This window comes from Silene latifolia, chromosome 6, assembly GCF_048544455.1.
Source record: "Silene latifolia isolate original U9 population chromosome 6, ASM4854445v1, whole genome shotgun sequence".
Taxonomy (NCBI): Eukaryota; Viridiplantae; Streptophyta; class Magnoliopsida; order Caryophyllales; family Caryophyllaceae; genus Silene; species Silene latifolia.
This window is the reverse complement of record NC_133531.1, coordinates 79,311,265-79,455,443: the sequence shown is the minus strand read 5'-3', so window position 1 is coordinate 79,455,443 and position 144,179 is coordinate 79,311,265. Positions and strand designations below refer to the sequence as shown.

Sequence of the window (144,179 nt, the reverse complement as noted above, 5' to 3'; positions counted from 1 at the left end):
AAGGGCCTTGAGCGCCTACTTTCACCCACACTTAGTTGAAGATTGTTGATTAGTGGCATGCTGGCCACATCCTCCCCTTAGTTTCTACTGGTTTGGGGAGGTCATTCTTGTATACATTGTAAGTTTTCTTTCTTGTGCTTTACTTTATTTGTATTCATCTCATTCGCATATCCCTTTTTACACTGCTGATGGTTGTTTGCTGAACACAATTAGGGCATTGTGTGATTTGGTTTGGGGAGGGTATGCATCTGTCTGTTTGCATCCATCTACATTTTTACTGCATTTCTATTTGCATGTTTATTTCATTTCAGTATGCTTTGTTAACCAATTGCTTAACAATATTGAAACTACAAATGAAAACTAAGAGAGAACTTTCCTTAAGACTAGAGAGTCAAATAGTGTATGAAATGCATAAAGAAGATGTAACGAAGATATCCCTAATGACGGATTAAGGCCCCTATTTATAAGAAAATAGGGGGAAAACGTAAAAGTCCAACAAGGGATCAACCCCGATCGGGGGCGTGACCGATCGGGGCGTGGGTTTCCGGGTTTATCTTCTTAACTCCTTGATTAAATGCTTGAGGAATCCCATGCAAATCCTTAATACCTCTTTAATCAGCCGGTTAAATGTGATAATTAGCACCTTAAGACCTTCCAAAGAGTATCCTAAGTTGAGCATCTTAAGTAGCATTTGTGGACTTTGCATTTTCTGTTTGACTTTCACTTGGCTTTGTTTTGCATTTCTTCATTTTAATCCATGACTTTTACCATGCAAATACATGCAACATCTCTTGGTTGGTCCATCATGCTCTTCTATTTAGCCTTGCTTCTATTGTTTTCAACATATGTAGAATTATGCTCCTAAAAGCTCAAATACCTACAAAATATGACAAACCATGCAAATACAAATAGAATGCAATATTAGCTCAATAACACTAAGATTAATGCAAATTAGCATGTAAAATAGAGCTAAAATATGGGGTTAAAGTGTATATAAAATGGACTTATCTAACTACCCCAAGCTAAACTCTTGCTTGTCCCTAAGCAATAAACCATATCCCATCCAATGCAATATCCCAGAACAAGCTATCCATAATGATTCAAATCCCGAAACAACATGGGCAACGGAATAATGCAAAAACATGGATGAGATTTACATGACGGCGTAGTATGGAAAACTATGAACGAACCTTTAAGCTCTTGCATGATCTTTTTACTAATGGACTCTCACGATGCACTCACTCTCATTTGTATGTTGAAAGGACATTTGTGTGAATAACACTTATCTATTCTCGACTTATGAGAATGTGCCCGTAATCTAATATGGTAATCATTTCAAAACTACAAGCCAAAAACAATCATATGCAAGCATGAATAAGAAGCCAAATGGGAAAGAAGAAGGGTAAAAGATATGGGTAGAAAGGGGAACAAAAGAATATGGAAATGTGAAGCTTAAGTTAAGCTAGCAACTATCCAAAATGTAAGGATGCTCAATCCCGAAACTAACCCAATATTGTAATGCAAACCATAAGAAAATTCTCCAAAAGATGATAATAAAATATGAGAATTTCTTACATCAACTTCTTCCTTTTTTTCAATTCAAATCATACTTCTTTTCTTCCATTTCATGCTTCTTCTTTTTTTTTTCTTTTTTTTTTTCTTTCATCTTTTTCTTTTCTTTCTTTTCATCATTTTTCATTTTTTTTCTTTTTCTCATTTCTTCTTCAAGAGTATTAAGACCAAGCTCACAATGATATTTCAAAATAAAACAAATCCTAAATGAGCAACCAAACACAACTAATCAAAGCTACTAGCTCAACAAGGTAGGCCATTTTATATGTAGCTAGGGATTAATTTTGTGAAGGGTTCAAAAAGGCAATTTTAATCATGTGAATGGCTCCAAAATGCTAACAACATATGAATGCATGCTTATAAAGAGATGAAATGAAGATCATACTTATGCGTTTTGATGAAACACATATCATAAAGAGACCTACACTCACCTAAGAGAGACCGGATATGGATGCGTCGGTCTAAGGAGGTTCTACCTTACCAATTTTGTAGCTTGCCAATAGTCAAGATCAAGCCTATTCGGTTCATTGTCCATCTCCCACCTACTATGTCAAGACATCTCCATATAGCAATTATCCCATCATAAAAGAGTAAATCATTAGCTATAAGCTATCATTATGATGTGAATCGCAAGCGGAAGTCTTAACTTGTACTAGAAAATAGACGAAGGATCCGAATGCACTAGGTGCAACCCGATCAATCCGTATATTCGTAGCGAGATTTGAATGAAAAAGAAAGGATATTTGTCGTAGCTAGACCTATAGCTACGCCAATGGGTGAATTGTTTGATACTCGTCAAACAATCCGACTTAAACTTAGGATCACGTCCCTCGTTCAAGCAAGGTGCGAAATCGCGTTTCGGCCTCTTAAGCCAAATCACTCGTGTAACAACACAAGAAGACAAGACAAGTTTTAGAGAATACTCTCAAGTTTTTACTTCAAAATTAGATGCTAAACAAATGAGGACTACAAGCCTTATATAGGCTGAAATCCTTGGTGCCCAAGGCTAGTCTTTAATGCCTTGTTGTGAATTCTAGGCTATGTGGAAGAACTAGGCAAGACTAAACCAAAAACTAGGTAAGACCTTTGTAAAAACTAGGCTATGACAAAAACTATGTGAGCTTATTCAATGCATTTGGTCTAGCCCATATTCGAGGTTCATCCTTGCTCCACACGGTTCTCCACACGGTTCTACTCGTCCCATTGGCGGGTGATCATGCACTTTCCTCGACTCTTATTCGAACCGATCCATGCTTGGTGACTCGGGTTGTCTTGGTCGCTTGTTTCGAGAATTATTTCATCAAGATGATTCGTATTCACATCAATTCCTCCCTCTTTGAAAGGAATTGTCCTTAAATCTTGCCTCAGTATGCCGGGATCAAAGATGAATATTATAAACCCGAACAAGCCCGAACACGTAGTCGAATCATCTTTGATGCCACCGGGATCAAAACAAATTTGGAAGTTAGATTCAAACTTGATTAAGAACATGAAGCAGTTTACGCACCCCATTGATCTCTTCTCCTGCTCATTATCTTCAATGTAGTCTTTATGTTTATCCCTCTGCGGTGATTTGAATTTGTAATGAGTATTGTCAATCACAACCATTTTGTGCCATCTTTGCTTGTGCCTTACTTTCTTGTGATTTCCTTCCCACCACCTTCCATGCACAATTCTACCAAAATCCAAATAATGGTTGCTCGAAGCAACAAGATCATCATGAGCTCCCATGAAAATTGACTTCAATAAGAAATTAGAGTTCCCATCATGTAGCTTCTTATCAATGTATTTGTCAATTGGTGATTGATACGGTTCTTTGACTTGATACGGTTCTTTGACTTGATACTGTTCCCACCTTCGTATCACATCCTGCACGTCTCTTTGCAGTTGGGGCCAATGAAAATGCTCTTTGAGAATATCTACAGTTTTGTTTACCCCGAAATGTACTCCAAGTCCACCTCCATGAGCTTTTCGAATAAGGAGTTCCCGAGTTGGAAGTTTTGGAACACAAAGTCTATTACCTTTGAAGAGGAAATCATCTGGAATAATGAACTCATCATGAGTTCCGGACTTACAAATCTCAAAGGTTTATCCAAAGTCGGGATCATGCTCGTAGTAATCCTTCAATGCCTCAAATCCAAGTAACCGTACATCGAGCACGTTCAATAATGAGTACCGTCGTGAGAGAGCATCGGCCACCACATTACTCTTGCTACGTTTATACTTTGATGAAAAGTGAAAGGATTGTAGGAACTCCACCCACTTAGCATGCCGTGGGTTTAACTTTTGTTGTCCATTGATGTGCTTCAGTGATTCGTGGTCCGAGTGCAAGATGAAATGACTCGGCCAAAGGTAGTGACTCTAATGTTGAAGAGCTCTCACGATAGCATAAAATTATTTGTCGTACATCGAGTAATTGAGCCTGGCTCCATTTAATTTCTCGGAGAAATAAGCGATGGATCGCTTTCCTTGTATTAGTATGGTTCCAATTCCAACACCGCTTGTGTCACATTCCATCTCGAATGGTTGAGTGAAATCCGGGAGTGCCAATAAAAGTGCCTTGCAAAGTTTTTGAATAATCGTCTCGAAAGCCTTTTGAGCAGCCTCGGTCCATACAAATGTTCCCTTTTTTAAACACTCGGTGATGGGACTTGTGATGGTGCTGAAATCTTTTATGAATCTTCGATAGAACGAAGCAAGTCCTTGGAAAGACCGAACCTCTGTGATGGACTTAGGCGTAGGCCATGACTTAATGGCCTCGATCCTTGCCTGGTCCACTGAAACTCCATCTTTAGAAACCACATAGCCGAGAAATATGACACTCTTGACCAAGAATGAACATTTCTCCTTCTTTCCATATAGCTTTTGTCCTCGGAAAGTTTCGAACACTTTGCGAAGGTGTTTGAAGTGATCTTCCTTGCTTTGACTGTAAATTAAAATGTCATCCAAGTAGACGACCACAAATCTGCTCAAGAAAGGTTTGAGTACCACGTTCATGAGTCGCATAAAGGTACTCGGAGCATTGGTTAATCCGAATGGCATGACAGTCCACTTGTATAACCCATGTCTAGTCTTGAACGCGGTTTTCCACTTATCCCTTTCTCTCATTCGCATTTGGTGATAACCACTCCTCAAGTCGATCTTAGAAAAGGTTTTGGATCCATGTAACTCATCAAGCATGTCGTCAAGCCTTGGAATAGGAAAACGATACTTGATAGTTATGTTGTTCTTGGCTTGACTATCAGCGCACATTCGCCACGTCCCATCCTTCCTTTGAGCAAATAGAGTAGGGACGGCACATGGAATTAGGTTTTCATGAACATAGCCTCGATCCATTAGCTCCTCCATTTGTCGTTGCAACTCTTTTGTTTCCAATGGGTTGCATCGATAGGCCGCTTTGTTCGGTAACGAGGCTTCGGGAATGAGATCAATTTGGCGTTCGATCCCTCTAATAGTTGGTAAACCAGCGGGTAGGTTCTTGGGAAAGACATCCCCGAATTCCTCATCCGAGTTTGGCACAAGATTAGGATTGTCTTGAGTTGCATCGTCATAACTTGTATGATCACTTTCTTCCATGTGAGTTTCGTCATAAACTTCTTCCAATTCTTCATCAAAAACAATTGGTAGATTTGGATCAAATAAAGAAGTACCTCTTGTATGAGGTTCATACAAGTTGGAAAATATGTCATCTTTGATCACATCTTTAATTTGATCATCATCACTCAATGGCTCCATAATCTCGCCTTTTTCTCTTTCTTCGAATTTGAACACATCACCCAATCGTTCCTCCTCATCAAACAACTCATCCCGACAAGCAACAACATCTCTCGAGGTAATCAATCGTTTATTTGGACACGTGCTTTGATAATGCCCAAACCCCGGATACTTTAAACATCGTGCTTTGGAGAGACTTGTTTCCTGAGAATCGGGCGTTCTTGCCGTGGAACTAGGGGTGGCAGCCGACTTGGGTTCACTAACACTACTTGTCGGACTCCCTTGTTTGAGATTGGCGATCTTACGATAAGTCGTAAGCATATAAGTTGCTGGAACATATTTCTTACGCAACTTGTGTTTAAGAGAATCCCAAGATGATAATTTCTTTTTTCCAGCGCGAGCACGCCTTGTTTTCAAATTTTCGTACCATAGTGAAGCCCCTCCACTGAGTCTTCGAATAGCGTACTTGCATCGTTTCGCGTCATCCAGAACTTTGAAATCAAACATTCGTTCGATTTTCCTCTCCCACTCGAGGTAATCCTCGGGATCCGTGCCTCCCACAAACTCGGGTAGTTCACTTACTTTGAATTCTTCTTGACTTTGTTCACCTCGACGTGGTGTTCCACGTGGGCTAAGTTCCGAAAGATTTTTTAGTGCTTCTATAAGACTTTGAAGGAGATTAGGATTGTTGGGATCCATATTTTTTTTTTTGATGAATAGTACCGTGAACGATCGGGGCGTGAACAAGAACTTTTTTTTTTTTTTGCGAAGAAATCAAGACCCTTGGATCGTCTCGATTAATGGAAATCAAGAGCCGAAGCTCTGATACCACAATTGATGTGAATCGCAAGCGGAAGTCTTAACTTGTACTAGCAAATAGACGAAGGATCCGAATGCACTAGGTGCAACCCGATCAATCCGTATATTCGTAGCGAGATTTGAATGAAAAAGAAAGGATATTTGTCGTAGCTAAACCTATAGCTACGCCAATGGGTGAATTGTTTGATACTCGTCAAACAATCCGACTTAAACTTAGGATCACGTCCCTCGTTCAAGCAAGGTGCGAAATCGCGTTTCGACCTCTTAAGCCAAATCACTCGTGTAACAACACAAGAAGACAAGACAAGTTTTAGAGAATACTCTCAAGTTTTTACTTCAAAATTGGATGCTAAACAAATGAGGACTACAAGCCTTATATAGGCCGAAATCCTTGGTGCCCAAGGCTAGTCTTTAATGCCTTGTTGTGAATTCTAGGCTATGTGGAAGAACTAGGCAAGACTAGACCAAAAACTAGGTAAGACCTTTGTAAAAACTAGGCTATGACAAAAACTATGTGAGCTTATTCATGCATTTGGTCTAGCCCATTTTCGAGGTTCATTCTTGCTCCACACGGTTCTCCACACGGTTCTACCCGTCCCATTGGCGGGTGATCATGCACTTTCCTCGACTCTTATTCGAACCGATCCATGCTTGGTGACTCGGGTTGTCTTGGTCGCTTGTTTCGAGAATTATTTCATCAAGATGATTCGTATTCACATCACATTAGGATAAGCAAAAAGGAAAGTAAGCCAAAAGCAAGCAAAACAAACGCAAATTTCTCTCAAAATTTTCAATTTTCTACATGAAAACTACACTATAATGCAAATGCAATCTCCCCCAAGCTAAACACAACATTGTCCTCAATGTGCCAACAATTAAATTACCCAACTAAACCATAAAAATGGCTCAAAGCACATAAACAAGAAGGACAAGAGGTCATATTTAATGGGATGCGAGAAATAAACTAAAGTGCAAAGCAAAGAAAACTTACTAGACTTGTTATCCTCCCCACAAGCTAGTATGTATACGGGGGACTCTTCCTTTCATCATTCGTCTAAGAAAAGGGCCAAAAGTTGAACCCCTTCCTTCCTTTCTTCTTCTTACCACTTCCGGATGATTCACCTTGTTGACCACTCTCACTAGAATCATTCTCTTGGAGAGGAGTGACATACTCACCAATGTTTTGGCCAGTAACAAGACTATCACTACAGCTACTATAACCACCATACCCTCCATATCTTCCATGTAATGCCTCAACTCCATAATCCGAACCACAAAAATTCGGACCGGGAGCATATGTAGTATAAGTAACTTTGTTGCGTAAGATGACCCAATTGTCTCACTATTTTTTGCAATTGAAAATTACTCGGGGAAATTACGGATCATGCCATTCCGGTACCTCTTCCATTTGCACATCCTCCGCAGCCCGGGAGGATTCCACCTCACCTCTTCTCCTCGTAGAAGCACCTTGTGTAGGAGGTCTTCTTTGTGCCATTTTTCTGAAATTTAAGACAAAAATTCATCTTAAGGCAAACCAAAATCCATCCAAATAGACATAATAGAACGAATTAGTTACTTAATTCATACTATAAACATGAGTAGAGCAATATACAATCAATTTCTAGTACAAATAAGCACAAAATCAAATTCTGCCAATTTGAGTTAGGGTTTGATAAACTTAATTGAATTGATTAGAATGGATGAAATTAAAGAGAAAAGAGAGAAATACTTACTTGATGATGATAAAGGATGAATAAATCTTGCAAAATGATGAAGAAATAGATGTTTTGTTGTGATTTTGATGGAGAAAATGATAGAAACTTTTTGCCTTAGCCGTATTAAGAGAAAAGCCAAGAAAAGTGAGAACCACGTCCCCGATCGAGGCTGGCACCCCGATCGGGGTTGACCGGTCAATGCCTTTTTTCGACTTTCTTTCGTATTTCTTTATTTTCGTCCCATTTTTGAAACTTACGTCCTCGAACGGGGTTTTTGCATGGGGAAGCGTGAATTCTCCTTTAAGCCTCCTTTTCTTCATTGTTTACCTATAAATCACATAACAAACATCGTCAAGTCTAGTATTTTATTCCTAATTCTACGAAAAACAGTAAATTGCGGAAAATTAAAAACAAAAATAAATAAAAGCAAATAAAAAGCTTGGGTTGCTTCCCAAGAACCGCTGGTTTAACGTACTGCACGACGTAAGAAGCTATTTGATCAAGTTTCATCATTGACCTCGCCACCATCCGAGCTTCTTTTCATAGCTTCCTTTGTATTCCGCATCCATTGAAAAATTTTCCAATAAAATCTCCCTTTCCTTGTGGCACTCTTAGCAATAGTGCCCTTAGCATCGTCACCTACAAAACAATCAACACCAATATCTTCCTCCAATGGATCCATCAGTAAGGATTCAAGTGTAGTAGAGGCAATAGAAGAGTCCACAGTGCTAAATAAATAACAAGACTCTTATAACATTGGGCTTCTAATGGTGTTGTTCTTGCTAAAGGTAACCCGGTCATCACCCACTTCTAATGTCAACTTCTCCTTTTTCACATCGATTAGCACACCCGCAGTGTGTAAAAATGGCATATCCAATATAATTAGGGTTTGTGAGTCCTCGGCCATATCAAGTATGAGGAAGTCAACGGGTATGAAAAACTTACCAACTTTGATGGGCACATCTTCTAAGACATCTAAAGGTCGTTTTAAAGAACGGTCCGCTATTTGCAAAGTGATACCTGTGCATTTTAAAGCACCCATGTTAAGTTTTTCACAAATTGAATAGGGCATAACACTTACACTAGCACCTAGGTCGCAAAGGGTCTTATCAATGGTATATGTGCCTATAGTGCAAGGAATAGAATAACTACCGGGGTTCTTGAGTTTCGGGGGAGACTTGTTTTGTAAGAGTGCACTACACTCTTCGGTGAAAGCAATAGTCTCAATCTCATTGAAGGAACGCTTCTTTGAGAGGATTTCCTTCATAAACTTTGAGTAGGAAGGGACTTGGGTGAGTAATTCAATAAATGAGACAGTGACTTGTAAATTCTTAACAACTTCCAATAACTTACCAAACTTACCTTCCTTCTTGTGCTTCGCTAGACGGTGGGGAAACGGCACTTGAACAACTTCCTTTGGAGGAGCATCCTCCACATTTTCCTTCTTCTCTTTCTATTTCTCTATCTCAATAGGAGTATCCACCGCCTTAGAAATGGCATCACCCTCACTCTCCTTAGCATTAGGAGAGACCTCTTCAACAATCACCTCATCACCTTCTTTGGGAATAGGGGCTCAACATCCTTGGTATCAAGCTTGCTCTTTCTCTTAAGCATCAATAATCGATGAGGAAATGGCACACGGTCCCTAACAAGAGGCTCTTCACTAGCCTTCTTTTTATCATTTCCCTCCAGCTTGGGCTTTTTAACAACCACCTCGTCATCCAAAGTCATAGATGGTCCATCATAGCTTCTACCACTTCTCAAGGAAATATAATTAATGGTCGCATGTGGTTGCTCACCTTGAGGTGGTAATTGACCCGTCTTCCTTAAAGAGCTAGATGAGGCTAGTTGAGCCATTTGTTGCTCCAACATCTTGATTGCGGCATTGTGAGATTGGTCACTCTTTTGTAGTTGAGCCAACATTTCCGATGAGGTCTTAGCCATTTACATTACCTGGTGGCCCTTGATTTTTTTGGTAATTTTGTTGAGGTGGTCTTTGTTGTTGGTTTTGATTTTGGTAACCCGGTGGAGAATTATACTTTTGTTGTTGTGGTTGGGTTTGAGGTTGAGGGTTAAGCACACATTATTACTTCTATAAGAGACATGTTCGGGTGAAATTTTGAATTCGGGTTATAAGTATTGGAAAAAGTACCCGGTGGATAAGAACTTTGTCTAAAAGCTTGAAAAGCATTTACCACCTCAATAGTAGCTTAGAAATGACCCGGTGTAATGACCCGCACCTCTGCAACCGTCACAAAAAATGATTTGACTCGTAGAGGACACGACTTTGAGTAGTTGAAGAGAATCCCTAGCATATCGTTCCGCCAATTGTTGTTGGAGTAAGGCAATTTGAGCTAATAAGACGGGATTGTCGGAGGATTCTTCTTTACCTTTGAGTGGCACACTTCGGGAATTGATATATTGCGCGTTATGGACAGTCATAGATTCGATCATGGCATGAGCAATATCGGTGCCAATTGGATCAAACCGCCCATTGTTGGCGGAATCAAGAATCCTTCAGGACTCGGCACAACTTCCATTGTAGAATGTTATAGCTAGAAACCAAGCATCCAACCCATGATGTGGGCATTGCCTTTACAACTCCTTGTACCTCTCCCAAGCCTCATATAAGCTCTCAAGAGCTTGTTGACGGAATCCGGTGATTTGGCTCCTTAAGGTTTGAGTTTTCTCCGGTGTAAAAAACTTTTGATAGAAAGCAAGAGCCAATGTCTCCCAATTTGTGATTCCCATGGCGGTGCGATCAAGCTATTAATCCATAGCTTTGCCTTGTCCTTCAAAGAGAAAGGGAAAAGTATTTCCCTAATTTGGGCTTGAGTGATGCCCGTTTGCCGAATCATGGAGCAATAATCGCAAAAGTTTTGCACATGCAAGTTGGGATCTTCTAAAGGACTTCGCCCAAATTTCTTCCTCTCCACATGGCTAATGAAATTCGGCTTGATCTTGAATTCCGGCGCGGTAATTTGAGTCGTTGTAATACCAGCTGGAAGCATGGCCGCGGTGGGCTTGGAATGATCGGAAAGTTTCACCATCTTTTTAGTTGGAGATGGTGGTGGTGGTGGAGATGATGAACTAGAAACCTCCTCCTCTTCAAGAGTTTTAAGATCGGCTAGGTAAGACTTTCTAGCACTTTCAACTTGCACGGGAGAAGCGGCTTCTTTCACTTCTTTCCAAAAATATCGCCTTCTCCGAAATGTTTTCTCGGGCTCGGAATCCGGTGAAAGCAAATCTCCACTACGAGAAGACCTGGGCATAAGACAACAATCTCTATAAAATGATAACGGTCTCAAGGAACAAGTGTTTCTTAAGACAAAAGAAAACAAGATAGAAATCGACAAATCGAAACGCAATAAATGCAAAGATAATTTCCCTAGAAACAAATTAATGTAGTAATAGGGTCGAACACAAGGAGAAGGGAATTGCGCTATGAAATGCTATGGAAAGATTTATATCGAGGTCGATTACGTTTGGTTTGTTTTGTTGGTTTGTTTGTTTGATGATTAGCAAATATAAAGTGATGTAAACTATATGATTAAAGGAGTCCAGGGGAGTCGGGTCACACTACTTGCAAATGCAAATATATATTCATGCTAAACTCGGTAATAATAACATTGTCAATTGTTTAGGCTTAAAGACACCCACCTCACGATATTAGTATCAACCATAGACCGGGTCCTAGAGAAACTCTCGTTTATGACTAGGTCGTCCTACTACACATGCTTAGTTTAATCCGATTCCGTGCCTCTCGACTTATAGAACGAATTAACAAACTTATTCAATGATTATGGCCACTAAACAAAGATTAAACGTGACGATGCAAACATGTGATAGAAATAATTAGAGAATATTATATCAACCTAATTTATCATTTTACATATATTAGATTTTGCATGGCTTCCCTAGTCCCTGGACTAAGAAAATTTAGCTACCCATGACGAAATGTAAACTACAAACTATATTGTATGAAATGCTAGACAAGCTTATAGAAATGATATGAGCTAAATGTTGAATCATAAAATGTAATAACAAACTATGTGAAATAATAAAAGTACTAATGATAAAACTATATAATAGAAATGTAAACTAATAAACTAGAATTAGAATTACCGTAATGGAAATGGAACTTGAATTAGAAACTTGCAAAGAAGAACATAAGAGAACCAAAAGCTTGAATAAACAACCAAATGTTTGATAACCAAATGCTTAACAATATTGAAACTACAAATGAAAACTAAGAGAGAATTTTGCTTAAGACTAGAGAGTGAAATAGTGTATGAAATGCGTAAAGAAGATGTAAAGAAGATATCCCTAATGATGGATTAAGGCCCTTATTTATAAGAAAATAGGGGCAAAACGTAAAAGTCCAACAAGGGATCAACCCCGATCGAGGTTGCCAGCCCCAATCGGGGGCGTGGGTTTCCGGGTTTATCTTCTTAACTCCTTGATTAAATTTTTAAGGAATCCCATGCAAATCCTAAATGCCTCTTTAATCAGCCGGTTAAATTTGATAATTAGCACCTTAAGACCTTCCAAAGAGTATCCTAAGTTGAGCATCTTAAGTAGCGTTTGTGGACTTTGCATTTTGGGCTTGGCTTTATTTTGCATTTATTCATTTTAATCCATGAATTTTACCATGCAAATCCATACAACATCTCTTCGTTGGTCTATCATGCTCTTCTATTTAGCCTTGCTTCTAGTGTGTGCAAAATATGTAGAATTATGCTCCTAAAAGCTCAAATACCTACAAAATATGACAAACTATGCAAATACAACTAGAATGCAATATTAGCTCAATAACACTAAGATTAGTCAAATTAGCATGTAAAATAGAGCTAAAATATGAGGTTAAAGTGTATAAAAAATGGACTTATCAGAAAACTCAAAAAATGATTTTGAAAACGAAAACATTTTCAAAATATTTCAAAAATACCTGGAGTGTTATATACACAACGATGGGGTCGCAATGACACTAACTAGATTTGAAACCGACACCAGACCAAAAACCGACTCAAAATTCAAATCCCGACTCCAACAACGAGTCAAACCGAGTCAAACACAAAAAACAAACCTCACACAATTCTTCCATGTTAAGTATACACGGTATACTTGGTGCCAAAGTATAAATCATATCCTACAAAACCTAGGATAGAACAAACCAAAAATCCAAATGCGTGATAGTGACAAGACAACTCGAAGACCCGCGGACAAGCGCGTGCCTCTTCAAGCAGCTTTTACAGCCACGTCGCCTAAAACGCACAACACCACACAAATCCTCTATAAATACTCCTCAAATGCCACCATTTAAAGGTACGCAAGAGTCCGCCCCTTCTTTTCTCCTTTAAAATTCTAGACCTCGACTTCTCGAGTCAACAATCGACATGTATTTTCGACCTACCGATTGAAAATACGAGCCTTATATATATATTGTTTGGTACCATCATCGTGCATTAAATCACTTGACTTACCACTTTTACCAACTACGCCATCACTAAAGCAAAGCAACACTCCATACTTTACAAAAACAGTTTTAAATCGAGTTTTTTGACTCACGAGTTTTTACACTTTGTCGATTTCTTGTCAAGCAACCTAGCATGTAAGTATGAGGGTGTAATTAATCCTCTCCTTTCATGTTCTTTTTATCTGTTTTCATGACTTTAACATGATAAAAGATGCATAAAATGATACAAAATACGGATTGATTTGCGCCAAAATCGAGTTTTGACTGGAGACAGAGGCTGGTAGTCACCACTACCAACCTCGCGCCTCTTTAGGCCTCCCCAGTCAGAACTCAAATGTGTTTGAGTTCATCTTTTCCTCTATTTCATTTCTTATTTGTAATCGGTTTTTACCATTTCAAATATTTCAAATCATTTTTGTGATGAGCATTTTTATCCATGAATTATATTCAGCCTTGGTTCCTCATACCATGACGGTTTAGCTCGTGATTCAGTGATAAGATTTGGTTAATTACATTTTTAAAGGGTATTTTAAAGCCCTCTTATTCATTTGTTTACATTTGTAAAAACCATATTAGTCATACATGGATAATCATCATTGATTCTACATACCATGTCGGTTTAACCCGAGTACGATGATAAACTTTGAGTAATTACAAAGCAATGAACTTAATATAATTAGTTCATATCAAACATTTTTATACCTTTCATTTACAAAACTATTCATGTCAAGCTTGCAAATCTGAACCTGACATTGAATATTATCAAGACAATGATAATCGTTTCGAGCCACGTTCTTCGTATTTGTAATACTCCGTATTTAATAATAATAATAATAATAATAATAATAATAATAATAATAATAATAATAATAATAATAATAATAATAATAATAATAATAATAATAATAATAATAATAATAATAATAATAATAATAATAATAATAATAATAATAATATTTTATTATATGTAGCGAGTTGGGCTTGAGACGGAATAATAATAATAATAATAATAATAATAATAATAATAATAATAATAATAATAATAATAATAATAATAATAATAATAATAATAATAATAATAATAATAATAATAATAATAATAATAATAATAATAATAATAATAATAATAATAATAATAATAATAATAATAATAATAATAATAATAATAATAATAATAATAATAATAATAATAAGATACATGTATTATATACTCCCACTATATATATATATATATATATATATATATATATATATATATATATATATATATATATATATATATATATATATATATTTAGGATCCTATGAGAACGAGCACTCGGTGAGAACGGTGAGAACGCACATCAAACCCTTAGATTAAAAACACAACAACAATCCAAATTAAAAACCCCACCTTCTAATATCAAGTTCCCTCGTCTTCAAAACTTCACCTTCTTGCACAGGATGTCACCGGAGTCGGAGCTCCGGCAGCCACCACCGTCTTAAATTCGTCTGAACTCCGTACAAAACCACCGGAGCTCCGGCAACCCATCACCGGTCCTAAAACTATAACCATATTTCTCTTTCTCTTCTCATCTCCTCTCACCTCGATACCCCTCAACCACCATTATCGACATTCGCCTGAGCAATAGTTTTGCTCGTCGGCGTTGTGTTTCCTGCCTCTCTTCACCTTTCACCGGTGAATAAACCAACGCTGACACGAGCGGCAGATGGCAAATCGCGAACGACAACTAATCACCATGTAACTCCGTCAACTCATTTCTTCTGACTCTCTTGTCGTCCTCTCCTTCGGCGAACAATTGTCATTCAGTCAACATCTAACCTCCAATGGCGACTCTCACCGCCTCCTCCATCCTCTACCTTATCACCTCCCCTTCGTAGGTCCCCCATCTATTTCAATGTATCTGCTATAATATTTGATGTAGCTAGTCACTATTTTAATGTATCTTAACATAGATACACAAAATTAGTTAGTAGGTACATTAAAATTGGGTTGAAATACATCAATAGATAAACCAGATACACTAAGATGAGGAGGATATATCTAGTGCTGCTACATGGTCGGACGTTGTTGAGTGTCGATTGACGACGGTGTTGGTGCCGGTGAAAGGCTGGCGAGGAGGATGGTCGATGTGGAGATGGAGAAGAGAAGGAGAAGGAGGGGAGGAAGAGGTCGCATAGGAGGTAATAAGATGCAGCAGCAAGCCTTCGCCGGTAAAGTTGCCGGAGATTTCGAGTTGGTCAGAAAGTAAATTTAAATATATCTAGTATGTGCCGGAGATCTAATGTCAGCGACGAGTAGTGATTGCCGGATTTTGGTGGTAATAGATGAGAATTGAAGATCGAAATTCGTTTGATTTTGTGCAACTGAATTGCATTGACTGTTTGAGTTAATTAATATTAATTTACATAATTAAAATTTATTGGGTCACAGAAGTAGTGGTTTATTTTTGGCAGGCACACACTCGCACGTGAGGAATTTTTAATTAAGTTTGTGTTTTTAGCTTGTTCTCACCGTTCTTACCGAGTGTTCGTTCTCACCGGATCCCACCTCTATATATATATATATATATATATATATATATATATATATATATATATATATATATATATATAGAGAGAGAGAGAGAGAGAGAGAGAAAGGATCAAGTGAGTCCACCTTAAGACATTAAGTCCATAAGTCCCATTTAGAGCCCTTAGATTGTGAGGATGAATGGCTAAGATTACACCAAAAAGCAACTTATAACATTATAATAATATGTAGACTAATTACCTCTCTCCTTAGGCTATTAGACTTACTGTTCATTCTGCATGTATGTTCCTCATCAGTCACTTGCACGTTATTCAACTTCCCTCCACTATCTCATACAACCTCCTCATAAATTCAAAAAACCGTCCTTCCTTATTCCTGCCTTTCATCTCACATTTCTTCATTTCTTTTCTATTCCTTACTGTTCCATTTCTCTTGCTTACCAAATACAACAATTCCATTTCTTTTCTATATTTTATCGCATTCAAACCCTTGTAGTTCCTATCTTTGTTTCTTTACGTCACTTTGAAGGTAATTCATTGATCATCCTTTATTCGTTTCTTTGTTTAACTTTTTTAATTTTGCAAATTATGCTTGAGTCGTAATTGTTATATTGCGTGTTTCAATTTTATTGCGTGTTTCAATTTATGTGATTTTATTGTGTGTTTGAATTTTTAATTAAATTCATAGTGTAAATCTGAATTGATGGGTAGTGTCAATGTATTTGTTAGGGTTTTAATCGAGCCTGTTTTTGGGGATTGTAAATGTGATGTAATTGGGACTGTGAATGTGAGGACAGCCCAAGTGTAAATGTGAACCAAAAAAAGTGTAAATGTGAACAAATAGAAAGTGTAAATGTGAGGATAGGAGAAGTGTAAATGTTATCAAATAAAGTGTAAATCTGACTCAATTGGAAGTGTACATGTGAAGATATTCAAAGTGTAAATGTGAGGATAGAGTAAGTGTAAACGTGAACACTAAAACTGTAAATCTGACTAAAATGGAACTGTAGATGTGAAGATAATAGAAGTGTAAATGTGAGTTTAGGAGAAGTGTAAATGTGAACAAATAAAGGGTAAATGTGAAGATAATGGAAGTGTAAATGTGAGGATAGGAGAAGTGTAAATGTGATCAAATAAAGTGTAAATCTGTCTAAACTGTTAGTGCAAATGTGAAGATAATGGAAGTGTAAATGTGAGGGTAGGAGAATTGTAAATGTAAACAAATAAAGGGTAAATCTGACTAAATTGTAAGTGTAAATGTGAAGATACTGGAAGTGTAAATGTGAGGATAGGAGAAGTGTAAATGTGAACAAATAAAGTGTAAATCTGACTAAACTGGAAGTGTAAATGTGAAGATAATGGAAGTGTAAATGTGAGGATAGGAGAAGTGTAAATGTGATCAACTAAAGTGTAAATTTGTCTAAACTGTTAGTGCAAATGTGAAGATAATGGAAGTGTAAATGTGAGGGTAGGAGAATTGTAAATGTGAACAAATAAAGGGTAAATCTGACTAAATTGGAAGTGTAAATGTGAAGATACTGGAAGTGTAAATGTGAGGATAGGAGAAGTGTAAATGTGAACAAATAAAGTGTAAATCTGACTAAAGTGGAAGTGTAAATGTGAAGATACTGGAAGTGTAAATGTGAGTGTAGGAGAAGATATTGGAAGTGTAAATGTGAAGATACTGGAAGTGTAAATGTGAGGATAGAGTAAGTGTAAATGTGAACAAATAAAGGGTAAATCTGACTAAATTGGAAGTGTAAATGTGAAGATACTGGAAGTGTAAATGTGAGGATAGAGTAAGTGTAAATGTAAATGTGTAGACTGTTATAGGTTGACTGATATTGTGCATTTCTTATGTACTTTTTGTTCCCGATTCGGATGGTATCGATGGAGAAGTACACGGAAGTGAAGAACAACCACAAGTTACCCCTACTGTTTCCGTTAAGTGTCGCCCCAACCGGCTTCACAAGCTTATTGGTAAGCTTAACATTGCCCAACGAGCCGCTGTACAGAGGATTGGATTTGGGGGGCTGCTTCATCTTAAACTCAGAACTTTCCCGCTTTCACATGTTCCTGAATTTCTTGAGGCTTTCAGCGATGGTTCTCATGTTTTCAGGGCGTCGGAGTTGAAGGAGTTTATGGTTACTAAGTATGATGTCTGTGACTGTTTCATGTTACCTGTTGGTGAGAGAGAGATGGAAATAGTACCTCTTTGGACATATGCCTGTTCTAAAGATGAAAAATATGTGCGCATAAAACAACCGCGTGGCGCAAAAGTTCAAAGTGAAATCAAATTCTGATTCTATTCCTTTAGGAGACGTCTTCAATTATATTAAGTCGAGCAATTCAAAGATGGAGGTGATGAATTACGCCTTTGTTTGTGCTTCTTAGCATTTCATCATTCCTTGTGCCGACATTAAACAACGGCATTGAAATCAAACTTTTGAAAGTGGTTGAAGATGTGAGTGCCATACCAGAGTATGACTGGTGCTCGTATGTATTAGAATGTTTAGCTAATGCTGCAGCCGAGGCTCGCAGTGTGCGATCACATCTGCTTGGTTGTATCCCTTTCCTTATGATTACTTATTTTTAGCGGTATGATTACCGTGGCAAGAGTTCCCAGGATGGCCTTCCACTTATCCAAAGATTGGGATCGAAAACTCTATCGAAGAGGTTAAAGGATGAGCTGGACGTGGGGCCACTGGGTCGACTAACTTTGTCGAAGGTGAAGTACCCGCGATGTCAAAACAAGACCCCGATGAGAAGGACACTGTAATACGATGTTGGCTATAGCCGGCGCGCGCCCAAGGCGCCATTGGCAAGCCCTACGCCTCTTCTGATTTCAACGTCGGGTACATCACCCGATAAGAAGTTTATTCAGATTGAACTCCCTCCCGGTGTTGAAGATGACGATGAGTTGAAAGCTAGGGTTGTAGATGTAAGATTTATGTTATGAATGTTTAATTAATGGCATATTTTTTTAATATATATATATATATATATATATATATATATATATATATATATATATATATATATATATATTGAGCAAGTATATTTTGTGTATCTAGACTCTTAAATCTTTTTTTGTTACCAACTGTAGGGTGTACACGAGCTGTACTTGAAGATTCAAAGGAACGTTGTGGCCTTCTATTCCTGGTATACGGATGCAGCTGCAATGCTTAAGAATTTAACAACGGGTGCTTCTTCTTCAACTGATCTTGTTCCGTCACAAGCAACGCAAGCTTTTTTTGAAGGTGCAAAGGTGAAGGAATATGTTGAAGAAGTTGGGAATTTAGCTTCCCAAATGAAGAAGTATAATGATAACGCTCCCTCATTGTCAGATGTTGGCCAAGAAAAAAAGCATGCGGCCAAGAAAAAAACAAAGGCAAGCAAGAAAAGAAAGACCAAGGTTCCTAAGTTCGAGTTTACGCCTACTGTAGAGCCTGTATCACTTGCAGAAGATTCTGATTTGGGTGATAAAGCAGGTGATGCGGCGATGTCACAGATAATGGAGACCGCTGGTTTCTACAACACCGCTGAACTTAACTAAGCCTGTCGACGAGAGAAAGAGGAATGGGCTAGATTTAACCGACGAATTGAATCAATTAACTGATCGGCAGATTCTAGAGAAAATTTATAGCCCGGATGAAGTTGAAGAAGCTTACACAAAGCCCTCATTGAACGAGGAGCAGGAAAGTTTGGGAGAGGAAGTGCTTGACACTAGTGGTGCCCCTGAGAAAGCTGAACATGTTGTTGAGAAGTATAAGTCAGAAGCAACGAATAAGGTTGATGCGGATGTGGTAGGTCAGTCAACTGAAGATGGTTCATCTTCAGTTCAACTAAAATTTATTTCGACTGCTGATATTGAGAACGCGCTGCAAGGTTTGACAGATATTGGTCATGGTGGTGGTGAAGCGGTAGAGGGTTGCGTACAGATAGGTGAGGATGAGATTGTGCAGGGTATGGATATGGAGCTGGCTCAAGAACAGGGGCATGTTTCTGGTGAACGGGAGGCGTCTTTTTCAAAAGTAGCAAACAAGGTGGATGCGGATGTGGTAGTCCCGTCAATTGTAGATGGATCATCTTCATTTCAGTTGAAATTTATAGCGACAGCTGATATTGATAACGCGCTGAAAAAGTTATCGACAATGGTGACAGTGTGAAGTGGCACGGGGTGGTGCACCGAGAGAACAGACGAGGTCATGCGGGGAATGGATATGGAGCCGCCTCAAGATCAGGGGACCCGCCGTGGGCCTGAATCAGTGGTGGTTGGACTAGTGCCTGGCGTGGATGTGGATGTTAGCGGTGCACCGACAGTCCAGGATGAGGTTGTGCAGGGCATGGACATGGAGCCGCCCCAGGACCAGGGGCCCTGCCGTGGGCCCAAACCACTCGTGGTTGGACTAGTGCCTGGTGAGGCTGTGGATGTTAGCGGTGCACCGGGAGTGGAACAGCCCGTTGACCGACGCCAAGTTAGTGGTACGAAAGCACTGGATTGTGAGCCTGGCGTTGTTTCGACCACAGTCCGTGAAGATGCATCGCAAGAAGGGTTAGAGATTGGCAGTGGCATGGTCAACGAGCAAGGTGAGGGCCCTACTGAACAACCCGGTTGTCCTGGTTCATTTCAGAATGATGACAAGCCCATGGATGTTGCAGAGGGAGCAGATAAGGTGGTTGTTGAAGCACCCTCCTCTGAGTTTAACTTGCCGGAATTTCAGTGTACGTTTATATCTACTGCAGAGCTAGCTGAGGCATTTAAGGGGGTTCCAGGTGAGGATTTTGGAACGACTGATGTGGCAGGCCCTTCTCAACCAGCCGTTCCCACGGATGGTCGGGAAATTTATGTCCCCCGGAGTAATATGGATCACCACCCTTTCCTATTTCATTCACCTGAGCCCTTACAGTGCATGGAAGTGGTCCCTGAGAATCTGACTTGCACCATGGATTGTGGGGAACCCATGCCCGAGCAGGGCTTTGTTACTGTAGACCTGCAGCTGAATAAGAAATTATTTAGGGGTGTTTTTAAGGAAAGGAAATACGTCATGGACTACGTATTTAACAAATCAGAAGCTTGGTTGAAAGGGTGAGTCGATTAATTTCTATGTCAAACATATTAATACTTATATGTTGTCGTAACCATGTTCGCCTTATATAATTTTTTCTTTTTTTGTAGGGAAGAATTGGCAGTTTTTTCAGACTTTTTCTTCGTGTCACGGGAAGACATGTTAACCCTTGAACCTGGACAGGAAGTTATGAATTCTGTAATCGATTGTTGGTGCCTACTAATCAATAAGATGATGTATGACCAAACTGCACCAGTTGCATCCTCTCGTTGTTTCTTCGGGCTTAGTCACACCGTACTTGCCCTATCCTCACTCAATGCAATTTTTATAGTTCCAATTTAATTGTAACGTAAGTGTCTAAATTTAATAGCGCTGCCCTTCGTTTGAACAGAGCCCTGCACTGGATATTTGGAAAGCCAAGAAGAAAGGAATTGTTCTTGACAAAAAGGACGAAATCTGGGCTGGGTGGGATGCTTGGATTCAATCCTATTTGTCTCCATTTCAACTTGGATCTGATATGGTAAGTGTAAATGTGACCTATTGTGAAGTGTAAATGTCATCACACCGAAAGTGTATATGTGATTTTCACAGAAAGTGTAAATGCCTGGATGTGATTAAGAAGAAAGTGTAAATGTCATGAAATATGAAGTGTAAATGTGATACATAGTGAAGTGTAAATGTCATGATGTATAGTATAAATGTGATTATATAGAAAGTGTAAATGTGATGACATAGCGAGTGTAAAGGTGACTAAATAGAAAGTGTAAATGTCAGCACATATAAAGTGTAAAGGTGAATATATGTAAAGTGTAAATGTCATGACATATGAAGTGTAAACGTGAGACATAGTGAACTGTAAATGTCGTGAGATATTGTGAAGTGTAAATGTAATGAAATATGAAGTGTAAATGTGATACATAGTGAAGTGTAAATGCCATGATGTATAGTGGAAATGTGATTATATAGAAAGTGTAAATGTGATGACATAGGGAGTGTAAAGGTGATTAAATAGAAAGTGTAAATGTCAGCACATATAAAGTGTAAAGGTGAATATATGTAAAGTGTAAATGTCATGACATATGAAGTGTAAACGTGAGACATAGTGAACTGTAAATGTCGTGAGATATTGTGAAGTGTAAATGTAATGAAATATGAAGTGTAAATGTGATACATAGTGAAGTGTAAATGTCATGATGTATAGTGGAAATGTGATTATATAGAAAGTGTAAATGTGATGACATAGGAAGTGTAAAGGTGACTAAATAGAAAGTGTAAATGTCAGCACATATAAAGTGTAAAGGTGAATATATGTAAAGTGTAAATGTCATGACATATGAAGTGTAAACGTGAGACATAGTGAACTGTAAATGTCGTGAGATATTGTGAAGTGTAAATGTAATGAAATATGAAGTGTAAATGTGATACATAGTGAAGTGTAAATGCCATGATGTATAGTGGAAATGTGATTATATAGAAAGTGTAAATATGATGACATAGGGAGTGTAAAGGTGACTAAATAGGAAGTGTAAATGTCAGCACATATAAAGTGTAAATGTGAATATATGGAAAGTGTAAATGTCATCACATAGGAAGTGTAAATGTGAGATATAGTGAAGTGTAAAAGTTATGACACGGGGAGTGTAAAGGTGACTAAATATGAAGTGTAAATGTCATGACATATATAGTGTAAATGTGAATATATGGAAAGTGTAAATGTCATGACACAGGGACTGTAAATGTGACGAATTATTGAAAGTGTAAATCTGAATTTTTTACTGAGTGTATCTTTTATGTCTTTGTTGTCACACCCGCCAGGTCTTCATCCCGATCTTATCTAGCAATAATGATCATTACAGTTGTGCATGCATAAACTTCGTTTCTGAGCAGATAGAGTATTTGGACAACCGTCGATACGACGATGATTTTGAGAAGCTTCCATATTTTGGAATTTCCCGTATTGCGGTAATAATTATAAATAGCATACCTTAATTTGTTCTTTAGTGTTGATGTATTCTGGAATTGTAAACACTGTTTTTAAATTGACTTTTTTTTTAAAGTCCTTTTACAGTGTGATTTAATGGGTGCGTATCTGGAGTCTAAAGGGTTTGTCAGAGGTCCAAAGGTTGCTGGGTTCAAATTTGTGAATGTCGAATTTAAATGGCAAGGTACGGGTTATTCTGCGTTTGATTGCGGGGTGTACATGATGATACACATGCTGCTTTTCAATGGGAAGCTATTTGACTGCGCCTTAGGTGAGAGGGACGTTCTGAACCTCGTCCGTGCTTTGAAGTGGTGTCGATTCTTATCCTGAGTGACCATAACAAAGTGAGGGAGAGCGTTCGCTCAAGGATAACCCAATTCAGGGAAAAGTATGGTCAAGGTGTGAACCCGGTCTCCAATGTTGCACAGAAGCGGAGCCTGGACGATGAGGAAGAGATTACGTACAGTAAACGTCCCCGTGTTGCAGTCCCACCCCCTAAACGCGTAGAAGGAAGCCCTGTGGTCAATCCTGTAGCCATACAGGCGGAAAGCAGCCCCGTTGTTGTTCAAGCGTCAGCGCAGTCGTCAGGTAGCCAACCTTTGTCAGCCGTACGGAGCCGTCCCCGGGGCGGGGGGGATGGCTTGGGTTGCTCAATTGACTGTGGGGCTGCTGGTACGCACACTCTTATTGTCTCGACCTTCTTACGGAACAATCAAAGCTTGGTCAGGGGTATTCGATCACGTCGAAAGCATGCGGTGGACTATTGCTTGTTAGACGACTACAACTTTGAAAATTCGTTAGTACCTGCCAGACTCTTATAACAGGGCCAATTAGTTACGATATTTAATTTGTAACTACTTCTCAATTTCTTACTATTATACGTGTGTTTTATTGCAGTGAATCAATCTATTGGTACAGTAGGCATGCCACGCTGCGCCGGTCCGACATCATGACCATGCTTCTAGAGGTTGTAATGTTGCCTGTTGTCATTGAGTCGTGGGCTGTTTTGCTGAACCATTTGGAGTCTGCTGAACACTTACTTCCTAGGATGGCCTTCTTTGGGATACGTCATATGGTACACCCCCCCCCCCCCCGCACAAAGCCTAAAAGTTATACATTAGTTCTTACTTTTATTATGTAGTCTCACTCACTCCTCTCCGAGGAATGTATCATGCAGCTTTTGGATATACGTGAAGGGCTCACGATCTAATGACGTCACTGATCGGTTGTATCACATTTGGGATACCTTCATCCAGGACTGTGATAAAACTTTCAACCTGAATGCCGAGTTTATCTTCGTACCTGTCAACATTGGTGGGCACTTTGCATGCGTGTGTATAAATTTTGGACAACAAACTGTTGATCTCCTTGACTACCAACATCATGCCAACTGGGATCAGTCTTAAATGTGCAATGTTACTCGCCAAGTGGCATCAGCTGTTAGCGATTATTTGGACGCCGAACGGACGGGGATATGAGATTACTAGCTTTCAAAGATCGGCAAATCCGTTCGGCGCCAAACACCCCTTCCTAACATAACAGAATCAGGGATTTTCTGTATGATGTATATGCTGATGTACGAGGGTCAACCTTTTGAGCATCCAGACTTGGAGAGGAAGAGGAATCGACGGTACTTGGTAGTCGAGTTGGTGGCGACGCTTGTTCTAGCTGACATAAATGTCAACAGAGACATTTTTGAAGCAAAGTTGAATGGGTTTATCGCTGGAAAAGAAGATTTATGGGCCAAGTTACAAAAGAAGCGCAAAATTAAGGCTGTGTTGTCGAAAAAGTGAACAATTTGTGGACATATTTTTTTTTTTAAATGTATTTTGTTTGGCAATCTTGAACTTAGAAAAGAATGTTTTGTACTGTGGTTGGCAATGTTTGCAAGTGTAAGCTTTACAGTAATGAAGTGTAATGGTAAATTACACTAATGAAATGTAATGGTTGACTATTTTTTGGCATTTATAATCATAGTTTATTCAAAGTGTAAATGTGACTAAATTGCAAGTGTAATTGTTATCACACTTGTAATTTAGTGACATTTACAATTTAAGTGTAAATGTTAACACACTTAAAGTATAAATGTTAACACTGTCAGTGTCAACTTTATCATACTGAAAGTGTGAATGTAAACACACTGAAATTAAATTGAATGCAGTGTAAATGTGGTGACATGGGAAGTGTAAATGTGGTGACAGCCCAAGTGTAAATGTGAACAAAAAAAAAGTGTAAATAAGAACAAATAGGAAGTGTAAATTTGAATATAGGAGAAGTGTAAATGTGAACAAATAAAGTGTAAAACTGACTAAATTGGAAGTGTAAATGTGAAGATATTCAAAGTGTAAATGTGAGGATATAGTATGTGTAAATGTGAAGTTACTGGAAGTGTAAATGTGCTTTGACATGGGAAGTGTAAATGTTAACACCGCTATTTGAAAATAAGTGTAATCACATTACTTGAAATAATATAAGTAATCCAAAATAAGTTCAAGTAACACAATGTTTGGCTATCTAATAAAAAGAGAGATTTTGGTCTTATGACAAGTAACTCTAATGTTGGTGTTACGAAAAAGTTACACCAACTGCAGCTTCAAAAAGTTACGCCGCCATGAGACCAATTCCTTATCGCCCGCTCCAGTTATAGCACATCAAAGTTTTAAGTTACACACTCAAAATATATAGAGCAACACTTGTCACTGATCTGACGTCTATTCTTGTTCTGACTCAAGCTCTTCCTCCTCCTCTCCCTCATCCTCTTCTGGTTCAGACGACCCTTCGCACAATGGCGTGTGTGCTGTGAAGGGGTTAGGGCAGTTTCTCTTGTCGTGATTTGTCATTCTCTTGCAATTCTTACACTTACGTTTGGGTTTCCTAGCCAACACCATTGCTTTTGTTTTGGCTGACAGCAATCTTTTTCCGGTCCCCTTGTTTTTCGAATTCTTTGGTGGCAATATCGTCACTACCTCACATGCCGTACAATTCAGAAATTTCTCCATTTGTTGATTTTTATTCAACACTTCCCCTAATGGTGACAGGGATTGTTTAAATGATCTAATTACAGCGGAAAAGCTGTCAACATCAGCTATTCCTTTGTCTCGAAGGAGCCCTACAGCTTCATGAACTTCTGACCACATTATTGACATTGCAATTTGTTTTTCATTGATGACTTGCATGTTTTCTGTTCCTTCACCATTAGTATTGAAAATCCTTAATCGGAGATACTTTTTCATCCATCTATTCAGAACATAATCTTCTGGTATAGTCTTTATCCCACTTGCTGAAAAAATCCATATTATATGGCGGCATAGGATTCCGGTTCTTTCAAACATCGTACAACTGCAGCTTGCTTTACGTGTACCTGTGTCATCAGATAAAGCTAGCATGTAAGTGTGAACGTTAAAAATAGTGTCACTGATGTAAAGTGTAAATGTATTGAATTGTAAAGTGTAAATGTTAAGTGATTAGAAGTGTAAATGTAATGATCTAAGGTGTAAATGTCATGAATTGTAAAGTGTAAATGCTAAGTAATTAGAAGTGTAAATGTAATCTAATAGGAAGTGTAAATGTTAAGGTATTAGAAGTGTAAATGTTAAGTTATAGATATTTGAATGTGTAAATGTCATGATGTAAAGTGTAAATGTCATGACATGTAGTGTGTAAATGCTAAGTAATTAGAAGTGTAAATGTAAACTAATAGGAAGTGTAAATGTTAAGGTACTAGAAGTGTAAATGTTAAGTTATAGGGGATTTAAATGTGTAAATGTCATATGATGTAAAGTGTAAATGTCCTGAAATGTAGTGTAAATGTCAATAAGTGGAAAAGTGTAAATGTTAAGGTATAGGAAGTGTAAATGTTAAGGTATTAGAAGTGTAAATGTTAAGTTATAGGGATTTAAATGTGTAAATGTCATATGATGTAAAGTGTAAATGTCATGAAATGTAGTGTAAATGTCAATAAGTGGAAAAGTGTAAATGTTAAGGTATAGGAAGTGTAAATGTCATATGATGTAAAGTGTAAATGTCATCAATTGTAAAGTGTAAACTAATAGGAAGTGTAAATGCTAAGGTATTAGAAGTGTAAATGTAAACTAATAGGAAGTGTAAATGTTAAGGTATTAGAAGTGTAAATGTTAAGTTATAGGGATTTAAATGTGTAAATGTCATATGATGTAAAGTGTAAATGTCATGAAATGTAGTGTAAATGTCAATAAGTGGAAAAGTGTAAATGTTAAGGTATAGGAAGTGTAAATGTCATATGATGTAAAGTGTAAATGTCATCAATTGTAAAGTGTAAATGTTAAGTTATTAGAAGTGTAAATGCAAACTAATAGGAAGTGTAAATGTAAACTAATAGGAAGTGTAAATGTTAAGTTATTAGAAGTGTAAATGTTAAGTTATAGGAATTTAAATGAGATAAAAACAGAAAGTGTAAATGTCATAGGAAGTGTAAACTACCTGGACTGTACACAACTTCAAAATTCTTCTTTCTGGTTGAATCTTTGACAGTAGTTACCTCTAGCTCGCCTCTCTCAGTGAAACCTCCTGTTCTACATGTATCAATTGAGAAGATGGCTTCTTGTTTGAATTTGTGGAAAGCTGAATAGGTGTACACCTTTGCAGCATGAATCTCTAATGCCAGATGTGTTGACGCTGTTGCGGACGAGTGCTTATCCATGTTATCAAGCTGCTTCTGTGTATGTCTTTGTTGGTCCATAGCGCTCTCAAAACGCATCCAAAACTCAACCAATGTTCCTGACTTGTGCTCAAACCTCTTGAAAAAGCTATTTTCGCTCTCTGATCTTTGAGTTGTCCTCATAATCGATGCCATACTCAAGTCTCTGCAATGCGCCATCACCCACTGTCCCCTTATAGCATATGTATCTGCAAACCAATCATTTACGCCAACACCATGATCTTGAATTATTTGCTCCCAGATACCATCAAATTCTGTTGCCTCAAGCTCATCGTCCCATATAATGTCATTAATTTTACATATGAACTCATTATAATCGCTTCTCGAGACGCCAAACTTACTTGGCATTTTGTTCATTATATGCCACATACAGAACCGATGGCGCGCTGTCTTGAAAATAAGAGGGACAGATTTGATAATACCTGGGTCCTGATCTGTAATTATGTACTCGGGTTCCTTACTCCGCATTGCTTGTAAAAACCGGCTGAAAACCCAATTAAACGACTCATAATCTTCCCTTGCAACAAGAGCCCCACATAACGTCACAGATCGTTTATGGTGGTCAACACCTGTGAATGGTGTGAATACCATAGAATATTTATTGGTGGAGTAATTTGGGTCGAATGACACCGCATCACCAAAAATTTTGTAATTATCTCGGGCGTCCGCCCATATGGCCCTACGTAGGCTGCCATCATCGTCAAGGTCATAGTCAAAGTAGAAATCTATTCTTGTTTCAGTCATTTCCTTGAAATGGTCAACAAACAACTGACCATCCCGTTCATGAATGAAACATTTAACATCCCTATGGAAGTTCTTAAAATCATTTAAGCTTGCTCCAATGTTTTCGTATCCATTCACTTGTTCTTTGCAGATTCTGTATGTTTTTGTTGCTCCTATCTTCAGCTGCCAATCAATCATTAACAGATACGTCATATAAATATAACATGAATGGAATTATTTATTTAGTATAGAGAGTGATTATGTATTACAAACCCTTGAGTTTGAAAGGATTATCATCTTGTGATAATCTGTTATGTTACGCGACAATTTCTGGAACTCTCTGTCCTTAAGTGAGATAAGCTCGTGATTGTGACCCTCGTGGAACCGGTCAATTAATAAAAGACCATTATTCATATATAGTCGTATCCTCGCTTTACACCCCACTCTAGTGACCCTGAATATCCTCTGTGACTTCTCCTCATCCAGTCCGTCATCCTGATCTTTTCTGGGCGTCTTGTGAGCGAAACCTTCTCGATTGCAGACGACGAGCTTTGACTTGATCTCACCGCCACGCCATTTTTTTGTTGTGTACCTACGTACATCAAACCCACAAGCAATGGCGTATATCTTATAAAAAGTCACCGCATCCTCAACCCCCCCAAACTCCTGGCCGATGTACGGTGTAAACCTCTTCTCCACGTCCCTACACAGCTCCTGCCTGTCAGGTTGAACCCCATTCTGTTTTACCAAGTCTGTAAATGTGCACAGAGTGTAAGTGTAAATGTAAATGTCCTCAGATATGAAGTGTAAATGTGCTGTTCTGAAAGTGTAAATGTCATCAAAAGTGTAAATGTCAAAACTATAGTAAAAGTAAACATCCAAAAGTGTAAGTGTAAATGTCAGTAGAAACGGAGTGTAAATGTCTTTGTTACGAAAGTGTAAATGTCAAAAAAAGTGTAAATGTCGCAGAAATGCAGTGTACATGTGATGCTTTATAAGTGTAAATGTCAACAAAAGTGTAAATGTTTTCAGAATGCTAACTCAAATTAAAACGATAATATTAACAATTAAAAGGTGACTATAACAATTAAAAAGTGTAAATGTAAAACTATAGCAAAAAAGAGTAAACATCCAAATGTGTAGCAGAAAGGAAGTGTAAATGTGATTGTCTGAAAGTGTAAATGTCAACAAAAGTGTAAAAGTACACCAAAAGTGTAAATGTGAGCAGGAATGCAGTGTAAATGTGATGCTTTAAAAGTGTAAATGTCAACAAAAGTGTAAATGTTGTCAGAATGCTAACTCACATAAAAAATATAACAATTAAAAAGTGTAAATGTAAAACTATAGCAAAAAGAGTAAACATCCAAATGTGTAGCAGAAAGGAAGTGTAAATGTGATTGTCTGAAAGTGTAAATGTCAACAAAAGTGTAAAAGTACACCAAAAGTGTAAATGTGAGCAGGAATGCAGTGTAAATGTGATGCTTTAAAAGTGTAAATGTCAACAAAAGTGTAATGTTGTCAGAATGCTAACTCACATAAAAAATATAACAATAAAAATGCAAAGGTGACTATAACAATAAAAAAAGTGTAAATTTAAAAGTACAGGAAAAGTGTAAACGTGAGCAGTAATGCAGTGTAAATGTGAGGCTTTAAAAGTGTAAATATTGTCAGAATGCTAACTCACATAAAAAATATAACAATAAAAAGTGTAAATGTAAAACTATAGCAAAAATGTTCATGTAAATGTTGTCAGAATGTGTTCATGCTAATCCAAACTCAAATTAATGAAAACCCAGCATGAAGATTTACTTCTAACAATCTTCATTTCAAACCCAGTAACAAATAATCAAAACAAGAATGAACAAATTCGATGACATGCAAAACTGTAATGATTACCTTCATCCTTCCTATTCAACTGAAAAATATGAAAACGTGACTGAAAACAATGAATAAAATGAAGAAATACCATTGATGCCATCTATTATTTGCATGTTTACGCTGATTTGGAGGATTTAGAGAGAACTTTAGCTTCGTTTTGAGATGAAAGCACCCAGTTTTAGAGAGAAGAAAGAAAGAAAAAGGTTGGAATTAAGTGTGTTCAGGAAGGAAGAATGTGGGAAGTGGAAACATAGTACAAAGGATATATGCTTTTGTCCGCAGGAAATGATCATTGGTAAAGACAATTTGCAGGAATTGTTGTCCTCTTTCATAGCCAAGCTTTTCCCTTTTTTTTTGGCCTACATTTTGTAAAAAATCTCCACTATAGATGTTGTCCATCTAAGGGTCCTTATAAGGACTTAAGGACTCAAATGAGGTAAGGGACTCATTAGATCTTATCTCTCTCTCTCTCTCTCTCTCTCTCTCTCTCTCTATATATATATATATATATATATATATATATATATATATATATATATATATATATATATATATATATATATATATATATATATATATATATATATATGATCGGGTGAGAATGATCTTTAGTCATTGGATTAAAACAGTCAAGGGTCTGTATTTGAAGCAAAATACGCGGCCAAGTTAAGTTCAATAAGCATTTTACCCTCATCCTTTCGTCATTCCTACAATTGATCGCCCACTACATTATCATCAACATTTCACTCGATGTCGATGTCAGCTACGACACAGCCGTTGATCACCAACTTCGTCGGCGACATCAACCACCAATTTAATTGACCTGCATTATTCTTTTCTTTTGCGCGTATTACGCCGACAATTACCATCTAAATCGACCGTGACTAACACTGCACGATCAGTGCTCCTGCTGGCAGGCGGCGAAGATCTTGTGACAGTTACCAATGTTGGCGCAACTCCGACCGATCAACTAGGCTATTTATCTTACCCCAACTTTCCTATTTATCATCTCCATACCCTCGCTCTTAATGGCTGCCGCCGCAGGCGAGTTCCAACAAAGACGGCACAACGTCGGCGACTGTCACAAGCGACTCCTCCTCCCCATAAGAGCTACTACTTTCCGATCTAATTTGTTGCGTATCTAGCCACTATTTTAATGTATCTAGCAACTATTTTAATGTATCTAAGATAGATACACAAAATTAGTTGTTAGGTACATCATAATTTGTTTGAGATACATCAATAAATAAACCAGATGTACTAGTTTTGTTTAGCTCCGACAATGGTAATGGTTGGAAGGAGAAAACAGAGATACGATGAGGAACCCATTGATATGGCTGCTTATACTTTTCTTATTTGAAGAAACAAGAATCTGACACCTACTAATCTCCTCTGTAACTTCCGGCTAGATCTAAGATGTCGGTTGAGGTGGCAGCTTCCGGCGAGTGATGTTTGTAACTAGGGAAACGAGAGTGGTTTACATCAATTGTGAAACACCAATTACGGCCGACCAGATCTGGGATGCCGGTTTCGATGAGGAATTGGAAAATTTGAACGGTCGAAGAGTACGTCGGAGATGACACCTGAGAGGAGAAGTGAACGTCGGAGCTCCGGCACTACGCAAGGTGATCCACAAATTAAAGAGAAATATAGAAGAAGGGACGAGAAGAGATTGTTTTAAGTGGTGGTTGGAATGACACTGCCGGTGACGCCGGCGCAGTGCGACCCTTTCGTTGGCGGCGGTGGACGACGATGACGGAGTTGGTGATCGGGATTTTTCAGATCGTGTGTCGTGAAAACGGCGATGAAAATGTTAATGAAGGTGATAAACTGATAATGTTAATTAGTGTGTCACTATGTCAGTGAGTTTGTGTGTCAGTTATGCGCGTGGGTTACAACTTATATATGCGTTCTCACTGTTCTCATTGAGTGATCATTCTCTCTCTCTCTTTCTTTCTCTCTCTCTCTCTCTCTCTCTCTCTCTCTCTCTCTCTCTATATATATATATATATATATATATATATATATATATATATATACATACACACACACACACATACTCCATTATCTTCATCCATCCAACCCTTATCATTTCATTCATCATTTCCACCACACAAAATTAGAGAGAATCTTAGAGAGAAAGAAGAGAGAAAAAGAGAAGAAACGAGATTGCTATTTGTCCCTCCGCCTTGAGATAGTAAGGTAAACCGTCTTATACTAACCTTTATATTATTTTACTCATGCCGTTGACCCGTCCTGACCTTGACCCCACCTCTAACCCGTCTTTGACCACCCATTTACCACTGTTGACCGCCCTAAAATAGAGTTTGACCGAGTTGAAAAGGGGGGTTTTGGGGGTATTTGGGGACTCGGGTTAGGGCTGAGGTTTTGAGGGTGTTTTGGGTCGGTGTTGGTCTAGTTTTGGGCAGATCTAGGTCGAGGGAAGAGAGGTGAGTTGAGGGTGGTCATAGGTGGTGGTAAGGACGGCTGTGGTGGCGGGAAAGAGGGGGTAAAGGAGGGTACACGGGTTGGGGTGTCTTTGTTGTCGTGTTGTCGTTGTGGCTGGTTGTTGTCGGTTAGGGTGGTAGACATGGTGGTTACTAATGGCGACAGGGGTCAGGGACACCAAGGGGTGGTTGGCGGCAGCCGATGGTGGCCGTGGTTTGGTTGTTTGTGTTGTTGCGGGTTATTGTTGTTGTTGCAGCCGTGTTGTTGTTGTTGCTGCTGGCCGTGGTGGCTGCCGGTCGTGGCCGACCATGGCTGGTGGTGGTGGCCACGGTGGCGGTAGTAGGTGGTGGGTGGTGGTTGAGTTTGAGTGGGGTTTTGGGTAGTGTATAAGACGGGTTTAATTAGTGTATACATATTCAATTAGTATTAGATTAGTATATTTATACGTATTTGTATACGTATTAGATTGGTATATTTATACATATTTGTATTATTATCGTTTTTTTAGGAAATGGGTTTTATGAGACGGTTTTACGAGACAGGCCTAGCTTGTGTGACGGTTTGCTTATGCGGATTTGTTGTGAGGTAGGTTTATCCTACTCAGTTTCATTGTCGTATTTATTTATTAAATGAGTCTTGTGGTCATTTAATTGCATAGTGTGAGTCGTATTGCATGTTGTTGGTCATGATGACTCGGCGAGTTGGGATTTGAGGAAATGGTATACATGGCATGTTTGGCATGTCATGGGGTATATTGTCTGTCATGCATTTCATATTGTGACGGTTGTTATTGTATATGTTGGAGGATTTGCGTTGTTGTTGTTTTGGAGACGTAAGACGGTTGGGAGACCGTCTTGCGCTTAAGTCGCCTCTTGGAGATTCCCACTCCAAGAGGGATGTGCACATTAATGGCTTGAGTTACGAAGGGACTCGTGTGGTTAAGACACGACGTCTGGCAGGGGATCCTGTTTGCTTTCGGACCTAGTATGTCTGGGCGTGTCCTGGTACCTGTTTGTGGTTATCAGTATGTTTGGGCGTGTCCCGGTACTAGTGTGGTTGTCGGTATGTCTGGGCATGTCCCGGTACCGTGGTGGAGGTTGCTTGACAGTGGTTCATTAATATTATAGTCATGTTGCATGTTCACACACTCGAGTCGTGTCACACTTTATTTATTTAATGAAACTAACGTTTGTGTGTCTGTGTAATTGTCACTTATCTCTTATGGGGTGGCCTGTGTCGATCCATATGATATCCTTTGGTCATATGGGGAGCAGGTTAAGTTTAGGTTGTTTGGATAGCACCCGGGAGACGGGACGAGATTGTTGAGTCACGAGACGAGTCTAGTTGGCTAGAAGAGTATAGATGTCATGAGTTGTACTTTTATTCATATGTTAACGTTTTATGTAATTCACTAAACATTACATTAATAAAATGTTCTTTGATTTGAGTTTTGAAACCCTACCTCGGGAAACCGAGACGGTAACATTCCTTAATTACCTTGGCCGGGTAAGAAGGCGGGGTTATAATATTAGCACAAAAATGGTTTTAACGACCTTTTCGACAAAAGCGGGTTTTAACACCCTTTTACAAACAATTTCATAAAAATTTTCAACTACCAGGAGACACCCATTTGGGTCGTCACCTAGCTCGCGCCTAAACATGCCCTCTGAACTCCACTTTTCAAACCTGGGCAGACCCCCTTGCATCGCCAACAGGCTCACGCCTCAATGGCTGTCTGGCACTGCTCCTGTCCCATTTCCAACACTCGTCCAGGACGATCCCGATTTTGGTTAACCCGAATACAGGACGAATCAGGTTGATGAGTTTGCATTTTACATTTTGCATTCTAAAAACTTTTTTAAGACAAATGGATCATGTTAAGCACAATAAACCTGACTTGTTAAATGGATGTTTAATTTTCGTCTTGCATGCAAATCAACATTAAATCCAACTCAGCATGAATTACATGATACTTGGATAAGCAACCGACATAGCAATTCTCACATGTTAGGTTTAAACTTGTGGATGCGCATTCATATATTAAACCCGTTTTATCAACTTTTGCACTTAACCAACCAAGATCGATCAGTAGAGGCCTCTACCGCGGGCGGGATTGAGTGTTCGATTAAAGAGCTTCCCAATACGTACCCTAACCTCTTAGTCATAAACTTTGGATGGTGGACGAACTTATCTAGGACGAACGAGAGTCATTCTAGCGATAGGATACTAAAGAGGGATGATTCCTTATCTTTAGTACCTATGTCAAGCATCGCTTTTTGCTTCGTTTGACCGAGGTGCAAAGTGGATTCGAACGGTTTCCAGTCATCCCATAATTACTTTGTGGTGACTCCCAACATCTCTAGCAATTGTTCTGAGACCTTCACCAAGACGAAACCGATCGATCTAAAGTGATTCAGTCGAAAGCATTTCTACGCCACCGAGGGTGGCTTTCTGACTGCTGCATGTCCACGGATTGGCTTGGCGTGCAGGTGGCCCATGTCCACAGACGAGGATAGGCATTTTGCGGGTTTGGATGCCGGCGAGAAAGAGTACGTGAGGCAACAAGTCCGGACATCGATTCCCCCCGAGAGATATAAAAAAATGGTCTTCATCAAAGAACCTCCGATCAACCCAAACCTACAAGAACCCATATTTATAATGAGGCAAACAAGGTTTGGCGAGAAATCAGAGGGACACGGAATGCCGCTCAACAAATATTGGCTCTAGTTGTAGATGCGAAGTATGTGGAATGACACAAGACAAATCCCGAGGCAAAGGAGCTTATTCATGTTTTCACGTCTCATATGGAAGCCATAAAGTTGTTTCGTGCTTATCCCCATGTCGTACTCATTGGTTTGACCTACAAGACGAATGTTTACAGTAGATCTGTTCAAAGTCGGGCTTGGGCTGGATATGGACCAGGCTAAAGTGAGATATTTGCCCTTTAAGACTATGGTGGGCGGGCTGCGCCAGAATAACAGGCCACTTATCTTTGCCCTTACCCGCCCTACTATTAAAAGTCGGGCAGCCCACGGGCTACCAGACTCGTACATATATATGATAGTTTGTGAAACTATAAATTAATTGACGCGATAAAATTGCAAATGCGATATTAAATAAGTTCATTGTCATCCAAAAGCTACAGTTCCCATTTAAAATTAAAACTAATTACAACCTCAATATGAAATTACTAATTAGGAATCTGAAATAAAAGTCAGAGTAAAACGACATTTAAGCAACTTGTTTGATCTTCACTTCTTCACTGAATCTTTGGATTCTTCTCAGGTCTTCTATGTTATGTTATGCTTAACTTATGGCCTGTATATAGATTGGTAACAATATATAAATAACATTATTTGTTAGTTGTTATGCAAAGAAAAAGAATACACAATAATATGAAATGGATCAGAAATTCAAAATCATACATAGCTGGGGTTTTATCATTGTCTTCTTCCTCATTTTCATCCTCGCCAAGAACATCATCCCCATAACCAAAAATAGAAGAATGGCCTGCAACCAATTGAACCACAATAATTTTTGTGTGATAAATAGATGTAACCAAAACTAAGAATGGTAAAATAACGGTACAATCTCATGAAAAGTATAAATATTACTGGTTGAAAATGCTTTTGCTCTTAACCAATCCTCGTGACATGCAAGGGCTTCAATAGTCTATGGTAAAAGAGAACTCCTCCATAGGATTCATTAGTTTCTTACCATGCTGAAAGCAGATTCTAAAGGTACCGTAGAGACCGAAACAGTTAAGATATCACGAGCTAAGCATGAAAGACAAGAGAATCTCTCGGACTGCTTTTTCCAATATAATATAACATTCAGGTCTTCATTTAAATCCACATTTTTTCCTCCAAATAAGGCTCAAGCTCGGATTTCTCGGCATCAATTTTTCTCTTGTTACTTAAAAAAGCAGCAAACTCTTCCTTATCATCCATTCCCCCATTAACCCCAAGGACATGATCATAATTAGAAGTATTCTTAATAAAATGAGAAGAGTCTCCAAAAACATCCTTGTAGTCATCATATAGCTAAAAAGGGTGTTTTTATATTCTCAATCTTTTCCTTTGCATAAACATTCCCATACAGCTTCGCATAACAATACTCAACCCTTTCTAACATAAAACAAGGATCCAAAACCGCAACGCATGAAAGAATTAGATTGTACTCAGACCAATAAGTATTAAACTTTTTGTGCATATCACTAACCATGTCCCCGGAAACGGCGCCAAAATTTGATAGGCTATCGCACACTTATGCAAAGATAATATTTATATCCTAGCAAAACAAATGAATATAGTACGTAGGGATCGAACCACAGAGAGATGGGAGTTATTAATTAATTGTTATGGATTGAATTTTACCTTGGTAGATTATCGATTGATTGATTGATTGGGTTAAAGTGATGTAATGATAAAACAATAATAAAGAAAATGTCTAGGGAGGTCGGGTCACGCATGCTAATTATGTAAATGCTCATGTCAAGTTAGGAAGTTGATTTTACGATAAATGTTTAGGCTTAAAGACACCCACCTTACGATATTAGTGTCAACCATAGACCGGGTCCTAGAGAAACTTTCGTCCATGACTAGGTCGTCCTACTACACATGCTTAGTCTAATCCAATTCCGTACCTCTCGACTTATATAATGAATTAACAAACTTAATCTACGATTAAGGCCAATAACCAAAGATTAAACGTTGTGGCGCAAACATGTGATAGAAACAATTATACAATATTAACTTATCCTCATTTTGACATTTACATATTACTTAATCAAGCATGGCTTCCTTTATTCCCTAGACAAATGTAACTACTCAAACATGATGAAAATGTAAACTATACTAATGATAATTAAAATGATAAACATAATGGAAATGTAAATAGAAATTACCTTGCAATATGGAAATGAAATAGAAATGGAAGAACAATACTTGTAATGAAATAACTTGAAATAAAACTTTGGAATATAACTTGAATGGAAATTGTATTGAAATGTTCATAACATAAAGCAAATCTAAACTAAGCCAAGCTAATAATTAAACTAATCTAACTACTAAACTTAGAGAGAATTATTAGAAATTGTGTATGTGAATCGTGTAAAAAAGGTGTATCATATGTCCCGGATCAACACCCTTTATATAGGGTGCCAAAGTGAAACATAAACATTCAATGAGGGGGTAACCCCGATCGGGGACACCTAACCCCGATTGGGGTCATGTGTTTCTCGCTTGTTTGTCTTCAATTGTGATTAATTATCAAATGGTATCCAATGCTTATGATTTAATGCTTGTTTAATCACCCGATTAAAAACACTTTGGCATCCAAAGCTCCTCAAAGCATCCAAAGTAGCATCCAATATTTAGCATCTTATGTTTGCATTTTGTGGACTTTGCATTTGGGCTTGACTTCCATTTGACTTTGTTGTGTATTTCTTCATTTAATCCATCACTTTTGCTTATGCAAGTCCATGCATTATCTTCATGTTTTTTTTTATTCTTTTTTTCTTTTCTTTTCTCAACTTTTTTTTTCTCAATTTTCCATCATTTCTTTTCATCATCTTTCGCTTTCATTTTCTTTCTTTTTCGTTCTTGAGCATTAAGACCAAGCTCACATGATATTCAAACTTTAAAAAAACCCCAATTGAACACCCAAATAAGACCAAACAAAGCTACTAGCTCAACAAGGTAGGCAAATTATAATGTAGCTAGGAAAAAATGTTTGTGAAGGAGTCAAGAAGGCAAATATATTCATGTGAATGACTCCAAAATGCTATAGCAAACGAATGCATGCTTACAAAGAGATGACATGAGAACTATACTTGTGCGTTTTGATGAAACACACATCATAAGGAGACACCTACACTCACCTAAGAGAGACCGAATATGGATGCATCGGTCTAAAGAGGTTCTACCTTACCATTTTGTAGCTTGCCAAAAGTTAAGATCAAGCCTATTCGGTTCATTCTCCATCTCCTACCTACTATGTCAAGACATCCCCATGTAGCTATTATCCCATCATATAAGAACAAATCATTAGCTAAAGGCCATCATTAGGATAAGTAAAGAGGAAAGTAGGTGACAAGCAAGCAAAAAGCCACAAAAATTCTCTCAAAATTTTTCAAATTTTCTACACTATATGCAATCTACACTATATGCAAATGCAATCTCTCCCCAAGCTAAACATAAAATTTTCCTCAATGTGCGAACAATTAAATTACCCAACTAAACCATAAAAATGGCTCAAAGCACAAAACAAAAAGGACTAAAGGTTATGTTTAATGAGTTGCAAGACCTAAACTAAAATGCAAAGAAAATAAAACTTACTCGACTCGCTAGCCTCCCCCCAAGCTAGTATGAAATACGGGGGAATGATGTTTTGTTGTGATTTTTAGTGAAGAGATGATGAAGTAATGGATAAAAAGGAGAGTAGGAGTACCGTCGGGTATTTAGGAAAATGATAGAATGAAAATCTTCTCTTTTTTTTTTACCCATGTAAAACAGCAGCCGACAACATAGCAAACCACATCCCCGATCGAGGCTGGCAACCCCGTCGAGGTTGACCGGTCCTATGCCTTTTTTACTTGCTTCCTTGTTTGATTTAATTCCGTCCCGTTTTTCGAAAACTACGTCCACGAACGGGGTTCTTGCATGGGGAAGCGTGCTTGTAGTTTGATATTTTCTCCTCTAAGTCTTCTTTCTTCATTTTCACCTATAAATCACAAAAAGAAACATCGTCAAGTCGAGTATTTTATTACTAATCTACGAAAAACAGTAAATTGCGGGAAATTAAAAACAAGAAATAAATAAAAACAATAAAAAGTGTGGGTTGCCTCCCAAGAAGCGCTGGTTTAACATCCCGCACGACATAAGAAGCTATTTGAACAAGTTTCGTCATTGAGCTTGCCACCGACCAAGCTCCATTTCATAGCTCCTTTTGCATTCCGCAACCACTTGAAATTTTTCAAATAGAATTTCCCTTTCTTTTTGGCACTCTTAGCAATAATGCCCTTAGCATCATCACCTACAAAACAAACAACGCTAATATCTTCCTCCAACGGATCCATCAGTAAGGATCCAAGCGTAGTAGAGGTATTAGAAGAGTCCACGGTGCTAAGTAAATAACAAGACTCTTGTAACATTGAGCTTCTAATGGTGTTGTTTTTGCTAAAGGAAACCCGGTCATCACCCACTTCTAACGTCAACTTCCCGTTTTTCACATCAATAAGCGCACCTGCGGTGTGTAAAAATGGCCTACCCAATATAATTGGGGTTTGTGAGTCTTCGGCCAAATCAAGTATGAGGAAGTCAACGGGTATGAAAACTTGCCAACTTTGACGATACATCTTCTAATACACCTAAAGGTCGCTTTAAGAAACGGTCCGCCATTTGCAATGTGGTACTTGTGTATTTTAAAGCACCCATGTTAAGCTTTTCACAAAGAGAATAGGGCATGACACTTGCACTAGCACCTAGGTCGCAAAGGGCGTTATCAATGTTATATGTGCCTATAGTGCAAGGAATAGAATAGCTACCGGGGTCCTTAAGTTTCGGGGGAGACTTGTTTTTTAAGAGTGTACTACACTCTTAGTGAAAGCAATGGTCTCAACCTCATTGAAGGATCGCTTCTTTGAGAGGGTTTCCTTCATAAACTTTGAGTAGGAAGAGACTTGGGTAAGTAATTCAATAAATGGGACTGTGACTTATAAATTCTTACAAACTTCCAAAAACTTACCGAACTTACCTCCCTCCTTGTGCTTTGCTCGACGATGGGGAAACAGTACTTGAACAACTTCCTTTGGAGGAGCATCCTCCACATCTCTCACTTGCACTTTCTCATTCTTATTGGGAACATCCACCTTCTTTGAAGCGGCATCATCCTCCTTAGCATTAGGAGGGACTTCGTCAACAATCACCTCGTCATTTTCTTTGGGCATAGGGGACTCAACATCCTTGGCATCAAGCTTGCTCTTTTTCTTTGACATCAACAACCGGGGAGGAAATGGCACACGATCCTTAACAAGAGGCTCTTCACCAGCCTTCTTTTTGTCATTTCCCCCAAGCTTGGCCTTTTTAACAACCACCTCATCATACAAGGTCATGGACGGTCCATCATAGCTTGTATCACTTCTCAAGGAGATAGAATTAACGGTCTCGTGTGGTTGTGTACCTTGGGGTGGTAGTTGGCCGGGTTTCCTTTGAGAGCTAGAAGAGGCTAGTTGAGCCATTTGTTGATCCAACATCTTGATTGCGGCATTGTGAGCTTGATCACTCTTTTCGTTTTGTGCCAACAATTCCCTTTGCATTTGAGCCATCATAGCCTCAAGTTTACCTCCTCCTTGGTTGTTTTGTTGGGCATTTTGTGGTGGAGGTTGATTTTGTTGGTAATTATATTGTGGGGGCCTTTGTTGATTTTGATAACCTGGTGGAGGATTATACTTTTGTTGTTGAGGGACATAGGCATTTTGTTGTGGTGGGGGTTGAGGGTTAAGCACATTTTGCTATTATAAGATAAGTTCGGATGGAATTTTGAATTTGGGTTATAAGTGTTGGAAAATGTACCCGGTGGATATGAACTTTGTCTTAGAGTTTGAAACGCATGTACCTCTTCAATAGGAGCTTGACAATGAGCGGTGTAATGACCCGCACCTCCGTAACCATCGCAAACAATGATTTGACTTGTTGAAGACACGACATTGTGTTGTTGTAGGGAATCTCTAGCATCTCTTTCCGCCAATTGTTGTTGGAGTAAGGCATTTTGGGCTAGCAAGACGGAGTTGTCGGAGAATTCTTCTTTACCTTTCAGTGGCACACTTCGAGAATTGACATATTGTGCATCGTAGACCGCCATAGATTCGATCGTGTCATGAGCAATATCGGTGTCAATTTGATCAAACCGCCCATTGTTGGCGAAATCAAGAATCCTTCGGGACTCGACACAACATCCATTGTAGAATGTTATTGCTAGAAACCAATCATCTAGCCCATGATGTGGGCATTGACTTTTTAGCACTTTGTACCTCTCCCAAGCTTCATATAAGCTCTCAAGAGCTTGTTGACGGAATCCGGTGATTTGGCTCCTCAAAGTTTGAGTTTTCTCCGGTGGAAAAAACTTTTGATAGAAAGCAAGAGCCTATGTATCCCAATTGGTGATTCCCATGGCGGTGTGATCAAGGCTATTGATCCAAAGCTTAGCCTTGTCTTTCAAAGAGAAAGGGAAAAGTATTTCCCTTATTTGGGCTTGAGTGACACCCGTTTGACGGATCATGGAGCAATAATCGCAAAAATTTTGAACATGCAAATTGGGATCCTCCAAAGAACTTCCCCAAATTGCTTCCTCTCCACAAGGCTAATGAAAGCCAGTTTGATCTCGAAGTCCGGCGCGGTAATTTGAGTGGTTGTGATACCGATCGGAAGCATGGCCGCGGTGGGCTTTGAGTGATCGGAAAGTTTCACCATCTTTTTAGTAGTAGATGGTGGTGGGGGTGGAGATGATGAACTTGAAACCTCCTCCTCTTCAAGAATTTTTAGCTCATCTAGGTAAGACTTTCTAGCACTTTCAACTTGCACAGGAGAAGCGGCTTCTTTCACTTCTTTCCAAAAACATCGTCTTCTTCTAAAGGTTTTCTCTGGATCGAAATCCGATGAAAGTAATTCTCCACTACGAGAGGACTTGGGCATAAGACAACAATTTCTAGAAAATGATAAGTACCGGTCTCAAGGAACAAGTGTTCCTTAAGACAAAAGAAAATAAGATAAAAATCGACAATTCAAACGCAATACCGTACTCCCCGGCACCGGCACCAAAATTTGATAAGCTTATCGTGTACCTATGCAAAGATAATTACGCTAGACACAAATTAATGTAGCAATAGGGTTCGAACACAAGGAGACGGGAATTGGTTGTGAAAAGCTATTGAAAGATTCTTATCAAGGTCGATTTCGTTTTGTTTGTTTGTTGTTGGTTTGATGATTAACAATTATAAAAATGTAGCTATATGATAAAAGGGAGTCTAGGGGAGTTGGGTCACACATACAAAGGTAAATATACAATCATGTTAAACTCGGTAATGTTAACATTGTCAATTGTTTAGGCTTAGAGACACCCACCTTACGGTATCAGTGTCAACTATAGACCGGATCCTAGAGAAACTCTCGTCCATGACTAGGTCGTCCTACTACACATGCTTAGTCTAATTCAGTTCCGTGCCTCTCGACTTTAGAACGAATGAACAAACTTAATCAATGCATAAGGCCTTTTCAACATAGATTAAACATTAAGGTGCAAACATGTGATAGAAACAATTAGACAATATTATATCAACCTAATTTAACATTTTGTATATTTGATTTTGCATGGTTACCCTGTCCCCTAGACTAAGGAATTTAGCTACTCATATTAGAGTATAAACTACAAACTTTATTAAGAGAAATGTTAAACATGCTAATGGAAATGATGTAAATTAAATAGTAAAGCATATAATATAAAATTAAACTATGTGGTATGAAAGGACTAATGATGAAAGCTATGTGAATACTATAATGAAAATGTAAATAAGCAAACTAGAAATAGAAATACCGTAATGGAAATGAACTTGTATTGCAAAGAAGAGAGTAGAACCAAATGCTTGAATATATAAATAACCAAGTGTTTGATAACCAAATGCTTAACAATATTGAAAACAAAAATGAAAACTAATGAGAGAATTATGCTTAGGGCTATTATAAAGTATATGAGATGTCAGAATAAGATGCCCTCAGCTATGAAGTGCCTCCCCTTTATATAGGGGAGGGAAATGAAACGTAAACAACCTAGAAACAGCCAACCTCGATCGGGGTTGCCAGTCCCGATTCGGGGCGTGGTTATCCGGATTAATTCTCTTAATTCCTCACTTAATTGCTTGGAGAATCCTATATTGGTGATTAATTGAGCGACTAATCACCTGGTTAAGACTTTAATCCTTAGCATCCTAGGTATATTGGAATCTTATGCTTTCCACCTTGACTTGGACTTGAATTTGGGCTTGACTTTGATTGTTGACAACATTTGCATTACACACACTAATCCATCAATTTCTCCATGCAAAACCCATGCAAATACTCCATGGTAGTCCAATACTTGGTCTTGCTTAGCCATTGCACTCTAGATTGCATTTTTGTTGGATTTTGGCTCCTAAAAGCTTAAACTCCTACAAAACATGTGGAAACAAGCAATTGTAACTAGAATAACAAATATTAGCTCAAAACACTATGATAAGTGCTAAATGACATGTAAAATGGAGCTAATATAGAGGGGAAATATATAAAATATGCACTTATCAACTATTATAAACATCATCCAACTTCTTATGAATCTTCCACACTCTATGAAAATAAACATTTGCAGTAGGGGTATATGGTGCGGAAAATGAATTAGTCACTTCATAAAAGACCTTCAACAACTTGTGCAACTCATTCACTTTCTTCCACTCCGCAGAAGAAAGATTAAACACTTTGATGTCCTTATACTTACTCACAAAGCTATCCAATACGTCTCTATAATAAAGGTAACGATCAAGCATTAAGTAAATTGAATTCCACCGAATACATGTATCTCCTCACAGCCTTTTAGTAATGAGCAAGCCATAAGTTGATTGAGCGACCTCATAAAACTTTTTTCTTTTAGGGATTGAATGACTCAAATGTTTAACAACACTTCTAATCTTACTAACTACACTATCAATCAAGTTCAACCTAGCTTACACCACCAGGTTAATAATGTGAGCAGAACACCGCACATGAAAAAAAAAAAACAATTGGACAGCTGATGTGGAGTGATGTCGTCACTCATCCAATCAAACACATTTATAATACTCAACAAACAACTAGTTAGCGGTAAGTCGAGGTCGATCCATGGGACGGTGGTTACTCAAATTATTCAATCTAATTATGGTTGTGCTTGGGGTTGTCACAATTATAATGGGATGATGATTCTAATCTAATAGATGCAATAAACAAGCAACAAAAGGAAAGATGTAAACAATGGATTAAAAATGCTAGGATATCATGGGGTCATAGTGTTGGAATATGTGTCCTCCGACAATAATGCGATCACGACTGTTGATCATGATGATCACATGTTTAAGTCTCATTAAAATGAATACAATTGGGAAGTAATTTTGTTACTGTCAACTGGTCAACATATATCGGTAATGATTGGCTGACTAGAGTTTGACATTACTGTCGTGTGACGGTGGTGATCGATTGACCCCTAGGTCATACCTAAAGGGCAATACTCTTAATTGATTATTTAATTAATCGTATAATGTTACGAGTTAATTAAATTACTAGAAAATTGACGGACGATTTTGGAAGTATAATTTACGTATCATATTGAAATGTGATTAAATAAGATACTGATGTCGAGTGATTAAATTGTATAATTACTCGGATGAAATAAATTGTTTAATGTAACAATTAAATTTGAATGAATTGTTATAAATACAATCTGTTGTGATTTATAAATGGTAAAATATTTTTGGTACAAGTAATTATGATATTACTAAGTCGATTTTGTATATGACGTATTTTTAATAATACGTTGATTTTTAATAAGTTAAAAATACATAACAAATATATGTGACATGTGACATGTAACATATAGACAATTGACAAAAATAATATGGACTCCATATTATGCAAAGGGCCGAAAATTAGAAGGTGTTTTAGCTAATTATAAGTTGTGTGTAATTAGTGGAAAACATAATGATTAACTAGAGGTCTAGCCATGCAAGCCTATGAACATTGTTAAGAGCAACAAGTCCATGCATTGGCTTCCCTTTCCTTCTCCTCTTACACGGTTTTGGGAAGAAAAATGTGATCATTGTTTTTCTTTTATTTTGCCTAATAATATACTAAAGGTAGTGTATTATTTTCATTCTCATTCCATCATCCAAAATATTGTTTTAGAGAGAAGAAAAATCCTCCTAATTATCTCTCTAAAAACCGAAATACATAAGAAGTTTATAAATATTTTGGTTCCATTTTCTACCTTGATTAATATTATAACTAGTACTTGTAATATTAATTTTTATTAAGAGGAGCCTTGGGTATTATACATAGGGAGAGATCTTACACTTAGATCTTTGTTCTTCCATTGGAAAAGCTCAAGAACAAGAAGAGAAAGGAGATCTCTCTTGTGCCCTAATAGCCGAAATTTACAATGTATGGACATGATTTCTCCTCTATTTATATTATTGTTTGCATGCATAAGATCCGTTTTAATTTCATGACAAATTAATTAGACATATATGAGTATGTTAAATATGTATATGAATCTACTTTTCCTTCAATCGGTATCAAGAGCCACGGTTGTTTGCATGCAAATTGGTTAAAAGTTTTTCCGAGTTATATGAATAACAAAATAAAACTTGTAAAATTTGTGTTATTATGATATATCACGAAATAATTACATGCATGTTAATATTTCTGGTCCTAAAGTGTTTTAGGGTATTTTGGTTAATTTTTCGGATTTTTATTGTTCATAATTTACTATAATGGCATTTAAATGTGATTTTATGAGTAAAAATGTCATTTTGGTCGAAAATTAGCTATACTTCGAATTTTAAGTTGGTTTTTGGATATGTTGTCACACATATTATTTTGAGATAACCTGTAATTTTTCATAATTTTTGCACTTGTTATGCTCGAAAAATGAATTTTTCATTATTAAATATGGATTTAAGAGAAAAATAGGTTAATATGAGTTAAATTTCGAATCTGGTCATAGAAAATTTATATGTTGTCACATGCTATTTTACAAGATGTGTGTAAAATAATTGGCTATAAAGAAGTCTTTTAGCATGATTTATGAATTTTTGAAGAAAAATGACATAAATAGTGACATTATTAGTGAAAATTAATAAAATATATTCTATGACTTAGGAAAAACGTCTAATGTTGCATTTTATTGTATTTTTCAGATCTAAAATTGAAAAGTTAATGAAAATAATTTTTCCATGTTTTTATGATTATTTTATTAAATATCGATAAACCGCAACATTGTTTTTCCGGAAAATTTTCGAAATTTTTAACCTAAGATTTTGAACATTATGAGTGTCATGGAATTTTTCCAGAATGTTCATGAATTTAAATTTCAAATTTTGAATTTATTTGAAATTTTTGGATTTATTTGAAGTTTAATAGCTTATTTTTGTAATTTTGGTCCATTTATGAACAATTTTGTAAATAAAAGTTAATTATGGTCAAAATAATTAGTGAAGACTATATTTTGAGTCCTAAGAGGTTAGGGTAATTAACTCATGCATAAATATGAGTTTATGTATTTTTGTGATTATAAAATGTTGAAATCACGCAAATCCGTAAAAACCGAGTAATATACGATATTGGCTAATTAAAGGCGATTTAGCATAAAAATTGAGCATGTTCATACATATTATAATGCTGCATTTTTCTTTATGATTGTCATAATTTTAATTTATGTAATTTTGAATTATGTAATTTACTTAGTATGGCCTTAGATTTTTAATTGGTATTTCCCGAAATGTATGGGAATATCGATTCGGTTGTAATTTTTATTGTGATCTCGTATCACCGTTTTGTAATTTAATAGATTTATTTTATTTTAGTTACAAATGTATAATAGGAAATTATGTAATTTATTATGTAATTTTATTCATTCCGGAGTTCCAAAAGACGGATTTCTTCAAGAATGGCGATACATAAAGACGGTGTTACCTCGAGATGTGTGCCACAACCGAAGTTCAAGGGACCAATGGAGTTGGTTTCCGAATATGTAATAGATTAATAGTTTTTCTATTTTAGGAAAGGCCATACTAGGATTCATTTACTTTTATGCTTGCATTTTATTTTATGTCACATGCATCGCTAAATCGCCATAACTAAACATGCATTGTTATTTTATCGAGTTTATCGACCGTGTCAATTAGAATTATCGTAGTTCACCGCTTTAGTTCACTTAAAACGTGATAGATAATAAATTGACATGACCTCACGCTAAAACTATCAATTGAGACATAGCCTTACCAAATAGTAGAAACCATGAAAACCTATTTCGCGAGGGAGTGCACTCGGCTACCCCGGGGTACAAACCTTGTTACGTAGGGGAAGTGGGTGATAAATGTCTAATCCACCGAATTCATGTTGATGAGGGTTTCATCGGCTACCCCGTGCCTAAGTTAATGTGGGTTTGGATAATGGACACATTTATTCGAAATTTGGTTTGAACTCAACAAAAGTAATTGATAAGGGTTTCATCGGCTACCCCGTGCCCTTATTGATGTGTTTTGGGCTATAGATAAATATTAGAGTAATTTTATCGACCAAGAGTTCTAAAAGTAGAATCGATTAAAAAGTTAATCCACCGAGTTATATTGATGAGGGTTTCATCGGCTACCCCTGCCTAAGTCGATATGAATTTGGGTCTTGGAATCATTTATTCTAGTTGGGTAGAGGTCACTAGAAAAATGCATAAAACTTGTTTAAATCATTCATTTTTACGAGTATAATTAAAACGACAATTGTTTTACTCCTTATATTTTGTTTTGTAGACCACTTCTTATTCATAACAAATGGCAACACCAACTCCTAATGCTACACCACTCGCTACTTCATCTTGGCTCCGATCCTTTATGGATCGATGTAAACTTGAAAAGAATGGGTCAAATTTCTCCGAGTGGGATGCCCAACTCAAATTAGCCGCCGAGGGTGACGACAAGCTTCGTTACCTTACCGAGGCCTCTCCACCCGAGCCCTCCACTAGGTCCACCGCGGCCACTAGGGAAGCCTATGAGGCTTACCAAAAGGAGTCCGCCGCAATGAAAAATGTCTTAATATTTGCAATGGAGGCGGAACTCCAAAGGAGAGCCTTCAAAATGGGCAATGCTAATGAGATTTACTCCAAACTTGTGACCATGTTTTCACAAACTCCGCGGATCGTCCAATATGAGGCGGCCGCGGCATTCTTTGATCTCGACTTCAAAGAGGGCCAAAAGGTTAGCCCTCATGTGCTCAAACTCATGGAGCTTGTCGAGACCTTGAAAATTCAAAAGGTTGAAATCCCCAAAGAACTCATCGTAGATAGGATTCTACACTCCTTGTCTAAGGTCAAGGCATATGTGCAATTCCGGGTGAATTTCAATATGCAAGACAAGGATGTGTCTCTTGAGGAGTTGCACAAGTTACTTGTGCAAGCCGAAAGGGACATGGGGTTAAATGTGAACCCTCCCAAGGATGTGCTTAACATAAGCACAAAGAGTAAGGGGAAGTTCAAGAAGAATGGGAGAAAGGGTAAAAAGCAAGCTCCCACATTCACCAAAGCTAAGTCTTGTGAAGCTAGCACCTCCAAAGTCAAGAAGGGTCCTCTTGACAAATGCCATTATTGTAATGGCATGGGACATTGGAAGAGGAATTGTTCCAAATACCTTGGTGATATCAAAGCTGGAAAGATCACTCCAGCAGTAGGTAAATGACTAACCTTCTTTTATGTTTCTAAATTCAACTATGGTATTATGATGCAAAGTTGTGATAATGTATCTCCCTTTTATTGTAAATAGGGCCTCCACCAAGCAAAGACAAAGGAAAAGAAAAACAAGCATGATAAACCATGGAGAAGCTAAGGATAGCTCTTGTGGAGCTTTGTTTTTCATTGTCTTATTTTAAGTTATGCTTTGAATTTTTAGAACTTTAGTTTCCGTGTTCGACATGGAAAGGTATTTTGGATGATGATTTGTATTTTGGATGATAGTGACTTGGTTTGCAACCCAAGTCACCCGTTTTATCATTTATCCTTTTAATGTTCTAAATTTCATCTTTAAAATGCTTGCGTTTTGAAACATAAGATTATTCACTTAAAGTGATCTAATAGACAAATATAATGACCGGTTTCATTATATGTCCACATGCTTAAGGCGTGTGTATGATCACTTATAAAGTGATTTTGAGTCTATGAACTCTCCTAAAGGTATGTCAATCACCAAGTATACATATGAAAACAATAACTATTAGTCTATCTATGAGATAGTTCTCCTTATACTTCAACATCATTAATTTGTGTCTCATATGCTATCTTTGAATGTTTAGTGTATTCATTCTAAAGATAGAGTGGGAGAAAAATGAGGACACAACACAACCCACAAGGCAAGATATAATTGTGTACTTGTGTAAATGTAGATCTACGCAAGAGAGAATGATTTGAATGAAGGTATATCTATTTACATAGTATACCAAATAGATGAGATCTATAGTCTCGAGTTAGTTCTAAATGACTTAAGAGACCAAGTGAAGTAATCATAAAAGTTTATTCTCAAGATTACTACACGAGGAGACCAAAAGAAGTTTTGGAAGAAAAATGACTAATGTAAAGTCTTAACAAGCTTTTGACTAAGGTTATGAATCAATTGACCAATAGTTTCAATCATGAGTTTTACTTAAGAGCCTAAATGAATCATAGTAACATACTAGTTATGATCAAGTTGCAAAGATTGATATTCCGATATCTTCAATAGCCAACGTTTTAACCACGCAAATGTCATTGTTTAACCTCGCTATGAAATGGTTAAACCTCCTTCCGAAAGGGTATTCCAAAGGACCTATTCTAAATATTATTTGTATTTGAATAATGACATTGCTACACATCATTATGACATGAGTGAGTTAGAGATTTAAAATCTCTTTCCGTAAGGTTGAGATGAGACCACTTCAAAATAGGCATTTTGAAAGGATATGATGGGAACATATATGGTTTTATCCTAGTAACTTGGCAAAGCGATTTATATTTATATTCTTGACAAATTTTGATTGAGAAGTCAATTTTGAAATATGTAGAATTGAGTGGGAGTCAGGAAATTCTCATGTGAAGACATGGAATTTAGTGGGAGCTATCATCCTTGAATGTATAAAACTCATTACTCATTAAAGAATGACGAGCTAATACCTTCTTTCATAAAGAAGCTTTTGAGTTTTCAATTCTGGATGAAAATGGACAATGATGAATCCAATTACATCATGAGATGTTGGATTAGTATTAAAGAGATACACATCGTATCAACATTTACATAGGTTATTCATATGAATGAAAAATGGGATTACCTTTAGCAGTCATGGTAGTTCATTGAACCTGAGAACGGTTGATCTCATGATTATTAGTAACTAATGTTTCCGCCATTAGAATAATCATGTACATGTCCAATTATGAATCATATGCATAAGAGCATGATGATTGACTTGGTGAGCCATAATAAAAACGTCATGAATTCTCGAGTAGAATCCGATGAGCGATTTCATGTTTGACTTTAATGTTCTATTATGTTTCAAGAAGTTGCACATATTATAGAAAATCCGAGAACAATATGAGGATTTATGAGAATCCCAATTCTTTCAAGCCTAGAAAGAGAAATGAGAAGTTTTTTGGAAAGATGCTTGGTTGAATAAGAGGTTATTCAATAACAATCTTTCCTAGTAAAAGCTAGGACTTATGAGAAGTGCTATGCTAAATAATCTTGTCAATTGTTACAAGATTCTACAAAACATATACCTAGTGCATTGTGTGTGGATGAAATACTTGATCGGTGCAAGTTGTATTATTCATAGCAAATTCGTTCGTTATGATATGATCGATAAGAAAGTTCTTTCAAGTTAAAGAACCGAAGCCAAGGTTGGGAACCTTGATGTGTGCTTGGTAAGATTCATGTTATGAGAGAGAACATGAATGTAAAGGAAGAAGCAAGTGTAAGAAGTTTGAACACATGGACACATGGGATGTTAAACTTCTATTGCAATCAATGAGTGTTTACACTTATGATAAACATCACAAGGTTGTAATATGATATTGACTACCCGAGTGTGATGTCGACATTTGTCGTTTGAGTTATTATTAACTCACCTTGTACATTGTTACATCCAAACGGGTTGTGGAGACAATTGAACCCCGTTAAAGTGAACATGGATTGACATTGTTTTGCCCATAGTTACTTATATGAGGTGACGTCTCGAAGTGACTAGAGTGTGAGGCGATTGATGGCAAGTTCAAGTGCCATACATCATGTGAGATGACTAGTCGATCACATAGGCGATTGTTAGGAACTTTACATCGGGCCTTATGACCGCTTATAGAGTTCCCGCAAATTTATATAGCCTGGTCGTGGCGAGAGCTACTATAGTATTCGAATGAGTCGATTCTTTTGACTAAAGACTATTCACCTAAGATGGCACAGTTTGATTAACTTTGATTTGTGTTACTACGACCTTCGTAAATGGGGTCAAATGGGCATATTTTGGGTTATGATGGTTGTGGCTAGTCGAAGGAATGAGTGCGATAGGAATTGTCCACCCCTAGTCGTGGTTATAACAATATCTCGGGGGCCACTCGAGGAGTAATGAACTGGAAATGCGTGGCCACGCTCGGAAGGTATCCAGAGTGGATAAATCCGGTCAATCAGTTATTCTCCAGATCGAGGAAACCACTCTCGATATGATCACTTGCAAGTACGACCTGAAAGACACCTTGCATTGAGTGGGAGATAGTAATAGGACAAGAGAATTGGTGACGCACACTTGTCGAGGACAAGTGGGAGATTGTTGGAATATGTGTCCTCCGACAATAATGCGATCACGACTGTTGATCATGATGATCACATGTTTAAGTCTCATTAAAATGAATACAATTGGGAAGTAATTTTATTCAAATCTGGTCAACATATATCGGTAATGATTGGTGACTAGAGTTTGACATTACCGTCAGTGTGACGACGGTGGTGATCGATTGACCCCTAGGTCATACCTAAAGGGCAATACTCTTAATTGATTATTTAATTAATCGTATAATGTTACGAGTTAATTAAATTACTAGAAAATTGACGGACGATTTTGGAAGTATAATTTACGTATCATATTGAAATGTGATTAAATAAGATACGGTCTGAGTGATTAAATTGTATAATTACTCGGATGAAATAAATTGTTTAATGTAACAATTAAATTTGAATGAATTGTTATAAATACAATCTGTTGTGATTTATAAATGGTAAAATATTTTTGGTACAAGTAATTATGATATTACTAAGTCGATTTTGTATATGACGTATTTTTAATAATACGTTGATTTTTAATAAGTTAAAAATACATAACAAATATATGTGACATGTGACATGTAACATATAGACAATTGACAAAAATAATATGGACTCCATATTATGCAAAGGGCCGAAAATTAGAAGGTGTTTTAGCTAATTATAAGTTGTGTGTAATTAGTGGAAAACATAATGATTAACTAGAGGTCTAGCCATGCAAGCCTATGAACATTGTTAAGAGCAACAAGTCCATGCATTGGCTTCCCTTTCCTTCTCCTCTTACACGGTTTTGGGAAGAAAAATGTGATCATTGTTTTTCTTTTATTTTGCCTAATAATATACTAAAGGTAGTGTATTATTTTCATTCTCATTCCATCATCCAAAATATTGTTTTAGAGAGAAGAAAAATCCTCCTAATTATCTCTCTAAAAACCGAAATACATAAGAAGTTTATAAATATTTTGGTTCCATTTTCTACCTTGATTAATATTATAACTAGTACTTGTAATATTAATTTTTATTAAGAGGAGCCTTGGGTATTATACATAGGGAGAGATCTTACACTTAGATCTTTGTTCTTCCATTGGAAAAGCTCAAGAACAAGAAGAGAAATGAGATCTCTCTTGTGCCCTAATAGCCGAAATTTACAATGTATGGACATGATTTCTCCTCTATTTATATTATTGTTTGCATGCATAAGATCCGTTTTAATTTCATGACAAATTAATTAGACATATATGAGTATGTTAAATATGTATATGAATCTACTTTTCCTTCACATAGGGGATTCATGAGAATTGATCATACAAACATGTTCTCAAATTATAAGCAAGCAATTATTGTTGTGATGGATTGAGTTGGGTTATATCTTACAATCCTAGGAAAGTTTGGGTCCCGGAGCCGAATCGATTAGATTGTACAACACCTACAAGTCGACTTAATCTTCCCTACTCAACAACATGCATGGTCTAATGAGACTCGAGTTGGTTTATGTCTTACAAGTCTCATTGAAAAGATAAGAGATGGTAGTAAATGCAAGGATTCATAGGCTTAGCATTTCATCAAACATAACATGTGCATGAGTTGAGATCAAAACAAGCAAGCAAATAAATCATGGAAGCATATTAATTTAAGCATGAATCATTCCCCATGTTGGTTTCCCCTAATTACCCACTAATCCTAGCTAAGTAACTACTCACTCATGGTCAAGTTTAACATGTTAATAAGGTTGTCAATCATACTAACAAAGCCAAACATGATGAACAAGTAAGAAAGATTAACAATAATTAAAACAAGGATTAAGAGAATTATACCTATGGAGATTCCAAAATAATAATGCAAAGAATAATAGAAGAACTTGATGATTGATGGAAGGTTGTCAATCTCCCAATAAACCCAATAATCTTCTAATTACCCAATAATAAACTTGAATTCCTCAATAGTAAACTTGAACAATGATTAAAGGAAAGATTAATGTGTAATTTGTGGAAAGATTAAATGATAATCTATTCTAATCTACTCCTAATCTAATCTAAAGAAGGATTGAATTAACCTAATGAAAACTTGATTCTAATCTAATAAAACTTCATGGTTTGATTATAACAAATGGGGTATTTATAGTGGAAATTAGGTGGATGCATTAGGGTTAAATAAGGGCTAAACTAGTAATTACACTTTTGAGTTTAGAGCAGGGAGGAGCCGGTATTTTTCGGAGGAAGGGAGTCTTTCTTGAAAGCTTGAAGAACGAATTTGCGCTGGACTGGAATCCGGGCGGATTGGTGTCGGGACGGGCGGATTGTAGCAAGGGAATCCGAGCGGATTTGGAGCAAGACGCTCGGATTGTAGCAAGGGAGGAATCCGAGCGGATTTGGAGCAATCCGAGCGGATTTGGGACAATCCGAGCGTCTTCAGCGCGGGACGCGCGGATTCCTGTACAGCTTCTTTGTTTGAGCTCGGATTGTAAAACGGACGTCATTTTCTCATCCGGACTCCTATTGGAGTGATTCAAAAGCCTAGATCGCTTGTTTTTTCGACGCCGTTCCATATAGCATATTTTCAGAGCCAAAGGAGCAACTCTTAGTTTGCGTTCCGAGCAATTTTCTTCATGAATGGCTTCCTTGCTTTTCCTCCTTGCTTTAAACCTTATGACCCTTCTATATACTCTTTATTCCTACATCATTGGTCATCATTCTTGCCTCCTCTTCATACTAGTCCATCTAATATCATCAATAAGCTTCCAAATATGCACGAAAGACGGGAATTTCCGCCTTATTATCTCATTTTCTACAAAACATATGAAATTCGATAGAAAAGCAAATAGGAAGGTTTTTACGAATAAAATGGCCATGAAATGCTATAATAGTATGCAAAATAGGCTCAATTAGGGGACTAAATGTGCGCAAATAATGGTCACATCAACATCAACGCATTTTTCCTCATAAAATGAGTTCTAAGAGAGTTTATCATAGAATCATTATAACTTGCATTATCAATGGTGAAACTGAAAAACTTGTGAGCAATTTTCCATTGACCCAAACAAAAATGCCATCGGGGGGGGGGATAAAGCACCAAACTTAATTATTCTTTTCTGTAATTTTCAACCGCAATCAATCCAATGAGCAGTGATACACATATATTCATCATGGGTATGATCACTTCTCCAATTATTTATGGTGAAACATATAGGACCAGGGGATTTTTGCAAGTCATCTTCAATTAGTTTCCTCTCTTCATTATAGTATCTCAATGCATCTCTTTTTAGTGTGTGTCTACTCACATTAGTATGCTGAGGGCACATTACAGATGTCATAAATCGAAACCTCTTCACAAGTGGTAAACGGATGTGAACCAGCAACAATATAAACACATATAGCTCTACAAATCTCATCTAAATTAGGATTTGGATTTAACAAGGACATAGAACGCAAACCAGTGTTCGATGTAGAGCCATCAATGCAAAAGTTTCGGATGTCGTGATTAAATTGTAGAGCACATTTTTTTCATGTCTATTAAGATGAGATGTGCCATTACCACTATTTGCATTGAAAACTTGCTTACAATAGATACAAGTTGCTCGAACTTCACCAGACGACAACTCTTCTCTGGTCATTCCCTCTATACTTTTGACTTCAATTTCCCGCCTTTTCTATTGCAAGGAGCAGTGTTCTCCTGGGGAGCATCTGGAGTGGTCTTCTCTTTGGGAGCATCCAACTCAACAGGTTTATTTGCTGTTCCTTCAGCCATAGTAGTACGACTGCAATAAAACAAACACATATGTAAATACATTATTCTAAAAAGGGGGGGAACTATATTGAGATCATAAAGGGGAATTACTTCCTACAACAATCAGAGAATATAAAAAATTAAAAACCAATTGAACTCGAATAATTAGTATTAAGATATAAAATTAATAGACTCATACTTAGAAAAAATCATCTTAACGACATTGGAGATGATGAAAAAGCTTATGAATTAGAAATAATACCTTAGATCTCAGCCTTATATTTACTCAATTTGCTTGTACTATTACGACAGATCGGTAAAGAACAAAAAAATATACTCCGTAGCTTAAAAGATAAACGAATAGGAATTGTGAAATAAAGAGTAACATACACATACATTTATACCTAGAGAGAGAAGACATAATGCCTATATTGAAGAAGATATGAGAAACTGTTGGATGAGAAGACAATGAATGATAGCTTTGAGTTTTTGAGAGATGAAAAGTTGGTACATCTGATTTTGCTGGTAATCGTAGATCTAGGATTCTAGGTATTGGTACTTGTACTTGGTAGTTGGTACAAGTTTTGATTGTTCTCCAAATCTCAAGAGGTGGGCGGTGGAGTTGAAAGATTTTCTTAATTTTAATTTTGTACTTTTATAGGTGTTAACTTAACGGGCCGGGCGGGCTAGGCCGACTTAAAATTTCCTTGTCCTTGTCCAGCCCATTTACAAACATGGGCTGGATTGGGTTAGCCCCTAGCCCATTTTTTTAAAAAATGTTGTCCAAACCCGGTAAAAATTTGGGTCGGGTTATTAGGCGGTACAGCCCATGATCAGCACTAGTTTACAATGTTGCACTCATTGAGCTTGTTGGTGTCATACCATGTGGTTCTTCTTTCTTAATTGGTAGTGTGGTGCTTCTTTCCGAGTCAGAAAAAGATTACACGTGGATGTTGGAGAGATTAAGGGAGCTCCTCGAGTGTACATGTGCATCTGTTTCAGACTTTGTCACTGATCGAGAGAAAAACACTCTCAGATGGTTCTACGGTGTAGTACAAAAATATTATAATGGTCAATCTAGAAAGCGGTTGGAACCTAGTGATTGATGCAACTACCGTGGGTGAGTTTCCGAGGGGTTGGGAAGCTTTTAGTAACAAGTGGGAGGAGATGGCGACTTATGCGGCGAAAACACGGGGTAAATACACGAAGAAGTGGGTCTTATTCTATACAAAGCGATACTTTCATCTTGGAAACATAGACACTTCCCGGGTTGAGTCCGCCCATTCACTTTTCAAGGCTTGGTTGAAAAGTGCTAACCTAATACTTGATACTTTGTGGTCTCGTATTCATTCAATGCTTGAATCTGAACACTCCAAAATTAGATATGAGCTAGAACAATCGAGGAGTAGGCCGCGAATTGGAAATCGTGTCTTTTCCTTATTGCGAGGAAAAGTGTCTATCAAGGCCATTGATATCATGGAAGCCGAAATTAAGAGAGGGATTGAGTTGGGGATCGAGTTGAAAGACCGATGTGGATGTTACGCGTAACAGCTAGACAAACCTCGGGTTGCTCAGTAATAGGCAGTGTGCAAAACTGAGTATGGTGTGTAGGAGGATAGAAGTACGGGTGTGAATTCTTCCCATACCATACCATGTAGCGCGGATGAGTCTGAAAAAAAAATATGGCACGTTCAAATCGGTCTCTCAAAACTATCTCGGCATCCCTGAGCTCCCACTCTAATAAATCAGGAGAGTCTCTACAACACAGCCTATAACCCGATGTCGGATTAGCCGGACGATGCTCAACAGTCGGGACATGCATAGGTGTTGGGATAATTTGAATATACCCGTATGGTCGGAGGTTTAAACTCGTCGTCAAAAGTTACCTAACCAAAACAATATTTATAACTTTACAAACTACTCTTAGTAAAGAGGCAAGTAAAGGTCGGATCCCAAGGGACGGGTATTGATGTAGGATTTTCAATTGCAAATGGTTGTGTCTAAGGGTGTCACAATTTGGGTTGAGATAAGAGGTCAACTAAACTAATCAACAATATAAAAGCAAGGAAATAAAAACAAGCAAGATGATTAAAATGAGATGTAAACAATTGATTAAAAGCACTAGGGTGTCATGGGTTCATAGGGGATTCATGGGAGTTGATCATACAAACATGTTCTCTACTAGATGCAAGCACTTATTATTGTGATGGGATCGAGTTAGTGTATATCTTACAATCCCTAAGAAGGTTTGGGCCCCGAAGCCGAATCGATTAGATTGTACAACACCTACAAATCGACTTAGTCCTTCCTATCCAACTATATGCATGGTCTAATGAGACTCGAGTTGGTTTATATCTTACAGGTCTCATTGAAAAGATAAGTGATGGGTAAAAAATGCAAGGATTTATAGGCTCGCATTTCATCAAACATAACATGTGCATAAGTTGGAATCACAACAACCAAGCAAATTAATTATGAAAACATATTAGATTAAGCATGAATCAATCCCCATGTTGGTTTCCCCTAATTCCCCATTAACCCTAGTTAAGGAAACTACTCACTCATTATCAAGTTTAACATACTAGCAAAACATGATGAACAAATGAAAATAATTAACAATAATTAAATAGTATTAAGAGAGAATTATACCTATGAAAATGATTCCAAATAATAAAGCAAAGAATAATAGAAGTACTTGATGATTGATGGAAGGTTGTCAATCCTCCAAATAAACCCAAATAATCTTCTAATTACCCAAAATAAATGAAGAACAATAGAGAAATTAAGGAAAGATTAAGAAATGAGATTTGTATTAAAACTAGATTAAGAGTTGATTACAAGACTAAGAAATGATTAAGACTTAATTTCTAAAATATTAATTGAGGATTAATTCATGATGATAATCTAAGTAGTACAATGGGGTATTTATACTAAAAATTAGGTACAAAGATTAGGGTTACTAAGGGCTTAAATGACTATTAAGTCCTTAAGAAAAGTTGAGGAAGTGCTCCTCTCGAAGGAAATGAGCATCTCCGTTTTGCTAGTCTTGCTGTGATCCGAGCGGATTGGAAGCTGGAATGGGCTCTCTGGGCATGATCCGAGCGAATTGTCAAGGGAGATGCTCGGATCTTCTTGCTTCAGGACGAGCGTCTTGAGCACGGGACGCTCGGATGGTGGTGCAGGGAGACGCTCGGATCTTCAGTGATCTGCTCTGATCCCTTGGCAGACATCTTTTCTTCTTTCCTTCCTTCATAATCCGCGAGGATCAATCCGGGGATGCAAGGATCCTTTCATCATTGCCCTTTTCACTTTATTATCTACATAGGCCTTCTAGTATCGTCTTATCTTTGATGTTTGGTCATTAAATGCGATCAATTTAACTCCATTTCGCCATGTAAATGCAAGGTTTGTACTCCTCTCCTACCAAGGGATCAAAACCTCAAAGAATATGTAAAATGGGAAACTAAAGATAGTAAATGACTCAATTATGCACTATAAATCATAGGAACGAGGCTAATTCGGGGACTAAATGTGCTCAAATATGAGTCACATCACCGTACTGGCCTGGCGGAGACACCGATGAGGCTGGTACGGCTCAACTATATCAAGAAATCTAATCAACCCCGAGTAGAGCGACGTCCTACAAGTCTTATGTGAACCAAAACTGTAAGGGGTCTACATGACGTGCTCCGCCCTAAGCCCGTCCAACCTCTTTTGGTATTCCTCTAACAACACAAGATCTCCCTTAAGCCTAGGAACCCGTGACCAAGCCTCCATAAGTGTTCTCCCCTCGACATAATATTCAGAGTGGGGTCGGAATTGGGGAAAGTACTCATATATCCAAGCCAGAAGTAACGGTAAACAACCGCTAAAACCATGGGCCTCGCGTCGCGAAGACATCCCCAACTGTCGATACAAGTAGGACAATGTCGCGACCCCCCAAGCATACTTGCCAATATCAACCAAATCATCAAACAACGGCAATATACGGGCGATAACCATATCACCAGACTTGTCCATGAACAAAGCTTGTCCTAGTAACATCATCATGTAAGCCCTGAGCGAGTCATGCGGGTTACCGGACTCTAGAACCTCCCTCAACCTCTTAACCAACAATTCACCACCCTTATAAAGCGGTGGTTTGACATCTCTCTCAGGCACTCCGAAAAAGACGGCCACCTTCCCCTTCAAGCCAACTTCCTCCCTCGTAACACCCTCCTCCCCCTGCGTCATACCCTTCATAGACACCCTCATGCCATCCACCCGTATCCCAAGGATGTGCTCAACGTCGTGCAACAAGATAATAATATCACCGAAAGGCATATGAAAAGTGTTGGTGCCGGGATGCAACCTATATAAAAAAGCACTAATCAAGTTCTCATCCGAACCGGTCGCATACAACTCCTCAAATGACCAAGCCCACTCTGACTAACTCTCTAAGAAACACCATCACGCAGCTTTAACTTCTGCATCGTCTCTAAAAAAACCCGGCCTCTCGTAACAACATAGCCACGATCTCACGCTTTCCGGCTCGGTCCAACTATTATAAGCTACGTGGCCACCAAAGCTACGCAGGACGCTAATGTGACTCGGTCCACCCTCAACTGAACTCGTAAGACGCCAAGATAGATCCGTCTTCTTCGTCTTCTTCCTCCCCGTTCTACTAGATGAACCCTCAACTTAAGACCGATATTGACCTTTATCATCCCGTACTACCTTTTTAGGTGGTGCTTCGGCAGCCGCCTTGTCCAAAAACCGAGAGTCATCCTCGTCCCCTTCCTCTTCCTCCTCCTGAACCGATACATCAAAATGTTCCTCCCCCTCATCATCATCAGAATGGGCACCGGCTACACCATCACTACAACAAATCCCTTACATTTAAGATGCTTTACAATTGACGCTTTAACAAAACGTCGACCACATAATTCACCTTCCTTCACTTTATGATGCCTTATGACATCATTGCTTTAAAAACCACTTATACATTAGAAAATTTGAGCGCAATTTCAATCCTTCCATCTTAAAAGGCATGAAAGTCGACTAACTGTAGCTTAGGAATAGTATCTCCAATGAACAGTGCTTAGCAATAGTGATTCATCCTAGCCGTCCATCCTTTGCTGCCTCTAATCTCAGCCGCCCACAACACACATCCTTCACATTTCTTCCTTTCTCTTTACCTCCTACTCACACTTTCCCTTTTCCCTCTACACTTTCATCATTCCCTCTTCTCAATCGCCAAAGTCATTCATGTCCCAAATTGTTTCGATCCTTCACTCTAGATCCGTATAAAAACTTCACTCACCTTGGTAACCATTCCCATGATTTAAGTTATTGTTGTCTATGGTTTCGCGCTTTTCAGTGATTATTGGGCTCCTCGATCCCTTAACAAGTGATTTGTGCAGTTTGTAAACCAGTGCTGGTAGCGGAGGTGTGCCTTTTAGCATTCGACTACCGTCAGATATGCTGTAGTTGCAGGAGTCGAAACTGTTTTATGTACACCATTTCCTTCCCCTTCACTTCTGATCATTGTTTGTTCCATTTCTTTGTCGCATCTTGTGTGTTTACCTTCCTTAATTGGTAATTTGTGGGTTTATGTTCTCTTATTTTGCTTATCAGTTGTCTTACTTTATTTGATTTAGGTACTTCTGTATTATATGAAAAGATTTTATAGTTTATGTGATTATTTGTTTGATTTTTGTGTTTTGATTTCAGGCAATTCTGGATAAAATTTGGGGATTAGTACAAGTTAAAGAAGATGGGGAATTAGGAAAGGGAGTTGTGAGAGGTCACAAGCAAGACTTGTTGTAAGTATTAAACCCCTTGTCATCACTCCGTCTCATTCATTTAATTTGTTACTACTTCGTTTAATTTAGCAATCAATCATTTTAACTTGTTGTTGCATTAAATTCGTTTACGGATTAATGGGCCGTGTTATCAATGGGTGAATTGTATGCGATCTGTTTATCGCCAATTGATTTTAGAATATAATTATACTGTCGGTGTGTTTCTTTCCGGTTTCCAAATTGAATTATGCTATGAGCTTCAATTTCTGATAGTTCAAATTTGATTTGCTGTGAACTAAAGGCGGTATCAGTAGCCAAGCTAAATCTGAAAGACTTAAAAATATAAGATCAGAGGGTGAGATTTTGGAGTCCTCAAATTTGAACAACTTTTCCTACAATGATCTTAGTATTGCAACTCGGGAGTTCCGGCCTGATAGTGTGGTAGGTGAAGGTGGGTTTGGTAGTGTGTACAAAGGGTGGATTGATGAGCAGTATTTGGCCCCGACTAAGTCGGGCAATGGAATGATAGTTGCTGTCAAGCGACTTAATCCGGAAGGATTTCAAGGTCACAAAGAATGGTTGGTGAGTATCTTTTATGATCATTTGATTGTGACTATTATTTAACTTTGTTGACTAATGGGACAAAGCAAAACAATTTTGGGGGCCGACCGCCTTGCTAACCCCCTAGCTCCACCACTAAACCAAAATTAGTCACTAAGCTGCATACGCTTCGTGCATTGTGAAGCAGGATTTGTTCAATACAATTATCAACCTATCCTAACAAACATGGGTTATGCGGAATCTCATGTTAGGCTTTATACATTTGACCCACCCTGACTTGGGGGAGAGTGTTTGAGTACTAGGTAAAGTTGTTGACTAACATATGCCTAAGCACAACTTGACAAGTGATGAAGTATATATATTTCATGGTATATATTTTTGTTTACTCTTTTACGAGATTTAATCATGATTTCATTTTTCTCGAAAACTAAACAAGTTATGCCCCAACTAAAAATTTAGTCTAATAAAATCTTCATCCTTTATTAATAATTTCAGATTTTGGTTATGCTACGGTATAGTTTATAATTTTTTGGGGGGGTTGTTTTGAATCACAGAATGAAATTAACTACTTAGGCAACTAAGGCATCATAATTTCGTAAACCACATTGGGTATTGCTTAGAAGAAGAACATCGCCTCTTAATATATGAGTTCATGCCACGCAGTAGCTTGGAAAATCATCTATTCAAGAGTGAGTTTATTAGGCTTTTATCATTTCCATACTCTTCAAATTGAAGATCTTCCATTTGAAGTATCTAACTTGGAACAAAAATGGTGTACCAAACAGGATCCTCTCATTCCGAGCCTCTATCGTGGAATCTTCGGATTAAGATTGCTCTTGGTGCTACAAAGGGGCTTGCTTTCCTTCATAGCCCTGCAATTAAAGTCATTTACCGCGATTTTAAGCCCTTAAATATACTCCTTGATTCAGTAAGTCAAGCTCCAGTCTTTTAAGTTTACATGTTTTCAACAGCTCTTCAATTTCTTATCCTGGATTTCGATTGATAGTTTGTGTGTCACATAGGATTTTGACGCGAAGCTTTCTGATTTCGGGCTAGCGAAAGATGGGCCATTTGATGACAATAGCTATGTCTCTACTAGAGTCATGGGTACACATGGATATGCAGCTCCTGAATATCTTTCCACTGGTGAGATTCTGCTTTAACTGAGTTCTATTAAGCATTGCTGACCTAAAGTTTGATTTAAGTATGGTTCTGGAACTTGCCTGTACTTGACTCGGAACTTTTTCAAATCATGTAGGTCATCTCACCACCAAGAATGATGTTTACGGGTATGGAGTCGTTCTCCTCGAAATAATGACGGGAAGGCGCGTGCTCGACCCAAACCGGACCAGGAAGGATTTGTAACATTGGCTGTGATTACTATCTTAGAAAATTGTTAGATGCACTCATTCTTTATGTCTTTATTAACTATGATGATGATTAGCTTTGCTACAGTTCAATTTACTTATACTATAAAGTTTACCGGTGTGGGAATAAAACTTGATCTGATACTTTCTCCTCTTCTGAAACCTTATTCAGTAATATATTTTCATGTCACCATATAAAACCTTATGTTATCAATTATCGTCATTCGGTTGTACTATTCGCTAAATTAATAAGAATGGTCATTTATCATGTTTCAAATGAACAAATTTGCTACTTTAAGTTCATATTAAAAGTTCATATTAACTTAGAAGCTCTTAACCTCCTGAGTACATATTTGCTACTTTAAGTTTATATTAAAAGTTCAGCCTTCAATGTCGTTTAGGTATTTATCTCTTCCGTTTTTATCTATTCAAGCTTTATTTTACACTATCAATTCCTCCCTTTTACTCATTGATAAGAGTGTATAGTAATCGATAGTGCAGTCAATGGATGCAACGGACATGTGAATTTCATATTTTTCTTGATCCGTAACTAAACCAATAGAATAAGGTGTGTGATTTGTTCATCTGATTGTTTTATTTCAAAATGGTGACCAAGAAAATGATGTTTTTAAGGGTGACGTGGGTTATTTATGTAAAGATTTCAACTTTGTTAGTTTGATTATTGATAGTGGTATTAATCTTTCCACTTTCGTGTTACATAACCCTAAACCGCCGCTTCCGTTTGAGAGCTGACTATGCTGAAGTTCACTTAGCATTAAAGGAGAGTGGAGAGCGTCTCGCTGATGCAGATATCTAAAACCCGTACGGCAGTGTCATATCTAAAACCCATACGGCAGTGTCGTTGCTGCCAGGCATTTGAGTGGTCATCATCTAAGATTTGACTCATACTTCATCCTGTTATGTAATAGACGATCTGATGTATATGATGAGCTTAAGGTGATTGTTATGGTTTATGAGTTGCAAGTTACCACCCATGACCAACGTTTGCCGTGAACTTGCCATTTAATTCTCAAGGTTTTTGGTTCATAATATGTGTTCCATCCTTGTGGAAAGTTATTGTTATGATTTATCAGTTACAAGTTGCAGCATTATTTAGAACTTAAAAAGTGGTTATAATTTTGCAAGAAAATTTAACTTGAAAGATGTTTCTGGTCGACAGCAAAGCAGGAGCCATAGCTTGCATGCTATTATCCCTACTTCTCTTAGGGACATGGCCGGCGATTCTTACTCTGCTGGAGAGAAGAGGGAGGCTTCCTCAACATACCTATCTTGATTACTCCAATAAATTTGGTGTGTGTAGGTGATATATTGTTATGTGCAGATATCTTGGAGGACATCGAGGTCAGAGATTTGAACGTTGAGGAAACTAAAAAGGCTAGAACTGCAGAATCTATAATTGTAGTTGAAAACCAAAGGGCAATCAAGGTTTGTCATTCTTATCAAATTCTCGTACAGAAATATGCCGATGGTAATATGCTTCTGATCTTAGAAGTTAGAAGCAATGTTGTTAGTGACAGATTTGCCTCTGTGGAACACGTTTACACAAATTTAGAAGGGAACAGATCAAATCTGGTGCAGACATCATGGGCAATATTCTCTTATCAAAGCTGGACAAGTTAGTTGACCTGCACAAAAACACAGAACAGCAGACAGGCGACAGGCTTGTTACCTGCTTAAGAGATATGCTGATGCAATTCACTTTTAAGTAATTAATCTTTTAGTAAATCCTCAAAGGCTCAAGCTATTATTATTTCTGATACAATCGGGAACTGTTGAGCCGATCCCCAAAGAACGGGGCGAGACTATTGATCAATTCACAACTGGAAGATGGTGACTTTCCACAACAGGTGATCGCTTCTACTTCTACATAAACTCATCTTCTTCCAGTTTCTTTACTTCAAAACCGTCCTTTTAATACGAGAACCTAACAATGACATACTCTTGTTGTTCCAATGCTATGGCAGACCAAGGTACCACACTCACTTATGCATCTTTACTCTAATGTCGAAAACACATTATAGACCATTTATAAACAACCCATTTATTAGGAAATCACCTCGTCGACCAACTGATAACTGCTGCTACGACATATGAGAAATGTAAATAGTGTGACGAGTTATTATACTTGATCTTTTGAACTCCTATAGAAGCTTAAGAATTGGGAATCAACATGGTGAAATTTTAGACCGTAACATAATGCTAAAACGTGCTTGCTTTACTGCATACAGGAAATAAGTGGTGCATTCACGAAGAACTGCACCCTAAGTTACGGTAACTATCGCAACATTTTCCTGATATGGGCTCTGGGTGAGTTTCGTCGCCTCAAGGCAGGACCATCAGGCACACACTGACTTAATTTTGTCGTTAGTACCTCTCAGATGGTCTGCTACTCTTCAAGCTTCATATGTATGCCATTGTTATTGTATGACTAATATCATGTCCAAAATGTTCTTAGCAAGGAGTTATGTTGAAATGTCTGGGACACTTGCTATTTTGCTAACATGTGAGTATAGAATAAAGTTGGTATGGTCAGTTATATACTTCAATATTCATATGTCATAATACCTGACATTATCTACACTCTTTTGATTAGTGTTCACGCTCTCGTGTTTCAGTTAGAGAAGAAGTTGAAGACATGGATGAAAGGTGATGGAGAAATGAAGGACCTAGAGACGAAGGATCCAAAGATGAACAACGGGCGGACGCAGATGAAGAGGAGTTTTTAATTGTATTTTAGTTCAGTAACGCCTTAACCTGAAGTGCTTACTTCAAGTTGTAATTTATTTTCGAACCACCTTTTCTGACTATTGTAGGGACTCTCGCTTCAGGTTTACACATTTGTGATATCTTAATTATATTATTTACCAATGTGTAAATCTATTAAGTTTGTACGTATATTTTAAAAAAGAAAAATGGAAAGTAATTTACATGGAAAAAGTTTGTTCCATTAATTGTTAGTTTACAAGTCCACTTGAGTTTGTCAATTTAGTTTGTGAAAGTTTCAACAGTTACCAGTCTGCTAATTTTCGAAAGCCTACAAAGTTGCCAATAATGTTGGGTAAGATGGAAAGATGTGGGGTTTATTTTGCATTTTTTAACTAATTTATAACTAAGGCAAATACTTTATTGACATTTAAGTTTAATCAAATATTCATAATGCTAATGTTAAATGTGTCGTTGTTTGTAATGATGCACTTCTGAAAGTTCTGTCTATGAAACTTAAACCTCCAAGCTAACTGGGGTATGAATTAGCAAATGCCCAGCTTTCGCGAAATAAAGAATAGTTGCACTTTAATTCAATTAACACATCACAGATGTTATTTGTAGTACTAACCTATAGGTTAATAGACAAATTTGGAGGGTAATGTTTGAGAACAAAATACATAAAAATAATCCTCATAAGCAAATACATAGACGTGATATGTCATATACTACATTCAGCAGAAATAAATATATGTTATAAATCATTTTCACAAATTAAACACTAACATTAATACAATCGGAGATAAACGATAACATAACCCAACAGAATGTCGCGCCCGTTAGGACGCGGATAACCAACTAGTCTTATCTATATTAATACAAAAGACAATACTCAATCCTCAGCACGCCACGTCATTAATGCAACCCCCCCCCCCCCCCCCTTTTTGGAAATTCATGTTATGGTGGGACCCGTTAGTGTGCAATGCATTTATTTCTTCAGATCTCCGTCTTTTCAAACATGCAAAAAATTCCGTCTTGCAACAAATTCTATGAAATAATATTATGAAAAAATTCTATGAATTAATATTATGAAATAATTTTATACATTCCGTGTAAATAAAATTAATAATATATAAGCAGAATGAATTACAAATGGGAATAAATGAAATTGAATTACATAATTTTTAAAACAAAATTAAATAATAATAAAATTACATAATTACGAGAAGGAATTACATTTATTTACGGGATAGAACATAAAACGCAAATTAATTACATACATAATTTTTTAAAACTACATGGTACAATAATTTTTGTTTAAAAAATAAATCTTGACGGAGTATATACTTAGAGTATAAAATATTCATGTATTTTGGTTAATATTATTGTACCATGCAGCAACAACATGACAACATAATTTTTTAAAACTACATGGTACAAAAATTTTTGTTTAAAAAAGCAATCATGACGGAGTATTTAATTGGAATATAAAACTCGGCAACTTAACTATCAGCCGCGCACACCGAAAATGGTAGGTGACAATGATAGGTAACCGAGTTAATTTAGTCTTCAACTGCATTTAAAGCAAATTGTAATTTTTTTTGCTCTAAAAAAACAAATAAATTTTAATTTAATTTACAAGTGATTAAAATTTTTTAAAATTTTTTTATATAAATAATTCACATTTGTTGTAATAAATATTTTTTAATAATAACAACACGATAAGTTAACAATCGAAAAACTTTAAAATATATTGTTTTAAAAAAAAAATAATCCTCTCAGATCTGTATAGAAAGTCGTTCATCACCGAGGATTTATGTACTTGGAGCAAAAATTCTGGCAATTTTACTATCAGTCTCGCACTCCGAATTCGGAAGATGACAATGATAGGCTACCGAGTAATTTCTATTTCGACAAGTACGAATGATAGCCAACATTAATATCGTCATGATAAATACACTTGAACCGTCCAAACTTCAAATCAGAAACTGCATTAAAATCAGAGAATCAGTTTATTCTGAGATAATGGCATATGCAGTTTTAAAGGAGTGGAGTTGTGGGCTAATGGCAGTAGTGGGGAAGTTAGGGTTTAAAAAGAGGTTATCTTGGCTTATAAATAGGAGTGCAAACATCCAGAGTATCTCACACAAAACTTAACATTGCAAAGATAAACAAAACCTTGAGATAATGGCACACATCCAGAGTATTCCAATTTCGAGCATCACCAAAGAAACAGCGAGGACGGAGCAACTAACTGTTCGGGTAATGAGATTGTGGTACAGAAAGTCAGAGACAAAGCCTAATGACGTGAAAGGGGTAATGTCTTAACTGGTAATCATAAAGGTGATAGAGTGCATATTGCTCGACTAACACTTACTCCATCGGACGCCAATAGATTTCCGGTACGTTTCAGTAGAAGACAATTCTCCATCGGTGTTTGTTTTGCAATGACGATAAACAAGAGTCAAGGGCAGTCTTTATCTCAGGTTAGCATCTATCTTCCAAGACCAGTGTTTAGTCATGGCCAGCTTTATGTCGCACTTTCCAGGGTCACCCGAAAAGAAGGCTTGAAAATTCTAATTTGTGACTCAGATATGCGTACTTCTACTACGACTACTAATGTAGTGTATCATGAAATTTTTCAATTTTTAGAATAACTTGCATATGTTAAAAATGATTATTAGATTATATTTCTTTTATCCGGATGTAAAGTTTTTTATGTATACAATTTTTATTTACAAGAGTAGATTGCGTTATTTCCTCATAAACCGGTGCATGTGAACACGTGTTTGTAACAAATTTAAACATTAATTATGAAAATCGTTGATTTAGACCAACTACATAAGTACAATAGAAATGCAAAAAAAAAAAAATATACATCTAAAAACATTAATACCGGTCCAATTACATACCCGTACAATTTTACACGGGTTTAAAACTAGTGTTATTAAAAAATTAAAAAATTAAAAATCAGTCAAAATAAACCAATTAATCCCACCGCTCGCGCTAATACTTCTTCTCTATCAGTTCTGATGTCCCATTCCCATTAAAAAAACCCTAGCTAATTTAATCAACTGCATCTCCCATTTTTTTCAATGAAATCGACAAACCATCAATGTCATTGATCAATCTAATCGATTCAACAACTCATTAATCATTTAATTACTCGCTCATCAAAACAAAAATTGGGGATTCATTCATAGCAGGAGTCGATTCAATTGAAATTCATTCATAGCAATAATCGATTCAATTGGGATTCATTCATCTCCAGTTACAAATTAAGACAAAGGTTTGTTTATTCTTCATCATCAATTTATTTAGTTTCGTTGAACGACAAAGTACTACATATGTTATTACTGTCATACGGTGTTGAATTAGATTTTGATATAATTTGATATCAAGTACTATCTGATGAATTCGGGTTATTTGACTTATTTATTTGTATTTATAGAAGGATTATGCTGTTAATGTTGTTCTTGGGTTGGTGAGTCTATGTTGTTTACTGTAAGGTAATTATATGGTAGGGGATCATGTAGTTCGAATGATGATTCATGTTAATTGGCCGCAAATAATTTTGGGACTAAAGTTTTGTTGTTGTAGCCGTAGTTGTTGTAATTGACTAATTGTCATTTAGTAGGAATGGGAATTTGGGAAAGCTGATTGTCAACGATATCGCAATTTATAGGAAGTGCATAACTGCATACTGTTACTTGCTTGAATTCGGGTTGTACTTGTTGAAGTTGATTCTCAAATGTATTATGGATTTACGGAGTAGAATAGTTAGGAAGTGCATAAAGTTGTTGCTTTAACACGAGAGTACTACTTCATCAATTACAACTACTGGTTGAATGTGTTATTGTTGATGGATGATGGATTGGAATTAAGTAGTTTTCAATAAGGCTGCACCACCGAAATGCAACCATTTTGTGCACATGTTTAAGACAAAAAGTTAGCAAATGTGAAAAAGGTTTTAGTTAGTCTATGTTTGAAAACTTGAATGTTGTACTCTCAAATACTCGGGAAATTAGCCTCGCTCGTAATGGGACCGGGAGTAGGGAAATGTGGACGCCCTTTGCCCGACTACGAAGTGGCGGTAAAGGTAAGGGGATACGCCACTTAGATGACGTCACTCTTCGGTTTCTCATACGGCCCGGGGTAGTCATAATGTTATCTTCGCTATCCGACATCTGTATTTACGATGTTAATACGTTAGATAAATAAAAATCAACTTTTAATACAAAAAAATTAAAAATTACCCATTTAAATACAAATTTGACGGTCTAAACAAAATTAAAGTCTGAACCATGGACGGACAATGAATTACAAAGTCCGACCATGGTCAAGACGTTGAAACTCAATGTCCATGCCAGGTTCAGACGTCTAAAGCCAACGTCCATGGCTGGTTTTGACGTGAAGTTTGCACGTCCCCCCACCCCAGGCATCTATATTCAATGTCTAACACCCATACAGACCCCCACATTAATAGTTCATCATCCACCTAGACGACCAACTTCATCATCCCTACCCAACCCTCACGTTGAAACCCATCATTCTTCACCATCACAGACGTTGAAGATCAACGTCCATGACCCACACCAACAACACCACACAACAACAACAATGTCTGTCACCCTCATGCATTGATACGACATCAACAACAACAACACAAAACCGCGACAAAAACACCAACAACGACAACAACAGATAACAACTTCAACAACAACAAATAATTCGAAAACAATAATTCAAATAAACTAATTGGAATAAAAAAACTAAACTAATTCAAATAAATAACAAACTAATTCAATTAAACACAACAATAAGGGCAAACAATCATAATCTAATTAATCCTAAACTAATTAAAAAAACGAATTGCAAAAAGGGAGGGAGACTTGATCTTGGTGGTTCATTCGTTGTCAGGTGGGTAAGGGGATTCGACGACGGTGATGGTACGGTGGTAGTGACAGTGGCGGTGTGATGGTGCGATGGTAGTGGCAGACTGGCAGTAGCTGTGGCAGTTCGGATTTGGGGTTTTTGTTTTGAATCGGTAAAGAGAGGGAAGAGGGAGATAGAGAGATAGAGTGTTCAAGGGTAGTTTGGTCCTTTTTTTAAATTACGTCGACGATTGGTTATAAAACATAAAACATCGACGACGTTTTGTAATCCAGTAAACTAAGGAATCAGGTAGATTCCGGTCTGGGCCCTTCCATAAAATGCCCCTATATATCCGATTTCTTACATACTGAAATACGGTATTCACGAATAATATTCACAGAAGAAATACGAGCACAACCCAAATCGGACTCCAACTAAGAGAAGGAAAAGCTAAATCACGGTAATTACTTCAATCAAATTCACTAATTGCGTACTTTTTAACCCTATTCAATGTATTTCAGTATTGTTCTATGAAAATTTGCTTGTAATTTATCATGATTTTTTTGGAATACTGTGTTATAACTTAAATGGGCAATCCGATACCATGATTTTTCTTCTTTGATGGGGTGACTACATGTTATATGCTATTTCCGCCTCAGTCATTTGTTTACCTATTTTATTATTAGTGAAGTGGTATTTTAATTAAAGGGAAACAAATGATTGTGACGGAGGGGGTATATTATTATGCTAGTGAATTTCACAAAAAATCAGGTGGTATAAAGTTGGTGTCAGCTTATGTGTTGTAATTGGGTCTTTGCAGCCTGAGTAATGGAGCAGAGATTAGCAAATGCCTGGAATATGACTATAAATGAGAGGAATTTCATTGAGACTGCTTTGAAATCGGGCATTCGTGTTGATGATCGAGGTCTCATGGATTATCGTGATCTTACGATTGAGTTTGATGGGTAAGTAGTACTCTGATAATGAGGACTGAGGAGTCTTGTTTTTGAATTCAGCTGATTTTTAGTTAGCTGTTTCGAGTTAGGGTGTGTTTGAATGGACGGGATTGGAGGGAAAGGGAATGGAGTGGGACGAAGTGATATCGATTACGTTGCATGGTTAGAAAATAGAGGTGAAGGACTGAAGGAGAATGGAGGGAGTGGGTTTATCCATTTTTCGCTGCTTCTTGTCTAATCAAAATCTCTCCCGTATAGGAAATATTCGGAGGGAAACTCCCTTAATCCATTCCCGCTCCCCTCCCCTCCCCTCCCCTCCCTCACTTTCTCTTCCTCCCATTCCCTCATCAAATTCTACCAAGACACACCCTTAGGGTGTGTTTGGATTGAGGGATTTGGAAAGAAAAGAAAGGGAGGAAGAGTAGGGGATTTAAAATCCCTTGTTTGGATAGCAAATGAGGGTGGAGGGAAATGGAAGGGAAGAGATTTGGAGGGATTTAATTTCCCTTCTCGAAGCCTAATCAAAATCTCCCCACAATAGGCAAGATTTGGTGGTAAATTGTATCCAAACAACCACACTCCATTCCCCCTCCCCTTCCCTTCTCTCCCTTTCCCTTCCCTCTTTCTTCTTCCCCTCCCTTTCCCTCCACTTTTGCTATCCAAACACACCTTAGTGATTTGCCGAGTAGACTTGTAGAATGATCATCCAGTTACGAGGTTTTGCTAATACGAATAGTAATTCCAAGTAGATCACATTTTTGTAGCCTATCTTACTCATACTCGGGAATAAGTACATCATACCCAAGTTCCTTGGGATGAGTAAGACATGTGGACAGATTAGGACCCTGGGTACATGACATGTCTCCAAAACTGATTTAATTATTTCGTAGAAATATTTGGAGGATTTTGATGTGATGAAGACAGATCTAGGATACATAAGTCTTAATCATCAAACAACATGATAACTGCCTTGTTCAATAGTATTATCTCTACTTGTATCAGCCGAACATCCCTTTTGTTCTCTTCAAGGAGAAATGTTGATGGGTTGGAGTACTGCACAAATTCTATACCACTACCTTGAATGTTGTGTCAGACATGGGTATGGCGGATGACCCTAGATTCTAGAACTGTGGAGTGACTTGAGTCGGTGTAACCTAGTTTAGCTAGCTAGGAGGATACAACTCAAATCAAAAAGCGTTTGTGTTCTTTGTGTTACTTCCAACTATTACACTACGAATGATGGCTAACATATTTTTTTAACCTATTTGTTCTCTTTATGACATGGAGATTTGGTAAGTACAAGATTAAGATAAACGCTCCTTTAACACCAAAAAGAGGCTGGTGACTCAACAGAGTCAACACCCATTTGGAAACCGCGGTTTACTGAACACGGAGTTAACTGTCATCACCTCATTACTTGTTGCCATCTTCTTGGCCAGTCTTATCAGTTCTCAGGATCATTTTCTGCCACAGTTTCTCTTATTTTTCTTAATTAATTATCTGGACATATGAGGAAACAAAAACAAATTTGAAGATTCACAAGGAGCTGTTCTGCTCATGTCTGATTTCTAACAGAAACTGTATGACACTCTTATCATGTCTGAAATTCCTTAGTTTAGCCCACCTCCGTTTCATTTTTGCACCGCCCTTTACTGGTTTATCCTTTCTAATGTAGATCCGTATGTCAAGCATCTAAAGGAATGGGATTTTATCACACCTAAACAGCCATATTTGTTCCTTGGAGATTGCCGATGACTATAAAATCGGGACCTTTAAATTTATTATCGGTACAAAGATGGAGAGGCATTAACCCCTGCATCTTTCTAATAGAAATGTTTAATGGATCGTTGTCGGCCAGGAGTAGCGGACTCCTCACATAGTTATTTTGTTATTATCATCTGCGAATCACTGAATTAGTTTATAGCGGATTCACGGACACAACCTAAAGCACTTATATCATGCTTTCATGATGTCCTACTGGAATTTGTTGCTACAGCAAGTCAGGATCAAACCCTCAGTCATGATTGTCCTCTATTGAAAGACAACCTTCTTTCCCTTTTTCTGGTTTTCTGTAGCCTAAATCTTGATTATAGTACTCTTATTTTGGCAATATTAAGGACTTACACATCTAATGTATCTCCCATTTTCTTGAGTGTATAAAAACTCTGTTGATGAAAACAGGTAGTTGTGCATGGTACCATTTTAGCACACAAGTGTGTGCCCAAGGAATGGTTGAACACTTATTAAAAATTTCTCTAGGCATCGCTCTATTTATTTATACTCTCAGGTATAGCTTGATAGAAACCACGCTAGTTTTCATGGAGGTGTGTGCCTGAGAAATGCTTGGGTAGAAAAAAATGTGATTTTCTATGATGATCTTTTTTTGCCGTTCCCACCTTTCCTGCTTAACATGCCTTATTAAGTAGGCCTTAATTATTGGAGATGACACCACTGCTGTTGGAGTCCAATGAGTTAGAGAACATTTTGATGGTTGTAGTCTTGTAGAGGCAAATTATTCATGTTCTCAATTTGGCCTCGTCACTTGTACTTCCAGGTTCTAGACATTACGACATATAAGAAATTGCTATTATTATTTCCGTTTTTCTGACACTGATGTTTCTTTCTTTGAAGTGCCTATGACACACAGATTACATGTATAAATAATATAAATAACCATGTTATGTCTTAAAGTGATCATTTTTGTTATATTAATGTGTTAACATGATTAATTCACTGACTGAAACTCTTTTGTACCGCTATGATAAAATTGCAGAGAAGATGGTTATTCTTATGTGCAGCTTGGCGAGACAAAAGTTATGGGATTTGTTACTGCTCAGCTAGTTAAACCGTACAAGGACAGGCCAAATGAAGGATCACTAGCTATATACACAGAATTTTCTCCAATGGCTGATCCAACATTTGAAATTGGCCGTCTCGTAGAGTCTGCTGTGGAATTAGGGCGCATAATAGACCGTGGTCTGAGGTTCCTCCCCGTAATTTTCTTTCTTGCCCTGTTAATTCATTTGTCAATTGAAATTATGGATGCCATGTGAACCTGAAGATGTGTGACGATCTGAGTCTGAGAAAACGTTAGTCCAAAGACCATATAGCAATCAGACTTATACATCCATTATTTGATAGTCTAGTTCCTGACTTCCTCTAACGCTGATGTAACAGCTATTGCTTTGTTTCTTGTCCATCTGTTTATTTCTGAAGTTTTTTTTTTTACTTGTATTACATTGCAGTGAAGACTCTAAGGTTTGAGATGGTGCAATAACTATGGATTTTCAGATTTGTACAAATTTGACTCGTGGGGTTTTGTTTTCTCGTAGATGCTGTGAATTGTTGTTTAAGATAAGCTGTGAGTCTGACATCCCACTGGGACCAGTTGCAAGTGTTCTCACTTTTAACTACAGGGCGCTTTTCACAAATTGAGTTTTATTTTAAGGATGCTAGAATTGTTGGGTTGACATTTGTGCCTGGGTGCCTGACTTTTTGTTTGTTAAATGACATTGGGTGAATTCTGTAGATCAAACTGATAATCTTCTTGCACTTGAGCTTGTATTCTCGCTCTGTCAACTTTTCTATATCCTTTTTTTCCCTTTCTAATGTGCCGAGACACTCTGAATTTGTAAATTTGGAATCTGCAGGGAGAGTAGGGCAGTTGACACAGAATCTCTTTGTGTTCTTGCCGGAAACTTAGTATGGTCCATCAGGGTTGATCTTCACATATTGGATAATGGAGGGTATGCTTTGCTACTCTCAAGTTTCATACTGTGTATAAGATTCATGAGTCTGTTCTACCGTGTTTATAACCTTTTATCTGATGATGTAAACAGAAATCTAGTTGATGCTGCTAACACAGCTGCGTTGGCTGCTCTCATGACATTTCGAAGGCCTGAATGCACACTTGGGGGAGAGGATGGGATGGAAGTAAAAGTCCATTCACCAGAGGTACTGGAAACGTTTCATTTAATTTTTTCTTTTGCTAGTGTTGTTTTGTTATTCATATGTCTTTTTTACATGACTGTATTTTTTAGATGAAGTACGATAAAAACATTATAATATTAGATTGTAAAGCAATGGGCTTTGTTCGGATAGGAGCGGCGTAGGACCCAACGGTGGTATACTTCTCCCTCCCGGGTTTTAAGATATAAACATTATTAAGAAACCACTAATGCCACCCCTTAGCCTCCGAATCTTGAATACTACTGACTCTTAAAATTCTCTAGAGAGTGAGATATGCCTGAAAAGTTGCGTTATGCTCAGTCCAGATACACCAAAATACATAAGCATAACACATATCCATAAGAAGTACCTATAGTGATAAACACATCTAAAGTTAAGAAGTGTTAGACTCAACTATTCATGGAAAAATTTCTTTTATTTTAAATTTAAAAAGATTAAAGAAGTGTGACGTTAAATGAAGAGCCAGAGTAACAGAGGTGTTAATGTCATTGTACGGACTATGTTTATTGTCACCTTGCATTTATGTATTTATTTTACTCGCTTGCCTAAGTTAGTTGTTTGTAATTACTTGGATCATGTATTATTAAGATAAATGTCCAGCATGGACAAACTGACAAATATTTGTAGTTCTGCCATTGGGGCAAATGTTTGTGGTCACTTATTTTTTATTGCTTTAGCTTAATAAGTTCTACTCTTGGGTTCTGACAGGAGCAGGAACCTCTTCCATTGATAGTGCATCATCTTCCTATAGCAGTGACGTTTGCATTCATCACAGACAACAACATCGCGGTAGGTGATTACAATGCATTATTCTAATCTAGCTGGATGTGTTTTTATAGCATTCGGCCATGCACAATGTGGTGTAATACTGTCATTTGTACAGGTGATAGATCCATCTCACTTTGAGGAGGCCTTAGTAAAAGGAAGAATGATAGTAACGGTTAATGCAAATGAAGAAGTCTGTGCTATTCAAAAAGCTGGAGGAGTTGGTATCACTCCAACTGTTGTATTGACGTGTTTGCAAAATGCTGCTTTGAAAGCTGTGGATATAACATTAAAGCTTCAAAATGCTGTAAGATCCCGTTATAATGTTAATTTTTATGTGTTGGGGTAACAAATGAATCTTATGGTAGACAAAATAACTAAGAGGACAACCTCCCAAGAATATCTTGCAAATTGTCCCGATTTCATTCACTGGGGGAAATTGGTCACCATTGTTTCCTTGACCCTTAAATTTCCTGACAAGTACTTAACCCCTATGTCTCTCCCACTCTTCATGTTTGGGACCAAATCCATGTCCAACATAAGTCATATGACACAGAAGGTGGATATTGATGGTACCTGCCCTCACCCATTCACCCAACTATTTGAAACAGAACACGGGGTTCACTTGGCAAAAATAGAGGAAGAGACTAGTATGCATTGCGTTTTAAATGTTTATTAAATAGTATAGCCTTTTGCCCGAACACTTCTATTTTATTTAAAAGTTTCTAAATATTTTAAACTAATAATGTCGATTATATTTATGTTTAAAAAACGTTTTTCCTTACTCGTATTCTTATTTCTTGACGAAGTTCGTGTGTCTCCTAAAATTGTCATGGCGAGAGTGCCCTTTGGATAGGCACTCGTATCCTACACCTGAGTCCGAGTAACAAAGCTTAACCATAACCCAAGATATAACAACATGGAGTTGCCAAACTTAATTGCAAGGCAATTTTCCTCTATAGAAAGATTTTTGTGGGCTAAACATTTATCAGCACTGAATCCCATTTGAGAAGGTGATTGTAATCACCATTAGTCTATTTGATGTCCCTGACCATTAACATTCTTTTATAGATTTCTCTATTGCTTATGCTACAACGTCAGGATTCTTGAGAAGGAAAAAAATTATGCGAGTGATGTTTGACAACTAGGACAAATCATATAATTCTAATGTTTAGGAATATGGTCTTTATTTTCAAAAGATTTTTTCACCATAGACGCCCTAGGATTCCTCAAGGAGGGTGTTTCTTGTTTCCCACCATTTATAGCACAAAGGTCAAAGCCCACATTACATTGCAACAGTTACCCTGACTCAATACTTTAAAATCAGTGTAAGGATTCTCAATAATCCTGGAACACTGGAAGGAATAATGTGGACTTGTTGATGCTCCTTCAGAGTTATCACAGGAATTCAAAAGCCAGTATTGATGCCACATGAAGGTGTCCAAAAGGAAGCATCTTGTTAATGCAGAATTAGTTGGCCAACTGTCTTTCCAAAGCAGTGACTCAAATTATAGATATGGATTATCCTTGAATGTTTCTGAAAAAGAGAGGAAAAAACCAAGCCAGTGCAGACTTTTGGTCGTTTCTAAGTAAAGCTTTTCCCAACCATTATGTCCAACTTTTAGTTAATGCTTCTTTATCTCTGTGCTGCTTTTGGTGGGTTTCTAATTGATTTTTTTGATATGAATACACCATAGGTCGAGTCATTCAACAAAAAAAGATCTAATTGTAAAATTAAGCACCTGTCTGATCTGGAGGCCTTGGATATTGGGCTAGATGGGGAAATTAGGGAGCATGAAAGCCAGACTGTTTGTGTGAAAACTGAGCTAAGTCAGCAGATGCAAAATTTAGGATTGCAAATTGATAAATGTAATGACGTGGAGAATGAAGAACTGCCATCTAAAACTATGATTGATGCAAGTCACAACAAGAGTACTAGCTCCTGTGGAAAGCCGTTGTGTTGGTATGTGATTCTGTTTTTACAGTATTTGATGATACTCATCTTACAGTATTTGGGTGAAGCTTCATATTTTCATTTCTGATGTCAAAGATTCACTATTCTTTGGCTTTAGAATAAGATAAAATAAAGCAATCTGGCACACTAAACTTTATAAGGTTATATTTATGTACAGTCAGTCAATGCAATTGTTGACGCAAGTCCACGACTTTCATTATGGGTCACCCAGAAACAAGATCTCTATGGTAACACTGGGGTAAGAATGCGTACATCTGACTCCTCTTACCACGAGGCATCAGCGAAAGGCCTTGAGGTCATGAGTGCACTTTTCAACGAGGATAAATGTACAAAGACAATTGCCATGCATTTGATTCTTGAGTTTGTGCTCTTTGTGAAATAAGGTAACTTATATGTTGACATAGGTTTCCAGAGGAGATAAACTGACGTTCAGCCGTTTTAAATCAATTCATGTTTTATGATAAATAAGTAGATATATTGTGTTTACTTGTAAATATCTTTGTTCCAACTTCCAACTAGTTAGAGAAATCATGTGAAATACTTCAGTGATGAAATTTATGAAACAAATGAACAATTATGGATGCTTAATTAGTTATTCTCAGTTGATTTTTCTTAGTATATTCTTTACCCGATGTGGTACTTCCTGACAATTTATGTATCACTTTTTAACAGGGATCCATATTCAAAAGGCGTCGATTTAAAACTTTTAAAAGTTTCTCTCGCTACCCGAGGTAATTTTGTGCTAAAATCAAACCCCTTATCACTTTGCCTTTTTTGCCTTCTCTTTTTAGTTTCATTGCCCCATGGTTTCCCCTTTTCCCTATCAGCCAGTCTCTATGTTACTTTAACTCTTCAGGTTTGGGGCATGCATTTTTAGGACTTTACCCAAGTCTGACAAGACACTAAAGGATATGGGATTATGGGTATGTATATATTCTAACACCTGCCAATCCAACTCTTCTCTTAGCGGAGACATGTGACAGTCTGCATGTCTTGTATTACTCAGACACGCCGACACGTGTTGGTGTCCAACACGTGTTGGCGTGTCGGACACGGCTATTTGGGGTGAATTTTCCTATTTTGTGGTCTAAATTGAAGTGTCGAAGTGTCGTGTCGTGTCGGACACCGACACGTGTCTGACACGCGACACGGCAGTTAAGTGAAGTGTCGGAGTAACATAGCATGTCACACTTGAGCTGCTCTGAACCGTTTTGCTTACTGCCTCACCGAGCCAAGTGATCCTGAGGTGCGCGTTTTCAAACTAAGCACCTGATAACTAAATCACTAACCTTCCTTTTCCTATTTATTCTTCTCACCCAACAAACCACAGACCACCGCCTTGTGGCTACCGGCATCCCTAATGACTGTTAGCCAGCTATCCTAACCACCTATATCATTGGTCTTCACCTGCCTACTACTGCTTTGGCCATTGGCACCTGAAGCTTCCTCACAACAACTCGTTTCCCTTCCCAACCACCTCCAATGCCCTCACCTCCTCCCTTCTCAAGTTCTCAGCCTCGCCACTGCCTCACTCCACATTCCCGTTTCCTTCTCCCTCCTAAGCCCACTCTCTATTTGTGTCCATTTGGAATTTTTGATATTAAATTCTCATCCACTCTTCCACAATTACTCTTGCAAACATGAACATCACTGGAGAACTTATTCAGCATACTAGTCTAGCACTCTAGTGATATACACATTGTATGTAAATTCTAAATGTGGGGTAGCTCTGGTGGGGTGGTGGTAGTTAGAGACTTAGAGTGGCATTATTAACTTAATTATAGTTATCTTCTTCCTAATCTAAAGCCTACTAGCCCATTTTTTATACTCATCTTTGGAAGTGTGCCATGTTGACGGGAAGAAATATAAAGGGAAGGAGAGAGTATTATTTTAATAATCACATTTAGACAAGATGAACTGTTTTTTATAACCCTAGTTGTCCACCTTATATCATTTGATAATGAATCCCCTAGTTGTGCAAACTCAAGGTGGCTAATTAATTTGATGCGGGAGAATTTTTTTTTTTTTTTTCGGTTTTTTGGAATCCTTGCCCTTAAATTTGGTTTTAGGGTATATGAATGTGATCACGTTATGATAACATCTTTTCAGTGGAAGCAAAGACTCATTGTCATTTGGTTTTAGGGTATGGTGGAACATAGCATAATCTCTGCGCTTCTTAGCTAGTGTATTGTTGTAAATTTTAATAAGAGCATGGAATCAATAATATGTTTAGAACAGTCAATTATAGATGACATGTAACCTGGCCTATTTGAGGACATGATTAGATCTGGTAAGAAAATCTAATATATTGAGGTTTTCGTGAATAAGTATCTGTCACCTATATTTTCATGCTTCTTTCAGTAATAAAGCGCACCTAGAAATTAGTTAGCAGCATAGATTGTTAATGGCCTTGCCTTTTTCAACTTCCTTCTATTCTGAATAGGACTGTTCTGTTCCATATTGATAGTTGCATTACTTTACGTTCTGAAGGTAAATTGGCGTTCAAGGAAGAAAGTGAACAAAATTCTGAAAGGCGTCTGTTGGAGGGAAATTCTGGTGAAGCAATTGAGAAGAAGATCCCTTTACAAGTGTTAGTTCGTCATTCTGATGTGGGATCTCATACTAACCGGGTTAAGACTCTTAAAGATGCGGTAAAACCGAGAAATAAGAGGAAGAAGTTGCCTTCTACTGTCACCACAAGTTAGATAGACGTGGTGCATGGCTCAGTCCTGCAGGTATCTGTCTTTCCTTAAACATGAGTGTGAATTCTGATTTATATGCAGTTTCTTGGTTGTTTGCTTGCACTGATGTCACTTTAAAGTTGGTCTGATTGGCTTCGGAAGGTTGCTGTAGCTAATAATTAGAAAGGTAGCGTAATTGACAGTCTATTGTCGTATACCAGATTAAGATTGTCTTTCTTATGAACCTGGTTGGTGAAGATGCAACTTTGTAGAAAAACTTAGTTGCTAAGGAATCATTCTTCAGGGATGTATTTGCCTCTCCCTTGCTATATCTGTTTTCTGTTGTTTCACTTCTTAAGCATACTTTTACGGAAAATATTAACCTAGTGAGGTAGGGGGTTGGAATGTAGGATGTGCGCAATCTCAGAGGGGTTATTTTCGGATGACACATAATAAAATTGGATCGTGAACTTCACTATAACGACTGTCAATTTAGTGATCAAAGTACCAAACCAGAAGATTAAAGCGATGATATCGTCATTTATATGGTCACATATCATCAATTTCCTGTTAGTTGAGCATGGTCTTTTTTTTTTTTTTTTCCTTGAACCTCAACTTCCTGTGAGTTGTGGCAGCTTTATATCTCTCTTTTATTTTTCCTTGAGCCTCAACTTCCTGCGAGTTCAGGATGATTCGAAAGATATTTGCTTTGCAGAACATATCTGATTACGCATTCTAATAACAGAATCGAATCACTACAGAGTGCAAACTCCCTAGTAAGAATTTATGATCATATCTTTACACCTGATGAGAACCAAGCTCTACGATGTTGGAGGTAGAGAGATGCGGGACGGCAATTGCTAAAGACATCTTTTGCTAATGTTAGCTAAGATGGGAGTGACCTATGAATCAAAATGTAAAGCTGTAGAAAGTTTCTTGAGCGTTATGTACTCTAATCAGTATTTGTAGATAATCTAAATCCGAGTCGTGTTACATCTTTGAACATCTCGTATTAATGCAAAATCGAACTTTTTTGTTGTTGATTTTATGGTATTTGTGTTGCAAAAAATAAATCAGTATGTATTAATATTAATTTGTCAGCGTGTACAAAATACCGAGTTCATATTATGAGAGGAACAAAATGGTTGGCCGTAACCCAATAAAAAAAATAAAAATAAAATAACACATTCTTCGTTCTTCTAATCACAACTTCAGGTCGCGACTAAATTAACAAAATGAATCGAAGTCCCTCGGTATTCAACACCTCTTATGATTGATTCTTGCTAGCGTCCAGTTCGTGTCGACTGAATTAACAATTAACGAATGGAAGTCCCTCAGTATTCAGTGCCTCTTATGATTCTTGCTAGCGTCCAATTCGTGCTCTGCAATAACACCAATGTCGTATTAGTAATGTACCCTAATGGGGGCGTATAATATATTTGAGTATCAATAATGGAAACGAGAATGTAAAAAACATGGGGGCTTACAGTTTTATCAAAAACGTAATTAGAACGAAATTCCTCCAGTTTCCAAAATGTCTTCTTTGTCTTTCGAAAGAACCTGAACACGGTTTTGTAACCAATTACATTATCGATTATATCCTCGTCATGTATGTTGTATCGTTCCTCCATACTCCAAAAGCATGGCGTTTTATCATAAATCATTTCTTTTTTTTGTTGGTTATACAACTCTTCATCATCGTGTTGTACGTAGAAGTACCACACCCTTCTGTCGCATATATCTGACACTACAACAAAATCGGAACAATGCATAAATTAGTGACCGATAACATAAGAATTTATCTAACAGATGAAGTAGGAAACCTTTCCAGCTAAGAATTTAGCTAACAATTGGAGTAAGAGTTGTATTCTAACTAGTATATTGGAGAACAAACCGAAATTGGAAAGCAACAACATACCCAATTCCTTAGGATGTTTCGTATAGAACGTATGTGCATCAATGTCCTCTATTTCTTTGTTCGGGAGTGCTTCAGCCTCTGCTTTACGATTAAGGTAAACTAACAACTGTCCATCCGTTGGCTTGAACCTGTAACCCACCGGAATATCCCCATCCTCATATTTTAGGTATAATTTATCAACTTTCGGACTTAATTCTGAAATTTGTGATTGCAGATCGTTTCTGTCATCTTCTTTGCTCATTGCAGACGCCGAAATACTCCAATTTTCATCGCATTCATAAAAACTTTCTTCCGCTTCATCTCTTCGTCTTTCGAATTCATATATATCATTAACCACCTCTAACGGTTCTATTCTAGAGGACAAGGACAATACATCGGGTGCCATTAACATTAGAAAAAGTATGACAATATTCATCGTAATTTGTATGATTAAAAAAAGTGGAGAGATTTACAAGTTGTAATTTGTAATTTGTAATGTAAGATTCAAAAAAAGTGCAGGAGAGATTTGCAAGTATAAAAGTAGTAACCCAGAATTGTTAAAGAGGATTTATAGAAAAACAGATGCTAAGTATTTGTTGTTGGTTTAAACTAAGGAATGTGTTATTGTTATTTGTTAATGAGAAGAAGTGGTAGAAGATCAACAACTTGGTAATTTACGTTTGACATGGTCGGGGATTGTATGCCTTAAAATGGAGAGTTAAAAGATGGAATTTTTGTCTAACTTTTCCTTCAAATTTATACACGTACCGTACTAAGTACTACTACTTATGGCATTTTGAATCTATCAAACCTAAACCTATTAGGATTAGGAAAGATATGATGATCAAAGAAATAATGGGGCGGTTGTCAATTTAGATTTGTATTTCCTTAATTCTAGTTGGAATTCAATTATATTCATATTTTGGAATTATTTTAATTACCTTATATTATCTTATAATAAATACTGACATATTTTTTCATAAGAAAGTTCTCAAAATAAAATACTCGTATGATGTTACCAAAATAAACCTTTTTTTTTTTTTTTCGATCATCGAATAAACTATTCTTTTACAAGTTTATTAACCTACTTAGTTGGGTTGTATGCTATTGCGCTTATATCTGCCAAATTGGTCAATCAGGCCGAGCTTGGATCGTGCCAAGTTTGGATCGAGTCATCGAGTGTATATTGGGTCGGATCATTTCGAAACCGTAGACTTCGGGTAAGGCCGGACCATTTCGGGTTTGGGTATTATCAAATTATTTGTGGATCAGTTTGCAATAAATAAATATTCGGGTCGCGTTATACTAGGTCGAGTCAAGTTCGGGTGTCGGGTCGGGTTATTCAAGTTAGGTCACTTTTGCCAGGTTTATTTGAGCTAGTCTTTTGCGATAAATAGTTTTATAGAACAGTTTGGGTTCCTATATATATCCCACGATTAGCTCAGTTGTTGTCATTTTGGTTTTCCGTTGGTTTATTTTGGGGTTGAGTTATTTTGGGATATGTGTTTAAGAACAATTAAATACGTTATGTGGGGTAGATGATGAAAATGTACACATGTTCTACGAGTGTGAGTACAGCAGAAGATGCATTACTTTGCTGCAACAAATTCTTGGGGTAAACTTCAGACCTGATCTGCTGCATCAATGGACAAAAATAGCAGGGGAAGGAGTAGAATGCAAAGACAGCTTATAGGCGCCTGCCATATTGGGGCGGTGTATGCTATTTTGGAAGCGAGGAATCATGCAAGGCATAATGATAGCATTCTGATGCCAAGGATTCAGGTAAAGACCATAGTGTATAAGGTGTTGCGACGTTTTTGGAGTATGAATGAGAAGAGATTGTTGTATTAATAAAGTCTGACTCGGAGAGTCGGCTAAGCACTGTGTAAACCTTTCTTTACGGCTGTCAAAAAAAAAAAAAAAAAAAAAAAAAAAAAAAAAAAAAAAAAAGGAGATTGTTGTACAAGGAACTCCAATGGTTAGAGATGGTCAAGAGTCCTATTCTTTAATCTTTTTTTTTTTTTTGTTAAATGAATTAGATGAGTAGATGTATACTGACCAAGGTGGGACTGAAAACCATATGATGTAAATTGTGATGTTTTTGAGCTAATATATACTTACCTCTAATCCACAATCTATTGATAGCATTTATTTATTTATGTTTTGGTGAAAATGTGAACATTATAAATCACTCAAACAATTACAAACACCAATGAAATAGCAACATAGCCAAGCTAGACTCCTAACTTCGTTTAAGCATCACATGGTGTACTTGGCTTTGGACTGCAAAGTACATGACATTTCAGCCTAATACAACCAACCTCAAATATTACACATTCAACCATGAATTTTGGTGTACGTAAAACAAACTCATGAAGGCACTTTTCCTTGCCGTGATATCCTCAAATTAGCGTTGAGCATCGCTTCAAGACTGGATCAGGCCTAATCAAATCGGACCGGATCAAAGATTGAAAGTAAAATTTTCATGGGCCCAAAGACTATACCAAAAAATTACGCTTTTAGATCGAATTGGACCGAATCCGAAATATTCAGTTTGGTTCGGTCCGGTCTGTTCTTTGACCTAAATGGACCTAAAACTAACCTTTTCACTATTTCATACAAGTATCTATACATAATATTAAAAGACTAACTTTTTTTTTTATTAGGTAAGAAAACTAGGTTGATCCTCTAGGGTAGGACTAACCTATCTTATCCTTTTGAATGAGGGAGGTAAGTTGAAGCCACCGGCTATCAAACCACCTCGAGAGAGTTGGACATGAATGCCCAACAGGAGCCATAAAGTCAACAACTTTGATTAGTTCTTTTAGCCACGTGCCACGTGTCATCACATACAACATCTAATTTATATGTGTGTACAATGTGCCTGAGTTAATGAGTTTCTCAATGTAATGTGCTATTTTCATTTATTTTTTTAATTGCGCCTTAAACTATATGCATGAAATCCTGTCTTTCTACTTCCCTATACCAACTTCTCAAGTACTCGTAATAAATCGCTACCATACTCAAACTTATTGCAATGTATTTAGTAGTACCTTCCGTTCTAAAAAACAATTCAACTCCTATATTCAAATAAATAGTCATCAATACACTATGTGAATTACTTCAACGCACAATTATACACAAGAAATGGAAGATCAATTTTATGATTCTACAATTCAATAATTTTTTTAGTCAATTACTCGCCCTTCCCATTGAACTTATTTGAACGTGAGCATGGAGTATATTTTAAGGGCTTGATCTTTATTGTTATTCACTTTACAATCATGTTCTTTTACATTTCATTTATCCATGATCATATTTGTTTCTTGTTGTGTTATTAAGAAAATCATTATGTTTACGCAGTCTTCTCGGCGATATCGAAACTCTTGTAATTGCCATTTTCCAGTCAGAGGTTATGATATTGTCTTTCCTTTCGGCAACTCTCCTATAGGACCGTCCTATAGCATAGGACTGGCCCAAAAGGAGTATAGCCAAAATTAAAATTTTATTTTATTTATATTCTAACTTTATTTTGATAATCCGACATCTTATGAAGAATACCGACGCATTTAGATATGCTAGTTATCAATATAAAATATTAGGTTATCAAAATAAAATATTTTAATATATATTTATCAATTAATTTTATTGGGCTTTCTCATATTAGGTTAGTCTTATGTAGAAAATGGTCTTACACAATAATTTGTGCTTTCCTTTTGTTGCTATATTTTTTCTAACTTTTGGATTGAATTGTAACATTCAGGCGAAGGTTTCTTCATTTGAGTTAATTGAATTAACAAAATTCTAAGTAAGTTGTTCATGTATTTATTTGCTTAAGTTATATAATTGTGTAATTTATTAAATAGACACTAGTTTTAAACCCGTGCAAAATTGCACAGGTATGTATTTGGGCCAGTATTAATGTTTTTGGATTTATATTTGGTTTTGCATTTCTATTGTACTTATCTAATTGGTCTAAATCTACGATCTACATGATTTATGTTTAAATTTGTTACAAACACGTGTTCACATACACTGGTTTATAAGGAAATAACATAATCTACTCTTGTAAATAAAAATTGCATACATAAAAAACTTTACATCCAGATAAAAGAAATATAATCTAATATAATCAACTTTAACATATGTATGTAATTCATTTGCGTTTTATGTTCGATCCCGTATATAAATGTTTCCTTCTTGAAATTATGTAATTTTATTATTATGTAATTTTGTTTTAAAAATTATGTAATTCAATTTCATTTACTCGTATTTGTAATTCATTCTGCGTATATGTTATTAATTTTATATACGGAATGTACAAAATTATTTCATAATATTAATTCATAGAATTTTTTCATAATATTATTTCATAGAATTTGTTGTAAGACGAAATTTATCGCATGTTTGAAAAGACGGAAATTTGAAGAAATAAATACATTGCATGCTCACGGGTCCCACCATAACATGAATTTCCAAAAAAAAAAAAAAAAAAACTGCTTTAATGACGTGGCGCACTGAGGATTGAGTATTGTTTTTTGTATTAATATAGATAAGATGTGCTTAGAGTAATTCTCATGTTTTTGAGCTATTTGCAGCGTTAAAATTGATAGATGCATGTCTTTGACGCTCGATAAGATGTTACTCTCTAAAGACCTTTTCAGCTTTCTCTGCGAATATGAATTCCATTTTTGCATGTTCGCCATGTTCATTTTTTCCACTTTTGATATTCATGTCGAAATTTAGTTTGTGATTTGAAGCATGTTCAACATGGTGACATACTGACATAACAACCTTGATATTAGCACTAAGAACATCTACATTTAAGAGGATTGACCATCCTCTTAGACGAAAGAGAGTGCTAAAAGAATGTCTTTATATTGACCCATGTGTCAAATAAGAGAGAAAATGGATAGTGGGAACTACTTAAAAGGTGGAAAAAGAGAGGAAGGGATGATCTTCTTTGATGTGGAGAAAAAAAAGAGGAAGAGGATGAAGAAAGTAGAAAGTGGGGTAGAAAAAATAGGGAATGATGTGGCCAAAATCAAAGAGAAGAAGAGAACATATTCTTCAATATGTATGGTCTAAATGGGAAAATGTGTTATAATTTGGATTAGAATACTTGATATACATAGATTAGATATCATTTTTGTGACCATGCAACTGTACGTCTGTACTTAAAAAACTTGAGTCAGGATGACTAACGATGTATTATATATATTAGACTGTCCAAAAATGAATGAGTAGACCTGTGCCCAAAATTTGTTCAATATATTTACAAATTGAAATACGTGATAATTGAAAACGAGTACCATTACATAGTTAGTATAACCATATATAACAAATGTTCTCGTGAATTTCACGGGCAACAAAACTAGTTATATACGATAAATATACAAGATTATCATTTTTTATGATATTTTAATGATTAGTCTTTACAAACTTAAAATATGGTCCATTCAATGTGTACCTAAATTAATAAGTCTTCAACCAGGCTGAATACCGAAACCTAAACAAACGTGAATTGATGACAGGACCTAAAAGGATTTGGTCCAATTTTAGTCCAGATCAAATAATCAGGTCCTATCCATTTTCTCAAGTCCGGACATAAAGTTGCTCAGCCCTACAACGTAGTCCAAACCAAATGATGCCCAAAAATTTCAGAATGAACAGTTGTATACTTGTATGAGTTGTATCCCTAGATGGAATACGCATAAGCATCATGAGAGGTCAAACTTCGTAAACGTTTGACTGTACTATGAAATTTTAAAAGATAAAATAACATACTCCTTTGGCAATCTCCAAAGAGGTATTTTGACCGTAATTTCGAGAAGTAAATGTTATTTTTTTTGGTTGAATTTTTTTTTTTTTGTGAGAGATGATTTAATAATAAATATAAATATTATGGTTTTAGGTATTAGAAATTTTTATTCTCCAATATATTTACGGTTAAATTTAGTAACTTTGACCACCAAAAAGCAAATGGGAAGAAAATGAGTGTATGGAAGAACAATTAGTCTTGCTGAAGACGGGTCGGAACAAGTGACGGATAATGCCACTCATAAAACGGATAGGGGAGACAAGGTGGGGCACCCCCATGTGCTCCCCTCTCTCTTCTATTTGGGTCATTTGTGAGGAAAAATGATATTCGTCACTCCAAAGTGACGGATACGTACCGTCACAAATGAGATTTTGTGATGGAAAAATTATCTAGATTTGTATAAAAAGTCTTTCAACAGTACTTCTACATTTTTTTTAAAAAAAAAAAAGTCGTATATAATTGAAGAAAAATATGCTCAAAGTGTTAAACTCGAAAATAACCCAAAATCAATGTTATCAATGAATTGGATTAGAAGGGGTACTTAATAAATTATTTTATAATATTAAATGCGAGTCATTACAAATCAAGTCATTCTTGAATCGTATCATTTACAAGTCTAGATACATTCAAAGTCGTGTCGGGTGAACTTAATTAGGTTTTGGATCATATTGTGTTATTCATATAAGTCAATTTCAGGTATCAAATCATTTTTTCAGATAAGATGATCCAAATCAGGTCAGTTTGCCATGTCGAGTCTCAACTCTCGACTCATAGTGGTTTCTAATTTCTTTCAATAATAACACTAGTCTAGATCCCGTGCAAATGCACGATATTTTAGTTTGTAATAATGTATAGAGAAATTAGTATTATTAATAATTACACTTTAAATTTATTGTTAAAGACTAAAATATTGATGTGTTCTATTAATTATTAAGATAGAAAAGGGAAAACTTGAGGACAATTTTACATACGAAAAATCAAAATATCATTACGTTTACTCATTTTAATAAATATTGTGTTTTTGGTGTTGTATTTTAGAGAGATTTTCCTATTTTATAAAATTACACTAATTAGTATTTCGGCAATGTATTTTTCAAATAAGAGATAAAGATAATTGTGATGGAGAAAATTCTTTAATATAATAATTAAAATATATTTATGGTTAAAATGTGATATAATAATATGAGTAACATATATAGTAATCTTACAAACTAACATATATCACGGAATATAGCATACATAAAATATATGGTAGTCTAAAGTATTTAAGTGTAATATATTTATCTACAAATATTTAGAAATAGAATTATAAAATAGGTCAACATTTGTATAGAATAAACAAAAGTTTAAACCCAATATTTGAGAATAACCAAATCTATTTACTATTAAGGCCCGAAAGGCCCAATTTGTAGTTGAGGGTGATTTGAGCGGGAAAATTCATAGTCTCACCTATTCTTTTAGTAAATAATAAAGGATCCTAAGAGGGATGCCATTGGGGCGAGGCGGTGCGGTGATGGATATAGGTTCCTTTGTACCCATATCCACCAAGAAAAACTCGTACCCATCCCCGCCCCACCACCCGTGGCGGGTATAAGTTTCCAAAACCATCCCCGCCCCAACAGGCGGAAATATAAAACAGTACCCGCCCCGCTTACCCATAACTCGCTACACCAATTTTATTCGATAAATTTTTTTCGCAAAAGTTGATTTAATCATTATTAATTTCCATTTTTTTTGAGTTCATGTTTATAATTTTAGTTTTTCACTAAAAAAGTTAGTAAAAAACTCTATAAAATGACTATTATTAACATTATATCTTAATTATAACTAAATAAGATTTTAAAAATTGTCATAATCACATTAATTTTTTTAATTATTGGCGGGTAAGATGTAAAATCCATCGCCGCTCCATTACCCATGGCAGGTACAATTTTCATACTCACACCGGTCAAAGCTCTACTGCGAAGCGGTACCCACTTGTACCCGTCCCGCTGACATCTCTAATAATAAACAAATTAACCACCTAAAATATCTTAGTTTAGTAAATACAAGACAGATGTATTATAGACAATAAATCTAGAATTAACTTAACTTTTCCTCTTTTGTTATGCGACTAATTACACACTCGTCGAAAAAAAAAAAAAAAAAAACTTAAATTTTTCCACATCCAATAAAGAGCCCATCTCTTAGTTGGCGCCGTAATCACATAATTCAAAGACACTGTTATCAAATTCGTTTATTCAAAATCTCCCACTTCAAGTCTCCAACCATGTCCAAATCCACTCTCTTCATCGCCGTCGAATGCCACCAATGCTCCACCATGCAGGCAACCACTATCGTTTTCCTCTATTATGCCAATTTAATTCCATGGAAAACTAACTGTTTGATTTTATATCAACAGGTGAAGCAGCAGAAGAAGAGCAGCAACAAATGGAACTGCGCAGTTTGCAACGAGAAGCAATCGGTACGAAAGGTGTATGCTCAAGGTTACCAAGCTAAGGACATTCGTCAAGTTGTTCAGTCCTTCAACATGTCTCGTAAGTTCGCTGATGATCGGAAATGCCTGGATTTTTCTTTGGGGCATTTCGTCGAGCAGTTGGAAGGCGATCATGTGGTGGCTGAGGAGACTGGGAAAAAGCGTTCCGATTGGTCTGAGTATGTGGACATTGATGAGGGAAATCTTGAACCTGCTTACTTGAAATCAAATTTACGAGGTTTGGTTAATCGGGATTTCTGCGCTCTTATTTTTGTAACTCGTGGTTTTTCTTGAATTTTTTGAGAAATTGATCATGTGGTTTGATAATGCAGAGGCAGAGACGTTTGAGCAGAAAGTTGTGACGGAGTTACCGGAGGAGTTGATGTTTAAGAAGCCGAGATTGAAGGGTAATATTACTTCATCTTCTCGAAATGCAGGCGAAAATCAGAGTTACAAACCACAGTTTCCTAAGAGATCAGGTGCTTATGAGATGCGCAATTTGTACTTCAATAAGCGACAATCGTTCATGATTAATTACTGTTGGAAGTACTTGTTTGTTCAAAATTATGTCAGTGTTCTAATATAGCATTTGAAAATTCAGGTGCGAGGAAGGAGCCGGTGAAAAATCGAGCAGGCACTTCAGATGTCCCCTCAGCATGGAATGAAGTTAGTTACAATGTTGGTGACGTTGATGAGTATAGCGAAATGAGGAGTGAGATTCAGCAGAAAAGCAAAGGGGTCGGGATGATGAAGACAGGTGCCTCAAAGTGGGCCGAATACTTGACGGAAGATGATGGTGGCTATCATTGCCAAGCGGATAAAGCGCCTTTCGTGAGTGATGGACATAAGGTGGAGACTGATGATGTCGATCTGCTGGTTGAAGAAGACATTCACCCTGATTTCTTGTAGTCAAACAACTCAAGTTTAGTTTCGAGATTGACTAAAATTTAACTTAGCTTCCAGTCTACTACAAAAGAAAGTTTGTATAAATGTTGGTGGCGAATTCTAATCAGTTGGCGGCCAAGCCTATCAGTTGTGTGAAATTAATGGGTATTTTGTCCTAGAATGTTAACTGTGTTCTTTAATTTTTACAATTGGAGTTGGAGTTGGAGTTGGGCTATGTTTTTTGATTAAAGTAAACAATTAGACATGGCCTTCACTATGCATTCTTTCCTCTCCCTCTCCTCTGTCTCAGAGTCCCAGCCACCAATGTCCTTACCAGAGGATGTGCGTTTATGATTGTTTTTGTGCAATTTAAGTACTTATTGACGGAACTTAATATAAATGGCAAAGATTGTATGATGAATTGTCACAGGAGTTGACATCGTAGAGTCATACTCAATAGCCAGCCGGTTTCCTTGCAGTTAAAGATACTATGGACTATGGAAATCGGAGTAGTTGTCTAATACAACGGTCAAAGTTTGCCATGAACTGTGGCTCTTCTAACCTGCCCCTCATGATCAGGAATGACAATGACCAAGCCGCCTCCAGGCTCCAACGCCTTGGAAACAAGCTGCATCTACATTGACCTTACAAGTACCCTCCCAGGCTAGCTAAGCAATAAGCATGTCCGGTACCCTGTATCTGCTTCCCTTGGTCTCGCACAATACTCTCCATATACGTTTTCCAATTGAATATAAATATATATCTTTCCTATTTTGAAGCTATGTGTAGTATCATTGTATATTTATTTGTATGTACTCCTAATATATAATGAGTGTTGATTTTCGCAATACGCATTTTACTCATCACAGGACACTGTTGACAATTATACCCCTCCCATTTTCCCTTCCCGGTTTCTCTCTCTAGTTTCTCTCCTGTTCTCTCTACTTTCACCCACACATACTCATCTATTATCATGTACTACATTGATTAATTATTTTGATAAACGCATGTAGGTATGTCTTGCGTTGATTAATTATTTTTACGAAGACATTTATTGCATTACTAGATCATTACGGTATTGAATAAATAAATTTCGCGAATAAATTTACCAAGTACTACTACATGAAAAAAAAAAAAAAAAAAGGAAATTCATGAACAAGTGAACAACGCACATACTACCATCTTCCTATAATCCTATTGCGGTCCTCCTAATCTGACTCCATTTCTATTCCTAGCCACCGGCGGCAATTCCGTCTCGACGAGCATACCACATTCTCTACTCCTAGCCACCGGTGAACTACATCACAATGCCGTCGCGCCGCCGTACATTGCGCTCTCCCGACGTCGCCTCCGCCAGCGCTGTCCTTTCTCTGACGTCCCTTACTCTTGCCGCCAGTTAATAACCACCCAACAACTAATCTCCATCTAGGGGCATCTAGCAGTAGTCTTTCAATAGAAAAACAAACCCTAAATTAAAAACAAAATTCGACCAAACATTAATTTGATCAGCCAACATGCAATCAACGAATTGATAATTGCTTACATTCATATTGTTACATATGATCGTTGAAATATGAATAGTTTGATAGGTTGTTTGGTTAGACAACGAGAGGATTAGGTTTAGACTTATTTTGTCCAAGGGTATGAAATGGAAAACTTTAGGCAAAATGTACTGAAATGAGTAAAAATTGTACTGTGAAAATAAATTACGTATATACTCCCTCCAATTCATCATAATGTTCCCATATCAATATGGCACAATACTTAAGAAAGATGATTATAAAATAATAAAGGACAAATGTGGGGTTGGTGTTAGGAGAGAGAGATGAATTAATAGGAGTTAAATAAGGAGTTGTGGGGCCAAAATATTAAGAAAAGTAATAAAATAGGAGTAAAAGAGTTGTGTGGGGTTTGATTATAGGAGAGAGAAATGAATAAAATAAGAGAAAAAGTTACCAAAAAGGAAAGGGGAACATTACTTGAATAATCCGTTTTGGGAAATAGGGAACATTATAGCGAATTGGAGGGAGTAATATATAAGCCATGTATTACGATTGATTTTCACCAAGGAAATACGTACATCAAAATTCCCTAAAGACGCTTGTTTTTCAATTCTAAGGGTTTACTTTCTCCTTACAACTTTCAAGGTATATCTCATCTTCAACCGTTGCCTCCTAATTTCATTTCATTAATTTATTGTTTATTATTTTTTATATTATTACTGGCGATTAAATTTGTTTAATTTGCTTGATTTCCCTGCGTAGCTCATTCCCTTTGTTTCCATCTTTCAATTAACAACTTCATGAATTTGCTGATTACCTACTAATTCATACCTGGAATTTTAATAAACATTTGTTGTTATATTTTACTTGAATTGGATATCATCTGCGATTATGACTATTGAGACATATAGGGCTGTTGGAGGGTAGCTAGCATTTGGGTAACTACTTATAACTTTGTCTTTGTTAAATCGGTATTAACTCCTGTAATGTTTGTACATGCATTTGTTGCCTTTGTTGTTTTGGTCTCCATAAACAAACTCACACTCGGTTTCACAACCTGAGCTCTTACTGTACATGGTCTTAATTAATAGAGTCCTGAATTAGATAACTCATTGCTTTTGATTTTATTTTTTCAGGTACTGTGTATGTTGTGAAATCAAAGAGCGCTTAAGGGAGAACGGCAAGGCTCCTCCTCCGAGTCCTCCTGTTCGTAGAACAAGTTGAAGGCCCTTGAGAACTGGAAGGTTCCTCCTCCAATACCTCATGTTTCAACTTCTATTCTATTGTAAGCTTAACATGTGGTCTTTGTAATAACTTGTCCACATCTTTATGAAGTAACTTAATTAATAAGATAGCTATGTTTGTATTTCCTTATCTTTCCTGAAACGGCAAATGATTCACCTCACCTTCTTCCATTATTTTTTTAAAGGGAGCCAAGGAGGTGTGTACGCCTACCTGGATTATCAGAGTTAAAACTACACCCATTTATGCGCATTGTTTGGTCTCCTCTCGAAACCAAACCAACCAGTCGTCTGTAAAACAATCTCCACAGTCAAACTATGAGCCAAAACTGTTGCATGTTTCAAAACCCAATGATAATGTTATTAAGAATAATAGTTGGTGCAAACTGGCCGCTCATTGCCTCAATGTATGTTAATAATGCTTTGAGGAAATCAATACTCTGGGTAGGAAGGCGACATTATTGATGCTAATAGCGAGTTTGGGTCTTATTGTGCCCGTGACAAGTATGATTCCTCCCAAAACGGGAAACTATTCATCGAGATAACATGTAAAACATCCTTTGGATAATATCTAATGGGGCTGACGGGAAAATCCTTAAGCAACAGTATCATTTAAATTAATCATGCGATGATTTCCATTATAATGAATGTAAATGTATTAGGCCGATTTAGGCCCAATAACAATTAGGGTTTAATCCCGTCTCAAATATTGTAAATGTATTTAAGCAGTGACATTATCAATGAGAAGACACACACAAAATTACCAAATCAAATATATCGTCTAAATTATCATGGTATCAGCTTTCATGTTTCGATCCCTAAACCTATTTTCCTAGCTTCCGCGCCTCCTCTCACCAAAAATCCCAGTTTTCCTCCTCTGTTTTTCGTCTTCCTTAATTATGACGAAAGACGGCGAAATTATTATCCCTATCGAAACTGGTTCTTCAACCAAAATTGATGCCATGTCTCCCTTTTATCTCGGGAATCATGACCTTCCTAATCTGGTTATCACACAAATTAAACTCCGTCATGACAATTACGATGAATGGAGTCGGTCCATCAAGAAATCGCTTAAATCACGCCGCAAATTTGGCTTCTGCGATGGCTCGATTACAAAACCGACTAATGAATTACTTCTGGAGCAATGGGAAGTAATTCATTGCACACTTGTGCAATGGATTATGCATACTATCGATCCGTCTTTACAGAGTAGCATTTCTGATTTTGACGAAGCACATCTTCTGTGGAAAGATTTGGCAGACCGATTCTCGGCCGTTGACGGATCGAAAATTCATGGTGTCAAATCCGATCTTCATGATTGCAAACAAGAAAAAGGTATGTCCGTCACCTCTTATTTTGGGAAACTCAAGGTTTTGTGGGATGCTCTCGCAAATTACGAGCCTCCATTTTCGTGCAAATGTGGTAATTGCACTTGCGGCATTTCCACGGATGCTCTGGCTCGACAAGACTCCGAAAGATTGCATAAATTTCTCCTGGGGTTAGACCGTACAATTTACAGTAACTTACGGTCTCATATTTTGTCTCTCGATGTACTGCCCTCTGTTAATCGCGCATTTCAATTAGCTTTGCAAGAGGAACGTCTGAAGTGCGGGTCTAACTCTTCGGAGGAGCCACCTGAGGTGGCGGCGTTCGCTGTCCGTCATCCTCCTGCTCCCACAAAACCTACTGCCTCTGCTCCAGATTGGCGGGCACTTCGGGAACAAGAGCGACAGGAACGTCGTAAATTGACATGCTCTCACTGCACTCTTCCTGGTCATGAAACAGTAGGGTGTTTTATCAGATTGCAGAAATTTCCGGAATGGTGGGGAGACCGTCCCCGCACTCTTGAAGAAGTTCGGGCCCGTCAAAGGGCTAATACGGGTTCTGGTGCTTCTACTTCCTCTGCTCGTGCAAATGCACTCATGACAGACCCTCACTCGTGTTCTACTGATCGTCTCTCTGGTATGTTTTCTGATTGGATAATCGATACCGGAGCTTCCCATCATGTCACCGGCGATATTACATGGTTAACTAGCACTCACTCCATTCCGTCTTGTCCCATAACCCTTCCTAATGGGCAAAGTGTTTTAGCGAAAATTGCTGGCACTGCTTATTTAAGTGACAAATTGATATTAACTAATGTGTTATTTGTGCCTAGTTTAACCTGTAACTTGCTCTCTGTATCTCAATTAGTTGCTTCGACTAATTATATTTTGAGCTTTACTCACAATTCTTGTCACATTCAGGACCCTTCGTTGAGGACGAGGATTGGAGTCGGTGAGCTGCGGGATGGGCTCTATTTTTTTCGAGTGGTGGGACGGACAGCTGGAGTGCATCGGGTGAGCGTCGAAGCCTCTTTTGACTTATGGCACAAACGTCTTGGCCACCCTTCCAATAAAGTCGTTACTTTACTTCCTCTTGTTAGCAAACATTCAGTTATTGACGCACCTTGTGATGTTTGTCATCATGCAAAACAAGTCCGTTCTAATTTTTATTTGAGTAATAATAGAGCATCGGACATTTTTGAGTTAATTCATTGTGACTTGTGGGGTGCTTATCGAACACCATCGTCTTGTGGTGCCAAGTATTTTTTGACTATCGTTGACGATTATTCAAGGGCCGTCTGGGTATTTCTTTTGTTTGATAAAACTGAAGTTACCTCCATGTTTAAAAATTTTTTGGCCATGGTTGATACTCAATTTTCAAAACGGGTCAAAACAGTCCGTTCCGATAATGGTACGGAGTTTAATGCAATTGCCGATTTTTTCACCTCCAATGGCATTATTTTCCAGACTTCATGTGTTGGTACCCCTCAACAAAACGGGCGAGTTGAGCGCAAACACCGTCATATACTCAATGTTGCCCGCGCCTTGTTATTTCAAGCTCACTTACCGACTTCTTTTTGGGGGGAGTGTGTCTTGTCCGCCGCTTATCTGATTAATCGCACCCCTTCCTTTCTTCTTGACAAAAAGACCCCATATGAATTATTGTTTGGGACTGCTCCTTCATATGATAATATTCGGATTTTTGGTTGTCTCTGTTTCGTTCATAATCAATATACAAAAGGTGATAAATTTGCTAGTCGGAGCCGTAAATGCATCTTCGTGGGTTATCCATACAATAAAAAGGGTTGGAAGGTTTACGATATGGCCACAGGCGATATTTTTGTATCACGGGATGTTCAATTCTATGAATCGTATTTTCCATATACGACTCCTCGTCCCTCTGGTCAGGCCGCTCCTCTTGATCCATTAATTCCATACACGGAACACGAGGAGCACGATATGCCCGGTGCTGGTTCGACAAATACAGAGGATACCGACACCTCCAATTTAGCGGGAGATTCCGGGTTTAATCTTGCTAATTCGGATCATTTGGATACAAGGCCTGATGTTTCCGAGTCTGATATTTCCAAATCTCCAAATACTGATGGTATTGCACCTACATCTACTGAAGACAATATTTCCAACAATAATGATAATGTTGCAAATCCACTTCCTCATAATGAAACTGATACGGCAATTCTTGGGCGTGGTCACCGACTTAAGATTCCCTCCACCAGGCTGCGTGGGTTTGTCGTCGGTACAACTGCCGCTCCCACCACTCCACCGTCCTCTCCCGACAGCTCTTCCGCAAGCTCATCTCCTTCCTCCTCCTCAGGTACACCTTATGCTCTTGCAAATTACATTAATTTTAATAACTTTTCTATGTCCCATCGTCACTTTCTTGCAGCTATTACGGAAGGAACTGAGCCTCCTTCTTTCCGTGTGGCTATTACCGATCCTAAATGGTGCCAAGCTATGCAAGATGAAATCTTGGCCCTTGAAAAAAATGGTACATGGGACCTTACCGATCTTCCTGCGGATAAAAAGGCGCTTGGGTGCCGTTGGATATATAAAATCAAGTATAAATCCGACGGACAAATTGAGCGATATAAAGCCCGTCTTGTGATTTTTGGGAATCACCAAGTTGAGGGAATTGATTTTGGCGAAACTTTCGCTCCTGTCGTAAAAATGGTGACAATTCGTGCTTTTCTCGCTGTGGCTGCCATTAAGCGATGGGAACTACATCAGATGGATGTCCATAATGCTTTTTTACACGGCGATCTCACCGAAGAAGTTTACATGAGATTACCACCGGGATTTAGTAAAGGAAAAGAAGGAAAAGTTTGTCGCTTGCGCAAGTCATTGTACGGGTTACGACAGGCGCCTTGTTGTTGGTTTGCAAAACTTGGCTCTGCTTTGCGCGTATATGGGTTTACTCAATCCTACTCCGATTACTCACTTTTTAGCTACACTTCAGGCGAGGTATGTATCCATGTTCTGGTTTACGTGGATGACCTTGTTATTGCCGGAAATAATACCGTAGCTATTTCTAAATTCAAAACCTACCTTAGTAGCTGTTTTCATATGAAAGACTTGGGCCATTTGAAATATTTTTTAGGCCTTGAGGTCGCTCGGAATTCCGAAGGCATTTTTCTTAATCAACGAAAATATGCCCTCGATATTATTTCTGAAGCAGGCCTGCTCGGCGCCAAACCCGCCGTCACCCCTATCGAACAAAACCACAATTTGGGTTTGGCCTCGGGTACTCTTGTCGAAGATGTCGAATCTTATCGTCGCCTTGTGGGTCGACTTGTCTATCTCGCCGTCACACGCCCTGATCTATCCTATGCCGTACATATTTTGTCCCAATTTTTGCATCAGCCACGCAAAGAGCACATGGACGCGGCTCTTCGTGTCGTTCGTTATTTAAAAGGCAAGCCGGGTCAAGGGGTTCTCTTACGGGCCGATAGCACTTTACATGTTTCTGGGTGGTGTGATTCGGACTATGCAGGGTGTCCTTTAACCCGTCGCTCTGTCTCGGGATGGGCTGTATTTATCGGTAACTCGTCCGTCTCTTGGAAAACCAAAAAACAGCAGACCGTCTCTCTCTCTTCTACTGAGGCCGAATATCGCTCCATGGCCGCTGTATTATGTGAGCTCAAGTGGCTTAAGGGTCTGTTATCCTGTTTGGGTGTCTCGCTTTCGCGCTCTATTCAACTTTTTTGCGATAATCAATCGGCTCTTCACATCGCTCAAAACCCGGTCTATCACGAACGAACTAAACATATCGAGGTGGACTGTCATTTTATCCGCGATGCTATCTCCGACGGATTGATTGTTACTTCTCATGTTGATTCTCGGTCTCAGATTGCCGACATTTTTACTAAAGCTTTAGGCTCCAATCAGTTTGAATTTCTCCTCCGCAAACTGGGCGTTCTTGATTTACACGCTCCAGTTTGAGGGGGGGTATTAGGCCGATTTAGGCCCAATAACAATTAGGGTTTAATCCCGTCTCAAATATTGTAAATGTATTTAAGCAGTGACATTATCAATGAGAATACACACACAAAATTACCAAATCAAATATATCGTCTAAATTATCAATTTTGTTTGTTTTACACCTTTGAATTTAGAAGATTTTGGGGGTGTGGTGTTCTCCAGGGCAATGGGTTTCAAGAAGCCTGTCTATCTCAATAGCCAACTGATTAAAGAGGATGTAGAAAATTGACGCTCCTTCATATCAACGCTCGAATGTGGCTGCTCACAGTTTAAATACAGATGTGTGTTGTCCTTAACCACTAAGCTAACTCATCTTCGGTACAAAACGTATGCTCGTAAGAAAAAAGAAGGGGTCATTTTTAAAATATCCTATTTAGGCTATCATTCTATGTTCAATTGTAAGTTAAACGGGGAAGTGGTGATTGACCCCAATAACTTTGTACAAATGTGAAATTAACCCCCATAACTTTTAATTAGAGTAATTTGGCCCCATAACTTACCTAATAAGTGAAATTAAACCCCATTATCAAAATCTCACGATAAATTCAATTTATCATATCAAAAAAGTAAAAAATAGTTATGTTTTTATGAAAAATACAAAATAAAGTTTACAAAAAAATAAATTAAAAAAAAACATAAATTAGATAAAAAAATTTAAAAATACTTTACGATAATCAAACAATTATTATTTTTATATAAAGTACATATTTTTCAACGTTTTTTACAATTTTTGTAAAAAAAATTCAATTGCAAAATATTTTGTTAGGTAGTTGTGTTGAAATTCAAAGTCGGAATAAAAGATTTTCATGATAAAAAATATAAACAATATAATAAAAGGGTAAACCAATATTCAAAATACTCTATTTTTCAACATTTCAAAAAAATTCACAAAAAATTGTTAATTGTTTGTTTTTTTTCAAAAAATCATACCGAATTACATACGTATGTAAAAAAAATTGAAAAAATATTTTGCAATTGAATTTTTTTACAAAAATTGCAAAAACATGTTGAAAAATCTGTACTTTATATAAAAATAATAAATTGTTTGATTTTTGTAAAGTATTTTTAATTTTTTCTATCTAATTTATGCTATTTTTTTTGTATTTTCTTAAAAACATAACCATTTTTACTTTTTTAATATGATAAATTGAATTTCTCGTGAGATTTTGATAGAGGGGTTTAATTTCACTTATTATGTAAGTTATGGGCCAAATTACTCCAATTGAAAGTTATGGGGGTTAATTTCACAATTGCACAAAGTTATGGGGGTCAATCACCACTTCCCCGGTAAGCTAAATATCCAAATCTGCAAGTTTATGACCACTTTCGTAAATAAAAAATAAAAATTAAACAATAATGACCGAAATAAAGAGAATTTGTGATCTCCAGTAAGTCTTGCAAGTATCCTTCTCAAATCTTAAAAAGAGTCAAATACAACAACACACAAGTCGCAACCCAACCCACAATTTCATCCAGCAACTTCACTTGGGTTCGGAGGTTGTTCCAAAGGTTTTGACCTTTCATATGACTTCAGAGGAGAAGATGTTTGAGCAGAATTTTGTGACGAAGAAGCCGAGATTGAAGGGTAATTTTACTTCATCTTCTCGAAATGCAGGCGAAAATCAGAGTTACAAACCACAGTTTTCTAAGAGATCAGGTGGTTATGAGATGCGAAATTTATGCTTGAGTTTGTTTCGATTACTGTCAAATTACTCAATAAAGCGACAATTACTGTTGGAAGTACTTAATTGCTCGAAATTATGCCGGTGTAGTAATATACAATTTGAAAATTCAGGTTTGAGGAAGGAGTCGTGAAAAATCGAGCAGGCGCTTCAAAAAATGTCCCGTCGGCATGGAATATGAAGTTAGTTACAATGTTGGTGACAGTGATGAGTATAGAGAAATGAGGAGTACTGAGATTTAGCCGAAAAGTAAAGTGTTGGGTTTGTGCCTTAATCTCAACAATAAAAGCCGGGGGTTTTTGGCAGACCCTCATGGTAAATTGTGTTCCTTTCATTCCAGATTGCCCATAACATCATCACCCATAGGCCATATCCATATGCTCGGCAATGCCGCATCATTTCTGTCTATGACCAGCCTCGCCCAATCCTCCACCACGAGGATCCCTAGATACTCCCATATGCACTGATCGAGCCACAGGACAGAATGAATAGTAGAGCATGAATATCGGTTTCGATCATGGCCTCGCTTTACACTTGCACCAACTAGGATCAATGTTAATATGTTATACTTTCTGAATTTTTCACTCATAATGTCCTGAAATGTCTGTTTTTCATGCACAGTTTAGGCCATACTAATTTCAAAATGATAAAATACAAAATTATGGTAACAGGATATCATGATGAAACTTAATTTCAAAAGCCTTTACTAACCAATCTATCTAATCTCTTACCCAGAAAAAAAACCAACCTTTGTGTGACAGTGTCGTGTTCATGACGGGGTGTCATTGTTTGTCAGCTCTAGACTAGGAATGTTAACGAGCCGAGTCGAGCCCGAGCTTGGCTTTGCTCGACTTGTGCTTATAAAGTAAAACTCGAGCTCGAGCTGATCTCTAGTTTACCCGAGCTTGAAAAAATTATGCTCGTTATAAAGCTTGTGAGCTTTAACGCGAGCTCAAGCTAAACTCGAGCCTATATATTAAATGTTGAATTTTCGGTTTTCTCTCTCGATATTGTCAATAATAAGGCTCGAAGACTTTATATACAAATGTTAAGAAAATCAATGAGACGTTTTTTTTATACGTGTGATACAAATATATAATCATGACAAATTATTTTTATAAAATATGAGTAATATCTTATCTAATTACACACAAGTTTGAGTCGCTCACGAGCTTTTCGAGCCGAGCCAACTTTAGCTTTGCTTAAATCGTTGAGCTCTCGAGCCGAGCGCGACCCCGAGAGGAGCTCACACGAGCTGAGCTTTAACCGATCTCGAGCTGTCTCGTCTCATTAACACCCGACCCCTACTCTAAACCACATGTATAACTTCTCCGTTATTTATTTTTTTGAAATCCCGAAACGGGTTAATTCATATCATCACGCTAAGCAATAACAATGTCAACTATATGCCGCGGCAAATCATCGATCCAAAGTTTCTTACCTATACGCGCCGACCCAAAATGAGCAAGCTCATGCGCCACACTATATTCCATTACCTACCAATAAATGACCAAGAAATAAAATCAAACGTACTACTATGTACAATTAGAAAAAATATCAGCAAGAACTAGATGGAAATCACTTCGACCCTTCGCTTTGATCTTCTAACGCATCGATGAGAACCTTGCAATCGCTTTCAACAATCAACCTCGTTACTCCACGCCTCCTCGTCTCCTTCACACCTTCCAAAACCGCTGCAGCTTCCGCTACTCTTGGTTCCAACTTCCAACGCTTCTCGTATAACTAGTCCGTTATTGGTTACGAAAATATTGTTCGTATAAAATTGTAAATATTAATCTTTCCTATTGCGATAGATTTTCACTAAGGTACGTACGTCTATGTCTATATCTCATCTTCAAGCGTTGCCTCCTAATTTCATTTCATTAATTATTGTTTGTTATTTTTATATTATTGGCGACTAAATTTGTTTAATTTGCTTGATTTACCTGCTTAGCTGAAATTAACTTATCCAATTGGCTGAGATTACCTAATTCGTAGTGAATAAGGTTTTAGGGTTTATTATGATTTAATGTACTATAAAGTATAAACAATAAGTCTTGCTTGTGACGGGTCGGATCTTGCGACGGGTATTTTGTGAGTGGAAATGGGTAGAGGGGACAAGGTGGGCACCCATCCCATGTGCTCCTTCTCTCACTCTCACCCCATGGGTTTTGTGAAGACATATGATGCAAAATCGTCTCTTGTTTGATGGATATCTGCCTCCGTCACAAATAAGAATTTGTGAAGTATAAATACCTCACCATATCTCTATGTAAGGCAAGACAATTATTATTCAATCAATACAATTACTTTATCATATCCCGTACAAAATAACAGATTTATTTGCTCGCTCATAATTACTTGGATCCATAAATTTGTTTAATTTGCTTGAATCCATATATATAAAACCGACTTAGAACAGAATTGGTAGGCCGCCTGTATATAAATACTCTGTTATTGGTGTTAATCTTCTTCTCAATTCTAGGGTTCTCTCTATCTCTATCTCTACAGCATTCAAGGTACGTCCGTCTATGTTTATATCTCATTTTCAAGCTTTGCCTCCTGATTTATTGTTTTATAATGGTTCAACCTTTATGATTTTAGGATCTGAATTTGAATTATTCAGACCTGCCAAACTGATTCGGTTATGTCGAGTTAGTGTTCGTGTCACGAACCCTTTAACCCAAATCCGACTCAACTAAATCTCGTGTTGTTTTCATATCAACTCAGAATTTTTTTGAACATCCATCCTTACCCTCAGCGATCAAGAGTTTTAGCTATTAACTTTGATTTTAATTATTTATTGTAAATCTCGTGTTGTTTTTGTATCAACCCAGCCACTTACATAAATGAGTCATTAAGTTTCAACCCAAACCCTTTAATTTCGTGTCGGTATGTGTCGTGTTTTTGGGTCATGTCATCGTTTGGTGGCTCTAGAATTGTTATTGTAAAATTGAAATCAAGAGTTATAGCTATTAAATTTGCTTTGCTTTGTTTGCTCGCAATTAACATTGGTGGTTGTTATATTTGACTTGAAACATAAGCTTTAACCTTTTTTCCAGGATGGTGATGTTTCTGCATCTGAGGGGAGGTGTTCTTGGAGCTTGGATAGGAATTGGGTAACTACTTATTTGTCTTTGTTAATCGATAGTATTAATTTGTTGCTCCTAATGAATAGAGCATCTACAATTACAAGAATCAACATAAACAAACTTACCCTCGTTTCACAACCGAATTAGATAACTCATTGCTTTTCATTTTATTTTTGCAGTTTTGGTTTAGCTCATCTAATCAAAGAACAGCTGGAGGACAAGAGGTTGAAGGCCCTTGAGAAGGACAAGCCTCCTCCTCCAAGACCTCATAAGTACATAATTGTTGATTAGTGTATTGCCTTGTAATGGATTCTAAGCTTAAGTATGACTACCACTTTCTTTAATGTTATGTTAACATGTGGTCTTTGTAATTAATTAGATATCTATGTTTGTAGTACTTCTTTGGTCTTTCCTGAAACAGTGAATGATTCACCTTGCCTTATTCATTCATTCTGTCTACATTATTTTTTAAAGAGTCGGGGAGGTGTGACGGGGTGCACCCGTGTATGTGCATTGTTTGGTCTGCTCTTGAAACCAAACCATCCAGTCGTCTCCACGGTCAAATAATAATGACCCAAACCTTTTTACCTTTGTTCAGCATTTGGGTGTATGTTTCAAAACCTAATGGTAATATTATTGCCGCAGTAATTGAACTTCAAGGGAGGGTTATTAGGAATATTTGGTGAGAAAGTCCACATTATTGATGCTAATAGCGAGTTTGGGTCCTTATTGTGGCTATGGCAAGTATGATTCCTCCCACACGGGAAACTATTCATCGATAACATGTAAAACTTCCTTTGGGTAAATATCTAATGGGGCTAACGGGGAAAATCCTTAAGCAACGAACTCCTAAACAATTTGGTAACTCCCACTACTACACCGGTATCATTTAAACTAATCATGCGACAATTTCCATTAAAATGAATGATTCTGGTGATTTTACACCGGTATCATTTAACTAAGGCAGCCCAGAGTTTTTAGATGATTCCAAGAAGCTTTCAACTGAACTTGGAATAATCTGGGTCCCTTCGAATTTAGAAGATTTTGGGTGTGTTGGGTTCTCCGGGGCAATGGGTTTCAACTTTCAAGAAGCCTAGCTCAATAGCCATCTGATTAAAGAGGATGTAGAAAATTGATGCTCCTTCATATTAACGCCCAAATGTGCCTGTGAACAGTTTAAATACAAATGTGTGTGTTGTCCTTAACCACTAAGCTAACTTGTCTCCGGTTCAAAACATATGTCTGTTAAAGAAATATCCTATTTAGACTGCGAATATCATTTTAATATCGTTGCGATCGTCCAAGTACAAAAGTGATCTAAAATATGTATCCCGGTACATAGAAAAAAATTGGTCCATAAGAAAACATAGTATACAATTATTCGTGTCATATATCGATAAAATACTACGGAGTACACCTCTGTGTAAATCATTGTTTTTGTAAACAAATGATTATAATGGAGACTTAATACTCACTTTATCAATAGAAAGATAGGTAAGGGTTAAAATGGGGGTACACAAAAGTGGGAGGTCACCAAAACTCTTGTCGAGTTCCACAAGCATGAAGATGATCATCCATCCCTTGAACTTTCATAGGATATGTTTTCTGCCTGATTCGTTCTATTTTACAGTTGAAGCAAAAATCAATACAGAAATACACCTGAGCAAATAGGTTAACTAACGAGAACTGAATGACCCTCAAGGTCGATCAACAATTTAGGTACATGAATGCTTTGATTCTGATACATATGAATTGGCGCTAGAAAATGTACGCATCCATGAAAATCAAGCGTGAAAAGGAGTATTCTAGTGTCATTATCTCAACATATACTCATAAAGACAGCTTACAGGCGACAAGCTCACTTGTAAGTTAGATGAAGACCTGATTTTGATTTTCAAGCTACTACTCAAAATATGTCTACAACTCAGGGGCGGACCCAGGATTTAATGTATGGGGTAGCAAAAAAAAATTTACTCTATATATGCATGTAAAGGGATTCGATCCCGGGGCAATTAGTGAAAAATCAAAGCCTTTGCCATTGAACCAAAAAATGCTAATTGTACATTTAATGTTATAATATCTACTTATCTACTGTTCAACAATAATTAGGGTAACAAAAATCCGTCTTGTAAACCATTTTTTTTACGTTTGGGGTAGCGGACGCCACCCCTCGCTACTAGGTGGGTCCGCCCCTGCTACAACTTACTCTGTCATACTCGACAACCAATATAATCATAGTAATACATTTTCAAGCCACTACTCAGCTACTGTTTTATCTTCTTCACACTTTCTGGCCGATTCTGCTCTACTTCCTGCAACACAAGATTTTGTCAAAACTAAACTACACAAATGATGATGTTTAATTTTTGAAAATTGAAAATATAATGGATGAGATCACTCTTTACTCACGAGCAAAATGAACTATAAATAACAAGTGAGAGCGAATTGTTTTGAGAGAGAAAATGAGAGTGCGATACTCAAAATTAACACAAAGAGAGAACATGTCAATAGCAATTGAAAAGGCGAACCGAGCTACAAAACGAGAAAAGCAAATAATAATAAACACAAGTATAAGAGACACACACCCCAAATAAACACCTCATCAGTGCACCCTTAATTTAAAACCGCATCTACCCTTAGGGTGTGTTTGGATTGAGTGATTTGGAAGGAAAAGAAAGTGAGGGAGGGTAGAGGATTGAAAATCCTTTGTTTGGATATCAAATAAGGGTGGAAGGAAATGGAGGGGAAGAGATTTGAAAGGTTCCATTTTCCCTCCTCCAAGGCAAATCATACTCTCTCCACAATAGGCAAGATTTGGAAAGAAATTGTATCCAAACACCCACATTTCATTTGCCCTCATCTCCCCTTACCTCCCTTTCCCTTCCCTCCTTCCCTCCTTCCCCCTCCCATTCATTTCCCTTTACTTTTGCTATCCAAACACACCCTTAATTTAAAACCATACGAGATGCACTGAGGAGAAGATGACATTGTTTATTCAAACAAATTTCTATTTCACATTAAATACCATTTATCGGACTTTAAAGAAGGCTAACATGTAATGAATAAAAGATTAGGATAATATAACTAAGAGGACAGTAATTATTAGATTGCTTTCGTACTCGCATTAGCTGCTCTTAACATCCTACTTGGATTTCTATGCATAAATAACCACCATGTGGAAGGTTGGCTACAGCAATTTCGGGGTGAATCACACATGAATGTTTTGATTGTTTGAGCTAAGATTTCTTATCGTGTTATTTGGATCACATAAGTTTACCTAATGATCTAGTACAATATTGAATTTATTTGTCCCTTAGAAATGTACTGGCTATGATTGACTTAAGTAGTGAAAATAATGATGACACGAGGTGTTGGCGAGACTAGAGAAATCAGAAATATCAGCGGCAGCAGCAGCTATTGCTTGTCGGGAAATGCTGAAAAGCAGACAAGAGGAACGCCGGAAGCTGAGAAAGAAGAAGAGAAAGTGGATTCAGGATATGCAAGCCAGAGGGGTCTCTTTTGTGGCCATCTTCTTACTCCTCCACACAGTCACAGCTTGAAGATCTGCTATGGTACCCTATCCCAACCTCTAGTAGGACTCCTTCCCTGTTCTACCCTCCGTCCCCCACCGACCCCAACCTGCTCCCATCTCAAAGCCTGTGGCTACCAAGGCTGGAGTCACATTTTTCATCTCCACTGCCACAATCAGAGGATCACCCCCGATTCAGAGCATTACTAGCCCCACTGCCACTTCGTGTAACACTCATCTACACCATTTTGTTCCTGACCTCAACCCAGTTCTCCTCTCTTAGTATCCTCCACTTCATCACCCTCTTACTCCCATATACATTGTCTTCTTCCATCTTGGATTAATCTAAGCATAGGCTGAATAAGTCCTTAGGCTACTTGGTGTATTCATTCATTTTAGCACCAAGTTTATTATTTTTGGCAGCTCATCAACAGGCTTCACAATGCATACGGAGTTGCAGCTAACAACAATTTTTCGGATTATGTACGTTATGCGGGTTTTTTGTCTCCTTAATTCTACAGGTTTAATTCTTTTGCGACTCCCTTGATTCAGTTAACACTTAGCAAAGTTGGTTACACACACCCTGACTCTCCCTTCATCACACCACGCGCCTATGCACCATAAAACCCTTCTTAAACCTTCCACAACTGAATCCTAAACGCCACACTGTAATTTTCTGATGCACTTGTAATAATAACAGTGATAGTGACATTTTCAGAATAATAATGTTAACATCAATACATACATGCTATTTAATCGCATTTTTGTAGCACCATCACACGCACGCACACATGGACATATACTACACATACATGCTATTTAATCGCATTTTTGTAGCACCATTATGTTGGTGATTTAAGAGTAATTACCGATACATTTAGCGTAATTAAGATTGGTTCGTAGATGGGTAATTTCTAAATAATATAATCTGAGTTCGGGAAGTACGGAGTGTACACTCACATAATTATTTACGGAATTACGGTATAGTTTTCGGTTCGAATAACTATGACGGAGATTGGTAGTAATTAAATTACTCGGGTTTTAATTAATTGAAACCGGAATTTCTGAAGAGTTCTGACTCTTCAGAAATACATCTCCCTATACACTCCTTTGTCATTATAAATAGACAAAGGGATGAGAAGGAATAGTGACAGTGAAACGAAATCTTCTCCTGCATCAAGGAACATATAACATTCTACAACAAAATACTTCTTAATTATATCTCTGTATTATGTGCCGAATACAGAGGGCAACCGTCTTATCTCAATAGAAAGTTCGATACAACCCAGGCACTAAAGTAAGAGTCGAATTGTTCTATTAGGAAAGCATAGCGATTCGGTGCGGTTTTCATTATTGTCAATCCTTATTCGTGCAAAAACAATTTATCTAACAATCTAATAGAACAATTTCGTAATCTTTTAAGATGACGAATGTTATGGAGATGACAATGAAGGTTAACAAATTGGAGAAATTTGGGGGTGTTGATTTGGGAAGTTTGAGGGCTTTTACGTTTTTGGATAACGATTGATCAGTATGTGAATTTGTAAATTTGGTTCAAGTTTTACTTGTCGTTCGCAAAGGTATTCGGTGCGGTACTATGCGATTTTTATTTGCTAGATTGCCGCATAGACAACAGCAAGATCCATATATATGGAAGTATCACAATCAAGAGAAAAGATAAGTATACGTACATTGTTTTTTATTCATGTGATAGTTTGATTAAGTTATAATAATCTTGTCAAGTTAAGTGTTGGTTTGCATTATCTGAATTGGTAAAATATTTGTTACCAAGGCAATTGGAGTAGATGAATTGATCAAAGTCATTTAACATTATCATTGCACCAAGTTCGTAAAAGTTATTACTTAATCTGGTGAATTAATGTATCATTTATAGACGTAATTGTGTCGATCATTTGATATGACGATGTTAACACCATGATCTTGTATGGTGGTTAGTATGTGTAACAAGTCCTTTTGCCTCTCTTGGTTTATGAATAAAGTCAGATTATGTTCATTTATTTGTGTAATTTGATACTTGGTTTAGCGTCTTGTCACAAGTATTGGCGACAATCTGTTTTATTAAGACAGTTTTGTGATCATCATGGGTTTGTTTATTCCCAATGAAACGTTCCAAGTTTGGTTCGTAATATTGATGAAATACCCGGTTCACGAAAATACGGATAAGACAAAAAGCAGTTGGCGAAACATACTTGAAACATCAAACGAGATAAGTAAACTCTCAAGTGATAGCAATGATAATTACTTATAGTTTATATGTGTTGATCATGTGTGTGCACCGTTCACAATTTGTGTGATATGATATTTACTCTTTCATTTCAACACTCGAATGGTGATTTGCTTAGTGTGTTGTTTTGCTATCAGTCTATCACTAATCTCTACCGATTTTATGAATATGTGAATCTAACCATGGTGGTTTACTAGTTGATACTGTATCTTTGTAAAATTAATGTAGTTTCTACTGGATGTTCCATTTGGTACTAATATGCATGCATGTATAGTATATTAATGGTATTTGCCTTCCATGATTGATACGGTTCCGATTAATATACATGGAATATACTCTTGATAATTACGGAGTAATTGCATTTATAATATGGTGGTGTAATCATACATGGATTAAATTCTGCGTGCCAACTTTAAGATAATGTCACAAGTTTGTGTTCAAAGTCGAAATATTGACAGTACTTGTATATGCTTACATAACTTTGTGATCAAAGGGTTTCTGATTTGACATTTGTTATGGTAATAAAAGAATAAGTTTGTACGCTTATCTGGTTTTAGCATGGCAGTGATGATTTGACAAAATGGATTTTATTATAATTCATGAATCTTATCTTATTACCATATTAAAATGTAACAACTAAAGTTGTTAACTCGAATAAGATGAGTGTGCATATTATTAGTATACTCTTATTGATATGGAATGTGCGGTTGAACGGATCATACAGCTGCTCGTACAGTTGAATGGCATAGTATATTATTGGTTTGAGGTGATGTAAAGATCAGGAAATGTGGAGTCCTGAGACACCTTGGTTCATCAAATAAAGAGTTAAGGACATATTTTATGTCAAGTTTCGTCTCGTAGTTATTCATCCTTGTATTTTATAAGAGCAAAATTTAATAAGATGTGTATAAATATTAAACTTTGGTCAATTTTTATTAATTGATTTAATGATAAAGATCATGTTTTCTATCATGTTGTAGTTAATAACAAAGATTTGTTTTGCCCGTCATGGAAAATATTGTCAAAGCATGCATATTTTGACATGATTACTGTTTTCTTTTATATGTTTGATCATAAGTAAGAGTTACAAATAATGATTGTGATTGTTTATATTCTTTTGTGTTTCGTCATTATACGGTGTAGTATAATACGAAAATGAGTCCTATAGAGTGGGAATGAGTGTATTATATAAGTTCTCTTGGATGTAATATACGAAAATGTGGACATTGAGCGATAACATATGGGTATACATATATGGCTTGATAGCATGGTGTATTAATATAAGGCAACACTAAAAATCTGTAAATGGTATCTTAAATAGCCTAATTTTCAAGGAGGAGATAAAACTCACCCATAAATAGAACATAAATATTGAAAATAAATATTGAAATCGTTGTGTTTAAGTTCACATTTTTTATTTATAATGAACATGTAAAGAAATATTTATGAATTGTGATGTTTTGATCAATGGATTTTTACCATATAATCTTGAGAATGATGGTTTGCTATAACCATGGTGAGATTATGGAGTTATGGTGGCTTAACCATGTCAGAGGTACATCAGTAATATTAAATGAACAGTTTTTTTACGAGTCCGGTAATGGAGTAGTCATTTGTTGTAGGATTTTTGACAAGTTGATCTTTGGCATAGACCAAAGATGATTTACCTTGTAAAAGGTGGTTTTGTCATCGTGTTCTTCAATGAAGGACATGGGGTAGGTAATATGATCCTTGGTACTAGGATCAAGGGTGAGAGTATGATTATTATTCTCCAGTTAATATTCCTAAGGGTTGAGAATGACGGTTTTATCTAACAGTAAAAGTGAATTGAAGTCATGACTCGGGTTTTCACACGGGCTTAATTATTGCGGTTTGACAAGTTGAGTAAGTATACTAGTATAGCTAGTACTCATCTTTGGCAAAGAATTAAGCAAGTGTGACAGTGTATAAAGAAACCATGAATTATGGTTTGTCCTATGTCATTTTTCTTTCGGTTTTAGAGGGATAGTATTTTGCAAATTGAAGTACCAAATGTAGAAGGTGATTTTCTACTAGTGGTAGTGTATTTTACTTTGGAAAGTACCATGAGTATATGGATTTCCAAGAAGTAAATTTGCATTATGAGTTTGACATTGGAGTTAGTATGCGTAGTGTTAGCATAGCCGGTTAAGGCTAAGTAGCTAAGGAAATTAATTAATCTATGGTATTACTTAAAAGTATTAGACCAATTTCATCCTTGAATTTTGATAGTGAATATCGGTGCACCAGGGTGTTTGCTATAACACGGTTTATGGACTATCATAAATGGGGATGATCTTGGTTGTCTTTTGTGAGATCTCAGTTTTAGTTGATCACTTTGCATGAAGGGTCAATTATGGACTTGGTTATTAAGTCGGTTGACGGGATGGGTCTAAAACTCGTATAAGATCCTTGGCGATAGGATACCCAATTCCCCTCTAATACAACGTTAGAGGCTGAATTCAATGTGGAAGGCCTATTGTTAAGAGATTGAAGCACACAATAATTTATATTCCGAGGTGTGTGCTTAGACTTGCATGTTGTAAGGTTGATCTTTTGAAAAAGTGTGTTTGCAAGGACACGATGAAAAGAATCAACCTATATGAACATGAAGTAAGCCGCTTCAAGGGAGTATGGGTTTGACTCCCGATATGTTCATGAATAGATATGGGACACTAGGCTTGTAATTAAGTGTCAGTTTATGTAATTTTAGAAGTAAAATTAATTTATGTGTGAGTTATCTTCAAGTATTCAAAATGGGTAGAAAGGGTTCAATGCTTAGTCACACCCCGATACTCGAATATTTGGAATGTGTAATTTCACTATGTGAAAATTCAATCTTCGTGACATTTTCATTTATGCATAAATTGGTATGTTTGTTAGGTTATTTAAATTCTTGAATTACGCTTAAATGGGGGAGGAATGTTGGTGATTTAAGAGTAATTACCGATACATTTAGCGTAATTAAGATTGGTTCGTAGATGGGTAATTTCTAAATAATATAATCTGAGTTCGGGAAGTACGGAGTGTACACTCACATAATTATTTACGGAATTACGGTATAGTTTTCGGTTCGAATAACTATGACGGAGATTGGTAGTAATTAAATTACTCGGGTTTTAATTAATTGAAACCGGAATTTCTGAAGAGTTGTGACTCTTCAGAAATACATCTCCCTATACACTCCTTTGTCATTATAAATAGACAAAGGGATGAGAAGGAATAGTGACAGTGAAACGAAATCTTCTCCTGCATCAAGGAACATATAACATTCTACAACAAAATACTTCTTAATTATATCTCTGTATTATGTGCCGAATACAGAGGGCAACCGTCTTATCTCAATAGAAAGTTCGATACAACCCAGGCACTAAAGTAAGGGTCGAATTGTTCTATTAGGAAAGCATAGCGATTCGGTGCGGTTTTCATTATTGTCAATCCTTATTCGTGCAAAAACAATTTATCTAACACATTACACGCCACACTGCAATTTGCTGTTCTAAGAGGCAACAAACATTTCTGGGTTTCGACTTTCGAGTAATCATAACGATAAAGAGCAGAAAAATGGAGCTGGAGATAATGATTGCGATAAGAAATCATCAAGTGTAGAAATAGGAGTTAAATGGGAGATTAGGAAAAGAACTCGGTTTAATACTCAACGTAAATATGGTAATCAGGAGATAAATTATAATAGTGTGATTAAGGTTAAGACTAGTAATGATGATCATCAATCTGCTAATGCTATGGAGGTTTGCTGTGATAAAGATAAAGATGAAGATGAGGTTGATATTGAAGAAAAACCCAGAAATTTAGGGAAGAGGAAGTGTCGAATTAAGGGGGTGGTATACCTTGATAAGAAGAAAAAGAAAACTAAGGTTACTAAGGCAGCTTCTCAGAAAAAGTTCTTTGAATCTCAACATAGATGGACTGTTGAGTGGTAAACATAACTTCTTTTAATATTAATGTGTGGATTATTCAATCACGGTTCTAATGATGATTCATGTCTTCTTACCCCCAAATTGTCGTTATCTGATGTTGATGATGTATTAATATGTGGACTATAATAGCCAGATTATTTTAGTTTCACATCATTCTGTACTTGCTGTGTACTTGTGCAGTGGAATGTTCATTGTAAATGTTACGAAGTACTAATGGTTTGTTGGTACTTGAATGGTCAAAGGTACAAGCTGGCAGAGATGAACATGTTGAAGATCATGAAGGAAAAAGGGGCGGGTCCGAATAACCCCAGTTTACGACCTGATTTAAGGGCGGAGGCTCGGAAGCTGATAGGTGATACTAATCTGTTGGATCATGTACCTAAGCACATGGTCGGGAAGTTGGCTCCTGTATTGGGTACCGCCACCTGGTTGGAAACCTGGGGATTGCCTGACCCACGACCCGGTTTGTGCCTCGCAGCTCAGGGAAGAAGTATACAACATGAAGAGGTAGAGTGGTAAGGAACGGTTCTGCGGCCGGCATAACCTGGAAGGGGAAATGGAGTATTGGATGGAGAGTGCTGATTTGGTTGAAGTCAGGAAACAAACGGGTATTGATGACCCAAATTGGGTACCTCCACGTGATTGGAAACCTGGGGATGCCTGACCCAGGGGCCAGGACCCAGTTTGTGCATCGCAGCTCAAAGAGCTTAGGGAAAAAGTATACAACATGAAGAAGTAAAGTGGTAAACATGCCTAATAAGTTTATGAAAATGAGTGGTAGTTTAGTACCAACTTATTTTGTACAAGTATTGAATTAAATGTAATGGGAAGATAACTTAATGCTCTGATACTCTATTGTTATATGAATTTTTTTTTTTACAGGACTGTTATTTGTGCAGAGAAATCGAAAAGCTGACATCCAGAAGGGAGCAGGAAAATATGGAGACTGAGAATGCTTGTGAAATATTAAATCTGGGGGAATCACTAAAGCCACTTAAGGTATGATAGATTTTTAAATGGGATTATTTGTACACCAAATTTAGGATGTGCGAGCTTGGTAGCTTTGATTCTTTCACTAGATTACCGAATTCTTAACTTGTTAGCTTTGATTCTTTCACTAGATTACCGAATTCTTAACTTGGTAGCTTTGATTCTTCAACTAGACTATCGAATTCTTAAGGCCAGATTCACACATTTCATCTCCACTACCATCATAAGAGGATCGCCGTCGATTCAGAGTATTATTAAATAAAACATACTCAAGTCTGTATCCAAGGAATCTCAAAAATGCTAATCATGATAAATTTGTAATAATACTAAAATAACAAACAAACAAACAATCATCAATCAATCAAACATAAAAACCCTAAAATTGAAGCTTACCTCTCCTTTAATCCCGTCATCTACAGCTTCTTTAATGGACTCCTTTTGAATTTCTGTCCAGGCTGCAATCCAATCGTCGGACCTCTTTCGGGCATTATAAGCCGCATAAAAACTATAGATACTCAATGTGAAAGCTGCCGAATACAGTAAAATCGATTTCATGTTGCCTTTATGCAAATATTTGCTATATCTCATTTTTCAAGATCGCTGTTTTTTTTAGGGTTTATCGGGGTTTATGTAATTCACTAGTGTTCCACTCATCTAGGTAGCACCAAAACGGATACGGACACATGATACGGTATCACATAAATTTAGGACACGGGACACGTTATTTAAATGTAATAAAATATATATTTTATAATTATTGACGTTCGATTTTATTTTTATAAAATTATTTGATATTAAATTTAAATAAGTGAAGGTGAAATTTGCCCTTAATTATAACTCATTTTCATTTACCATCTAAACGCATCTTCAAATTAATCACTTTTGACAATTCATTTATCGTCTAAAGAACATCATTCACCTCAAATGATGTCCAAATGTCATGGACACGCGTCGGACGCGGCCCAAAATACCATGGATACGCGTCGGACACGTGCCCGAATAAATGTAGAAAGTTAGACACGGCTTATATGTGTCCGACACGTTTCGACGTGTGTCCGAGGAGTGTCGGTGTCGAACACAAGACGGCTGATTAGGAGAAGTGTCCGTGCTACCTAGCACTTATGACATGTAGTGATGTAGTAGTCACCCTTTTCTTTTTTAAGACTGTTTTAATTTAAAGATGATTTACACCCAAATTAAATAAAGATAAATATAAAAAAGATATAATGGAAGGTCTTAATTTAAGACGGCCAAAGGTAACATCATCTAACAATGATTGTGCCTATCAAGATAATTTTATTTAGAAACTTTTTTTAATATTTAAAAGATTTACAAAATATTTGAGTTGTTAATTATAACCATATCCGTAATTGTCTTACAAAACCTTAGGAAAAAACTGATTTTTATTTTAAAAATAAATAAATAATTCAGGAAAAAATAATATGTCATGATAGGAAAAAGAATTAAAGATTACCATTTACTTAGCATTTGGCTAAGAAAAATGTCTACAATGACAATATTAGAAATAAACAACTTCAACGATCACATAAAATAATAGTTTAACTCTCACTTTCTATAGCGTATCAAATGTGTATGATTAGATTACCAATAATATTCGAATAAGATTAAAAAAAATTGAGCTACCATTTAAAAATATTAAATAAGTCTCATATCGATTTTGTTAAATGAGCCAAAAAATTAAATACAAATGAACAAAGTTAAAAATTATGATTTAATGTGGAACTAATAATCCAAGAACCAGCTAACTATGAATAAATCAGTGTACGATAAATATATAGAAAAATTGTGAAAACTATATATAATCTACTATTATATCACCGAATTTTTTTCTTCAAACTGGTTTCAAGCAAATCCATAACAGACGTTAAAAATGTATTGAACTGTCAAATATACTAAATTATGCCAAATTCATAATCTACTATGTGTTTTTATTCACTTAATTGTTTACCGCAATTTGCGTATGGCTGGTTATTAGACTTATTACTTTGTAATGTACTGATTGTGTATTTAAAAGTGCAATAATTTTTACAATAGTTTTTCATATTTTTTTGGAAAATTTCCATTTTGGTCCCTGAGGTTTGCATAATTCCACTTTGGTGTCCCGAGGTTTCGTGTAACTCCCCAACTATCCGGCCAAGATAATTGGAGTGTTACCATCTCAGTTTCCCGAGGTAGGATTTTAAAACTCCAATAAAAAAACATTTTATTAATGTATTGTTTAATGAATTACATAAACGTAAGCAAATGAATAAATAAAATACAACTCGTGACATCTATACTCTTCTAGCCAACTAGACTCGTCTCGTGATATCATCAAGCTCGTCCCGTCTCCCGCGTACTATCCAAACAACCTGAAATAAACCTGCTCCTCATATGACCAAAGGATATCATATGGATCGACACAGGCCACCCCAAAAGAGGTGACAATACACAGACACAACAAACATCAGTTTCATTAAATAAATAAAGTGTGACACGACTCGAGTGTGTGAACATACAACATGACTATGATATGAATGAATCACCATCAACAACCACCACCACGGTACCGGGACACGCCCAGACATACCGACAACCACACTGGTACCGGGACACGCCCAGACATACCGATAACCACACTAGTACCGGAACACGCCCAGATATACCGACAATCACAAACTGTAACACCCCACGTTAATTGAAGAGGTCCAGTGATAAGCTTAAATGACTAGAGCTTAAAGGGATTGGAAGTACTACTCATATCAACAAAGTGCACTTTCTTTTCTGGTTATCCATGCTAAAGAACTCCAAAGTTAAGCGTGCTTGATTGGGAGTAGTCTTAGGATGAGTGACCTCCTGGGAAGGTTCCCGGGATGCGCATGAGTGAGGACAAAATGCGCTGGAAAGGACTTGTGCTGATCTGTGGGCCATGTACACAACCTGGTGAGCTATCATAAGTAACCGCTCCCGACCCAGTTTGGGTCGGGGTGTTACAAGTGGTATCAGAGCAACCCTGCGACCGTGTGGTGATGGGAGGCAGTTGTTATACGCTCCTGGAGGCAGTTGTTATACGCTCCATTGTGATCACCCACCTAGCGGGAGAAGATTCTGGGTTAGTGGTTATGCTCCCAGGCGCAACGAGGACGTTGCGTTCTTCAAGTAGGGGTGATTGTAACACCCCACGTTAATTGAAGAGGTCCAGTGATAAGCTTAAATGACTAGAGCTTAAAGGGATTGAAAGTACTACTCATATCAACAAAGTGCACTTTCTTTTCTGGTTATCCATGCTAAAGAACTCCAAAGTTAAACGTGCTTGATTGGGAGTAGTCTTAAGATGGGTGACCTCCTGGGAAGGACCTGTGCTGATCTGTGGGCCATGTACACAACCCGGTGAGCTATCATAAGTAACCGCTCCCGATCCAGTTTGGGTCGGGGTGTTACACTGATGACTTCCTTTATTGGAAGTATACTGAAGATGGACGTTACACCATACAGTCAGGCTATATTTTCCTTCTATCTCAACGCTCGACACCGCCTCCATTACACTGCTCTTTTCCTTGGAAACTGGTTTAGCTTTTCCCCTTTTCGAGCAAATTTCCACTTTTCATATGGCGGATTGCAAATAATATACTGCCGACTAAGACGATTCTAGCTCATCGAGGATTTCGCCTGGATACTTTGTGCCCGTTATGTCAATGTGTTACTGAAACTCCAGAACATTTATTCCGCTCATGTGACATTATTCAACACGTCTGGCGATCATCTATACTTGGTATATGCTCTCTCGCAAACCCGGGTGTTTCTTTTATCCGATGGCTCGCTGATCATATATACTACCTTCATCGTATTTCGTCAACGGACTTTAATTCCTTACTTTATTTTTTCTGCATCCTGCGGTCCATCTGGCTCACTCGAAACGCCGTTGTCTTTGAGCACTGTTCTATGACTCCTGCACGTTTCCTTCAGTTGGCGGATGCTCTTTACAGCTCTCATTTACGCCTCCCTTACTTAAGTCAAGCTGGTCTTCTGGCCCGATCAACCTATTCTACGGCAGGTATTGCTTGCTCGCTCACCGCGGCATCTGTATCTTACTATCTCTGTATTTGCAGGCAAGTTTTTCAAAATTGCTACATTGTATCGGTCTCCACATCTCTCTCGGGCTACTTTCACCGCTATTATGTTCATGCAACATCAACTTTTTCTGCCTATTCGCGAGCGCTCTTCCAGCTTATGCAGCAGCCACAACTGGATCCCTCCACATCGATCACCTTCTGGGTGACCTCTCGAAAACTATTTTCCGTACTGGTCTCTCAACGGCCAGTCCCAATAGATGTACGAAATTCCTTAAGTGGAATTCGTCTTTTACTTTGTCTACATCGAAATTGGCCAGTTAGCCTTGCTACTGGCTAATCTACTACGTTTTCCTGTTTGTATGTGTAATAACACTATTTCCTTTAATATATCGGTTTACAATTGTCGAAAAAAATAAAACAAAGCATGATAAAACATAGAACTATAGATATCTACTAATGAACTGCGATCAGTGAAATATATGCATCGGGCATCAGGAACATGTTGATGGAGTACGATGGAATGGAACCGAGCTTTTTCACCCAAATCATCAGTGAAACGATCGTCACCCACAAGCCATTGATCCAATCGAAATATCATGGGACAAACACGAGGTGCACTTACGCCACAAGAGCGTAGAAATTTGAAGGTGAAAACAAGCCACGAAGGCATGTCTCCGATGGAGATCGCTCTCCTACACCATAGTGAACGCTCACAACAAACAACGAACCAACAACAACCAGAGACGGCGAGATTGACGAGAAGGAAAAGAGAGAACTCAATAACCAATCCCCTGGCCATGAACACCCAAGGACATTCTTGGGAGAAGACAACATAACCCAGATAGATTACCACTATCACAGACACACAAAAGCTACGAATATTAGTACCTAGCGAAAAGCATGTCCCCGACGACAAGATTATTTGTAGGGAAAAAAAAACAAAGGAAATTTAAACAAAGCAACATTATGATTGAGGAGAACCGCCGCTTCCGACTCACCCAACCAACATCACAGACCACCCCATCTCTAAACAATCATAACACATCTCTTCCAAAATGCTTAATGCAACAATACCAGTAAAAATCAAACACAAAGAAGGGACAAACACCACCCTCCAAACTAACTATAGACAAGAATCATCATCGAGCTGCATAAGTCAAGCCTAAGATCAAAGCCATCCAGAATCAAAGACCATCCGCCGAGACCACGACCGAAGCTAAAATAGACCAACAAAGCCCAAAGCAATCAATCAAAACCAAGTAGGAAATGGAAAGAAAGAAACAGACAGAGATAGACCGACACACAGGGACATGCAAAACCCGATTGGCGGGGGAAGGGGCGAGGGAAAGGGGAACACCAAATCAAGTGGATGCACAACCAAACAGAACCAAAACCCGACACACAAGTGACATGCAAAACCCGACTGGTGGGGGAAGGGGCGAGGGGAGGGGAACACCAAATCAAGTGCATGCACAACCAAACAAACCACCATCAGAGACACACAAACCAACCGACTTGACGATCGACGACTTAAGACATACCGGAAGAGGTGGAGGGAGGGGAACACCTCCTCGGCAGAGCCAGATGGAAAGCTAGACGCCGGAAACAACCGAGACAGATGATAAACAACAGCCACAAAAAAAAAATCGGTAGACAACGACATGCGGTGATGAATCTTGAATATAGAAGGGAAGATGATATTACAATCCCTTAGAAAGTAAGATAAAAATGGTATTAGATGAATTAATCAATAGTGAAGAGATGGTTCGCCGGAGATGAACATAGACAATGCCTCATCTCCGGCGAAAGATTGCGAGATAGGGGGAAAGAGATGGCAGAGTGGCGGTGACGGCGGTGAAAAAAGAGTTTTAGGTTTTTAGGGTGTTTTTTTTTGGAGAGTGTTTTTAGAGAGAGAGAATTCTCCTTTTAAATATTTAATCCTACGCCTACTTGAGTTGCAAAAAAAAAAAAAAAACTCTTCTTGGAATCGACCACTTAGCAGAACAACTGATCCTGCAATCATTTTCAACGATAAACCCTAATTGATAATTGATAAACATATTAATTCCCTAGTTGATAACCCTAATAATTTTAACAAAACATATTAATAATTGAGAAACAACTAAATTACTTTAGTAATTGTATGATTCATTGTTCAATTTCTTGGAGCAATTAGATTCGATTTTTAAGGAAAAGAGTAATGTAAGAGTTAATTTGTTTAGTTTTAGGAAAAAAGGGTATGACTGAGAAAGTTAATGAAAAAATATATGTGAAAGAGTAAACTCCGTATGTGAAAAAGTAATTCAAATATTTTTGTATCACACATATCGAATGTATCGCTGATTTGCCAAATATTTTAACATATAACCTTCGAGCTTTGTTATTGAAAATATCGGAAAATAAAAAATAAGCAATTTTATATAGGCTCGATTTGGGCTCGAATATGGCTCGAGTTCGCGTTAAAGCTCGCAAGCTTTACAACGAGCACATTTTTTTCAAGCTCGAGATTGACCCGAGCTCGAGTTTTGGTTCTTGAGCACAAGCCGAGCAAGACCAAGTCTAATCAAAATCTCTCCACAATAGGCAAGATTTGAAGGGAAATTGTATCCAAACACTCACACTTCATTCCCCCTTCCCTTCTCTCCCTTTCCCTTCCCTCATTCCCCCTTCATTCCATTTCCCTCCATTTTTGCTATCTAAACACACCCTAAAGGTGATAATGAGTTGGGCTTGTGCTCAAGAAGTACAACTCGAGCTCGTCGGAGCTTGAAAAAATTGAGCTCAATATCAAGCTTGCGAGCTTAAAACCGAGCTTAAGTCAAGTTTGAGCTCAAATCGAACCTATATATAATTGTTTAAATTTTTATTTTTTTTCTTTCAGTATTTTCAACAGTAAGATTCGAAGCTTATACATAAAAATATTAGGCAAATCAATAAAAATATTTGATATGATTTCAAAATTAAACAAAAAAAGAACATTTGATATGGTATATAAAAATATTATCATGATAAAATACTTTCATAAAATAAGCGCAATAATTTATTTAATTACACAAGTTCGAGTCGCTTACGAGCTTTTCGAATCGAATCAACGTTAACCCAACTTGACTCGTTAAGTTCTCGAGTCGCGTTCAAGCTTAAGCCGAGCTCGACCTACTCACGAGTTGTCTCATCATATTATCAGCCACAACAATTATTAAAATATTGTGTTTGTTTTAGTGGGACCGAAACATGTAAATGAGCAAAACGTGGGGATAATATAACTAGGATTTTTCTACAAGGTAACCCTGTGTTTTCAAATTCTACATTGCAACCTTACTTTTACATAAACACATCTAGTAACCCTATACTCTATTGATACTTATTAGCAATGACCCTTAACTTGTATTTCGTTAAGTAGCTAACGGATAATGTGTGGTTGATTACATTTTGAGTTTAGTTTTTCTACATGGTAATCCTATGTTCCGACAAAAAATTTACACGATCTCCTTTTTTTTTGTACAAAACATGCACTCTTAAAAACATATTCATTCAAGTAATCAATATTCTCGCATTTTCACTTGGTTACACAAAAATAAAAATCCAAATCCCACCAATTGAATGACTGGAGCACGTTATCTCCTCATCCTTTCGCTCCAATCTGCTTTTGATACGCTCATGCTTCCCCACGGAAATCACTCACTCTGAAAATGATCCTTATTCAGGTTGTTTCCAACTCCTTGATGTCATTATGTGTGTGTTGATAAAAAGTAGTTTGGGAGTATGTTAACGAATTGTTTCTACCTCCACCTCCTTGATATAATTAATGTCATTATTGAGGCTGTTTCCAACTCTCAAACAATGATCACTTGCCTCTTTCTACCAAAGGCCTATTCATTCGGCTAAAGCCTCCCAACAAACGAATGGAAGAGTTTCAAGGAGGTAGGCTAAGTTATTGCCCTGGTAGACAACGGAGATATAGAAAGTGTGTCGCCTGAGGAAAAAAAATTCTATCGAACACATTCCTCTGATATCTTTCAGGTAAACGACTATTGAAAAAACTTCTTTCGATATTGAAAAAGCCTTAACAAGTTCTTCTAAATTTCAAAGTAAAAACCCCCTTATATGAGCGAAGGGATGGATTTGTAACATGCTCCAATGGTGAGATTTAACATTTTTTTTGGGTGTAATCGAGTGAAAATGAGAGAAAATTGATTAATTGAATAAGTATGTTTGTTAAGCGTGCGTGTTTTGTACAAAAATAAGGTTAACATGTAAATGTTTTTAAGACATAGGGTTACCATGCATGTATAAAGAATAAAAATGCTATCAATCACGTCATTATCACTTAGCTACTTAACGGGGAAAAAATGATCGAACAGGGTTATCATATGTGTTTTGAAAAAGTAAGGTTACCATGTAAAATTTTGAAAAAAATACAAAGTTACCTTGTAGAAAAGTCCATATAACTAAGAGGTTGATGTAACCACACTTTTGATTAGAGCTGGCAAGTCTGGCTCGACCCGAGTGACCCGATCTGAAAGGACTTGAAAATGTTGCGACTCGATTATGACTCGTAAGCCAATTAAGGCCAACTCGAACTTGAATCCGACTCGAGTCGACCGAGATGACCCGTAACCCGAGTCGACCAGATTCATGCACTAACCCACCCGATCCGACCCGAATGATAATCCGAAATTAACACGAAAGTTGACCCAAAATTAACCCGAATGCTTACCTGATCCCTACATGTTTTCTAACTCAGGGGTATAAAAAGTGTGTTTCCGTCATTTTTCTACCTCTTGTTCCATTTTTTTACCACATAAATGTTTTGTTTTTTGAAAATATAATTTTTTAATGCTTAGGTACTTCTTAGTTTTTATTTTTATTTCGAAAATAACAATTTTTTAAGTAAATAAACTCTTTTTTCATGAAACCGCACACACAAAAGTCGATAACAAAAATTATTAAATAAAAACAAAATTAAAACTAACCTTATTCAAGATGTCACGTCACAAGTCGGTTCGGGTCGTCCTACAATTTTAGATTCTATCAGTTTATCTGTTAACCTTCAGATCGGTTCATGACCCTCTTCTTACCCGGCCAAGGTAATGGGAGGATGTTACCATCTCAGTTTTCCGAGGTAGCGTTTCAAAACTCCAACTAAAGAACAACTTAAATAAATAACAAGTGCGTCCCGTCTCCCGCGTGACACCAAATCAACGTGTACTCAACATGCTCCCCATATGATCGGCAATATCATATGGATCGACACAGGCCACCCCGGAAATAGGTGACAATTTATACACAACCCAAACACGTCAGTTTCAATAAATAAACATATGACACGACACACAATATATACAAATATGCAACATGCTAATGATGTGAATAAAACACCATTATACAATCACCACGCCGGTACTGGGACACGCCCAGACGTACCTAAAACCACCGGTGTCAGGGACATGCCCACGATACCATGCCTCACAAATAGGTACTCGGAACACGTCCGTGGTACCGGGCCCGAGAGCGACTCAGATCCCTGCCAGACACCCTGCCTCAACCACACGAGTCCCTTTGTAACTCAAGTCATTAATGTGCACATCCCTCTTAGAGTGGAAGCTCCAAGAGGCGATTCAAGCATAAGACGGTCTCCCAACCGTCTTACGTCTCCTCACAACAAGTATCACCAGCAACAATTTCCAACCACCACATATATCACTAAATGCATCACAATATGCCAATATGCCCATTTTACAATGAATATGCATAACTCTTATCAATTAGGCCTGTTTCTCATATATCATGAATGCCAATCATACCACATACCCATGTACACCAAAAACCACATGTTATAATACAATTCCAATGACATTATTAAACCAACACTAATGACTCATCATCAAGAAATCCCAAAAATACTATGAAGCTAACAACAATTATCCACAACAATCATGTCATAATGCAATAACAACACAATAATGACACATGAAACCATTTACACTTATTGAAACCGAGTAGGATTAACCTACCTTTTAACAATCTTCACAAGCCACTCGAATCCAACCCAATTACGTCTCACAAAACCGTCTCATCCTAAAAAAAAAATCACAAAGTATCATCACAATACATCCGACATTGTTATACGATATAACACCCCTTATTATTACCCACTAATTACCCATAGTACACATTCTAATTACTAACTAATTACCCATTGACAAAACCTCCAAAATCTAGGGTTCATAAGACTAGAAAAGGTATAGATCTCAACTTACAAAGTGGAGGGAGGGAAGGTAAGGTGAACAAATATTCTAATCCAAGCTTGAAAATCACTAGAAGGTGTTTAGGGAGATCTTAAAGAGAAGGGGGAGAGTTTAGAGTGATAAGGAAGAAGATAGAAATGAATTAGAGTTAGGATAAGATAGAATCCCGAAGTAACTTATAACCCGGTTTGACGAGTCTCACTCGTTCGATTAAAGAGTTCACTCGACCAAGTGAACACTACTCGGTTGAGTACTATGATTACTCGACCAAGTGACCGCTACTCGGTCCACTAGAAGTCTTAATCGTCCACTGTAGTCTTACTAGGTCTAGTTTAGGTTCTACTTGGTTTAGTGTACGATCATCCTTTACTTCCGGTGGTCTCACCAAGTTCGAGGGTCTACTTATGCATCCCAAGACTTCTTTGTGGGTCCCAAAATATCCGGGTATTACAATCTTCCCCCCTTAAATTGAATTTCGTCTCTGAAGTTCGCCTCACACTCTCCTTTACTAATATCCCTTCAAGTCTCTCCCCGTCTCGTTACCGGCTCTCAAGCCTCTTTCTTCTCCCAATCACTCACTCTTGTCATGCCAATATGGCTCTCACCTTCCTCACTCAACTCGCACGTGGTCCTTCACCGAAAGTACTCTCTTCACTCGTGCACATCTCCTTGTCCGACTTGTATACACTTGTACACCTATCGTGGTTGTCCTACACTCATACCATACTTGTTTTCTTTTCTTAAACTTCCGATTGTTACATTCACCCCCCCTAAAAGAGAACTTCGTCCCAAAGTTCAATGCTCGAAAACATGGATATACTCATAAACTACCTACGAAGCATATGACGAAGAACAAAATGATGAAAACCATATAATAAGTTATGTGTTCTAATAGAACTCAATTTCCATCCTCACGCCCCGCATATATTGTGTCAAATGTACCACATGATCACACATGCATTTGTGTCTATTTTCACTTCATGCAAGTATTCCCGTCTATAATCGTTATAAGACTCATTTACGTATCAAGCAACCATTATGAAATTCATATGTGGCACTCATTATAATTTCACGAAAATAATCACATGTCGCATACGATTATCACATGTCTTTGCCGTCTATTTAGTCATGCAATGTTGCTATTGATTATTTAAACACACTTTCAAATGTTAATATACCAAGTAATAGTGGCCACCAAATATCATTATTAAACGTAAAAAAAAATTCACGAAAATCGATCATGCAAGTCTTACTAGGCCCACTCACCTATTAAGACACCATTATGGTCACTAAGCAAGGGTATGCATCTGATAATTGGTTGAAATCATGAAAAACGGGGTACAACAATCCACTCGGTCTAGTGGCACGCACTCGGTCGAGTGACCGATGTCACTCGGTCGAGTGCCCAATTTCCAGGGGTTTCCAGGTTTTGTCAATAGCCCTACTCGGTCGAGTGAAGCTAGTACTCAGTCGAGTGTCACCTGCGGAAGGTGTCATTAGCTCGTAAATGGCCTTCAAATGTACTTATCTTTCACACAATAGTATTTAAATCTCACTGGTGGCTATCAGACCATCATATTACCAAAAGTAAATGAGTTTTTGGCCTTATGACCAAGATTACAACATCCAAAGTAAATTGTTCAAATTGAACCAACCACAAAACGTCTCATGAAATTCTGACTCATAGTCATAATACTAATGACATGATTTCCTTTTCTTGCCGAGGCCCTTCACCCTTTGCAACCAATCCTCTTGGTCCTTCACCACTCTTTCTCCCCCTCCGGCTTGTTCTCTTCCTCCCCACGTTCTTCATCCTCTTTCTCTTCACCTTCATCCTCCACGAGCACTTCTTTTCTACGATCACCATCATGCTCCATAGGCTCCGTCGCCACCCCGGACGTACCTTCCCCACTTCCACCTCCTTGCGGGACATTGCCAAAGTAGTGCCCCGTAGCATAATGAGGTCCGGCCTAAGGGCCAAGCATGTGCCCCGCACCATGGGGAATCGTAGTCTTCCAATCCGACGGAGCGATTCCATAAGATTTAAAAATACCTGAGGTATCTCCCATGAAGGTCCAATATCTAGGGCGATGGGCGGGTCGCACTCCTTGATTCCACGCCATTTCATGTAAGTTCCGCATCATGAGATCGTTGTTCACTCTTTGGATAAGCAGGTCCGATATGTGGTAGTTTTAGTTATAGGACGATGGAGGTTGGGCATATACCTCAGTGTAAGGTGGTGGTGGCATAGGTGTAGGTATGGGTAAGGTGGACGATGTAGAAGCTCACCCAACGGGAACACGAGGAGGAGAAGTCGGTGGAGTAGTAGCTCGTTCCATGGTCTCATTGTCAAGTGCATATGTAAGGGCACTAGGGATGATGTAACATTGGACCGGAGGGCGAGGTGGTCCCACCATCTCCAAATGGGAGCTCTCGGGTAACTTGCCATTGGTGGGAAGTTCCACATACCCACTCCCCGTCCACCTTCCACGAATAAGTACCCTTCTCCTTCCAATCCACGGTCCAAGACTTGCTTTTCAACCAAGCAATATCGAAATATACTGTAATACTCCGTATTTTAGTTGGATTACTTGGTCGAGTACTTGGTTGGTACTCGGTCGAGTGTGTCTTACTCGGCCGAGTGCACTTGACCGAGTAAACCGATTCAGCGAGTTTGATGGTTTCTATTATGTTTTGACCAAGGGTTTTGTTTGTAACGCTTAAGTCATTTCTAATTTCATTTTATCATCTCTAAACCCTTTTCTAAACCTAGAGAGAGGGAAAGAAAGAACAGTTTGTCGAGCCTTTCTATTGATTGGAGATTTCTCACCTATTTATACCTAATTCGATTCCCCTGATTGTAAGTCGATTTCATTCAATTGTTTATTCTATTTTAAAGTCTTTCTCTTCGAAACGTTTGAAAAGAGAGTCCCATTTATTTGAAGTCTAGTTTATGCATATAAAATTTAGTAGCCTAATACCTTGTGGTTTGTTCTAGGTGATTTATTTATGAACTTATCGCTGAAAAGTCCGCGAATCTGATTTGGTTATGGAAAATGGTTTGAAAACCTAATGTATATGTTGAATAAGTTTTAGGTCTTTTTCATACATCATATTTGTAGAGTATATATGACAATAGGATTTTAATTACCGAAAAATGATGTTTTAAACGCATTTTATGAATCGATACTTTTTATGCGACGGATTCTGTCAGCTTTTGGAAATCAATCTGAAAACCCTTGATAAGTTTGGAATTTGAGAAAAATTCGTTAGATAAGATTTATAGCTAAGACTCATGGGGTTCCAATACAATTGGTTGTGCATCGATTGAATTTTTCCGGAATTAGGTATGCATTTTGTACCGAGTCTGTCATGTGCTGGAAAATTAGGAAAAGTCGAGTTTGTTCTTTAAGTTTTGATTCGTATTAAGTTATGATGAGTCTAGGTTATGTGCATGGTTAATTGATTGAGTATGTGGTAATTATACATAATTATGTTATGTAGATGATGGATATATGAAGGATCATAATTGATTGCTTGTGATCGAAGTATTGCTAAAAGGTAGAGTTTTCCTACTCAGTCGATTGCGTAATTAATTTGAGATTGTTTTTGATTGATTGATTAATATGATGCGTTGGATTGAGATTGGTTGAGTAATATTGTGATTGGTATTGTTGTGATGGGACCATGTTCAAGAGATGGTTCCAACCCCATGTTTGCCTCTTGTGGATTCCGTCACAAGAGGGTGTGCACATTAATGATCTGGGTGCGCTCGTTGCGATGAGCAGGGCTTAGGTGGGCAAAGATAGGTTTCCCCACTGGCGGTGAGGCCCGGGTTACCTGTTGCAATGGGTAACCTGGCAGGGCTACACACTTAGGTGTGTAGTCGGTTACTGGCTACTAATAGAGTTTGGAGAATGATACTACAATTGGATTGGTTGTATTGATTGTGTTTGTGAATTCTTATCTTGGTAATGCAGTTGACTGACCCCGTTTATTATTTTCAAAACTGTGGTGATTCATTCGCGGATGGTAAGCAATTGGTTTAACAGGTAATGGTTGTGGATGTAGCTCGCGGGTCTTGGATGGGGTTGAGTAATCACCGATCACTTAGCTAGCTTCCGCTGACGTTTAAACACTAGTTTCTGTTTAGTTGTTTTGAGGGGACTCTTTAATTGTTTTGGTTGTAAACAGTTTTGGTTTAACTTTAAGTTGTACTTTGTTTTAATAAATGTTGTTTGATGATCTATTTGATATACTTTACCTCGGGAAACCGAGATGATAACACCTTGATATGCTAAGGTGGTCTTGGTAAGGCACCTTGGTGTATGGGGGTGTACATATACCACCTTCACGGACATAGGCACATCTACCTCCCCCGGTTCATAGTCTAACAAGTCTCTTGCCAACCGAGTTATCAAGGCTCCACAATCTAAGGAACACTTGTCCGATTCGGTCATTCTTTTAAGAGCTAAGCATACCATAGACACGACATTGAAGGAAAAGAACTTACTCAAGATTAGGACCTCCATAAAGTTGAGCTTGCTCGAGTCTTTCCTCCCGTAAAGGAGGTTGGTCAAGGTGCGCAAAAATATCTTTCAGGGTGTTCAATGTCACTTGTTTTCATGGTACTCATTAGGGCACCACGACGACTAGTATAAAAGGGAAAATAGTTCATAGCTTTCAAGTTTTTCTCGACCTTGTCGTAGTTACCCTCGACTCTTTTCCCCACGCCCAATTTGTCGGCAAAGGCGTCACTTGTCAAATAGAAAGAGGTGTTTTTGAGCCTAAAGCTCACGACATGGGTATCCTCGTCATAGGTAAAGGAGCTTAAGAATTCAAGAGTGAGATTATGGTAGCTCGCCTACTCTAAGTTGCACAACCCTTCCAAACCAAGGACCCTGAAGATATCATGTACCTCCCTCTCGATCCCTATGGCTCTCAAAGCATCAGTCGACACACATTTCGTTGGGGCCATATGCCTACCGGCCAAGACAAAGAGTGCTTCCATTTTGGCTTCACTCTCGAATTCGATTCCCGGGTATTCCGGAGCGTTGATGGCGGGTGGTGTCTCCGGTTGGGCACGAACATTCTTTCCGCGACCGGTTCTAGTGCTCCTCGACATGCTACAAGATGGGATCACACAACAAGATACAGAATGGAAGAGGTAAGAATCAAATAACTCAGAAATGGATAGAAATTCTTTCCCCACACTTTAAGTTAATGACCAACACTTGAAAATAAATCATTGACACTGGTTTTCATTCAACCAACGTTTACTTAGACACAAGTTTCCCGAAGAGGAGTTTTGGTGAAATCATGCGATCACCTAATTCCAGTTAAAATGATGATAAACATTTATCAATCTTGACACCGTTACTTCAAACGAATATAATGATCAAATTGTTTGGTATACTTCTACATTTTTGAAAAATTTGAGTGTCTTAAAATGGAAAATTTTCTCAACACACAGCTTCCCAAGACATGGTAGTGAAAGATTAACGCTACATGAGTCAAGTAAGTCATGTTGATAGCATCAAAATCAAACTTGGGCATGCTTATCTCAAAATTTTGTTTACGAAGGAATTTGATTTAAATCGTTTTATAACCATACCCACAAGATTCTAGCTTTATAACACAATTAAACCATGTCTAAGATGTAGAAATCAAAATTTGTTCACATACCCATATGCTTCGAAGATTTTGGGTCACATATGAAGGTGACATTTTGTTTTTAAGACACGGACCATATTACTAACAAGGATAGTAGTCTTATAAGGCAAATAAATCAAGTTTTGCCCATGAAAAATCAAAATTTGGGCATGAACACCCTAAAATCCAAAAATCAAGACGGGTTTTTAAGACGAAATTTTCACATACAAGACAAGATCCAACATTAACAACAAAGGTTAGGCCTTTTTGTCCAACTAAACCCAACAACAAACACAAAAATCAAATTATGAGTCAATAATATGCATTTTTGAGTTCTTCAATGCTGGACATGGTTTCAACATAAAAATTTGATTTTTCTCTATAATAATGATGTAGAAAGTCTATTACTATCATGAATTAAATAAAACATGCAATTAATTGACAAAACTTAAGTAAATTAGTGTAGATCTAACAAAATCAAATTGGGGAAAAACAAGAGAAAAAATGACCTATTTACATTGTTAAATTAAGGGTGATTAATGGAGTAAGAATCTTGAATCTAATCACCAAATGATGAAAGTGGAGTTGTTGGAATGATTTGAGATTTTTGGAAGTTAAAACTATGAGGAATGAAAGAGGTAAGAAGAAGATAAGAATTGGTAAAAAGTAGGATTTACACGAGTGAGTCAACTCATCAGACTCACTCGGTCGAGTGCAGCTCCAGTCGGTCGAGTGACCGAGTTACTCGGTCGAGTGGATTTTTCCAGAAATCTAACATTTTCTGAAATTGTCAACTCGGTTGAGTGACAGGTTCACTCGGTCGAGTGACAAGTTCTCTCGGTCGAGTGTCCCCTTACTCGATCGAGTATGTGCTTGTTTTCGATCGAGTGACTCCCTTAGGTCTGAAATTCTCCGTTAAATTCGATTGATGGTATCCCTGCAACACAAAAAAAAGGTTCGGGAGTCCACCGCCTACCGGTGACTTACCTCGAGTTAGCTATAGAGGCCTCCGCCTGACATATTTTCCACACGAGTGTCCGCCCGTCTCTTCTCCCTTTGCATTCTTTGACCGCGCTCTTGCTTTTCAACACCTACGTGCTTGCTCTACGCGACAACATAAGCTCAGATCATTTTGAGTACTAGTCATGTTGCATAGACCGACCAATTTTACCAAATCCACCTAATCAATCTAATCAATTTGTTTTAAATCTTTTTGTAAAGGCACTTTCTTTCATACATCGAGTCAAGCAATCACTAACGACAACTTAGTTAATCTCGTTTCGTCGAACATGTAAGTCTGAGGGTGTAAAATCCCTATTTTATTTATTTTATTTCTGTAATTATAATTTATGTAAAAATTTACGTCGTAAGCATGATCAAAACCATTTTCAAAATCACGTTTTAAAACCCTTTTTTACGAAACAGCAGAGAAACACCGTCGAGAACAAACACAATAGCTGTTGGGCCTTCTGGAACAATCGCAGCACTTGCTGTGCCTCTTCCAGAGGCTGCTTAACCGCTGTTGCTCTTCTTCTTCCTCGGGTTTCATTGTTGCTTCGTTCGAAGGTCTTTTCTCGTTTTTATTTCTTGTTTTCTTCAAACCCTCATCTTTTCCAGTTTCTTGAATCTTTTTAACAAATTTTTTTTTGACATAAATCCCTTATAGTCAATATTTGTAGGTTTTCGTCATTTACTCAAACCCGGATTTAAAGGATTCGATTTCTCTGTATCGAGTCATTTGAATTCGTCTTTGTACATACTTTTAGTTTGTTTTCCAGTGTTAATTTCAAACCTTCACCTCCTTTAGTTTCATTCAACTTTTCGATCTTTGTAAATCCGACATCATAAACCGTTTTAACCATTGTATTATTCGTTTTAATCTTACTTTTGACAATCTTCAGTGTATATAAACATGCTAAATCACTTCTATTCTAGTTGCATATCACTAATCAATATAAAACAACCAACGAACCATAACTAACCACGGGACTGACTTTAATAGTCAGAACCCAGCTCTAGAACAACCGCAATAGGTGATGCGCCTCTTCCAGAGGACACAACAGTTGCAGCGTCTGTTCTGGGTTGACTTCTGCTGACACGGCTGTCGCAACCCTTTTAAAAATAAAACCAACTGGTCTCTATAAAATGTAGTAGAGGCAGTCGGGTATCGAATGCACAGGGAGATGGGAAAATGTATGCTAAACTAAGTCTGTCTAAGTAACTGTTTCTTTGGGTTCTGATTGATTTAATTCTAAACTATGAAGTTGTAAGGAGAGAGAATAGAAGAGACAAGGGTTTAAGTGTAGTGAAATTGGCAAATAAAGAGAGATAGCTAGGACAGTCGGTTCACCATGGTTTTCTAGGAGTCCAATCTAGGGTCACAGGTCAACATAAATTCGGTCTGCAGGGTAATGAAAAGGTCCTCTCGATCCGCTATTCGCCCTAAAACACTACTAGCTTAGCCTTCACCCTCACTAGCATGCCCTAATGTTCATTGTAGGTCTTATCCCTTCCAATCTCTCGATCTAGGTCAGGGCATAATGAAATTAACTAGCTACATGCGTCGACTCAAGCAGCTGATTACAGTTAATTGCAATGATTAACAACACAGACTAAATTTACACCAAACCCTAATCACCTATTCATGATTCCCTAATTACCATGGTTCCCCTATGTCCTAGCATAGAAGATTTAGCTATGCATAATCAAAGTTGAGGGAATAAGAACAATAACCATAACAATTAAACTAGACATAATGAATAAATTGCCAATAAAGACAAGAGAAAGAGAAACCAATAGAAAAGATGAAAACAAGAATGAAATTGCAAAAATAATTAACCGAAATAAGGAGTAGAAATACCAAATACAAGAGAGTAGCAATGGAGTAATTAGGTCTATAGAGTAAAGAAGGAATGAGAGAAAAAGGGAAGAAGAAGAAGTTTTTTCAGATCCAAAAATTAAAGGTAAAATAAGTCCTCCTTTGTTCTACTGCCGTCATCCTATTTATTCTCAAGATAGGAAATAAAATATCTTTGCGTAAAATACCCTATACGGTAGAACCTACTCGATCGAGGAAAATCCAAACCAAACGTCTCGATCGAGAACATTAAGTACTCGATCGAGGAACCAGAAAACACCCCATCTCGATCGAGTACAGTAACAACTCGATCTAGGATCTTCAGCAGCATAAAGCATTCGATCGACCAATTTCAGCAGCCAACTTGGTCGATCGAGCTGTATTAGCGCGGATGAACTCTTGAACACCTTCCGAAGCCACTTCACGCAACTCTAAGTGACAGATCCCAAGCTCTGATTCTTCTTTCTCCAAAATGCATGCGATTGGGACAGGTTCGGGCTCAATTTCGCTCCTTTCCAGTTCATACTTGTGTAATATCCCGAAAAAAAATAGCGAAAAGGATAAATGTTGACTTATTATATGTGTATATAATAACCTTAATTCATATACACACTAGTCATCTTATGGGCATGTTTTGAATAATGGACAAATATGGTTATAATTATCCTTTTAACAAAAAGAAGCAAAAACAAATAAGAAGTCTCTATCCTAAGTATAGTGCGTAAGCACTTACCAAATTAAACTGCTTACAAGGACAATTTAGACCGACATATACCACAATAAATAGCCCAACTCTTCACCATTTTATGAATAAAAAAAAAAGACACACTAACATAGAAGAAAGGTCAACGCACACTTACCAAATTATTTGTCACCCATAATTACCCATATTAAGGGAATAAGGTATAATTTCGGGACCCTTCGTCGATATAAGTAGTTGTTTACATTTGAAATAAGATATTAGAAATAACATGTTATATTAATTTTATTGTTAATTTCATCTTATAATTGTTATACTGCCCACATGTTATATTATTTACCGTCTTATAAAGTTATGACTGTGATAAGGGTACTGTCGTTATAATGCATCATTGGCCAATTATAGCATTCGGGATACGATTGTTGGATTGAGACGACATTATTCTGTCCTGTGTACATAGAAGGAAGGGGGGAAAGTATGACCCCATATAAACAAAGAGGGGAGGGGAAAGTATGGCCCCATTGCATATGAACGTTAATTATGTTATCTGGAAAAGGCCGAGATGGGTCTCGGACCCGGATTTCTTATACTATGTACACAAAAGTGGACTTAGGCTGGAGGAGTCTTGGCTCCGTAATAAGTCTCTTTTCAGTAATGGTAAGCTGGTATGATTATGATGTATATAAGAAGTAAGGAATTTATGTCAATTTTTTTTTTTACAGTATTCTCTCTGTTCGATAATATGTATTCTTAAGAGACCCATATGAGAAGAATAAAAATAATAATAAATAAAATAATGGAACGTAAGGCCATTGTAGGGAACCGGAGTCATACTCAGCCTGTGGTTGGCTGATCCGTTACTTTCATATTTCTTTTCAGGTTTTTGTGCTGAGGAAATGCGGGAGTAAGAATGTGGGAAGGAATTGATGCTGTATTAAAAATAATGTGTAATAAGACAGACTTGTATAGTATAATCATCCAAGTGTTAAGTTAATAGTTAAGATTATAGCCTTGTATTTCCTGTAGAGGAAATACAACGGCATCGCCTTGGTCAACTTTTCTGTTTTCTTTCACTTCTGTAAACACTTTTGTATTCCTTGTTTTATCTTAAAATGTCGGGGCGTTACAAATTGGTATCAGAGCCTAAGTTTTTTTTAAAAAAAAAAATGAGAGAGGGGTAGATACCATAGAATTTTACTTATGTGTGTTACGATATTTATTTAGCTTCATGAATTTTATGCCATTGATATTTAAATTTGTTTTGTTATAGAAACTCTTATGGCTAGACCTCACCCATACGATTTGGTTATGGATCCATCCAAAAAAGTATCACGGCACGTGGCACGGCTGAGGAAGGCCTTATCTGATCACAACTATTTGTTCCCTGCATATCCTATGAGCGAACCTTTTAAAGCCGTCTGTCTTATAAAAACCATGCCCAATATTATTCCATGGAAAACTTTTAAGGAGAGATATCATGACCTTGTGGTGAATGGGGCTCCAAATCATTCGAAATACTTACATAAAGGGGCGTTTTACGATATATGGGTTCCCACTTTTGAAACCTTGGCTTGGGAGCTCATAACCCTTGAAAGAAAAAGAGTTGTTTATCGATCAGAGGATAACGGGAATGAACATGGAAATTCAGAAGTTGATCAATCAATATCTGATAATCATTCGGATATCAGAAATCTCGCCACTTTAGTAAGCGAAGCTATAAGGAATAATAAACTTAATAATGAGGAAGAGAGTGTTCAATATTTTAACAAAATGGGAAATTATAATCCAAAAACTTACGATGGGAGATTGGATCCAGTGGAATTTGAAAACTGGATAAGAAGTCTTGATAAACCTTTTGATGCTATACAATGCCCTGAAAAATTGAGGATAAGATTTGCGGTATATTACTTAGTAGGGCAAGCTGACTTATGGTGGGAAACAGTTAAAGAAAGGAAAAACGAGGAAGGTTTTGATTGCACTCAATTTAAGGAACTTATGAGATGAAAGTTTTATCCTCCCTCACTTAGAAAAGAAAAAGAAGAAGAATTTAATAAATTGAAACAGGGATCAATGTCAGTCATGTTATATGCCGCCAAGTTCATGGAGTTGTCCCGATTTGCCCCACATATGGTGGCAACAGAAGAATTAAGAATGAATCGCTTTGAAAGAGGATTTGGTTAGAATCTTCGTGATAGGTTATCTACGCATACTTGTTCAACCTATCAAGACATGTATGATAAGGCAACAAATGCAGAAAGGATAATAAATGAAAAAGATATTGAACAAGTGGGGAATAAAAGAAAGTTTGAAAACGATCGAGTTAACGGGAGAAATTTTTACAAACAACAAAACTTTTGGAAGATTCCTTATAATCAATTTCAAGATAGAAACTAGGTACCACATTGTGCCAGATGCGGTCGCACAAATCACCCTACCAGTCAGTGTAGACTCTTAAATCTATGATGTTATGAAGGTGCAAGCCCAAATCACGTAAGGAATAATTGTCCAAGACGGAGGACAATGGTGTCAGGAAATACTACTACCTCTACACCTTTTACATCTATTCCAAAACCACTGGGACGCCAAGCTCAAAAACCAGGCCCAACTCGAGGAAGGATGTATATAATGAATTTCCAGGAGGTGGAATCTTCTGACGACGTGATTGCGGGTAACATTTTTCTAAACTCTACTCCCGTTAATGTCTTACTTGATACTGGAGCATCGTATTCCTTTATATCCGAATTGTTAAGCAAAAAGTTAAAGTTAACACCCCACCATCAGAGTTTAAGATTTACAATTGGATTACCAACGGGAGAGATAATTCTGTGTTCTACCTTATATAAAGATTGTGTTTTAACAATAGGAAAAAGAGACTTCCTCACTGATCTTGTTAAATTTAACCTACAAGATTTTGATATTGTATTAGGAATGGATTGGCTTGCAAAGAATCGCGTGATATTAAATTGTCACGAAAAGTCATTAACAGTTATGAGACCAGATGGAGAGAAAATATTTTTCCGAAATGACAAAGCTTATAAAGGACTTAGAATAATATCCTTCTTAAAGGCGCTAAAATTATTACGAAAAGGTTGCAACGGTTACCTATGTGACATTTCTAAACCTTCAAAACTCGAGCCAAATATAGCCAACATACTAGAGGTTAAGGAATTCTCAGATGTGTTCCCTGAAGAAATTTCAGGAATACCCCCATACCGAGAAGTGGAGTTCACTATTGAGTTGGTGCCTGGAAGTACACCGATTTCAAAAGCCCCTTATAGGATGGCTCCCGCAGAACTGAAAGAATTAAATAAACAACTGGATGAGTTGTTAGAAAAAGGATATATAAAACCCAGTGCCTCACCTTGGGGAGCACCCGTGCTATTTGTCAAAAAGAAGGATAGAAGCTTGAGGTTGTGTATAGATTATAGGAAACTTAATAAAATCACTATAAAGAATAAGTATCATATACCTCGTATAGATGACTTTTTTGATCAATTACAAGGTTGTGTTGTTTTCTCGAAAATTGATCTTCGTTTCGGATATCACCAAATGAGAATCAAAACCGAAGATACTCCTAAAACAGCTTTTAGAACAAGATATGGACATTATGAGTTTATGGTAATGCCTTTTGGACTCACTAATGCTCCTACAGTTTTCATGGACCTTATGAACAGAGTATTCAAATCTTACTTGGACAAATTTGTTATTATTTTTATTGACGATATCCTTGTGTACTCTAAGAATGAGGAAGATCATGCTCAACACTTACGAACAATTTTGGAAACTTTAAGAGAAAATCAATTATTCGCTACGTTTAAGAAATATGCATTTTGGTTAAATGAAATAAGTTTCTTAGGCCATGTTGTTTCAAGTAAAGGAATACAGGTAGACCCTGAAAAGATTGAGGGCATTATGAGTTGGCCTGTGCTTAAAAATGTGGCCGAGGTACGTAGCTTTTTGGGTTTAGCAGGATACTATCGACGTTTCGTAAAAGATTTTTCTAAACATGTCCAACCACTCACGAATCTTGTGAGAAAAGGTACAAAGTTTGAGTGGAGTGAAAAATGTGATAGGGCATTTTCTGAATTAAAGGGTAAACTTACTTCTGCCCCTATTCTTACTATCCTAAATGGTACAGATGACTTAGAAGTATATAGTGATGCCTCGAAACAAGGATTAGGATGTGTGTTAATGCAAAATGGAAAAGTAATTGCTTATGCTTCAAGACAATTAAAAACCCATGAACAGAATTATCCCACACATGATTTAGAACTTGCTGTAGTAGTTTTTTCCTTAAAAATTTGGAGACATTATCTTTATGGAGTCCGGTGTCATATGTATACGGATCATAAAAGCTTGAAGTACCTCTTTACCCAAAAAGAGATCAATATGAGGCAACGCCGGTGGCTTGAATTTCTCAAGGGTTATGACTTAGATATTCAATATCACCCAGGCAAAGCTAATGTTGTAGCAGACGCACTTAGCCAAAAGCCTTTTCCGACCCTTAATATGCTTACGGTTAAACAACCGTGTATTCAAGATGATATGGAAAGGTTGGACATACAAATGGTTGTGGGTGGTCTAACAGGATATATGGCAAATCTAGAAATACGACCAACCTTGAGTGACGAGATAAAAGAAGCCCAAAGAACCGATCCTCAATTAGAGAAAATTCGAAAAGATGTACAAACAGGAAAGGCATATGGTTTCATAATCCAAGAAGATGGGTCACTTAGGTTTCAAAACCGCTTATGTGTACCAAATTCAGAAACCCTGATGCGTGTCCTAAATATGACGTTATACACCCTAATTTACACGCATTTCAGAGCTCATTTGTGTAGTTTAAGCTACTATTTTCCCTATTTTCGTCTACTTTTGTGTTTTTGTGTAATATTGCAGAAATGTGAAGAATCCAGTGGAAATCGGGCCGAATTCGTCCCCGAGTACCTAACATTGCATTTGACATGAAGTATTTACTCGGGAAGCAAACTTGGTGCGCGTATCGAGGTTCGAAAGATGAATTCACAAAGCTTTTGGAGCCAACACCTGATGAAGCAGTCGATCGACTGCCCACTCTGGTCGATCGACCAGCGCGCGATTCCTAAAACAAGTCAGAAGCTACTGTTCAGGGATACTCAGTCGATCGACTGGCCTCAGTGGTCGATCAACCACCACACGACTTTGACGTGAAATTAAAAGACGAGGTTTCCAAAGCCCATTGTAATTAGGTTTTAGGAATAAGTGTTACGTTATATTCCTATATAACGTAACCTGATGTTTTCAGAATATTATCAAGTCTTTTATCATCATTTCTTAGGGATCGAATAATTAGGGTTCGATATTGAGTTTGGCATTAGTATTCACATTCATTCAATACAATTTATTTTCCGATCGTACTTTCGGATTCTTCTTCCTGCTTTCTACTGGTAATTTTGGTTCCCTATTTCAGTTTACTTTATTCGTTCATAGATTAGAAATTGCTAGTTTAGATTTCCCAAAGCCAAATTATTGTTTCATGTTATCTACTATTTTCGTTAATTCAATTATGCATTCGATAGCTCTATTTATTAATCTTATTGTTGTTTTTGTCATAATCATGAGTAGCTAAACCTCATGTGCTAGGATGTAGGGGATCTGTAGTGTAGGCGGCATTAGAATTGGTAGACCTGAGTCGCGCCATGGTCGATCGACCGCCCTACCTGGTCGATCGACCGGCCATGTGAGATTAACTTCGTCTTGTTTAATTTAATTGCTATATTTGACGAATCGAGTGCACGCGACTAGTTGAATGTTTAGGAATTGACCGACCCGATAAGATCGAAAGATAGGGGAGGGAAATAGACTACTTAATTAAGACGACCAAATTAATAAGATCGAGAGATAAGTTAATTTAGAATTTTAAATCACTTTTCAGGACGAGAGTCAGCACTAGTGGTATTAGGGACCCGTAGCTAGATCGAAAGATGCTACCTGTTAAGAATGGACCGAGAGGACTTCTTATTTTCCCGTCTCATGTGATTATCTCAGACTTACTTAGTTTACTGCCGCGGAAACTACAGTGAACCGACCATCTTAGCACCCTTTTAATATTTGATTTTATCCAGTTCTTTTATCGTTCATTTACTGCCTTTAGTTATAGTTTCACTCAAAACAAACCCCCACTCATTTGTTACTTTAGACTAAAATTAGACAACTATTAATTGCATCGCCTCTCCGTGGTTCGACCCTGACTGCCACTAGCTATAGTAGTAGTTTGGATTTATAAATTTATCTTTGGTACTCTACGATGGTATCAAATTTTGGCGCCGTTGCCGGGGAGGCAATTGTTTAATTTTTAGTTGTTTTTATTTTTAGTCTTTTTCTTAGTTTAAGGGACATCTGTTCCTTAAACTTTTTTCATATTCTACTTGTAGTTTCTTCTTGTGCGCAGGTCACAGGGCGGTGAATTACGACCGTTAGATCCTGAGATCGAAAGGACTTTGCGCGAGTTGAGACGATCATCTAGAGTATTGCCGACAACGGAAGAGCTGAGTTCTCTGTCCAGTTACTACGAGAACGAGCTATTTGTGGAGGATCCACCTTCATCTCCTATTTTTACTTCTTCAGCTGAGACCGTCACATCTCCAGATATGGCTGAAGAAGCAAGTATAGCCAGTCACTCCGAGCCAACAGCTGAGAATCTCTATAAGGGATTCGCATTACCAGGGACGGATAGAAAATTCGAACCGAAACCGTCTTATATTAATTTGGTTGAGAGAAACCAATTTGGGGGAGTTGCAAATGAAGATGCAGCTAAACATATGGAGACATTCATTGACTACTGCTGTTCCATACCCCCACCAGCAGGTGTGACCCAGGACCAGGTGAAGGAGACAATGTTCATATTCTCGCTTCGTGATGCTGCAAGGAAATGGTATCGAGATTTGGATCGAGCTGCTAACGGGATTACTGATTGGAATTCGCTGGCCCTAGCATTTTACAAGAAATATTTCTCTGCCTTGAAGACCAATGCGATTAGAGCTCAGATCACGAGCTTTAAACAGGGTCCTGATGAAGACTTTCATGAGGCATGGGTCCGTTTCAAGAGACTAGTGCGAACCATTCCACACCACGGGTTTGAGAAATGGTTTCTGTGCAACCAATTCTACAATGGTCTTTATGACGATCAAAGAGCTATCCTAGATGCTGCAGCGAATGGGAGATTTCAAGAAAATAGTGGTGAGACAAAGGGGTGGAAAATCATTGATGACATAGCCACCCATAAAGCTGAGCATGGGAATTCTAGAGGAAATCAGAGAAGATCGTCTGAATCTCCTGCTTTAGCTGCAATAGAAGCCCTTACTGCGAGGTTTGACAAGATAGATTTTGGGGGATCCCAAAAAGGAGGGATATATAAAGTTAATGCAGTTTCAGACGGTCCCTTTACATGCAAAAGATGTGGAGTAGAGGGACATGTTTCGGAATTTTGTCCCAGTTCGAATGAAACATGTGCTGCCTTTCAACATTATAGGCAAACTGGTGCTTATCCCGACCCCTCTAATGTCCACCCCAACTTGAGGTGGACTAACCGAAATGTCCTTAATCCCGGTCCACAAAGAACAATGTGAAAAAAGCTATGTGCCCCCTCATAAGCGGCAATTTCAAAAGCCCCCTATGTGCCTCGGCAGCAATTTCCAAGGTTCGACATTTCTGAATTGAAAAACATGGTTCAGAACTTGTCGGGTCTGCTGCAAAAGGAGTCTCTAGCTAGAGAGACTTCTACAAAGATGTTAGAGAGCCAAATTGCCCAACTAGCGAGCAAAAGTGCAACTCGAACTCCAGGGCAATTACCGTCGCAGCCGGATCAAAAAGAGACCCTAAATGCGATCACTTTGAGGAGTGGGTCTACCCTTGATGGGCCCGCTATGGTCGAAGATGTCACTGAAAAAGATGAGGCGGAACCAAGCAAGAGAAAGGGCGGAGTGAACAATGGCAAGAAAAAGACGATCAGCAGGTATGTCAGTCGATCGACGATATACCCGGCGATCGACGATCCAGCGCAATAAAGATCTGACTTTCCGTTACGAAGAAGTCAGTCGATCGACTGACCAACATGGTCGATCGACTAAAAACGCTGCTGATCGTGAACCTTTTCGTCCTCCAATGCCCGATAACTTAAGGGACCACTTATTTCGGGGTACGACGACTCCGAAATTATTGAGGCAAGATCCAAATGCTGATGGGTCAGCCCAGTTCCAAAGTATGACCCCATGACGATTAATGGTTCATTCTTGAGACGGTCTGAAGAAGGTTCGAGCTACAACAAGGACAAGGTAGTGGATTTTCAGCCTAAATCCACTGATGCCGGTATGAGAGATCTAGAGGAGAGGGCTAAGTTCCTTCTTACAGCCCCGTACCCAGAGAGATTGGT

General features: G+C 37.5%; 4 protein-coding genes, 2 long non-coding RNA genes, 2 other non-coding genes and 1 pseudogene across 11 annotated transcripts; 6 read left to right on the top strand and 3 right to left on the bottom strand.

Moving 5' to 3' along the window:
• Window positions 1–10,392: 10,392 nt before the first annotated feature.
• Window positions 10,393–10,500, top strand: LOC141589340 (small nucleolar RNA R71). The gene has a single exon (XR_012520283.1). It is a non-coding gene; the product is annotated as a small nucleolar RNA R71 (small nucleolar RNA).
• Window positions 10,501–25,589: 15,089 nt separating this feature from the next.
• On the bottom strand, window positions 25,590–27,595 carry LOC141588266 (protein FAR1-RELATED SEQUENCE 9-like). Its single transcript, XM_074409716.1, has 2 exons — window positions 27,337–27,595; window positions 25,590–26,257 (listed from the first exon to the last, which is right to left on the bottom strand). Exons 1-2 carry the CDS (start codon window positions 27,593–27,595, stop codon window positions 25,590–25,592), a joined length of 927 nt encoding a protein of 308 aa, XP_074265817.1.
• A 14,020-nt stretch (window positions 27,596–41,615) lies between these two features.
• LOC141589309 (small nucleolar RNA R71) lies at window positions 41,616–41,722 on the top strand. Its single transcript, XR_012520254.1, has one exon. It is a non-coding gene; the product is annotated as a small nucleolar RNA R71 (small nucleolar RNA).
• Window positions 41,723–62,020: 20,298 nt separating this feature from the next.
• Window positions 62,021–65,522, top strand: LOC141588265 (receptor-like cytoplasmic kinase 176; annotated as a pseudogene).
• A 6,085-nt stretch (window positions 65,523–71,607) lies between these two features.
• Window positions 71,608–82,643, top strand: LOC141586913 (exosome complex component RRP45A-like). 4 transcript variants are annotated; one of them, XR_012519653.1, is made up of 12 exons: window positions 71,608–71,713; window positions 72,074–72,218; window positions 74,983–75,192; window positions 75,860–75,955; window positions 76,049–76,163; window positions 76,887–76,967; window positions 77,062–77,250; window positions 78,337–78,532; window positions 78,641–78,906; window positions 79,591–79,649; window positions 81,409–81,653; window positions 82,361–82,643. XR_012519653.1 is itself a non-coding variant. In XM_074408321.1 (11 exons), the coding sequence occupies exons 2-10, from the start codon at window positions 72,082–72,084 to the stop codon at window positions 81,621–81,623; spliced, it is 1,368 nt and encodes a 455-aa protein (XP_074264422.1). In that variant the 5' UTR covers window positions 71,608–71,713; window positions 72,074–72,081; the 3' UTR covers window positions 81,624–81,653; window positions 82,361–82,643. The 4 variants fall into 4 exon arrangements, 3 of the variants coding, with proteins under 3 accessions (XP_074264422.1, XP_074264420.1, XP_074264421.1); XM_074408321.1 differs by lacking the exon at window positions 78,337–78,532; XM_074408319.1 differs by lacking the exon at window positions 78,337–78,532 and having other exon boundaries at window positions 82,345–82,643.
• Window positions 82,644–82,662: 19 nt separating this feature from the next.
• LOC141586914 (uncharacterized) lies at window positions 82,663–84,114 on the bottom strand. The gene is made up of 3 exons (XM_074408322.1): window positions 83,518–84,114; window positions 83,087–83,346; window positions 82,663–82,981 (listed from the first exon to the last, which is right to left on the bottom strand). Exons 1-3 carry the CDS (start codon window positions 83,930–83,932, stop codon window positions 82,934–82,936), a joined length of 723 nt encoding a protein of 240 aa, XP_074264423.1. The 5' UTR covers window positions 83,933–84,114; the 3' UTR covers window positions 82,663–82,933.
• Window positions 84,115–91,493: 7,379 nt separating this feature from the next.
• LOC141658805 (uncharacterized) lies at window positions 91,494–92,862 on the top strand. Its single transcript, XM_074465614.1, has 4 exons — window positions 91,494–91,643; window positions 91,719–92,031; window positions 92,126–92,272; window positions 92,395–92,862. Exons 1-4 carry the CDS (start codon window positions 91,587–91,589, stop codon window positions 92,700–92,702), a joined length of 825 nt encoding a protein of 274 aa, XP_074321715.1. The 5' UTR covers window positions 91,494–91,586; the 3' UTR covers window positions 92,703–92,862.
• An 11,973-nt stretch (window positions 92,863–104,835) lies between these two features.
• LOC141658804 (uncharacterized) lies at window positions 104,836–106,116 on the top strand. The gene is made up of 3 exons (XR_012549440.1): window positions 104,836–104,946; window positions 105,490–105,546; window positions 105,699–106,116. It is a non-coding gene; the product is annotated as an uncharacterized LOC141658804 (long non-coding RNA).
• A 1,419-nt stretch (window positions 106,117–107,535) lies between these two features.
• Window positions 107,536–116,841, bottom strand: LOC141586912 (uncharacterized). Its single transcript, XR_012519652.1, has 2 exons — window positions 116,633–116,841; window positions 107,536–107,831 (listed from the first exon to the last, which is right to left on the bottom strand). It is a non-coding gene; the product is annotated as an uncharacterized LOC141586912 (long non-coding RNA).
• Window positions 116,842–144,179: the final 27,338 nt, after the last annotated feature.

Excerpts from the sequence above, each read along its gene's own strand:
- LOC141658805 (XM_074465614.1), top strand. The coding sequence starts at position 91,587 with ATGTCCAAATCCACTCTCTTCATCGCCGTCGAATGCCACCAATGCTCC. Across the intron at positions 91,644-91,718 it reads ACCAATGCTCCACCATGCAG|GTGAAGCAGCAGAAGAAGAG; the intron begins GCAACCACTATC and ends TTATATCAACAG. Across the intron at positions 92,032-92,125 it reads CTTGAAATCAAATTTACGAG|AGGCAGAGACGTTTGAGCAG; the intron begins GTTTGGTTAATC and ends TTGATAATGCAG.
- LOC141588266 (XM_074409716.1), bottom strand. The coding sequence starts at position 27,595 with ATGGACCAACAAAGACATACACAGAAGCAGCTTGATAACATGGATAAG. Across the intron at positions 26,258-27,336 it reads TGAAGTTGTGTACAGTCCAG|CTTTATCTGATGACACAGGT; the intron begins GTAGTTTACACT and ends CTTACATGCTAG.
- LOC141586914 (XM_074408322.1), bottom strand. The coding sequence starts at position 83,932 with ATGAATATTGTCATACTTTTTCTAATGTTAATGGCACCCGATGTATTG. Across the intron at positions 83,347-83,517 it reads GAAACATCCTAAGGAATTGG|TGTCAGATATATGCGACAGA; the intron begins GTATGTTGTTGC and ends ATTTTGTTGTAG. Across the intron at positions 82,982-83,086 it reads ATTACGTTTTTGATAAAACT|AGCACGAATTGGACGCTAGC; the intron begins GTAAGCCCCCAT and ends GTGTTATTGCAG.
- LOC141586913 (XM_074408321.1), top strand. The coding sequence starts at position 72,082 with ATGGAGCAGAGATTAGCAAATGCCTGGAATATGACTATAAATGAGAGG. Across the intron at positions 75,193-75,859 it reads ATAATAGACCGTGGTCTGAG|GGAGAGTAGGGCAGTTGACA; the intron begins GTTCCTCCCCGT and ends TGGAATCTGCAG. Across the intron at positions 77,251-78,640 it reads CATTAAAGCTTCAAAATGCT|GTCGAGTCATTCAACAAAAA; the intron begins GTAAGATCCCGT and ends AATACACCATAG.